This window comes from Coregonus clupeaformis, chromosome 40, assembly GCF_020615455.1.
Source record: "Coregonus clupeaformis isolate EN_2021a chromosome 40, ASM2061545v1, whole genome shotgun sequence".
Classification (NCBI taxonomy): Eukaryota; Metazoa; Chordata; class Actinopteri; order Salmoniformes; family Salmonidae; genus Coregonus; species Coregonus clupeaformis.
The window spans coordinates 21,357,309-21,498,968 of record NC_059231.1 but is presented as its reverse complement, the minus strand read 5'-3'; the positions used below and the strand labels follow the sequence as shown (position 1 = coordinate 21,498,968).

At 43.6% G+C, this 141,660-nt stretch overlaps 1 protein-coding gene and 1 pseudogene across 2 annotated transcripts; one reads left to right on the top strand and one right to left on the bottom strand.

The window, feature by feature from the left end:
* Positions 1-32,299: 32,299 nt before the first annotated feature.
* LOC121571743 (guanylate-binding protein 1-like) lies at positions 32,300-70,105 on the bottom strand. 2 transcript variants are annotated; one of them, XM_041883397.2, is made up of 11 exons: positions 69,617-70,105; positions 50,919-51,134; positions 48,826-48,953; positions 48,103-48,212; positions 47,734-47,924; positions 47,363-47,605; positions 46,797-47,077; positions 46,301-46,513; positions 46,065-46,167; positions 32,876-33,069; positions 32,300-32,737 (listed from the first exon to the last, which is right to left on the bottom strand). In XM_041883397.2, the coding sequence occupies exons 2-11, from the start codon at positions 51,112-51,114 to the stop codon at positions 32,516-32,518; spliced, it is 1,881 nt and encodes a 626-aa protein (XP_041739331.2). In that variant the 5' UTR covers positions 51,115-51,134; positions 69,617-70,105; the 3' UTR covers positions 32,300-32,515. The 2 variants fall into 2 exon arrangements, with proteins under 2 accessions (XP_041739331.2, XP_041739332.2); XM_041883398.2 differs by lacking the exon at positions 69,617-70,105 and adding an exon at positions 51,569-51,775.
* LOC123482903 lies at positions 69,284-89,152 on the top strand (annotated as a pseudogene).
* Positions 89,153-141,660: the final 52,508 nt, after the last annotated feature.

Here is a 141,660-nt window from a genome sequence, read left to right as displayed (position 1 = left end):
AACTGTAAATATGTAATGTAATGAATACATATCTCTACTCAGATGACCTGTACCAAGATCAGCTTTAGGGCCAGGACGAGACATGTAGGAATGATTTTCATATAGACTACTGATCTTCATTAGTCTGCTGCTTGGACACACCACGCACATGAAGGAGTTAGCCACTTACTTTGACAAACAGATATACTATACTGTAACCTGCTGAAAAAAACAGCATAGACCAGCATAGGCTAGTGACCAGCCTTCGTTGTGTTTTCTCTGGTGGTCAGCCTTTGTTGTCGTTTTGCTGGTGACCAGTCTTTGTTGTGTTTTGGACACTGGTCACCCGCACAACCTGCATCATTTTACATTATGCTGGCTTGCAAAGTGATGTCTACTTCCTATTAGAATCCAGCCTGAGTGGGGCTAGCCAACAATTGGGACTTTTATTCACCCACAATCTACATTCAGAATGACTGTCAGGATCAGAAGGATGACTAAATGGGACTACCTAAACCAACTAAATGGGAACAACCATTTAAATAACGGTGCAATAAATCCAACTAACAGATTGGTTTAGTTTAGAAAAAAGTATGTTATTTATCTTTGTGTAGCATAAAATTCATTAATTAATTAATCAATCAATGTACATGCAAAAACACAGATATTGAAACAAAATGTTTTAAGATATCAGGCGGTCAGAGGAAGGCCCTCAAAATTGTCAAAGACTCCAGCCACCCTAGTCATAGACAGTTCTCTCTGCTACCGCACGGCAAGCGGTACCGGAGCGCCAAGTCTAGGTCCAAAAAGCTTTTCAACAGCTTCTACCCCCAAGCCATAAGACTCCTGAACAGCTAATCATGGCTACCCGGACTATTTGCACCCCCACCCCATCTTTTTACGCTACTGCTACTCTGTTAATTATTTATACATAGTCACTTTAACTCTACCCACATGTACATATTACATCAACTACCTCAACTAGCCGGTGCCCCCCGCACATTGACTCTGCACCGTTACCCCCCTGTATATATAGCCTCCCTACTGTTATTTTATTTTACTTCTGCTCTTTTTTTCTCAACACTTTTTTGTTGTTGTTGTTGTTTTATTTTACTTTTTTATTAAGAAATAAATGGATTGTTGGTTAAGGGCTGTAAGTAAGCATTTCACGGTAATGTCTACACCTGTTGTATTCGATGCATGTGGCAAATAAAATTTGATTTCAAATAAAATTTGATTTCAAAACTCAACTGGCGGACCGCGGTCCGGGTCCGGACATAGAGAAGGGTCAATACGGACCGAACAACATCGCATTTAGTTATATCAAAGTGAATACATTATTTTTAAGACAGCTTTCAAAAATCAACTGGGCGCCGCAGCCTCTCTAACTCAGCAACCTCTCTTTCTCTCTCTCTCTCTCTCTCTCGAAGCAAACCCCACCTCTACTAGTTCACCGTCTAATCCAATCGTGTGGTTATATGCAAATACACGAGGCCGCGTTTTACCCAATCACATAAATGCAAATATCCTCTGCGGAACCTCGGGACAAGCAGGCAGAAAGAAACAAAGATTTGACCGCGGTTCAAGTGTTAATATCATAGATAGAAGAAAGAGCTCAGTTACCAGTGTCTTTGTTAATATGGCTTGTTCAAAAAAAGACAAGTTGACGCTGAAAACCATAGATTCAAAGACGAGTGGACGGAAAAGTATGCATTCAAAACCAATGTGCCTGATATGCAGCAAGTCCGTAGTCCTTGTGAAAAGTGGCAATATTAAGTGCCATTATGACACCAATCATAGTAATTTGGATCAGACGTATCCCCTTGAGGGGAGGCAAAACAAGATTAACCAAGTCAAATCCCAGGTCCACCAAAGTCCTTGTCAATTCCCTGACAGCCAAATAACGTGCAATGGAGTGTTCACTGCGGATAGCTTGGGTTTTGGGAAAACGCTCAACTTTTTCTGACGCTGAGATGGTAAATGAATGCATGTGTGGAGTTCCTGACACCTTGCTTGAAGGGAAAATATAAAACTGATCCCGCTGTTAGATTCCACAGCAATGAGAACTGAAATATTAGCTGATTTTTTTACTTTACAACTTGATGAGGCCACTCAAAATGCACCATGCATTTCATTTGCTGTGGATGATTCAAAAGATAACACTGATAATGCCCATCTTGATGACTTCACTGTTGGAAGAGAACTGCTGCTGCTCATCCAGAACCTTCTTGGTCATAAATGTGACAAAGTTGTCAGAGGAAGAAAAACAGATCTTCAGATGGATAGATGTCGCATCACTGCAAATGGAGTTGATTGAGCTGCAAGAAAATGTGGCTTTGAAGGAGCAGGCTGATGATTGAGACCCTGTCACTTTCTGGGGAAAGATGGTGCCAGCAGCTGATGTCCCTGTCCTCAAGAAACTGGCACTACACATCCTGACCATGTTTGGCTCTGTGGTGTCTAAGCAATTTATGACTTTGCTAATGTTTGCAGATGGTGTTTTAGAGGATGTTGACTCAGCTTAGGGAGGCATCTGGAGAGCATTTCTATAGGGGCACCCTAAAACAAAGGAAGTCTGTTTTATGGCGTCCTGGGATTGGTCTGTAGGGGAAACCACCCATATCATGTCACAGATTCCAAATACCTTGGTTGGGACAAAGGAGGGGAGGAACAACATATTAGATTTGGGCCGTTGTCCTCCAGATGCCTTCAGAAGTCTGTAAATTGACGCTGAAATCTTTTGATATAATAAACCTTTATAATCAAAGTACAGCGTCAGCGGATTCCTTGTTCTCACAGCATAATTAGCATCATTATTTAGTTACCACAGAATGGCGACGAGGACCTTTGGGACGTGTTGCGTCTCTCCAGCTTTCCATTCATGAGCTACGAAGTGACTCCCGCTCAAGACGCCGGCACATAAGGTGAGATTTCTCACAATTTTGTGCGCTGGTCGGTTCGTTTGCTTATGTGGGTGTGTGCGCTGGGGAGATGTACCGTTTGAAAGACGTGTGCATTTTGCTGTTATTTGCTGTGGGATAAGAGTCCATTCTAAATTTCTAAATTTGTTTGCGTTGAAAGCAACGCAAACAGGGGGGATTGTCTATAAGTATTGATAATACTGGACACAGGGATATTTTGCTTGAGGAAAATTGAAAAAGAATAGAATGAAGGAATAAGGCCAAGGAAAATGTATACAAATTAGGACATCGCGAATCTATGGCAAGCCCTCAAACGAGGCGATCATTAGGATGGGCCGAAAATCCTGAAAGCTCATTAGGTTGGTTTTAGGTCAGTCCCGGGGACTGGAGTTTGTGGTAGATACATTCGGTTGCAAGTTACCGCTCGACTTATAGTTGACGAGGTATATGTTTGATGTAACCGCTCATTGGATATCTGCAAACTCGAGGTAGCAGAAATTTAGGAACAATGAAAAAACGGCGCGATGGAGGTAAAATGCTGCCTTAGAGGTCCGTAGGAACGGAAATAAGCCTCTTAAACTGTGTATGTGTGTGTATGTGGGGGAGAAAAAAATAATAAAATAAAGACGTCTCTGTTGTGTTTAAACTGTGTGTCGACTCATGTTAGGATAAGATTTATGTTAGAGATATATACATATATATGTTTTGGTTGAGAACAGGGGTTTTTGTTTTTTATAAGGAAATATGTAAGTTAAGGTTAAAAATCTTATGAGTCTCCGTTGGTGAGAACGTTAATAATTGTTAACTATATATGAGCCACCTGTAAGGACGTTAAGGTTAAAAATCTTAGGAGTCTCTATAAAAAGAGAACGTTTACTAACTATTCGAAAATCATGAGCCTACAGGGAGGAGTTTTTAAGAGTGTATAGAGATGTTTTGTAATGGATAAGAAAATAACTATAAATCTGCAGATTAGGATAAGTGAAGTTAAGAAACTTCAGAGTAGGATTTGTGTTCTATGTTTTGTGTTGGTTTGTGAGTTCTGTTAAGTGTTACAGTTTGTCTGTTGGGGGAAATAACGGAGGGACAGCTGGTCTGTCTACTTTCTGTTGGTTAGCTTGGAGAGAGCTGCTTGGGAGCTCTTCTCACTCTGAAACCGCACTGGTGAATGGACTACGCATGCGTGGGATTTTATGAGTTTAGAGTTACGTAGAGCAAATATGCCACTCCCCTGCCTGCACTGAGCTGCTGGGAGACGCAGACTCAGAGCAGACAGAGAGGGAGGGGGAGACTTACACACGAATGGAGTATTCTGTTTGTTAAATCGGCTGTTGCTTAACAATGAAACTATTTGATTGAGATCTATTGAATTGATAAATGAGAGATATGTTGACGGATTAAAAATAAATAAAATAAAATGTTATTGAGCTATCTATAATATACCTGAGTTAAGTTGTTTGCTTATTTCTTAGCGCGAATGTGAACAGAGGAGTATTGCATGGTTGAAATAACCCAGTAAGTGCATAAAATACTACATTCTTGTCTGTTCCTTTGTTCTTCTGTCATATGAGAGACGAGAAGGAGGAGACAGAGGAGGTGCTGACAAGTACATCATGCGACAGGGTGTGCTGCAACGGATCCAGTCAAATTAAGGCCAGTACTGTTCTGTTTACAAAACTTACCTTCCCATACAGGATATTTTGTGTGCCTAGCATATTTCATGTTGTGACAATTTGACAGGGACTTGGCAACAGACTGATCAATTGATGTAATTGCATATTGGAGTTTTTGTGCATGAGTGGGTTTGATTAGAGTTGTGTTGGAAATCGAGCACTGACATTATTCTGTAAAATTAAGGTCATTGGGTGCTTATTAAGCAATTGGTTTGTGAGTGCTGTAGTGTTGCTGGATTACAGGTCTTTCTTTTTTGGATTGCTCTGAAGTTTACTACTTTCCTTTACTTTTCCTGATCAGATGTGGTAAGATTGCCACTAATTAATAAATTGGTAAAATAAATAGATAAAAAAAAAAACATTATATATATATAGATTGATTAATTAATTAATTAATTAATTAATTGTTTAATTAAAAAAAAGCTACATAGTCTAAAATAATAAAATAATTCACAATAAAGGAATATAGAAGAGTTGTTACAATGGGGAAAAATGACATCAAAACTATGAAAGTAATTACTCCTGTTGATGTAGTACAAAATAGTAATCCTCTAGTTGATGGTATTGCAAGGTTATCTGGAAAATGGAATAAACGTTGGCCTGACATTGAACAACCATGGCCAGTGGAAGGGACTCTTAACCCTGACATCATCAACATAATAAAAGTAATTGTATCAATTTATAAGGAAGTTCAAAAGAAGGGGGAAAAAGGGAACAACGTAATGAAAAGAGACAAAGAGAGCTGGGTGTTCTTACGCTGTTTGAAAATGAAGGACAAAAACTGATGAAAGATACCAACGATAAAAGAAACAGAGCTATAGAGAAAATGGTAAAAGAGGTGAAGGTGATAGAAAAACTAATGGCAGAAGTCAATACACCTTTCTCACATACGGATTCAGCAAAAAGACCCCCACCTTATGAGAAAGAAGTAGAGTTTAAGGACGTCTATCCTCAGCTTCCAGTGATCATTCAGGAGGGTGATTATTGCATCAGAGATGAAGATGAACGAATAATAGAGAGAGGACACGCAGAAACGACCATAAAGATTAATCCAAACTCCAAAAGTAAGAAGAAAACGAGATGTCTGGAATCTAAGGGTGGAGTGAGGTTCAGGAGGATGGAACTTGAAGATGATGATGATGATGATGATCAGAGTGATTCAGAAGAGATCATGCGTGGATATGACCCTGTGATCAGACGGAGGTTGGCCAGAGCGGAAAGAAGGGGTGATGGATGTTTGAAGAAGAAGAATACAAGATATTCTAGTTCTGATGAAAGTGAAGATGAAGACAGCGATAAAGATTTGGAGATTAAAGGTGCTTCATATTCAAGAGGATTTTATCCTACAATGACTAGCACAGAAGAAATAGAAAGAGATATAGACCGATGCGTATCATGCCTGGATAAGGCGAATAATTTAGAAGAAGTAAGAGAACTGGAACAACAACTCAAGAAGCTGAAGATACAGAAGAAAAAACTGCTGAGAAAAGGATCCCAAGAATTGGAGAAGAAGTATACATTGAGGCCAAGGAAAGCGGGCACAAGTAAGAATATGATGCCAGTGATAATTCGAGGACAAAACCTAGAATATAAGCCTTTGCAAAATACCGATATGTCAGATATACTTGAGAAGCTGCCTACTCTTCAAGATGGAGCATATCCTTGAATTTCAAAATTGGAAGAAATTACGGTGGGAACACAGTCTGCCATAGGAGACATTAAGAGACTTTTGGCTAATCTCCTTGGGATTCCTGATAGGAAGACATTTTTCAGAGAGCTGGACTTAATAGATATGTGGGGACTGCAGTGAATGACTCTGAATTGTTGGCTGCAAGTAGAAATCGGCTGTGGAGAGCACTGAAAGATACGTTTCCAACAAATGTGCATCCTGACAACATTCTGATTGACCCACTAGGACAACAAGAAAATCCGAGAGCCTATGTGTCAAGAGTTCATCAAGTGTGGAGAAATATTACCGGAAATGATCCAGATGTGAGTCAAATTGAGCAGTCAATTTTGAGAGCTAAACTGCAGATGGGACTGCCCTCACCGGTAAGGAGCAAACTGGCAGAGGTGGTTGGACTTGGAAGCATGACAAAAGGCGTCTATACAGATCATATAGCCCATCAAGTGGATCTGTACAGGAAAAAGGAACACAACCAGAAAGAACAGGACCAAGAAACTCTCAGAAAACTCAATCAAATACAACTGGTGGAGAATAAGAAGGAGAAGAAACAAGCTTTGGTTATGCAGAATCAGTGTGCACCAAATCAACAATCACTGCCACAGCTTCAACCGGACCAGTTCCAACCGCAATTGTACCAGCCACCAATAGCGGTACCAGTTGTTTCATATCCACAGCCAGTCTTTGGACAGACACAGAATTGGAGAGGAAGAGGACGAGAAGGCTTAGAAAGAGGAAGAGGAGGAAGATTTAAGCCATACTTCCAGCAATCTTCAGACGTGTGTTATAATTGTGGACAGGTTGGTCACTTTGCCCGTGAGTGTAATGGGCCAGGAGGAAACATCAGAGGGAATTTCAGAGGAAGATACAGGGGCCAGTCAAGATCATCTGGAGGACCGGTGAACCCCTATAGGGGCCCGGAGCAAGGATTCTAGGGGTGCCCAGAAGATCCGAAAGGGGGGTGTCAGCTGGTAGCATCAGGACCTGAAAAAGATCCAACAATTGAGGTGAAAATAAACAACCAACCATTGGAAGTGATGGCGGATAGCGGAGCTGCTTTTACCTGCTTTCGGCCTGAAGATGCTACACATCTCCCTATGTCCAATCAACTAATTTGAGGGAGTGAAACAGCTGATTCCTCTTACGGAACCAATTGAGCTCTGCTATAAAAATCAGAAAATTACAATACCCATACTGGTATCAGAACATACACCTATTGCATTGTTGGGAAGAGATGCATTGTGTAAGTTGAACTGTACATTAAGATGTACACCAGACGGCTGTCTGGTAGAAGTGCCAAAGGAAAAGGTTTACCAATTGTTGATGATGACAGAGATGGATTCGTCTTCAGTATTCTGGATTGGAAATCTCAGTGAAGATTTTTTGAAGCAGGCTAAGATATGGGAGAAATGTATTGTGGCAAATATGCCAGATTACGAGGCTTCCGGAATATCCATTTCATTGTACGCTCAAGTATTTCAAGAATGCTGCCCAATCGAACTCAGGGGAATGGTTGAGTCATCAACCAAAGAAAGTTCAACTCAGCTCATGTTGCATAATTTTAGGACCACAAGGAGCAGCTATGAAGATAAACACAGACGATTATCTGGATAAAGAATTTGAGATTGAGAAGAGTGTGCCACATGTGACCTTGTTGGTTTCTGAAGGCTATGAGCAGAAGCAAATAGGAGAAATGATGACAGAAGCAGAGAAAGCTGTTTTTGTACCGATGAAAGAGAATTTGGCGATTTTTTTTTAATTTATTTTTTATTTTTTCACCTTTATTTAACCAGGTAAGCCAGTTGAGAACAAGTTCTCATTTACAACTGCGACCTGGCCAAGATAAAGCAAAGTAGTGCGATAAAAACAACAACACAGAGTTACATATGGGGTAAAAAAACACATAAAGTCAAAAAAAATACAACAGAAAATATATATACAGTGTGTGCAAATGTAGCAAGTTATGGAGGTAAGGCAATAAATAGGCTATAGTGCAAAAATAATTACAATTAGTATTAACACTGGAATGCTAGATGTGCAAGAGATGATGTGCAAATAGAGATACTGGGGTGCAAAAGAGCAAAATAAATAACAATATAGGGATGAGGTAGTTGGGTAGGCTAATTTCAGATGGGCTGTGTACAGGTGCAGTGATCGGTAAGGTGCTCTGACAACTGATGCTTAAAGTTAGTGAGGGAGATAAGAGTCTCCAGCTTCAGAGATTTTTGCAATTTGTTCCAGTCATTGGCAGCAGAGAACTGGAAGGAATGGCTGCCAAAGGAGGTGTTGGCTTTGGGGATGACCAGTGAGATATACCTGCTGGAGCGCAGACTACGGGTGGGTGCTGCTATGGTGACCAATGAGCTAAGATAAGGCGGGGATTTGCCTAGCTGTGATTTATAGATGGCCTGGAGCCAGTGGGTTTGACGACAAACATGTAGTGAGGACCAGCCAACAAGAGCGTACAGGTCACAGTGGTGGGTAGTGTATGGGGCTTTGGAGACAAAACGGATGGCACTGTGATAGACTACATCCAATTTTCTGAGTAGAGTGTTGGAGGCTATTTTGTAAATGACATCGCCGAAGTCAAGGATCGGTAGGATAGTCAGTTTTACGAGGGCATGTTTGGCAGCATGAGTGAAGGAGGCTTTTTTTGTTGCGGAATAGGAGCCGATTCTAGATTTAACTTTGGATTGGAGATTCTTAATGTGAGTCTGGAAGGAGAGTTTACAGTCTAACCAGACACCTAGGTATTTGTAGTTGTCCACATACTCTAGGTCAGACCCGTCGAGAGTAGTGATTCTAGTCGGGTGGGCGGGTGCCAGCAGCGTTCGATTGAAGAGCATGCATTTAGTTTTACTAGTGTTTAAGAGCAGTTGGAGGCTACTGAAGGAGTGTTGTATGGCATTGAAGCTCGTTTGGAGGTTTGTTAACACAGTGTCCAATGAAGGGCCAGATGTATCCAAAATGGTGTCGTCTGCGTAGAGGTGGATCTGAGAGTCACCAGCAGCAAGAGCGACATCATTGATATACACAGAGAAAAGAGTCGGCCCAAGAATTGAACCCTGTGGCACCCCCATAGAGACTGCCATAGGTCCAGACAACAGGCCCTCCGATTTGACACATTGGACTCTATCTGAGAAGTAGTTAGTGATCCAGGCGAGGCAGTCATTTGAGAAACCAAGGCTATTTAGTCTGCCAATAAGAATGAGTGAAGATCAGCGATTTCTCAGAATAATGATTTCGGCTCAAGGACAAGGAGAGCCACAAGCTCTACGGATGAGACATGAATCTATTTGCAGTGTGAAGTTGAATTCATACCCTATGAAAGAGAAGATGTTGCAACAAGTTCCAGAATGTTTGTGGTCTCAACACAGTACCGATATTGGACTTGTGAAATCAGCCCAATTGAGGTGAAAGTTGAACTTCAACGAGGAGGCAGACCTCCTTGGAAGAATCAGTATCCATTGAAAGATGAAGCAATCCAAGGGATTGAACCATAAATTGAAGGACTTTCGAAAGCAGGTGTTTTGAAGACAATAGAAAAAATCCTCAGAGTAAGAATGTTTGTTGTCTTTGGAGAAACCATGAGGGGTTGATAGTAGCGCCTCTAGACCTATTAGGTCTGATGATTTAGGAAGCTATGGGTTAGCTAATGTTGCAAGGGGGGAGGTTAGGAGAAAGATCATAAAGGAGTATGGTTTTTGGGCACCATATTTGCTTGAACAGGTTGACTATGTCATAGGCAGGTGCACAAGCTGTCTGAAAAATAATGTTTGCAGGGGTGTGACTGTTCTTCCTGGTTACATTCCTACACCAAGAGGTGCATAATATGTCCAACTAAGCTAAAAGATGCTCAGTCGTTTGCCAAGTTTTTGTGTAAAGAAGTCATAAGCAGGTGGGGGATTACCCGATCGAATAGCCTCAGATAATGGGAAGGAATTTGTGGATAAATCAGTGAAATTGATGTTGTAAAAATTGGGAATTAAGCAACGTCTTGGAGCAGTTCAACACCCACAAAGTCAAGGGATTTGTGAAAAAAATGAACGGTGTCTTGAAAAATCGCATTGTCAAAATGTGTCAGCATACGGGTCTAAACTGGATAGCGGCGCTTCCTTTAGCATGAATGGTGTGTCGCTCAAGTGAGTTGCGTGATCTACGTATGACACCCCATGAATTGGTAACAGGAAGAAGGATGCCTACGCCTTGTTTGCGAACAAGCGGAAAGGGTCCAAGCTTGGCTCTTTTGGAAGATGAAATGAGAGCGTACGTTACATATATGGCCAATTTTCATAAAAAGTTGTCCACATATGTTTCTGACAGGCAAAGAAAAGAAGAGGTGCAGGAGGAGCTTGATGAGCAAAAAAGGAGTACAGTGCAACCTGGGGACAAGGTGTTCGTGAAGGTATTTAGAAGGAAGTGGTATAACGAACGTCGTGAGGGACCATTAGAAGTTGTTCGTAGTACCCGAACAGCTGTCCAGGTTAAAGGGTCTCCAACGTGGTATCATTTGTCACATTGTGTTAAAGTGCCTGGAGAAGAGGTGCCACGCGCAGAGAGACAGGATGTTGAAGGCTCAAGAGAGCAGGATGGAGATAGGGGAGAACAGGAAGAAGGAGAGATGCATGACAATATTCAGAGTGAAAACCCAGAAAGAGAGATTGTCAATGTTGTGGATAACGTTGATGATAATGTTTACACTTCTGATGATGCCAGAGATGACTCTGCAATGGATGGAAAGGAAAGGAGATTTGGGGAAATTGATTTTCAATACGTCCCAGAAACAACAGGGAATATTTCAGTGGAATGTGAAGCAGCGGAGATCACCAAGGGCAACTCTGTTACAGGAGAAGCTGGTGATTCGGTTAGACAAAGTAGGCCCAGACCAGTTAGGAGAAAAGTCAGACCAAAACGTTATGAAAACTAGGGTTGAAGTAACTCTAGGAAAGTCAGCTCAGCTTCTATGTCAGTGTACAAGAGAGGGAACAGTGGTGAAGGGAAATTTAGAGTTAAGTGGAGAGATAATTATGGAGAAGAAGTGTTGTTATCAAGACCAGAAGTAGAAGCTGTGCCCCCTAGTCAAAGGAAGTACATTTTGTACAACGATATGAAGTGGAAGAGGGTTATGAGTGATTGCTCACTTATTTTGCGTAATGTTACATGGAAAGATCAGGGAGAATATATGTGTACTTATTTAGTGCAAGCATTAAAATTTGTTCCGGTTAAGAATTATTGGTTAAAAGGCTATGTAACTCGTAAGGTGACGCTTATGGTGGAAGATTTAAAGTCTGTTGAAGCTTCCACAGTCACCAAAGGAGTTCAGGAGCAGTATATTACAGTAGCCACTCCAACAGTAAATAATACACAGAGGATATCTGTCACTTTCCCACTGGAAATAATTAAGTGTTAATACATCAACTAAAGCAACTATTTTAATAGTAACTTTGAAAGAGATTAATGTTACGACGGCAATAACAAATTTAGGAAATATGACACAGACACCAACAACAACTTTTCTGAAACTAAAGGATGTAGTAAGAGTGACTCAGGAGTTTATGATACGGATGGAGAGTGCTGTCAATGGTAGTAAGGATAGTGTTGAAATAGGAGAGCAGATGGTAGTAGAGAAATGTAGATTCATCTGAGAATACTGAGAATCAGAATACTATCATGGAGGTACAGGATGAGTTCTTTGATTTTGATGGAAGACAAGAAGATATATCTGATCAATACCGCTCGTTAGGGAAGAGAGAAACTAAATGGAAGGCATATGGATTTGATTCTTCTGTTTTGCAAATTAAAGATGGGTGGGCAGGTAGGAATCTTTGGTTCCAGCAGTTAACTCATTCTGTAAGATCAGTGAGGAATCTTGAGGGTCCATGTCTGTTGAGAATTCCAGCACCAGGCACATGGGGTTCAATCTTAGAGACGGTGGCTCAACCTCTATCAAGTATGTGTCAATCTTATGCTTTATCATGGCTGTTTTATCAGCAACAATCATTAACAGATACAATAATGTCATTGTCGAAGCATTTGTTTAGGCCTAGGTTTAAGTGTTCTTGGTTAAATGAATTACCCTATGTGAATTTGTTAGATCGGAAGGAAAATCAGTTAACAGCGCTTCCTGAAGCATTGGAGGTGAAACCAGTGAGGGCTAAAAGCTGTTTTTGTTCAAATAAAACATATGATGGAAAGGGTATGTTTATGGGAATATCAGATTGTGATGATTATATGATGACTTTGGGTAAGCATGAACATAAGGTTAGTAATGAGAACTTTGATGGTGAAAGATCAGCTTTTGCCTGGTAATGTGACTATTGGGAATTTTAGAGATATTTGGTGGGTTTGTGGTGATAAAGCATATATATTCTTACCCTATGTATGGACAGGATGTTGTTACATGTCGACGTTGAAGCTTCCATATAAGGTTTTTACCATTAAAAGAGGGGAAGCACCGGACACAGATAAATCTGATTCTAGGTTTGGAAATAGGGTGAAAAGGGACATGGCGAAATTTCATAGTCTGGAAGCCTACCATTGGAGGATAAGTCTAGGAGAGAAGTGGGGACATGGACTTTTTCCATGGTATGGTGTAAAATTTTTGGCAGATCACGTTGATAATATTACCTATACTTTGCAGGGTTTTGCAAATGAAACGATAAGAGGGTTTAACCTTCTGTAAATACTCAAAGGAGTGTTAATGGATAGATATCAATTTTGAATATCCGATCATTTTACACATGTTTTGAAAAATTAGTGTGATTTTAGTATTTTGTTATGAATCAAAGAGGGGAAATGGAATGTGATTAATTTTATAAATAATTTTTATTGATGTGTTAATTTGCATGGGTTGTTTTGCAAAAGATACTGTTTGGTATTTTCTTTTCTTCCAGAAGCATATGGGGGAATATGTAGAAGGGATTCAAATACTCAAACATGGACAATATGAATGGACAATATGAATGGACTGGAGGAAGTGGAACAAGGAAGGTGTGGAAATGTTCAGATTCCATCATCGACGTTTCATTGGAAGTCGACACTGCTGAGGAGATGTGTAGTGGACTACATTCCAGTGTCTGCAATGATATATAGACATATTTGCATGTGTAATACATAATTTGTGTCATATTTTTCTGTATTAATTTTTGAAGAATGATATTTGCTGTTATTGGGTACATGTGGGGATCTCAGATGTTTTTGTTTATTTCGTGGATGCTTAGGGATATTGGGTCTAGGCAGGGACAGAGAGAATCCACAGGAGGGTCCGATGGGTCGACCAGCCTGAATGTGGACATTTTTGATTGTATTTTGTTTGCTGAGGCTTTCATGTGTATTCAAATTGCATCATAGTTTAAAATGCATTGATAAAGATGTATGAATTGATCTGGAGTACTTAGGTGGTTGCCTGGGGCAGAGGGGCCGTGAGAGAAGTTTACTGTCTTGATTGATTGATGAATATTTGGAAAGAAAGCTGCCAGACAGGTTTTTCGCTCTCACACTCCATAAAGATTTGTTCATATTTCATAGAAATTTATTTACACTCCATAGAAAAATGTGTTTTTGGTTTATTGTTAAAGTTACTCAATAAGAGAAATTGTTATTTGTCATAATCCTATTATTTTTGTTTTCGAGACTTAATTAGTCTCGAAGGGGGAAAATATGTGGTGTCTAAGCAATTTATGACTTTGCTAATGTTTGCAGATGGTGTTTTAGAGGATGTTGACTCATCTTAGGGAGGCATCTGGAGAGCATTTCTATAGGGGCACCCTAAAACAGAGGAAGTCTGTTTTATGGCATCCTGGGATTGGTCTGTAGGGGAAACCACCCATATCATGTCACAGATTATAAATACCTTGGTTGGGACAAAGGAGGGGAGGAACAACATATTAGATTTGGGCCGTTGTCCTCCAGATCCCTGCAGAAGTCTGTAAATTGACGCTGAAATCTTTTGATATAATAAACCTTTATAATCAAAGTACAGCGTCAGCGGATTCCTTGTTCTCACAGCATAATTAGCATCATTATTTAGTTACCACAGCTCCACATACAGCTGTGAATCAGGCTTCTCCACAATTAACTTTATTTTTTTAAAATCCCGCACCAGGCTCACCAGTGTCTCAGAGTTGCTTGCACACCATTTGTGCCAAATTTCAAAGTATTGGAAGGAGACAAAAAGTGTAATTTCTCTCATTGACGCAAGGGCAAGGCCCAGAGTAAATTACACATGAATATTGCATGGCCCACAGTGACTTTCTGTGCCTTCCGTTATTTATTTTTTAACTCTCCTTTGTTCTTGAGAAAACATGCATAAAATATGATTTAATAATTCAAGGCCCATGTATAATGGTCTCATTTGTCTCATTTAAGATATTTACCAGTATTCTTAAAAAATGCATTTATCAGCATACACTCTTTTAAAAAGTTTATTGAGGGTGTTCTTTGTCAGGGGTGAGGGTGATATGTGTAATGTAGTGTATTAGGATTATGTCTTTGTTAATGTTTTTCATGAAGAAATGGAATGTTGTTTATGTTAGGTCAAAAGTAGCCAGTTGTAGGGTGACGCCCCAGGGGAGACAGGTGATTGGACCGCAGAGGGAGCAACCCATATTTTTACATTGTTTATAAGTATATGCTGGAGGCACAGGAAAGCAGAGCAGCCATTAGAATTCGAGGACACTGCTCTCCGGGGGATCTTGACTCCTGTAACTCATGCTGAAAGCTTGTGATATGAATAAAACTTATGATCAAAGGTTCAGTATGAGCGGACTCCTTTGTTTATCAGCAATAATTGCCAGCATTTACTCGATACGACAGTAACCATTTCTTTTTTTGCATATCAGGAAGGGTTCTGTACTGCTGTGAATGTTATGAAGAACCATCCTGTTCTTTCCCTCTCCACCATGTTTCCTTTAATGGCATGAAATGCTACACTGTTAAAAATATAATTTATTGTATGGGACACTACAGGCTACTGGTTGCAGTAAAAGAAAGGTAAACAACAACAAGTTACTTACGCTTTACAACTGAATGAAGGTGTTATTGCTGTAAAAGGATGGTAGGCTGCTGATGACTTGAAACTATACCTCACTTGGGATTTGAACTCACAACCTTCTGGTCACTAATGACCTGAATGTCCTGCTATGCCACCAGGTCTGTGGGTATGATAGAGACTGGCCATAGATTTAATAGCAAGAATACACACAGTGCCTTCGGAAAGTATTTAGACCCCTTGACTTTTTCCACATTTTGATACGTTACAGCCTTATTCTAAAATTGTTAAATATTTGTTGATCCTCAGCAATCTACACACAATACCCCATAATGACAAAGCGAAAACAGGTTTTTAGAAATTTTGGTAAATGTATAAAAATAAAAAAACGAAATACCTTAATTACATAAGTATTCAGACCCTTTGCTACGAGATTCGAAATTGAGCTCAGATGAATCATGTTTCCATTGATCATCCTTGAGATGTTTCTACAACTTGATTGGATTCCACCTGTGGTAAATTCATGAGTGGCTTCGGAACAGGTGTCTGAATGTCCTTGAGTGGCCCAGCCAGAGCCCGGACTTGAACCCGATCGAACATCTCTGGAGATACTTGAAAACAGCTGTGCAGCGACGCTCCCCATCCAACCTGACAGAGCTTGAGAGGATCTGCAGAGAAGAATGGGAGAAACTCCCCAAATACAGGTGTGCCAAGCTTGTAGCGTCATACCCAAGAAGACTCGATGCTGTAATCGCTGCCAAAGGTGCTTCAAGAAAGTACTGAGTAAAGGGTCTGAATAATTATGTAAATGTGATATTTCAGTTTTGCAACAATTTCTTTGTCATTATGGGGTATTGTGTGTAGATTGATGAGGGGGAAAAACAATGTAATCAATGTTAGAATAAGGCTGTTACGTAACAAAATGTGGAAAACGTCAAGGAGTCTGAATACATTCTGAAGGCACTGTTTAGCCACACTCAAAATTAGGGTAAGGTTAGGGTACATGGTTGTTCCCTGGGGTACAAAAAGGTGAAAGGTACACATAAGGAACCTTCAGAGGTACACATAGGAACTCACATGGTAGTGGTTGGTTCCTTTTAGGGTACATGTGTGTATTATCTATAAATACAACAAATTATTTGAACAACAGAGCAGAAATTGTGGTTTCACATTAAACCATTTTTTAAATAGTGTGTTTTCAACAGGATTTGACCTCATACCCCTGAACGTTCCACAGTTCTCTACTCTACCTGCTAAGATACTATTCAGAAGAAAAATGTTGTACAAAAACCTAAATATATTTGTAAGGACGGTGTCCGGTAGAGGTCAGTGTTTGAAAGCAGCTTTGAATTGAAGAAAGCACCGGAACCACATCAAAATCAGTGGGATCTCGCATTTTGCAATACACGGTTTGAAAAAGCATGTGATCAAACAAAGCTTTGGCCATCATTGATGACATACTTCTGATAAAATGATACATGCATAAGCACACTGCTTCGAAGTTAGCTGCTTAGCGATTTCGACGCATGCCTTGGAATTCCGGTATCAAACACAACATCACTAACGACAGCTGGTTGCCGATTCAGTAACGCAGAAGTCACAGCAAATTCCATGCAACTAACTTCCATTAAGTTACAGTGAAATACACAGTAAGCCCTTACCAGTGCAGCTCATTTACATCACACACTTCTACAACGATTGTAACACTGACTGTATTAAAATATGTGCTCAACCTTTGACGACACTCAACACTTTCACTTATGGTTGGCACATGGTCTAAAGCATTAAACCATGCCTCCATATATACTAATGAGCCCCGCCAGCACATTGCCTTCACCTACATTTCAAAGTGCAGTGATAGTAAGGTAAACAACAAGTCATTTTACAACAATAACACCTACATTTTGCTGTAACTCAGTAGCCGATAACTTAATGTGAAATTATAGGTAATTTTTAACAGTGTGTGCCATAAGCACATCTGAAGTATCCGATAAGTATAACTGTAGAACCTGTCATTGGTTCTGCCTGGAACCAGAGGGTTCTTCATGATAGGTTTCTAAATGGAACTCAAAAGGGTTCCGGTACATACAGCAACAAATCAAAGGGGTTTACATGGTACCCAAAACGGTTCCCCCATAGGGACAAATGACATAATGTCTATTGGTTCTAATCTTTCAAAAATCTTTATCACACCCCAAATCCAGTGGTGTAGCAGGAAATTCAGGTTGCTGGCAACTGAGAGGTTGTGAGTTCAAATCCCAAGTAATTTGAATTTTGCTGGTCTGCAAAACCACTCCCATCATTATCATATTTACCAGCTTGATCTACTGCAGTTTGATTTTTAGAATTGTTTGTTTCAACATCTGTGTTTTTGCATGTGTATTGAATTTTAAAAATCGAAACTAATCCAATCTGTTAGTTGAACGTTTTGCACCCGTTACTGAAATGGTTGTTCCAGATTAGATAGTCTCATTTATTCATCTTTCAAACTTTGGCAGTAATTCTGAATGCATATTGTAGGAATCCACACTGTCTGGATATGTGCTCCCGAGTGGTGCAGCGGTCTAAGGCACTGCATCTCTGTGCCTGAGGCGTCACTACAGACCCCCTGGTTCTCTGAAATGCTGTGTACAAATTTGCTTACATCCCTGTTAGTTAGCATTCCTCTTTTGCCAAAATAATCCATCCACCTGACAGGTGTGGCATATCAAGAAGCTGATTAAACAGCATGATCTTTACACAGGTGCACCTTGTGCTGGGGACAATAAAAGGCCACACTAAAATGTGCAGTTTTGTCACACAACGCCACAGATGTCTCAAGTTTTGAAGGGGTGTGCAATTGGCATGCTGACTGCAGTAATGTCCACCAGAGCTGTTGCCAGAGAATTGAATGTTCACTTCTCTACCATAAGCCGCCTCCAACGTCGTTTTGGAAGTACCATCTCAAGGAAGTTCATCTGCGTGCTCGTCGTCCTCACCATGGTCTTGACCTGACTGCAGTTCAGTGTCTTAACCGACAAATGCTGACCTTCGATGGCCACCGGCGTGCTGGAGAAGTGTGCACTTCACAGATCAATCACGGTTTCAACTTTACCAGGCAGATGGCGTCGTGTGGGCGAACGGTTTGCTGATGTCAACATTGTGAACAGAGTGCCACATGGTGGCGGTGGGGTTATGGTATGGGCAGGCATAAGCTACTGACAACCAACACAATTGCATTTTATCGATGGCAATTTGAATGCACAGAGAAACCATGACGAGATACTGAGGCCCATTGTTGCGCCATTCATCCGCCATCATCACCTAGTGTCAGCGTGATAATGCACAGCCCCATGTCTCAAGAATCTGTACACAATTCCTGGAAGCTGAAAATGTCCCAGTTCTTCTGCATACTCACCAGACATTTCACTCATTGAGCATTTTTGGGATGCTCCGGATCGACGTGTACGACGGCGTGTTCCAGTTCCCTCCCGAGTGGCGCAGCGGTCTAAGGCACTGCATCTCAGTGCTTGAGGCGTCATTACAGAGTCCCTGGTTCGATTCCAGGCTGTATCACAACCGGCCGTGATTGGGAGTCCCATAGGGCGGCGCACAATTGGCCCAGCTTCGTCCGGGTTTGGCCGGTGTAGGCCGTCATTGTAAATAAGAATGTGTTCTTAACTGACTTGCCTAGTTAAATAAAGGTAAAATAAATAAATAGGAATAAACATCACTTTGCAAGTCAGCGTGATGTAAGTTGAGGCTGGTTTTGCTTTAGCTTATGCTGGTCACCAGTGTCCAAAACACTGCGAAGGCTGGTCACCAGCAAAAATACAATGAATGTTGGTCTGTCAGCGCAAACACAATGAAGGCTGGTCTGTCAGCGAAAACACAACAAAGGTTGGTCACTAGCATAAACACAAGAAAGGCTGGTTACCAGCAAAAACACAGTGAAGGCTGGTCTGCCATCACAACCAGCTAGACCATACTCGTCTGCCAGCACAACCTGCTAGAACATGCTGGTCAGCCAGCAGAACCAGCTAGACCATGCTGGTCAGACCAGCTTGACCAGCATCCGACTAGCACTGACCAGCATAGACAAGCATGGACCAGCTTAAGATGTATGCTGGTCTATGCTGGTTTTTTTCAGCAGGGTTACACGCACACAAACACACACAGTATCCAGTATCACCCGGTGAGAATCATACTGCACTACACAAAACCATTATTGTTTTACTACCCCTGGTAGTTTGAATAGACTTAGAATATGATGCTGTATGAATTATTCAATTTGATTCAATATAAGTCAATTCAATATGCGTGATTGTATGAGTCAACATAAGTGATTGGATTCAATATGAGTTAATTGAAGACAAGTGTATTCATTATGATTCTTTCTCCCCTCAGATCAACAATGCAGGGTGTATGGTAAACCAGAGTGAGCTGACAGAAAAAGATGTGGAGAGGAACCCAAGGGCAGTAGTCACATCTCATTGAGAACAATGCACAACACTTCCTTGCATAGGTTGATGTGTTTACACACAATGTTCTTCCTCATCATTACTCTTCACTTGGTTAGGTACATTCATCCTAACCACAGCGTTGATACCAGCCCTGAAACAGGCACAAGACCCACGAGTGATGAGTAATGTCATGCCTTATACAAATGACATTGGCCCAATACTGAACATAGCCACATCGATGAAACGCCTTGGAAATTAAAAAAGTTAGAAAAGTTGTTCTTGTATGGCCTTTCCCCCATTAGTTCTGTGTTATTGTGCTTGTATTAACACCTAATTCACCAGCAGAGGAACTAGTGTGTCTGAACAAATGCATCCAAGGAATCTATTACATATTACAAAAAAAACAAGAAAAGGACATGTCCCATCTGTCTATAACAGTCTAACAGCACAGATTGTCAAAGTTTATCTCACTCTGGGGAAGTAGATAAAGGGTCTCATTGCCAAAATCCCGAAGTATCCCTTTAAGTTCAAGGTCAGAATATGCATAGAGAGAAAAGTGCATGAAAAGGGAATTACGTTCCATTTATGCGCTTAACTTGGGTCGGAATTCCCCCCAGGTGAACCATGCCTTTGCGACATCATATTGTGTTGTGTGTTCATATGAGAAGGGTGACATATTGTTGTCTTGTTTATCTGGATTAAGTCTCCAATGATGCTGTACCATTGTCATGACAGCACTCATTCTGCTTTACCATTGGAGCCCTAGATCGAATCGCTCTGGCAACACACCCAGATGACCCAATACTATTATAGGTGTTTAACGAGCCGAACACCACATCCTCACCTCACCTTATTTTAGAGGTGCACATGGTCAACACATAGCCCTCTGTAATAGTTTAGTGTAAATGGTTGACTCAGTCTTTACAGGTTCATCTCACATCTACATTTCAGATGTAATGTATTATTCTGTTTGACTGGCTCTAGTTATTGACACAAAGAGGGAAATAGCCCACAAAAGTGTATGTTCAGAGGAGCTAGTGCCTCTCAAAACAGAAACTGCAGTCCGGCCCTCCGAAAAGACTCTTAACAACTGTACTCAAGAGTTTTATTTCATTTTAGGGAGGAAGGTTGCAAGTTCAAATTCTGTGTCTGAGATAATGAATCTAATGAGAAGTGAGCTGGCAACCGGAGGGTTACTTGTAGCAATGCCATTGCCTTCTGTTGTACCCTTGAGCAGAACACTTAACCCCCCAAAACAACTGCTCCACGGGTGCCCAGCGCAGCAACCCCCTGCTCCAATCACTTCCAGAGGGGTTGGGATAAACGCTTGTCTTTCTCAGGAATTCTGCATTGTTCACATCCACCCACACACCTCTGGTAGGTCTGGTCATCTGATTGGAAGTTACCTTTTAGAGTATGCTATTGGCCAACAACTCAACAAACAGTTCCTGCTCTCCTTAAGTGAGGTACACACTCTCTCTCTCTCTCCCTCTCTCTCCTCCCCATGGATTAGGCCATGGATTCTCTCTCACATATTATGTGTTTCTGTATAACAAATGGCACACCTGAAGTTCCCTTGGGGAAAATGCAGTGCATTCAATTGAATTGTTGCCCCACCAACATTTCTCCTATTTACTGAGTCACCTTATAATAGCAGTGGGACAATAGCAGTGGGATGAGTCATTCAAACAGGTTGCTGAAAGTGTTATGAAAGGGCAATTTCTACAGTAGCTATTCCTTCAGGTCCTAGAATAAATACTTTGGTATTTGATGTTCATTTGGATGTAAAACTGAATTTACAGTTTCTGGTCAATATTGTAAGCAGTCACAGGAAGACACATCCACAATAACAGAAAACTCTCTCTCTCTCTTAACCCACATGGATAACCTACCCATAATAACCCTTGCCTTTGTGTGGGCTCAATGGAAATCCACTGACCTTTGTAATGTCTACAACACTGTACAGTACACTAATGGTAGGAAAAGGAAGTGGCATTCTCTCAACCGTAGTGACACACTATTAAAAAACAGATTATATTCGCCGAGGTTTTTATTTACACTTTCCTGAATAAAGCTGAACCTTATGGGCCGGTTTCTCAGCCACAGATTAAGCCTAGGCCCATTGACAAAAAAACATAAGTACAAATCGTGAATTTAAAATCTATTTTTAGAAGTCTCCCGAGTGGCACAGCGATCTAAGGTACTGCATCGCAGTGCTTGAGACGTCACTACGGGTTCGATCCCAGGCTGTGTCATAACTGGCTGTGACCAGGCGTCCAATAGGGTGGCGCACAATTGTCCGGGTTAGGGGAGGATTTGGCTGGCGGGGCTTTCCTTGGCTCATCGCGCTCTAGCAACTCCTTGTGGTGGGCCGGGTGCCTGCAGGCTGACTTCGCTCGTCAGTTGAACAGTGTTTCCTCTGACACATTGGTGCAGCTGGCTTCCTGGTTAGGTGGGCGGGTGTTAAGGAGTGCGGTTTGGCGAGTCATGTTTTGGAGGACGCATGACTCGACCTTCGCCTCTCCCAAGCCCATTAGGGGGTTGCAGCAATGGGACAAGATCACAATTGGGGAGAAAAAGGGTGTAAAAATATATATACAGTACCAGTCAAAAGTTTGGAAACACCTACTCATTCAAGGGTTTTTCTATATTTGTACTATTTTTTACATTGTAGAATAATAGTGAAGACATCAAAACTATGAAATAACACATATGGAATCATGCAGTAAGCAAAAAAGTGTTAAACAAATCAAAATATATTTTATATTTGAGATTCTTCAAAGTAGCCACCCTTTGCCTTGATGACAGCTTTGCACACTCTTGGCATTGTGCAAATGCTAACCTTTGATGACGACTGGTACGCTTGAGAAGTGTGCTTTTCACGGATGAATCCCGGTTACAACTGTACCGGGCAGATGGCAGACAGTGTGTATGTCGTTGTGTGGGCAAGCGGTTTGCTGATGTCAACATTGTGAACAGAGTGTCCCATGGCGGGGTTATGGTATGGGCAGGCATAAGCTACGGACAATGAACACAATTGCATTTTATCGATGGCAATTTGAATGCACAGAGATACCATGACGAGATACTGAGGCCCATTGTTGCGCCATTCATCCGCCGTCATCACCTAGTGTCAGCATGATAATGCACAGCCCCATGTCGCAAGAATCTGTACACAATTCCTGGAAGCTGAACATTTCCCAGTTCTTCCATGGCCTGCATACTCACCAGACATGTCACCCATTCAGCATGTTTGGGATGCTCTGGATCGACCTGTACGACAGTATGAAATCTCAAACCTTTAATGGTTGAGTGTTTAGCCATGTCCTTTTGATCTGTTTCACCCTGTAGTCACTGCCAGTTTAGAAGCCTTTGTTAAGGCCTCTACAAGTGCAAGTGATATAAAACACCAAATATTCATTGGTATGATGTAATATAAAATTACATATTCACTGTTAGCAATTCCTGTATTATTACTACCATACAATCTAACAATAAAGAACTGTTTTGCTGTATATTTACTGCAGCATCCTGTAATCTCAGCCAGTTTGGAAGCCTTTGTTTAGGCCTCTAGAAGTGCAAGTGATATAAAACATAAAATATTAATAAATATGCTGTAATATACAAAAACCTAGCAGCCAATATGCTTGCACTAATCCCATGCAATTACAGTAAAATACCAACATGATTACAGTAGCATTTCCTTTCTTACAGTATAGTACGCTAATTTTACAGTATTGTACTGTACAGCAAGTTACTGTGAAAATTACAGTTACGTGCTTTGCACTATCCAGAGATGGGCAAAGATTCATCCAAAAGTTATGTTGTTACAAATTGAGGATATTTTGAAGATCAATGTATCCTTAACTACAACAACATTCCCAGTAATGAGCTCCGCCCTCAAACTATTTGTATTTTGATCAAATGTGGCCTTGTTTGGGGGCGGAGGTAATTAAAATAATACCAAGCAGTGTGCTTTGCAAGTGGACATTTTACATTTACATTTTTCATTCAGCAGATGCTCTTATCCAGAGCAACTTACAGTCAGTGTATTAAAACAAAGGTAAACAAGATTATAAACTGGGTGGTTCGAGCCCTGAATGCTGATTGGGTGACAGCCGTGGTATATCAGACCGTATACCACAGGTATGACAAAACATTTATTTTTACTGCTCTAATTACGTTGATAACTGTTTATAATAGCAATAAGGCACCTCAGAGGTTTGTCGTATATGGCCAATATACCCTGGCTAAGGGCTGTATCCAGACACTCCGCGTTGCGTCGTGCTTAAGGACAGCCCTTAGCCGTGGAATATATTGACCATATACAACACCTCCTCATGCATTATTGCTTAAATGTACCACAGTCATAGCAAGTAAAGAGATTATGTATTCTAATTAAACTGTTACAAAATAGGTAAGAAAGAAAATAAGAAATAGAATAAGTGTGATGAGGTGGTGTTGAAGGAGTCAGGCGCAGGAGGGTAAATCACAGAATAACAGGCTTTAATGCACAAAATACAGGTTTACGCAGAACTGCGTCAAACACACTCTAGGGCACAAAACCGGTGCACTGGAAAATACAAGGCACACCGGAAAATACTCCCGTCGAACAAAATACACGAGCTCCACCGAGCTTCACTAACCTTCACAATAAACAATCACCCACAAGGACAAGGGGGCAGAGGGAACACTTCTTCTTAGAGAAGAAGACACAGGGGCACAGGGGCGGAGCTTGGGTGGCGTACCCGAGCGTTGGGACAGGACAGCTCCTATCCCAACCTCGGACGCATCCACCTCCACTATGAACGGTAGTGATGAATCGGGGTGGGCCAGTACTGGGGCTGAGGTGAACAGACCCCGCAGTTTGCTGAAGGCCAGGTCAGCCTCAGCAGACCAGCGGAGCCGGGACGGCCCACCCTTCAACAGGGAGGTAATGGGAGCTGCGACCTTGCCAAAGCCCCGGATAAACCTCCGATAGTAGTTGGCAAAGCCAAGGAAGCGCTGCACCTCCTTAACCGTGGTTGGAGTCGGCCAATTACGCACGGCTGAAATACGATCTCCCTCCATCTCCACACCTGAGGTGGAAATGCGGTATCCAAGGAAGGAGACGGACTGCTGGAAAAACATACACTTCTCTGCCTTGGCATAAAGGTCATTTTCCAACAGTCGGGCCAGCACCTTGCGAACCAGGGACACATGCTCGGCGCGCGTAGTGGAATACACCAGGATGTAGACCACTACACCGATGGGGGAGAGGATAACTAAATCTTATCGTCTCCCTGTTCAGTGGTCAATAATCAATGCACGGGCGCAGACCTCCGTCCTTCTTCTTCACAAAGAAGAAACTCGAGGAGGCGGGTGAAATGGAGGGATGTTTATACCCCTGGCGCAGGGACTCGGTGACATAGGTTTCCATCGTTTGCCACCATTTCAGCCTGTGACAGAGCGTATATATGACTCCTGGGAGGTACAGCGTCTACCCGGAGGTTTATCGTGCAATCCCCCACCCGATGAGGTGGTAATTTAGTCTAATGCGTTTTAGAGAACGCTTCCGCCAGATCGAGGTATTCAGGGGGAATGCGCACGGTGGAGGTTCTCTCTGGACTTTCCACCGTGGTTGCACCAACGGAAACATCTAGACACCTACCCTGACACTCTCGCGACCACCCCGTGAGAGCCCTCTGCGGCCATGAGAAGATGGGGTTGTGGAGTGCTAGCCAAGGGATACTTAATACCACAGGGAAAGCAGGAGATTCAATAAACAAAAAAATAACCTGCTCAAAATGAGTCTCCTGGGTGATCATGGTGACTGGTATCGTGACTTCCGTAATAAAACCCGGACCCTATTGGTTGACTATCGAGTGCTCTGATGGGGAGTGGAATGGATAGGGGAACCAATGTTATGCCTTGACGGCGTGCGAATGCCCTATCCATAAAGTTCCCAGCTGCGCCTGAATCGACTAGCGCCTTACACTGAGGAACTACCATGAGATCGGGAAAGTGGATAGGTAGGGTACAGTGCACAGCAGAGGGCTCTGAACAAATGTGGGTGTTCGATACCTGGGGTGATGTGTGAGTGCCCTGCCTGCCGCCTCCCGGCCCAAAAGAACGTTGACTACGACGTGTGGTGTATTGTCCCTTCGTGCCACCAGAGTGGCACTGTCACTGTCCTCCTCCGCTCTCTCGGCCGGCGGCTCCACCCAGCTCCATCGGCTCGGGATCCGAGTCGTCCGGGGTGGAAACGGGCAGACCCCTACCAGGACGTCCTCTGGCTGCCAGCAGGTTGTCCAAACGAATGGCCATGTCCACCAGTTTGTTGAAGGACAACATGGTGTCTCGGCAGGCTAACTCCCGTCGGACGTCCTCCCGCAGATGATCGATCAGGGCCCGCTCGTTCCACCCGGACCCCGCTGCCAGCATCCGAAACTCCAACGCAAAGTCCTGCGCGGTCCTCGTTCCCTGCCTCGGATGGACCAGTCGCTCACCCGCCTCTCTACCCTCGGGCGGGTGATCAAAGACCGCCCGAAAGAGGCGAGCGAACTCTCTGTAGTCCTCCAACACGGCTCCTCCTTCATTCCACACCACATTGGCCCACTCCAGGGATTTCCCACAGAGGTAGGAAACGAGGACGGACACCTTCTCCCCTCCGATGGTTCCGGCCTGATGCTGGCGAAGTAAAGCTCCAATTGGAGGAGGAATCCCTGTCACAGCGCCGTTATCCCATCAAACGCCCGTGGTCGGGATATCTGGATCCCTCCGGGTGCTGGGGTGTAGGTGGCTGGATCCGGTTGGCCAGCTGGTCTCGACAGATCGGGTTCTCTCCTCTCCAGGCGTTGGACTACCTGAAGAACCCGATCCATCGCTTCCCCCAAGCTGGCCAGCATCGTGGAATGCTCCTGGACCCGTGCCACGACTCCATATTCAGGTGGGTGATTCTGTGATGAGGTGGTGTTGAAGGAGTCAGGCACAGGAGGGTAAATCACAGAATAACAGGCTTTAATCCGCAAAATACAGGTTTACGCAGAACTGCGTCAAACACACTCCAGGGCACAAAACAGGTGCACTGGTAAATACAAGGCACACAGGAAAATACTCCCGTCGAACAAAATACACGAGCTCCACCGAGCCAGCACCTTCACAATAAACAATCACCCACAAGGACAAGGGGGCAGAGGGAACACTTATACACAGACTAATTAGGGGATTAGAACCAGGTGTGTGTGATAACGAGACAAGACAATTGTGATGATGATTGGGGCGGCAGTGGTTAGTACTCCGGTGATGACGAACGCCGAAGCCTGCCCAAACAAGGAGGGGAGGTAGCCTCGGCCGAAGTCGTGACAATAAGAAATAGTGCCCATCGTTGGCACTAGCTACCTGTACTGTAAATCTGCAACAGTTTACTAACCACTGTGCTTCCAGTAATGCACAGTACATTCTAGAAATACAGCATGTTACTGTAGAGTCAGGTGTTCCAGTAATGTGCTGTACATTTCTGTTACAGTAAAGGTCCTGTAAATCTACAGTAATACACTGGCTTCTGTGCTGCCAGTAATTTACTGTAAATTTACAGGCCATTTTTTACAGTGTGTAGACAGAAATCCACGAGTACAATCATTATAATCCTTCATGCATTTCTTGAACGATTCTGTTAAGGAAAATGCACTACATCAGGGGTGTCAAATATACAGGCCGTGGGTGGTTTGAGATTAAAAAAATTATAACAAACTCAATATACTTTAAAAATGACTAAAACCAAATCGGAACAGTGTAGAAATGATAATGGACCTATATTCATACAGTTTCTTGACTGTCCAGCTAGCTAAAAATCACTAGACAGTCGGGGAGCATCGAAATTCCAAAAACTATGGCTAGAGGACAATTGTTTTAGCAAATCTTGATGGCAAGGAAATATAATAAATTTTCAGTGTGGCCCTCCGGACCTCGTTGACGACCATTTGCGGCCCCCGGGGCTAAATGAGTTTGACACCGCTGCCCTACATCTTTGTTGACAGTGTGTGTGTTTGTGTGTACCATGTAGCCATGCAGATGTCCATGCATGACTTCCATGCTAAGATGAAGAACAAGCTGCGTATGGTGGCCATGGGGGCCAATACAGTGTTGTGGCTGGCTGTCTGTCTGTCTCAGCTGTGCCCTTCAAGCAGCCCAGTAGACTCTTCTTCCAGAGTGAGACACAGGGGCCTCCTCTGTCCTCTCTCCTCCGTCCTCTCTGGACTCCTTTTGAAAAAGGTCAAAGGTAATCGAGGAGAGGTGGAGAGGAGAGGGAAAGTGGAAGAAAATGCACTTGTATAAAATGAGAATCTCCTTCTCCAATCGCAAGTCATCAGGCAAATTACGTCTACAGGGTGGAATCGCAAGATACATGTATAAAGTGATAAAAAACTAATTTAGCTGGTTGTGCAAGACATCTTATAGATAAAAGGATAAGTAGCATATACTTTTATAATGTTTGCATGCTTTTCTCCTTTGAGAAAACAATAGCTGATTCAAAGGGGGTGTGGCAGAATTCAAAACTCTTCCACGAAGGGACAGGTAGAATAAACTTGTGCTTCCTCACCAAAAGGAGGCTATCGAGGAGGAGAGGACCGTCTTCCATTTGCCTACTAATGAATTGACACACTCCTCGACCACTTATCAGTTTCCGGGAGAGAGGACTGAGGGGAGAGGACAGAGGACAGACTTTTGCCCAAACAAGAAAACTCCAGGGCTGGAGAGGGTAGGTAGTGGAGCAGGGAGGGGAGGGTTTTTTCTTCTTCTTGGAAATGCCTCCTTGATAGACACATCCTGACTCTGTTCAAATACCTTCCTGACATCTCTTACATCTGATACAAATACACCTCATTAAGGATATGCACTGTATAATGCAGGCATAGAAGTAATATTTTAAAAATAAATGTCTATTTAAGCCTCATGATCTGTAAATACATGCAGAATTTTGAATGTGCTTTATGATTGATTGATTGCTATTGCTAAGATCAAAGTGTATCCACACAGTACATTCCAAAGGGTAATGTTTGCGGTCATCTGATGCGCCGTTACTTTTAACAAGATACTACTTCCTTCTCAAATTCTGCTAGAAAGGATATTCCGTTAGCTTGTATGTTGCATACTACATACAGTGACTTCGGAAAGTATTCAGAACCCTTGACTTTTTCCACATTTTGTTACGTTACAGCCTTATTCTAAAATTGATTAAATGAATAAAAATCTGCAGCAATCTACACACAATACCCCATAATGACAAAACTTTATTAAAAATAAAAAACTGAAATACCTTATTTACATAAGTATTCAGACTCTTCGCTACGAGACTCGAAATTGAGCTGAGGTGCATTCTGTTTCCATTGACCATCCTTGAGATGTTTCTACGACCTGATTGGAGTCCACCTATGATAAATGTAATTGATTGGACATGATTTGGAAAGGCACACACCTGTCTATATAAGGTCCCACAGTTGACAATGCATGTCAGAGCAAAAACCAAGCCATGAGGTCGAAGAAATTGTCTGTGCAGCTCCGAGACAGGATTGTGTCGTGACACAGATCGGTGGAAGGGTACCAAAACTTTTCGGCAGCATTGAAGGTCCACAAGAACACAGGGGACTCCATCATTCTTAAATGGAAGAAGTTTGGAACCACCAAGACTCTTCCTAGAAATGGTCGCCAGGCCAAACTGAGCAGTCGGGGGAGAAGGTCCTTGGTCAGAGAGGTGACAAAGAACCCGATGGTCACTCTGACAGAGCTTTAGAATTCCTCTGTGGAGATTGGAGAACCTTCCAGCAGGACAACCATCTCTGCAGCACTCCACCAATCAGGCCTTTATGGTAGAGTGGCCAGACGGAAACCACTCCTCAGTAAAAGGCACATGACAGCCCGCTTGGAGTTTGCCCAAAGGCTCTCAGACCATTAGAAACAAGATTCTCTGGTCTGATGAAACCAAGATTGACCTGGCACCAAGCGTCTGAATGCCAAGCGTCACGTCTGGAGGAAACCTGGCACCATCCCTACGGTGTAGCATGGTGGTGGCAGCATCATGCTATGGGGATGTTTTTCAGCGGCAGGGACTGGGAGACTACTCAGGATCGAGGCAAAGATGAACGGAGCAAAATACAGAGAGATCCTTGATGATAACCTGCTCCAGAGCGCTCAGGACCTCAGACTGGGGCGAAGGTTCACCTTGCAACAGGACAACGACCCTAAGCACAAAGCCAAGACAACGCAGGAGTGGCTTCGGGACAAGTACAGGTGTGCCAAGCTTGTGGCGTCATAACCAAGAAGACTCAAAGCTGTAATCGCTGACAAAGGTGCTTCAACAAAGTACTGAGTAAATGGCCTGAGTACTTATGTAAATGTAATATCAGTTTATTTTTTATAAATTAGCAGAAATGTCTTAAAATCAGTTTTTGCTTTGTCATTATGGGGTATTGTGTGTAGATTGATGAGGGAAAAAACTATTTAATAAATTTCAGAATAAGGCTGTAACGTAACAAAATGTGGAAAAAGTCAAAGGGTATGTATACTTTCTGAAGGCACTGTACATGTCAGTACCAATAGAGCACATACTGGCACTCAGAAATTTTATATGACATTGGACCTTCCGTTTTAGAATGTGCTCTAGGCACCTGGTTTAGGTTGTTGGATGAAGAAATCATGTTTTACTCAGATTCAGCAGTGTATAAAGTTTACCGCATTTCAACAAAGGTCTTCATCAGGGTTTAACAAGGGCCCATGTTCAAAGGTACTACTGGCTATAGTGTGATTACAACCATTTTGAACCGCAGAATATTTTGGAGGTACATAAAGATACATGTCGACTATTTTTGTGTGTTGACTCTTGTTTTATGGGGGTTAGCTGATTTTAAATGAACAAAGTACTTCAACATACTTTCTTCAGTTCATTTATTCAGTTAAATAATTATGTCAATTAAGTCAAACTGTGAACAGAAAAGTGTGAAATGGGTAAATTGTCGTGGAAATTCACCACTAAGGACTCAAACTCAATGAATCAATTTTTATTATCACGGCTGGAGAGGTTCGAACTAAAATCAAGCTTGATCAAAACTCTGAAAACGGCGTTCCCTCTCAGTCCTTATATACTGCCACACAAGTCATATAAGCATGATTTACATTATTCATTATCAACGTTGGTTCCTGCATGTGACTGACGAGACGTCTTCTCTCAAAGCTGAGACCTTGAAACTGAGATACTCCTTTTGGATCCCAGAACAATGTTCTGGGCGTACTGCCAATTGGTCTGAGGAGGAGGTCACAGTCACCTGCACGAACCAAGATTGAGTGAGAGGAGATGCCGTGTACAATTCAATGCTATCTCTTCAGACAACAAAATGTTCTCTCACAGGTACACAAATAAAGCCAAGGGTAATTACAAACATCCCAACGTACTAAAACCTAGCACATCTGGTGCAATAACAAAGGCACTCAATAGATAATATTAGCACCGCACATGTTTACATGCACACAGTATTCCGGATACTAGCTCATATCTCGCTTATGGTCTTATTCGGGATAAGCTGTTTACATGCACCTTTGATATCCAGCTCCCGAGTATCCCTGTTCCCATGAATAAAAATAATATTCCTCATTTAAATTCATTTGGGTTAAATGAAATAGTAACTGAAATATGGACACTGACTGCAGGCCTATAACCGCTCATGTAGCGTAACATAATATTAACTCCTGCAGAATTATCAATTTCTTGAAGTATAATAATATAAATGTACATTTTGTCTTGGGAACAGGATGTGGATAAATATTTATTTCAGCATCTCGAGAAAATGTGAATGCGCTGTTATGACACTTATGCAACCAGACAGTATTTAAAAAACATTAAATATGCAATCCAAGACAAAGTAAAGTCTTATCGGAAACATGTTTTATCATTTTCTCAGATCTTCAGTTCCTTAAAACCGGTCAAACTGATGACATTTGGACATTTTGCACAGGACCAATCTTTCCACTGTTTGGAGTTATTGCGTTTTCTCCCGGTCCCTAAACAAAACAGACAACTATAACTACGTTAACTACATTAATAATGCATTCATTCTATCGATGTAAGACATTATTCTGGTGAGCACTACTTTATTTAGTCTTCTGGGGCAAAAAGGTATGACAGACCAGAAGCTGCATGTATCTAACTATAGTTCACCAACAGATGGCCTACCAAATCTCAGAAATTATAATATGGCCTACCAAATGTCAAAGATTATAAGCAGAAACTCGTCTAAATTAGGGGTGAAAGTAGCCAGTAGACTATATGGTCCAGTACGGAGTATCAGCAAAATAAATTATCATGGTGGATCGAAATGCGCAGGTAGCCTACATTTTGAAGTGATTTGTTTGACAATCAGATGAAAACATAATCACACAACACCAATGATATGCGAAACTGAGCCTGTGCAACCGTGAAAAACATGCAACGTACGTAACAGAGGCAATTTTATAACGGATACAAGCTGAATAGCAACTAAAATAGATCCTGAATAATACGGGATATTGGTGTGCAGTAACTGGTCAGTTTTAAAAAAAGTAGGCCTATTTGGTAATAGTAACATTTAAAAACACCAGTGCAAAACCCTTTTTAAGCGTGCTTTTTAAAAGCTTTACTTCATCATGATTAGGCATGCAAATTATTTATGAAAATGACTTACAAAAAAAAATACATCAAATAAAACCTTGACTGAGTACTTAACCTAAATCAATGAATCAACTATCAATAAATACCAATTCAGTCAATCCACATGTTTATAAGAATAACAGCTCATCATCCTCCTCCTGCACCAACATCAGAACCACTTTGACAGCCATTTCACAGCCATTCCTCCTACTTTGGGAATTATTCCTGGAAGGAACAAGGTAGCTGCAGTCCCAACAGTATCCAGAGCTGTGCTCATAAATGAGGGGTTTTTCTGTTCCTCTTCTGCCTTCGCACCCTTAAGGGCATCTATCTCTCTTTGCATTTGGTGTGCTCTGTCATCAAACCCTTGCTGGAGAAGGTCATTCTGCTCCTGAAATTACAAGGTTTGTTTTTACACATCACAGGCTGTCACTAAAACAAAACACATACAGACAGTTAATCTTACCCCTACAGTTACTGTAGTTTTAAAAAGTGTACTTCTCAATGTTTGTGTTTTTTTTATTCCTACCCTGAGTCTGGCCTGCAGAACTCTATCGTGCTCTGCGACGGCATTTCTACTGTCTCTCTTCATCCTCTCCATCAGCTGGTTCACATTCTCCTCATAGGTCCTCTGGTGGTCCGCTCTCAACTTCTCCTGGACTTCCAGCTGCTCTTCCATGGCGCGATTCTCCCGTTCAGATGCCTCCATTTTCGCTTTCTCCGCTGCAGAAAAAGATAGACAGAGTATGTGTGAGAGAGAGAGAGAGAGAGAGATAAATCAAAGAGAGCGAGAGGTAAGCCTCCATTTGAGATGGAAAATGGAGCCGACAGAGGGCTGCCTTGATTCTTGCTCTTAGGAAACTTTGCAGTATTTTGTTTTTTGATGTATTATTTCTTACGTTATTAGCACAAAAAATTGTTTGTGTTATTCCATACAGCCAGGAAGAACTATTGGATATCAGAGCGGTGGTAACTCACCAGCACTACCAGCATTACGACCAGGAATACGACTTTCCCGAAGCGGATCCTTTGTTCGCACCCCCCAGGGCAATTGAACTGATTACAGAGGCCGACCCAAAACAACGCCGGAGGAGAGGTACTCGGAGCGGTCTTCTAGTCCGACTTAGGAGGCGTGCACACCACCCACCACTTCTGAGTATATTACTCGCTAATGTTCAGTCTCTGGATAATAAAGTTCACGAGCTCAGGGCGAGGGTTTCTTTCCAGAGAGACATCAGGGATTGTAACATACTCTGTTTGTCACGATCGTTACAGGAAGCGGACCAAGGCGCAGCGTGATATGCGTACATTCTTTTATTTAAGTACACCAAACGAACAAAAACAACAAAACAAACGATACGTGAAGTCCTGGGTTGAACACAAACCTTCCGGAACAAGATCCCACAAAACAAAAGTGCCAACAGGCTGCCTAAGTATGGTCCCAATCAGAGACAACGAGAATCAACTGCCTCTGATTGGGAACCACCCTGGCCAACATAGAAAACACGAACTAGAACAAAACATAGAAAATAACACATAGAAACTCCACACCCTGGCTCAACATATAAGAGTCCCCAGAGCCAGGGCGTGACACTGTTTCACGGAAACATGGCCCTGTCGGGATATACTGTCCGAGTTGGTCCAGCCAGTTAGGTTCTCAGTTCATCGCGCAGACAGGAATAAATATCTCTCCGGGAAGCAGAAGGGTGGAGGTGTATGTTTTATGATTAACGACTCATGGTGTAATTGTGATAACATACAGGAACTCAAGTCCTTTTGTTCACCCGACCTGGAATACCTCACAATCAAATGCCGACCGTATTATCTCCCAAGATAATTTTCTTTGGTTATAGTCACGGCCGTGTATTTCCCCCCTCAAGCCGATACCACGACGGCCCTCAAAGAACTTCACTGGACTTTATGCAAACTGGAAACCACATATCCTAAGGCTGCATTTATTGTAGCTGGGGATTTTAACAAAGCTAATTTGAGGAAAAGGCTACCGAAGTTCTATCAACACATCGACTGTAGTACTCGCGCTGCTAAAACACTCGACCACTGCTACTCCAACTTTCAAGATCCATACAAGGCCCTCCGCCGCCCTCCTTTCGGCAAATCTGACCACGACTCCATTTTGCTCCTCCCTTCCTATAGGCAGAAATTCAAACAGGAAGTACCCGTGCTAAGGACTATTCAACGCTGGTCTGACTAATCGGAATCCACGCTTCAAGATTGTTTTGATCACGTGGACTGGGATATGTTCCAGGTAGCTTCAGAGAATAATATCACGTATATACTGATACGGTGACTGAGTTTATCATGAAGTGTATAGGAGATGTTGTACCCACTGTGACTATTGAAATGTACCCTAACTAGTAAACCGTGGATAGATGAAAGTGCGTACCACCGCATTTAACCATGGCAAGGTGACTGGGAATATGGCAGAATACAAACCGTGTAGTTATTCCCTCCGCAAGGCAATTAAACAGGCAAAACGTCAGTATAGGGACAAAGTGGAGTCGCAAATCAACAGCACAGACACAAGACATATGTGGCAGGGTCTACAGACAATCATGGACTACAAAAGGAAAACCAGCCACGTCGCCGACACGACGTCTTGATTCCGTACAAGCTAAACACCTTCTTCATCCGCTTTTAGGAAAGTACAGTGCTACCGACGCGGCCCGCTACCAAGGACTGTGGGCTCTCCTTCTCCATGGCTGACGTGAGTAAGACATTTAATCGTGCTAACCCTTGCAAGGCTGCCGGCCCAGATGGCATCCTTAGCACCCAGAGTATGCACAGACCAGCTGGCTGGTGTGTTTACGGACATATTCAATCTCTCCCTATCCCAGTCTGCTGTCCACACATGCTTCAAGATGGCCACCATTGTCCCTGTACCCAAGAAAGCAAAGGTAACTGAACTAAATGACTATCGCCCCATAGCACTCACTTCTGTCATCATGAAGTGCTTTGAGAGACTAGTCAAGGATCATATCACCTCTAACTTACCTGCCACCCTTGACCCACTTCAATTTGCTTACCGCCCCAATAGATTCACAGACGATGCAATCGCCATCACACTGCACACTGCCCTATCCCATCTGGACAAGAGGAATACCTATGTAAGAATGCTGTTCATTGACTATAGCCAGGCCCGGCGGCAGGATTAACTCGGCAAGGGGGCATCAGAAATGACTAAGGGGGCACAACTATTTTAACTTGCTGATAACACTGGATGGATAATAATAGATAGTACAATTACACATAATGTATTTGCAGCCACGCACGGCTGTCTTGCCGCAAGAATACAGGCTACTGCACCGCTTACAAACATGGACAATTCATAACCGGCTCGAGAAATTGCGAGTTATGACAACGCTACACAGCTACATGCACAACACCCATCAATGCAATGCAAAACTGTTGCTAATTACCGTAATAACACTTCCCCATGCCAATACAATGCATTTCCAATCGCGGAAAGCAAACAATACTGTACAATGCACTACCACGACTTATTGTACAATGCAGCTTGGACGCAGCTACCAAGCTGTCTTCCCACAAGAGTGCCGTACTACGCTGCGTACGATAACAGAGAAATTAGTATTCCATAGCAACGAGTTGTTTATGGCAACACTATAGCTACATCGTTACTCAAACATTGGTCAAGGTCTGCCCACCCTCATCAATGTAATGCAAAGCACCTCTTCTACATTATAAAACATTAAAAACTATTCGATTATATTCTAAACAAAACATTTCCAATCCAATCACATCACAGAAATCAAGCAGTAGACTTGGCAGCAACGGCAATAAAGAAAATCACATTTACGCCTATTTCTGACTTTTGCCACGCATTTCCAAAAGCTAGGAAATAACAAAATAATACAAGCACAGCCAGGCTGCCTGTTCTTACCCATATTCAAAAGAGTTATAGCGCCTTGATGCTGTGTTGTACCTCCTCAGCAGTCTTTTGTTCCACTCCCCACGGAATTTACTTGTAAGATCCCTCTCAAATGCCAGTTGAATCAGCTACGCTTTCCTCTTTGCTTGACATCATGGGAAAATCTAAATAAATCAGCCAAGACCTCAGAAAAATAATTGTAGACCTCCACAAGTCTGGTTCATCCTTGGGAGCAATTTCCAAACGCCTAAAAGGTACCACGTTCATCTGTACTAACAATAGTACGCCAGTATAAACACCTTGGGACCACGCAGCCGTCATACCGCTCAGGAAGGAGACACATTCTGTCTCCTAGAGATGAACGTACTTTGGTGCCACGTTTCTCCAAAAAGTACGATCTTTGTCCCCATGTGCAGTTGCAAACCGTAGTCTGGCTTTTTTATGGTGGTTTTGGAGCAACGGCTTCTTCCTTGCTGAGCGGCCTTTCAGGTTATGTCGATTTAGGACTCGTTTTACTGTGGATATAGATACTTTTGTACCTGTTTCCTCCAGCATCTTCACAAGGTCCTTTGCTGTTGTTCTGGGATTGATTTGCACTTTTCGCACCAAAGTACGTTCATCTCAAGGAGACAGAACGTGTCTCCTTCCTTAGCGGTATGATGGCTGCGTGGTCCCATGGTGTTAATACTTGCGTACTATTGTTTGTACAGATGAACGTGGTACCTTCAGGCATTTGGAAATTGCTCCCAAGGTTGAACCAGACTTGTGGAGGTCTACAATTTGTTTTCTGAGGTCTTGGCTGATTTCTTTTGATTTTCCCATGATGTCAAGCAAAGAGGCACTGAGTTTGAAGGTAGGCCTTGAAATACATCCACAGGTACACCTCCAATTGACTCAAATGTTGTCAATTAGCCTATCAGAAGCTTCTAAAGCCATGACATCATTTTCGGGAATTTTCCAAGCTTTTTAAAGGCACAGTTAACTTAGTGTATGTAAACTTCTGACCCACTGGAATTGTGATACAGTGAATTATAAGTAAAATAATCTGTCTGTAAACAATTGTTGGAAAAATTACTTGTGTCATGCACAAAGTAGATGTCCTAACCGACTTGCCAAAACTATAGTTTGTTAACAAGAAATTTGTGGAGTGGTTGAAAAATGAGTTTTAATGACTCCAACCTAAGTGTATGTAAACTTCCGACTACAACTGTACAGATACACATACATACATATAAATACATATATATACACATACATACATATACAGTGGGGAGAACAAGTATTTGATACACTGCCGATTTTGCAGGTTTTCCTACTTACAAAGCATGTAGAGGTCTGTAATTTTTATCAAAGGTACACTTCAATTGTGAGAGACGGAATCTAAAACAAAAATACAGAAAATCACATTGTATGATTCTTAAGTAATTAATTTGCATTTTATTGCATGACATAAGTATTTGATACATCAGAAAAGCAGAACTTAATATTTGGTACAGAAACCTTGGTTTGCAATTACAGAGATCATACGTTTCCTGTAGGTCTTGACCAGGTTTGCACACACTGCAGCAGGGATTTTGGCCCACTCCTCCATACAGACCTTCTCCAGATCCTTCAGGTTTCGGCGCTGTCGCTGGGCAATACGGACTTTCAGCTCCCTCCAAATATTTTCTATTGGGTTCAGGTCTGGAGACTGGCTAGGCCACTCCAGGACCTTGAGATGCTTCTTACGGAGCCACTCCTTAGTTGCCCTGGCTGTGTGTTTCGGGTCGTTGTCATGCTGGAAGACCCAGCCTTACTGAGGGAAGGAGGTTGTTGGCCAAGATCTCGCGATACATGGCCCCATCCATCCTCCCCTCAATATGGTGCAGTCGTCCTGTCCCCTTTGCAGAAAAGCATCCCCAAAGAATGATGTTTCCACCTCCATGCTTCACGGTTGGGATGGTGTTCTTGGGGTTGTACTCATCCTTCTTTTTCCTCCAAACACGGCGAGTGGAGTTTAGACCAAAAAGCTCTATTTTTGTCTCATCAGACCACATGACCTTCTCCCATTCCTCCTCTGGATCATCCAGATGGTCATTGGCAAACTTCAGACGGGCCTGGACATGCGCTGGCTTGAGCAGGGGGGACCTTGCGTGCGCTGCAGGATTTTAATCCATGACGGCGTAGTGTGTTACTAATGGTTTTCTTTGAGACTGTGGTCCCAGCTCTCTTTAGGTCATTGACCAGGTCCTGCCGTGTAGTTCTGGGCTGATCCCTCACCTTCCTCATGATCATTGATGCCCCACGAGTTTAGATCTTGCATGGAGCCCCAGACCGAGGGTGATTGACCGTCATCTTGAACTTCCTCAATTTTCTAATAATTGTGCCAACAGTTATTGCAAACAAAGGTTTCTGTACCAAATATTAAGTTCTGCTTTTCTGATGTATCAAATACTTACAGGTAAAAGTCAGTAAATTAGAATATTTTGAAAAACTTGATTTATTTCAGTAATTGCATTCAAAAGGTGTAACTTGTACATTATATTTATTCATTGCACACAGACTGATGCATTCAAATGTTTATTTCATTTAATTTTGATGATTTGAAGTGGCAACAAATGAAAATCCAAAATTCCGTGTGTCACAAAATTAGAATATTGTGTAAGGGTTACATTTTGAAGACACCTGGTGCCACAAACTAATCAGCTGATTAACTCAAAACACCTGCAAAGGGCTTTAAATGGTCTCTCAGTCCAGTTCTGAAGCCTACACAAACATGGGGAAGACTTCAGATTTGACAGCTGTCCAAAAGGCGACCATCGACACATTGCACAAGGAGGGAAAGACACAAAAGGTTATTGCAGAAGAGGCTGGCTGTTCTTAGAGCTCTGTGTCCAAACACATTAATAGAGAGGCAAAGGGAAGGAAAAACTGTGGTCAGAAAAAGTGTACAAGCGCTAGGGATCACCGCGCCCTAGTTAAGATTGTGAAAAAAACCCATTCAAAAATGTGGGGGAGATTCACAAGGAGTGGACAGCTGCTGGAGTCAGGGCTTCAAGATCCACCACCAAGAGACGCTTGAAAGACATGGGTTTCAACTGCCGCATACCTCGTGTCAAGCCACTGTTGACCAAGAAACAGCGCGAGAAAGCGTCTCACCTGGGCTAAGGAAAAAAAAGAGCTGGACTGCTGCTGAGTGGTCTAAAGTCATGTTTTCTGACGAAAGCAAATTTTGCATTTCCTTTGGAAATCGAGGTCCCAGAGTCTGGAGGAAGACAGGAGAGGCACAGGATCCACGTTGCCTGAAGTCTAGTGTAAAGTTTCCACCATCAGTGATGGTTTGGGGTGCCATGTCATCTGCTGGTGTCGGTCCACTCTGTTTCCTGAGATCCAGGGTCAACGCAGCCGTCTACCAGCAAGTTTTAGAGCACTTCATGCTTCCTGCTGCTGACCTGCTCTATGGAGATGGAGATTTCAGGTTCCAACAGGACTTGGCGCCTGCACCGCGCAAAATCTACCCGTGCCTGGTTTACGGACCATGGTATTTCTGTTCTAAATTGGCCAGCCAACTCCCCTGACCTTAGCCCCATAGAAAATCTGTGGGGTATTGTGAAAAGGAAGATGCAGAATGCCAGACCCAACAACGCAGAAGAGTTGAAGGCCACTATCAGAGCAACCTGGGCTCTCATAACACCTGAGCAGTGCCAGAAACTCATCGACTCCATGCCACGCCGCATTAATGCAGTAATTGAGGCAAAAGGAGCTCCAACCAAGTATTGAGTATTGTACATGCTCATATTTTTCATTTTCATACTTTTCAGTTGGCCAACATTTCTAAAAATCCCTTTTTGTATTAGCCTTAAGTAATATTCTAATTTTGTAGACACACGGAATTTTGGATTTTCATTTGTTGCCACTTCAAATCATCAAAATTAAATGAAATAAACATTTGAATGCATCAGTCTGTGTGCAATGAATAAATATAATGTACAAGTTACACCTTTTGAATGCAATTACTGAAATAAATCAAGTTTTTCAAAATATTCTAATTTACTGACTTTTACCTGTATGTCATGCAATAAAATGCAAATTAATTACTTAAAAATCATACAATGTGATTTTCTGGATTTTTGTTTTAGATTCCGTCTCTCACAGTTGAAGTGTACCTATGATAAAAAATGACAGACCTCTACATGCTTTGTACGTAGGAAAACCTGCAAAATCGACAGTGTATCAAATACTTGTTCTTCCCACTGTATACATTTCCCTTTATTACTTTCCAACCCCACCACCCCTTCCCTAATTGGAGTAAACTAGTGGACAACAATGCTTAGGCCTCTACTTCAATCTTATAAATACTATATACATTTTATGGACACAGTCAATTTTACAATAATTGTATTTTGTTTGTTTTTACTCCTGAACTTCCTCTACCCTCAACCTCTCCGATCATTTTCATGACGTCCATCCGGTTTGCTTCTATATGCCATATCTTTCTAACTGTGCTCTTTCACAAAAGCTCTCAACCTATAACCTATATACTTATTATGGACACAGTATGCTTTACATTAGTTATCCTGTTGTTATTAGTTGTTGTTAGTTGTTATTAGTCCCATCCTTCAACTCCATTCAACACCTCCCATCTACCTCTTAACACCGCATCCATATTGGATTTCTATTTGCCATATATTTTCAACTGTCCTGTGATGTTTTACAAAAGTTCTGAACCCTTCTATTCTCATTGTTTCTACAGATTGTAAATTGAAAATAAACATTTTTGCTAAACGTATTATATTATTGATCGATTGACTATGACTTTTCAGATCACCCAGTAGTGCTATCTGCAGGGTTAGCTCCAGGTAAATATTGCAATCCTTTAGCCATTCCTGGACCTGTGTCCAAAACAAGCTACAAATGGACAGTACCAATACAAATGATCTAATGATTCTGTCTCTTCGCAGCAAAATCTGCAGAGCTGGGAAGACTGTATCCCCCATATAAATAACATTCTATTGCTAGCAAGAATTTGGTATATTAATTTAAATTGAAAAATTCTAAGTTTTGAATCTGGCGTCGTTTTGCGTATCAGTTCATAAACACTATGCCATGGAATCGGTATGTCAAAAATCTCTTCCCAACTATTTTGCAATCTATATGGGACGGCTGTCAATCCTTTGGTCCTTAAATGAAACTGGTATACTTTTTTATTTATCACAATTTTCTTTAACCAATTATGTTCTTTAATCAATTATGTTATTTAATGCAGGGCCGACAGACAAGTTTCTTACTTTTTCCCCATTCCACTTTCCTCTTCCATTTTTGCGGTAATGCTGCAATTATTTGGTTGTAATTTTGGGTAAAGCAGACATTTCCTTATGTTTTTGTTAGCTGCATGTGCGACATAACTCCACCAATCCTACCTATGATATAATTTACGAAGATTATACTTTTTTTTTTTATAAAGAAATCATGTTTCTTTTTTATCAATTACTATATTTGAGTTGAACCACAATATTTGTTGGATTATTTGTTCTGTCGATTCTGGAGGATGAAATTGAAATTGCAAACAACTTTCTATGGCTTGTTTTAGAAATGGTGATATTTGGGAGATGATTTCCTTTTCAAATAACTGAAAGTGAGAGGTTGTAATCTGAATAAAGGGGAAAAGGTCATTCTTGAACATTGGGTGAGACAATCTTACTAATTTGCTAGAGAACCAGTTCGGATTTAAGTATAACTTTTGTATGACTGAAGCTTTTAGTGATAGGTCTAATGCTTTAATATTTAATAATTTCTGTCCTCCGAATTCATATTCATTATATAAATAGGCCCGTTTAATTTTGTCTGGCTTGCCGTTCCAAATAAAATGGAATATTTTTTTCTCATATAATTTTTAAAAAACTGTTCGCTAGGCTTAGGCAAGACCATAAGCAAATAGGTAAACTTGGATAATACTAAAGAGTTAATCAGGGTGATTTTTCCACAAATTGACAGGTATTTACCTTTCCATGGTAGCAAGATCTTATCTATTTTTGCTAACTTTCTATTAAAATGTATTGGAGTGAGAAATTTTATTTAATTTGGGATATGTATTCCGAGTATATTCACATCACCATCAGACCATTTTATTGGTAAACTACATGGTAATGTAAAATTTTTATTTTTTAGTGATCCAATACGTAATATAGTACATGTATCATAATTTGGTTGTAATCCAGAGAGGTTAGAAAATGTATCTAGAGGCTGTGGAGGGATTCAAGTTGTGGATTTAAAAGAAAACATGAATCAGCGTACAATGACACCTTTGTTTTTAAGCCCTGGATTTCTAATCCCTTGATATTATTTTTGGATCTGATTTTAATAGCTAACATTTCGATGGCAATAATAAATAGATATGCCGATAGTGCACAACCTTGTTTCACTCCTCTTGACAGTTTAAAACTTTCGGAGAAATAGCCATTATTTACTATTTTACACCTAGGGTTACTATACATGATTTTAACCGATTTTATAAGAGATTCTCCAAAATTGAAATGCTCCAGGCATTTATATATAAACCCCAGTCGTACTTTTTCAAATGCCTTTTCAAAGTCTGCTATGAATAGCAGGCCTGGTTTCCCAGATTTTTCATAGTGTTTTATTGTTTCCAGTACTTGCCTTATATTATCTCCAATGTATCATCCATGTAAAAAACCTGTCTGATTATAATGAATAATGTCCGACAATGCCTTTTTAATTCTATGCGCTATACATTTTGCTAGAATTTTTGCATCACAACACAGAAGTGTAAGGGGCCTCCAACTTTATATTTTCCACTTGTATCCTGTTTCAGTAATAATGAAATCAGACCTTCTTCTTGAGTGTCTGATAATCTACCAATTACATAGGAGTTTTTAAAACATGCTAATAACGGTCCTCTGAGTATATCAGAAAAGGTTTGGTTTACCTCGACTGGTATGCCATCCAACCCTGGAGTTTTCCCAGACTTAAAGTCTTTAATTGCATCCAGAAGTTCCTCCTCTGTAATTTCACCTTCACATGAGTCTTTGTGTATGGCTGTTAATTTTACATTATCAATAGAACAAAACATCTCTACAATTAGCTTCAGTTAGAGGAGATGGAGGCGACTGAAACGTAAACATATGCTTAAAGTACTTTGCTTCCTCCTTCAAAATATCATTTGGTGAATCATGGGTGACTCCATCATTTGTAACCAGTTTCAGTAAATTATTTTTGGTAGCATTTCTATGTTGAAGATTAAAAAATAATTTGGTGAATTTTCCCCCATATTCCATCCAGTTTGCCTTATTTGTATAATATATTACACTTGATCTTTCTTGAATAAGTTTCTCCATTTCTTTTTGTTTTTCCTCTAATTTATTCTGAGCCTCTATGTTACATTTTTTATTGCTATCTATCTGTTCTGTTAGACCTTCTATTTCCTTTGTTAGTATGGACTCTTTTGACCTAAATTGCTTTTGTTTTCGAGATGAGTACTGAATTGCATGGCCTCTAAAGGCACATTTAAAAGTGTACCATACAATAAGGGGATTTGCTGTACCTATGTTATGTCGGTCAAAAATCAGTTATAAATTCCTCTGTCCTAGCTAAAAACACGTTATCATCCAATAGGCTTTGATTACATTTACAATATCCTCGCCCATGTGGAAATTCAGTAAGAGTAATGTTTATGCCAATTATATGATGGTCCGACCGCATTCTGTCCCCTATCAACACTTTTTAAACTTTTGGTGCCAACGAGAATGACATAAGAAAGAAGTCAAGACGACTAGTTTGATTGAGTCTCCGCCATTTATATCTCACTAGATCAGGATATTTAAGCCTCCATATACAGTGGGGGAAAAAAGTATTTAGTCAGCCACCAATTGTGCAAGTTCTCCCACTTAAAAAGATGAGAGAGGTCTGTAATTTTCATCACAGGTACACGTCAACTATGACAGACAAAATGAGAAGAAAAAAATCCAGAAAATCACATTGTAGGATTTTTAATGAATTTATTTGCAAATTATGGTGGAAAATAAGTATTTGGTTAATAACAAAAGTTTCTCAATACTTTGTTATATACCGTTTGTTGGCAATGACACAGGTCAAACGTTTTCTGTAAGTCTTCACAAGGTTTTCACACACTGTTGCTGGTATTGCCACTCCAGGACCTTGAAATGCTTCTTACGAAGCCACTCCTTTGTTGCCCGGGTGGTGTATTTGGGATCATTGTCATGCTGAAAGACCCAGCCACGTTTCATCTTCAATGCCCTTGCTGATGGAAGGAGGTTTTCACTCAAAATCTCACGATACATGGCCCCATTCATTCTTTCCTTTACACGGATCAGTCGTCCTGGTCCCTTTGCAGAAAAAACAGCCCCAAAGCATGATGTTTCCACCCCCATGCTTCAGCAGTAGGTATGGTGTTCTGTGGATGCAACTCAGCATTCTTTGTCCTCCAAACACGACGAGTTGAGTTTTTACCAAAAAAGTTCTATTTTGGTTTCATCTGACCATATGACATTCTCCCAATCCTCTTCTGGATCATCCAAATGCACTCTAGCAAACTTCAGACGGGCCTGGACATGTACTGGCTTAAGCAGGGGGACACGTCTGGCACTGCAGGATTTGAGTCCCTGGCGGCGTAGTGTGTTACTGATGGTAGGCTTTGTTACTTTGGTCCCAGCTCTCTGCAGGTCATTCACTAGGTCCCCCCATGTGGTTCTGGGATTTTTGCTCACCGTTCTTGTGATAATTTTGACCCCACGGGGTGAGATCTTGCGTGGAGCCCCAGATCTAGGGAGATTATCAGTGGTCGTGTATGTCTTCCATTTCCTAATAATTGCTCCCACAGTTGATTTCTTCAAACCAAGCTGCTTACCTATTGCAGATTCAGTCTTCCCAGCCTGGTGCAGGTCTACAATTTTGTTTCTGGTGTCCTTTGATAGCTCTTTGGTCTTGGCCATAGTGGAGTTTGGAATGTGACTGTTTGAGGTTGTGGACAGGTGTCTTTTATACTGATAACAAGTTCAAACAGGTGCCATTAATACAGGTAACGAGAGGAGGACAGAGGAGCCTCTTAAAGAAGAAGTTACAGGTCTGTGAGAGCCAGAAATCTTGCTTGTTTGTAGGTGACCAAATACTTATTTTCCACCATAATTTGCAAATAAATTCATTAAAAATCCTACAATGTGATTTTCTGGATTTTCTTTTTCTCAATTTGTCTGTCATAGTTGACGTGTACCTATGATGAAAATTACAGGCCTCTCTCATCTTTTTAAGTGGGAGAACTTGCACAATTGGTGGCTGACTAAATACTTTTTTTCCCCACTGTATCTACTAGTTCTAATGTATCCATGACATTCACGATTTCCTTAAGAGCATGAGGGCGATAGTTTGTAGTGTGATTTCCATTACGGTCCATTGAGCTATTAAAACAGTATTATAATCCCCCCCATTCCTTTTTCCACACAACTTCATCTAGAATTGTTGAATGAGTTTCCTGTAAACAATAGATATTATATTCCTTCTCTTTGAGCCATGTAAATATTGTTCTTCTTTTGTTATTATCTGCTAAGCCATTACAATTATAACTGGCTATACTTATTTCACCACATACCATGATGAGATACAAGTTTCAAATATATTACTTGATATTACTTGTTAGATATACTGCACTGTCGGAGCTAGAAACACAAGCATTTCGCTAAACCCGCAATAACATCTGCTAAACACGTGTATGTGACCAAAATATGTTGATTTGATTTGGGTGGTCATTAAATGTTGTTACCAGGTCATGGTGTGCATTTTCATGGTGACTGTATATCACCTTCTGCTCTCTGCTCAGCTTCACTGAGGGACTTGTCTGCTGACAGGATGGCCTGACCAATGCTGGCCTTCCTTTCCAAGTACTCCTTCAGTACCTCTTCAGCCTGGAACCACCACACATAATGTTTAACTTTCAACATCACATCAGTACATGCATAACTCCTTTGAACAGCATCCACAAAACATGATAATTGCATACTATCCTAAAATAGCTGAAGCACCACCTCAACAACGTACCTTTACACCCCCGCCTTTCTCAGATCTGTATTCGCTGGTGGCCAGTTTCAGGTCGTTGCAGTACTCTTTGTATCCTCCAGAGGTCATGTAGGATCCATCCCTTATTTGCTCCTCCAGAGGGGCAAAGATGCATTCGATTTTGGACTCGCATGCCTTCTGGGACTCCTTGTAGTTCCTCTCACAGATCTTCTGGTACTCCTCCTGAAGCACTTTCTACAGAAAGGATAAGGCTGGTTCAGAATGTACCAGAACAAACCAGAATGTCTTGGTTCAGTTGAGGTAATAAATGGTGAGAAATCTGTCGATGTTCCCCTGGAGCAAGGCACTTAACCCTAATCGCTCTGGATAAGTGAGTCTGCTGAATGACTAAAATGTACATGTAAGTGTAGCATGAAGGGATAGCTCACCCAAATGACAAATTATCCTCCTCTTGTTAAATACATGCATCACTGAATTGAATATTGACTCATTGAATATGGAATCTACACTCCCATACCATGAGCTCCAACTGATACTTCTGGTCCTCGTCTTTAAAGGAGCTGTTGATGAATATGGCCACAGCCTCCTTCTCCATGACAGCATGTACTTCAGACAGCTCCTCTTGGGTCTCTGTGGGGTAGGCCACCCAGTCAGCCATGCCTTTCTGGTAGTGGGCCCTGGCCCTCTCGATGGCACTGGAGTTCTCAATCTGGGCCAGCGCCAACACAGCGTTGTCCAGGCAGGGGATCTGCCCGCTCCGGATGGCAGACACATAGGTCTCTGCCAGGTTTCCCAGCACTGCAGGAGAGGGCAGGGAATCAGCATATCTGGTAGTTGTGGTAATGATGGTGGTAGTACTGTAGCGGTGCTTGTATAGATGTAATGTAAGTAGTAGAATTAATAGTAATTTAAGTACTAATGGTGTTGTTAGTTGTTCTGGTCAAGGTGGTTGTAGTCGTAGTAGTAGTAGTAAAAATAGAGGAAGTAGTTATAGTAGCAGCAGTAGTGTAGTTCTATTATTAAAAATCATTACCTACTTTCATAAGTGCTTTCCATCCTCAATATCAGTGTTTGAATACTCACGTCTGCCGGTAACTTTCAGGCCCTGTTTCAGGGTCTTGGTCTTGGCCTCCTTGAAGACATGGTCACAGAACTCCTTGGCTTGCTCCACAAAGGAGGGCTCCAGGTCAGCATCGGTCAGCTCCTCCATACGTCTCATTTTGTTTCCGTTGGCTGGCCTCTCAAACACAAAGCACCAGCGAGGAGTGAAATAGTTCCGCAGGCAGCTACGAGGCAGGTTGTATGCCTGATCTTTCTTACTATGACCTTTGTAAATGAAAGGGAAAGTAAATCAATCATTAATTAACAAATAAAATATGATTAACCGTAAATTCAATCTAACCATGGTTTTGATTAAGAGATTAAGTTAGCTGCGCTAGCTGTGTTCCCTTCACCTGTTTTCAGTTTAAGAGCGTTCTCCAGGTACTCATTGGCTGTGATGGGTATTCCATCAACCTCCAGGGTCAGGGTGAAATCTCTGACTGTCCACACAAAGGAAGGAAAGTAACACAGGTACTCTGAAGATTCCTCCCCGTCTCGCTGGTTGGACTTCACCTTGATGTGCTCTGTCATTGCTGTCACATAGCTGTGGGGGGGTGTTGAGGACTAAATGAACCCAGACATACAACACTACGCAGTAAACTGGTGTCTGGTTCAAAGACTAAGACAGGATTGATTCTTACTCTGATTGTGTTTTATAGATTTCCTCGAACCAAATTAGACTACATCAATCTATATTTCTTTATAGGCCTGCTGAAGGATACTGTAGTTTCTCCAGGGCGTTGTTGTCGATGGTTCCCATGCTGTTGTACACCAGAGTACTGCTGAGCAGGACAGCCAGGGAAAAGATCCAGTTGTCATTCTTCTCATCACCCTGCAGACACAACAGAAGGAACACCTTGGTACTCTGTTCATACTAGAGTGGATTGGAATAAAGTCAGTAACGAAATGTCTACTCCATATGCCGTTTTATGGGCTCCCTACATAAATAAAGGTTGAAGCTAGAATCCTTAATTGAAACATTAACAAAGCTTACACCCTGCCTCAGTTTTGGTTAAAATCATTATTTAAAAAGCAGAGGGATGGGCCTGGAGAAATGTAATGACTCAAATTCATAGACTGAGCTATGGATGCAATGACTTACCATCCGTGATATCATAATTGTAGTGTTAACCATGATGTTATACAGTGTTTATATACATTTACAAACATTGGAGTAAAACAAGCTTATATTTTGGGTTCTGATGGGGTACGACAGTTGAACTAAGCTCATGAGGCATTATTTATAAGTTATATTCTTTAGAATCAATGGGTATATATCATTAATTTATAAGTCAGACATGATATACAGTTGATGACATCAGCCATCAGTACTAGACACAGTCCACTGAGATAACATGGGACTTTACCCATAGCAATGCTATCTGTCATCTAAACAATCTGAGCCATAAAAGGTTTTTGACAGAGAGTGAACTTTGACCTCCCACCTTCTCCACATCCCCCAGCCCCTCTGTATCCAGCAGCACCAGGGTGTGGTCTCTTTTTTCAGGATGAGGCACACACCACATCCAGATGCCCTTAGTTTTGGACTGGATGGTGGCTCCAAGGGCAAAACCTTGAGGACAGAGGATAAAAACTGTTCTTAGGACATTAAAATAAGGAATCTGTAAAGAGGCAGCTGGATGTAAAGTGTTTACTCAAGGCAGCTGGTTTTCAGATTAACCTTTTTGTCTAGTTATACTGTATATCATACTAACAGACTGAAAGTGAAACTAGCAGCCAGTGCAATAACACAATGTGTCACAGGTCATATAGGTTGTGTTTACGGCACCATTTATCTACAGAACCCACCTAGAACAAATGTGGTCGGAACAAAATGTTTTTATGTTTGCTCTGCTGTCTGGTTGTACTTTATGGTGTAAAACTGAAAGAAAAACTAACTGTAGTTTCCAGAATGCAATAACAGGATTGAGAGAAATAACCGTCAAAGCATAATGTGGTCAGAACAAGATAAATCTGTACTTTGGTGCAGCATATCTGTCTCTCTAACCCAGAATGTCAAATGCAGTACATATAGACATGCTGTACATAAGTTAACACTTTCTGTTTCAAATTGCGATTACCCTATCTTTATGATAAATCATTATCTTATACATAATCATTCCTTAACCATATAACAGTTTTGCGGACATGCGTATTGTTATGTACACTGAACAAAAATACATGCAACAATTTCAAAGACTTGACTGAGTTCCAGTTCAAATAAGGAATTCAGTCAATTGAAATAAATTCATTATGCCCTAATCTATGGATTTCATATGCATCTGTTGGTCACAGATACCTTCAACAACAAAAAAGTAGGGGCGTGGATCAGAAAACCAGTCAGTATCTGGTGTGACCACCATTTGCCTCATGCAGCGTGACACATCTCCTTCGCATAGAGTTGATCAGACTGTTGATTGTGGCCTGTGGAATGTTGTCCCACTCCTCTTCAATGGCAGTGCGAAGTTGCTGGATATTGGCGGGAACTGTAAAACGCTGTCGTACACGTCAATCCAGAGCATCCCAAAAATGCTCAATGAGTGACATGTCTGAAGAGTATGAAGGCCATGGAAGAACTGGGACATTCTCAGCTTCCAGGAATTGTGTACAGATCCTTGCGACATGGGGCTGTGCACTATCATGCTGAAACATGAGGTGATGGCAGCAGATGAATGGCACAGCAGTGGACCTCAGGATCTCATCACCGTATCTCTGTGCATTAAAATTGCCATAGATAAAATGAAATAGTGTTCGCTGTCAGTAGTTTATGCCTGCCCATACAATAACCCCATCGAAGGTGAGCATTTGCCCACTGAAGTCGGTTAAGACGCCGAACTGCAGTCAGGTCAAGACCATGGTGAGGACGACGAGCACACAGATGAGCTTCCTTGAGAGGGTTTCTCACAGTTTGTGCAGAAATTCTTCGGTTGGGCAAACCCACAGATTCATCTGCTGTCCGGATGGCTGGTCTCAGATGATCCTGCAAGTGAAGAAGCCGGATATGGAGGTCCTGGCCTGGTATGGTTATGCGTGGTCTGCGGTTGTGATATCGGTTGGACGTACTGCCAAAACGACGTTGGAGGCAGCTTATGGTAGAGAAGTGAACATTCAATTCTCTGGCAACAGCTCTGGTGGACATTCCTGTAGTCAGCATGCCAATTGCACACTCCATCAAAACTTGAGACATCTGTGGCATTGTGTTGTGTGACAAAACTGCACATTTTAGAGTGGCCTTTTATTGTCCCCTGCACAAGGTGCACCGGTGTAATGATCATATGGTTGAATCAGCTTCTTGATATGCCACACCTGTCAGGTGGATGGATTATCTTGGCAAAGGAGGAATGCTCACTAACAGGGATGTAAGGAAATTTGTGCACAAAATGTCAGAGAAATACGCTTTTTGTTCGTATGGAAATTTCTGGGATCTTTTATTTAGGCTCATGAAACATGGGACCAACACTTTACATGTTGTGTTTATATCTTTGTTTGGACTTTGGTCGAACCATACATAAAAAAATGCTTTAGTGGATGTGCTCACCTTTCCTCTCCCCAGCCAGCTTGTTCATGAGGTAGGACTTGCCGGTGCGGTACAGCCCGACCACCGCCACCACTACCACATGCTGGTCAATCTGGTCCAGGATGTCCAGTGCACTGCGGACCACACGCAGCTTCCCATCACTGTCGTTCTCAATCAGACATACTGGTTCCTTCATGGATACTGTCTGGCCTGCCATGATGCTGTCCTATAGAAACCCTGGCAATGACATGCATAAGAACTTTTGGTTGAGTAGGGCACTGTGTGTGTGTGTGTGTGTGTGTCATAAAAGTCCCTCAACTTTTTTATTGCAATTAAATGTAAAGCGATAAAGGCGCCACAGGGGCTGGTGATATGGAGTGAATCAAGGCTTATCATAACAGATTGGGTTGACAATGACACAAAATAATTAATTCATCTTAAAAATAAACATATTTTAAATTGTTACTTGGTTTCTTTCCACACATGAGACTAGCCTATATCACATTTTCTAGTTTACAAGAAACGGACACAATATTGCTCTACGAATTGTCTAAACATCAGATTGTTACCATGGTTACTCCATGGATTATCAGTGTGACCGAAGTCACCCTAAAAAAGACGCAATATTCTCCTACAAGCCAGAATTTGAATACAATTATATTTACACGTACTTTACCGGTTGTACATGCTGTTGGTCCTTTTAGCGGTAGAAGGTGGTGGTTTACCCGACTTTTGAGTCGCCGGTAGGTTCCGTGACTTGTATTTTCAATGTCTTCACGCATTGCACATGTGATAGTGATGCAGGGGTTGACTCATAACCAGCAGTCCCGCGGTTATACGGGTTTAGGGCCACTACATATTGTGTGGCTGAAGGGCGGGTTGAATAAAGAAACAATACCTTAAAAAATCCATAAATTTATAATTCTTGTGCAATTTATATAGGCTACATCGAGGTATTTTAGGCTATCTGGTAGGCTATTAGTGCATAAACCTAAACTTTAGGTCTTAACTGTACGCGCGCAAAATAGCCTACACAGCCAATCGCCAAATAATGCTTTTTGGAACGGGCAGAAAAAGTTAACATCAATCCACGGAGGCAAAAAGGATAGTTGAAAATAAAGAGAAGGGAGGGCCAGAAAAGTAATATTTGGGAAAGATTAGGTAAAGTGGTAAGAGAGGATGATAGCAGTGCCGGCTATGTTTGGCTGTGTGTGATGATTGTGTGGCGCTATACAAATTCGACAGTCACAAGATGGGACTTCAAATAGGCCTATCGCATGTCAAGGGAACTGTAGCCTACTGTTTAGATGGGTTAGCGGGAAACTTAAATCTGGACATTGACTAACCAGAATAACCTAAAGTTTTTTGGCAAACTCCAAAGACCTCTGATAATAGTAGTCCCGTGCGAATCGACATCCCTGTGTTTTGAGAGAAATGTCTGAGTTTGACAGGTATTGCTCGCGGTTTGAGCAAGAAAACAATAACTGATTCGATCATTTGAACGAAGTGCTGCGCATAGCATATGAAGGGCCTACATGTATGAACTTTCACAGTGAATGCTTTTGTTTATAGGTTTTGTGTGAATGAATTGAACATCGGCAATTGTATCATAAAAAATGATTACGCCTAATTAATGCAACCCTTGTTGTTAATAGATCGCAAAGCAGCATACAAAAGTGCTAGCTAATCTTCCCCCAACATTGGACACCCCCTAACTTCGGACACTCTAGGACTAAATCACCTCGAGCTCAACATTTAAATGGACTGGAAAATAACGGTACGTTTTGCGACTAAAGACACCATTCTAAATCAAATCAAATCAAATCAAATTTTATTGGTCACATGCGCCGAATACAACAAGTGCAGACATTACAGTGAAATGCTTACTTACAGCCCTTAACCAACAGTGCGTTTATTTTAAACAAAAAAGTAAGAATAAAACAACAACAAAAAAAAGTGTTGAGAAAAACAAAGAGCAGAAGTAAAATAAAGTGACAGTAGGGAGGCTATATATACAGGGGGGTACCGGTGCAGAGTCAATGTGCGGGGGCACCGGCTAGTTGAGGTAGTTGAGGTAATATGTACATGTGGGTAGAGTTAAAGTGACTATGCATAAATACTTAACAGAGTAGCAGCAGCGTAAAAAGGATGGGGTGGGGGGGGCAGTGCAAATAGTCCGGGTAGCCATGATTAGCTGTTCAGGAGTCTTATGGCTTGTGGGTAGAAGCTGTTGAGAAGCCTTTTGGACCTAGACTTGGCACTCCGGTACCGCTTGCCGTGCGGTAGCAGAGAGAACAGTCTATGACTAGGGTGGCTGGAGTCTTTGACAATTTTGAGGGCCTTCCTCTGACACCGCCTGGTATAGAGGTCTTGGATGGCAGGGAGCTTTGCCCCAGTGATGTACTGGGCCGTACGCACTACCCTCTGTAGTGCCTTGCGGTCAGAGGCCAAGCAGTTGCCATACCAGGCGGTGATGCAACCAGTCAGGATGCTCTCGATGGTGCAGCTGTAGAATTTTTGAGGATCTGAGGACCCATGCCAAATCTTTTTAGTCTCCTGAGGGGGAATAGGCTTTGTCGTGCCCTCTTCACGACTGTCTTGGTGTGCTTGGACCATGATAGTTCGTTGGTGATGTGGACACCAAGGAACTTGAAGCTCTCAACCTGTTCCACTACAGCCCCGTCGATGAGAATGGGGGCGTGCTCAGTCCTCTTTTTTTTCCTGTAGTCCACAATCATCTCCTTTGTCTTGGTCACGTTGAGGGAGAGGTTGTTGTCCTGGCACCACACGGCCAGATCTCTGACCTCCTCCCTATAGGCTGTCTCATCGTTGTCGGTGATCAGGCCTACCACTGTTGTGTCGTCGGCAAACTTAATGATGGTGTTGGAGTCGTGCCTGGCCATGCAGTCATGGGTGAACAGAGAGTACAGGAGGGGGACTGAGCACGCACCCTGAGGGGCCCCCGTGTTGAGGATCAGTGTGGCAGATGTGTTGTTACCTACCCTTACCACCTGGGGGCGGCCCGTCAGGAAGTCCAGGATCCAGTTGCAGAGGGAGGTGTTTAGTCCCAGGATCCTTAGCTTAGTGATGAGCTTAGAGGGCACTATGGTGTTGAATGCTGAGCTGTAGTCAATGAATAGCATTCTCACGTAGGTGTTCCTCTTGTCCAGGTGGGAAAGGGCAGTGTGGAGTGCGATAGAGATTGCATCATCTGTGGATCTGTTGGGGCGGTATGCAAATTGGAGTGGGTCTAGGGTTTCTGGGATTATGCTGTTGATGTGAGCCATGACCAGTCTTTCAAAGCACTTCATGGCTACAGACGTCAGTGCTACGGGTCGGTAGTCATTTAGGCAGGTTATCTTAGAGTTCTTGGGCACGGGGACTATGGTGGTCTGCTTGAAACATGTTGGTATTACAGACTCGGTCAGGGACATGTTGAAAATGTCAGTGAAGACACTTGCCAGTTGGTCAGCACATGCTCGGAGTACACGCCCTGGTAATCCGTCTGGCCCAGCGGCCTTGTGAATGTTGACTTGCTTAAAAGTCTTACTCACATCGGCTACGGAGAGCGTGATCACATAGTCGTCCGGAACAGCTGGTGCTCTCATGCATGCTTCAGTGTTGCTTGCCTCGAAGCGAGCATAGAAGTGGTTTAGCTTCGTCTGGTAGGCTTGTGTCACTGGGCAGCTCGCGGCTGTGCTTCCCTTTGTAGTCTGTAATAGTTTTCAAGCCCTGCCACATCCGACGAGCGTCAGAGCCAGTGTAGTATGATTCAATCTTAGACCTGTATTGACTCTTTGCCTGTTTGATGGTTCGTCGGAGGTCATAGCGGGATTTCTTATAAGCTTCCGGGTTAGAGTCCCGTTCCTTGAAAGCGGCAGCTCTACCCTTTAGCTCAGTGCGGATGTTGCCTGTAATCCATGGCTTCTGGTTGGGGTATGTACGTACGGTCACTGTGGGGGACGACATCATCGATGCACTTATTGATGAAGCCAGTGACTGATGTGGTGTACTCCTCAATGCTGTCTGAAGAATCCCGGAACATGTTCCAGTCTGTGCTAGCAAAACAGTCCTGTAGCTTGGCATCTGCGTCATCTGACCACTTTTTATTAACCGAATCACTGGTGCTTCCTGCTTCAGTTTTTGCTTATAAGCAGGAATCAGGAGGATAGAGTTATGGTCAGATTTGCCAAATGGAGGGCGAGGGAGAGCTTTGTATGCGTCTCTGTGTGTGGAGTAAAGGTGGTCTAGAGTTTTTTTCCTCTGGTTGCACATTTGACATGCTGGTAGAAATTAGGTAGAACGGATTTAAGTTTCCCTGCATTAAAGTCCCCGGCCACTAGGAGCGCTGCATCTGGATGAGCGTTTTCCTGTTGATTAATGGCCTTGTACAACTCATTCAGTGCAATCTTAATGCCAGCATTGGTTTGTGGTGGTAAATAGACAGCTATGAAAAATATAGCTGAAAACTCTCTTGGTAAATAGTGTGGTCTACAGCTTATCATAAGATACTCTACCTCAGGCGAGCAAAACCTCGAGACTTCCTTAGTATTTGATTTTGTACACCAGCTGTTGTTTACAAATATACAGAGACCGCCACCCTTTGTCTTACCGGAGCCAGCCGTTCTGTCCTGCCGATGTAGCGTGTAGCCTGCTAGCTGAATGGTATCATTGTTGTCGTTCAGCCACGACTCCGTGAAACATAAGATATTACAGTTTTTAATGTCCCGTTGGTAGGATAACCGTAATCTTAAATCGTCAATTTTATTCTCAAAAGATTGAACGTTGGCTAATAGTATTGATGGGAGAGGCAGTTTACTCGCTCGCCGTCGGATCCTCACAAGGCACCCCCGACCTACGTCCACGATATCTCCGTCTCTTCCTCAGGCGAATGACGGGGATCTGGGCCTTGCCGGGTGTCTGTAGAATATCCTTCGCGTCCGACTCGTTGAAGAAAAAGTCTTCGTCCAATGCGAGGTGAGTAATCGCTGTCCTGATATCCAGAAGCTCTTTTTGGTTATAAGAGACGATGGCATAAACATTATGTACAAAATAAATTACAAATAACGCGGAAAAACACACATAATAGTACAATTGGTTAGAGGGCTGTAAAACGGCAGCCATCTTCTCCGGCGCTGTTGTCAATCTAGCTAGCTGACCACCGATTTTCAGTGCAATTTAAGTAAGTTAAGTTACGTTTTGAGAGTTTTCAAAAAAGTTATATGTATACACATGTTGTGGGACACGCTATATATTGTAAAATTCGACTGCGCAACAGACCACACATAATTTAATATACCTCTGAAATATAGCTAACAGATTTTCTAATGTTGCTAGCTTATTTTCTAAATGTTGATAGAACTGCTAAGTAAGCAAAAAGGAAATAAATTGTAAGCGTTGGATAATACATATCACGAAAACAGCTGAATGTTGTCAAGCTTTACCATATCAAAATTGGAGTCTGACGGGGACGTTTTGCACAATCTGCTAAAATTAATTTTGAACCATGAACTTTTTCACACCTATACTGTTGGCTATGATTCATCTTACAACAGCTACATAGAGGCAGTATTTAGTAAAATTTTACAATGTATGCATCAATATTAAACTAATTGGGACACTAATTTTCATTACAGATAACATCAACCAAAAAACGTGGGTACACTTTCAGTTATTGTGAAAACCTTCATCATCACCTTTCAATACCTTAGCTTTGAAATGTAAATGTTTATACATATTCAGATTTAGTTATCTTTCTAAAATGTGTATAGTATGCCAAGTTATTTAGCTACATGTATTTACCATGACAGCATGGAGAAAGTCAAGAGGAAGCAGTGGAGTGAGGTGGACATGTTCCATGCCATGGAGGACTGCGGGCAGGGATGGCTATCCGCCAGGCTGCCAAGGTTAGGCATCTTTTATTTTTAGGAGATTACCACGTGTATGTGAATTTTATCTGCTAGTAACCATTTTCTTTTCTTATCTACCAAGGTGCATGGTGTACCTTGGCAGACCCTGGCGGACAGGCTGAGCGGCCGGGTGACCCATGGTTGTCGCAGTGGACCACCCACATCTGGTGCAGTACTGTATCTACTGCGCCATGGGTTCCCCTTCACTAGACAGAGGCTGATGAAATACACAGACAAAATACACAGGTATTTGGTGTTCTATGTGTTTATGTATGTAGAATGCTGGTCTGACTGTTCTCAATGTGCGTGATGTAAATGTGGATGTGTATGGTGATGCCAAATGTTTGTATGGTGATGCCAAAACAAACATTTTCATCCTGGATGGACAATTATATATTCTATTCTATTGTAGGTTTCGGCACCCAGGTGAAACAATCCCACCACTGGGGAAGAGGTGGTGGGAAATGTTCAGGAGGAGGCACAAGAACCTGAGCATGAGGAGGCCGGACACCCTGGACAGGGGGAGAGCTGAGTGTGCCACACGTCCGACGATGGACACCTTCTTCACTTCTAATGAGAAGCACTTGGAGGAGAGTGGGTTGAGGGAGAAACCCAGACAAATCTATAACTGCGATGATTCTGGGTTTCGTAGCAACCAGAGCAGGCACAAAGTGCTGGCTCCCCGGGGCGCAAAACACATGTACCAGCAGGCTCCGGGGACCAAGGTGCACGTCACAGTGCTGGCCTGCTTCAACGCAACTGGGGAGGCCACTACTTCAACGCAGTCCCCCCGTTTATCATCTACCCCAAGTGTTTCCCCGGTGGCCATTACACACTGGGAGGCCCACCCCAAGCCTTGTATGGACGGTCAAACAGTGGCTACATTGACGGGGACCTGTTCAGGAAGTGGTTTTAGCATGCAGTGAAGGAGCGCCCTCTCCTTCTCCTTTCGATGGGCACAAGAGCCACGTGGACCCGGAGGTGCTCGCGGCAGCACTAAGGGAAGGGGTTGTCTTTGTCTTCCACCACACTGCACCCACGTCCTGCAGCCGCTGGACGTGGCATACTTTGGCACTTTAAAGGCTGAGTTCTCCAAGGTAGCTGGAGACCTTAGCCATTTTGACCACTCCTACATGGTAAACAAATCACAATTTGCCAAAGTATTCCGCTACCCGTATCAGCGCAAGGACATGCGCTATGGGGTGGAAGGGTTTAAGAAGTGTGGCCTCTTCCCTTTTGACCCTTGAGCAATTGAAGGGTCCCGTTTAATGCAGTCTCTGTCCCTACCGGGTCCCACCACTGCCTCTCCTGGAACCAGCAGCACTGTGCCGTCCAGCAGCACCTCCTCCCCAGCGACCACAGGAGGACCCTCAGCCCATGCTCCATTCCCAGCCCCTGCTCCAGTCCCAGCCCTAGCAGAGCACCCCCTAATAGAGGGGGGGCTGCTAGCAAAGGACCTGGGGCACATCCTTACTGTCCTGAAGTATCGGCTAGACCGATACAGAAGACTACCTGTGGTCCCCACATGCATCACCGGGGAGGAATACACGCGCCAGTGGCAGGAGAGGGGTGAGAAGGAGAGGGCCGAGGCAGAGGAGAAAGAGCGTCGGGCAGCCCTCAGAACACAGAGGGCACCGGAGAGGGCTGCCATGGATGAGACCATTGACGCCATCGCCTCTGCTGGACCCCCTGCTGGGACCACTCCTGACAGCTGCCACACCATCGTCGGCCCCTCAACCCCACCATTACAAACACCAGCTCCTCCAAGCCATCGTCTGCGGTTTCGTCCACCACCACCACGATCCACACCACCCCCCCTGTCTGTCACCACCAACACGGCCTCCTCTGTACCAACTGCCTCCTCCGTCTCCCCTGGTCACACCACCATAGCAGCCTCGTCTGGTGACCCTGCCCCCTGCAATTTGAATACAGCCACCTCCACAGGTAAACACGTTAAATTATGAAGAAATGACTGTTTGTTATCTGTTTTATAAAACTGCAATGTTTAAACTTTATTTTTCTCTCTTTACATATCTACAGTCCATAGCACCAGCCCTCAAGTCATGTCCACCTCCTCCAAAACTTCTGCAGCTTCCTCCAGAGGTATTGATGTAAAGAAGTTGAAAAGGGTTTTCATGAAACATGCTCTGTCTAACACTACTTTTTCTCAAACTGCATCACAGAAAAGGAAGAGAAAAGCTCACCCGGCCACCTCTGTCACGCCACCCATTGCACCACTCTCAGGTACTTCATAATCTGTTTTTCTCTCTCTCAGTTGTATCAATTACTATTGTTGTTGAAGAACTTCTACATTTTGCAAAACCATGTTAATCAATTTGATTAAAATTATTTTTTAAATAAAAGAAGACACCACCTGCTGTGCTCGCTGCGGGGAGCGTGATCCGCCTGCAAGCTCCCCTCAGGAGTGTAGGTCCGAGGTGCCATGGGTGTGCTGTGACTTCTGCCAGCATTGGTTCCGTTGCAGGTGTGTGCAGTGGGATCCAGAGGTGGCGGTGGAGCTGGACTTTTATTGTGATTTTTGTGTCAATATAGGGAAGGAGGTTGAGATTTAATTGTTTATTTTGTTTGTTTTCATATTAAATTATTTATTTGTAAAAAATAAAAATAAAAATAAAGAAATCTCAACTATAATATATATATTTATTCAACCCATCTTGTGTATTTCTTCCTTTACTCTGCAACAAACTCCAACAGTGTTTTCATTATTTATGTCAATGCATATTACTGAAATTAATGTTTTATTTGATGTAAATTATTCATACTCATTTATATTTTAGTATTAAAATGTTATCCACTTTCTCAAAGCATAAGATTGATCTGTAAAACAAATTATGAGACAGTATTTGGTTACAAAACTGAATATGTTGGTGAATAACCATTTTTTAAGAGTCTACACAGGAGAGTCATTTTTTTTTTCCGCATGGCTACCCAACTAGTCAACTATCTTGTAACCACTTCAGTTATGAGGTTTGTGTCTCTTTTTCCAACAAAATTAAATGGATATATCTTGTAATTGAACAAGATAGTAAGGTGGCCAATAACTGGGGGCCGTATGCCGATAATACGGGACGTATTTCTTTTGCTAAACCTCTTATCAAAAAGCTGATAATAGTAGTATTTCCACTGAAATGTCAAACATGTTAATTGCTAACCCGTTAGCTAACATTTTTACGACACCAATAATCACAAAAAATGGATTGCTTGATCACAAGATAACACTGTTGAAGTTAATATATTTCTTAAACGCTGTTGAATATACCGATAATACAGGGTCCACGCTAAATGTTTGGAACAAGTTCACTTTCTCATCCGTAGCCTAAAAACGCATATCAAGTGCAAGTTAGCTGTTTAGCTCACATCTGAAGGCTGCGGGGCATTTAGGACGTCTTCTACTGCGAATCGCTAAAATATCCTAATGGTTTTGATCACACTTCCTCAATATAAATATTATTTCGACACTATACCAAAGATGGTTTGGTATGGTTTAGAAACTGTAGTGATGTCTGATAGATATCTCCGTAATTGATTATGCATGTCATCATCATAACCGAATATGACTAACCAAGCAATGAGGACTAGCAGATAGTAGCTCTGTGGACTGCATGTTAATTGCCTTATTTAAGAGTTATTAAACATAACTAAACCGGATTACTCACTGCCTGTTCTCCATCATGACAGGAACCAAACTCGAGTTATCAGTGTAGCCTGTAATCGCCTGGACTATCTTCATGCCAGGCTTCCATCATAACTGTAAATTATAGAAAAAAACCTGAAAGAACGTTCTCTAGTAATACTAGTCCCGTGCGAATAGGGCTATAGCCTTAAAATTAACTCCTGCAGAATTAAGCATTTCTTGCAATAAAATGATACACCAAATGTAGGCAAAATTACTTGGAAACAGGAGCGTGGAAATATGATGTATTTATTTCTGCATCTTGAGAGAATGCAATGCTCAGTTAGCACCGTCTGTAGAGGTGCTGTCTTTATCATAAAAGCATCATAAAAGCTGATAGTATTTCAACATCAAATATGCATCAAAGCTGAACTGAAATCTTAACAGAAACACCTTGGGTCGTTTTCACAGCTTTCTTTTTCCTTACAACCGGTCAAACTGATATCATTCGGCTCGGCGAAAAAATGAACACAGAGGATTTGAAGGCCGAGATTCTTGCTGCCCTCAGAGCGGACATTTCGTCTATAGTCAAGTCGGAACTCAAGGAGGCGCTCAGTGAGGACTTCAATTTTATTAAGTCGGAGTTACAAGCAGTCAAGAATGAACTCGCAAAGCATACAGCAATTGTTCGCACAGAACTGGATATAGTTAAAAAAAATGTATCCGACATGGAACAAGGCTTGTGAACATGCTCGGATGACATGACTACGCTACAAACCACGGTTAAGAAGCTCGAAACTGATGTGTCTCGCCTTAATTAACAATGCATACATTTACAAGGTCATATGCGAAGATCCAATATCAGGATCATGGGGGTGGCTGACCCAGGCTCAAGTTCAACTTCATCGGTCTCAAAGTTATTGAAGAAGGCCCTCAAAATGGATAAAGACAACATTGTAGACTGCTCACGTCGGGGCTCTCAAACAAGAAAGCCTGGCGGAAAACCTTGCGTCATTGTGGCTAAACTACACTACTATCAGGATTGTACTGATGTTCTTCGGCATGCCAGAGAATTTGTCCCACTTCAATGCAACGGAGCACCCATCTCTATCTTCCCAGACTATGCCCCCAGCGTTGCTCGTGACCGTGCCGCTTTCAACAATGTCAAGAGTCTGCTCCATGGACGGACCGACATTCGTTATGGTGTGGCTTTTCCTGCCCGGTATAATATACAACAGCACTGAGAAGGAGTTCCAAGACCCCCATAAGGTGATGGCCTTCATAAGAGAACATTCTACCGAGGTCGGACGAAGCAAATGGCTGAATGTTCACCTATTTGGCGATTAGGGTAATGGACAAATGTGTCTAGCACTGCAGACTCAGTCTCTCTTTAATTTTTTACTGTATAGCGTTGCCAGTGGCATCAGTTGATGTTGTTATTATTAGGTAACGTTAGTGAACGTTGCCGGTACCATCGGTTATTATTAGGTAACGTTGGTGTCTTGGTTCTGCTGAGTCAATTCTCCTTTTGTTTTATGTTTTATTTTATTACCATGAAGCTGCTCATTTCATTTCTTGATGGTCCCCGCATCCAGGTTAGATAAAGCACAGTTCTATTATTAGGCTATGTCATTTATTTAAAGACGTTGCTGCTAGTGGTATTGCTGTAAGCTGTGATTTATAAAATGTTTTATACTTTCTTTTAAAACAGCCTAGTTTTGGGTTGTAAATAAGTATTTCTTATTTATTTGTTAACCGCAATTAGTTTTAAATACTTCACTATTTCAGCAGGGCTCTCTACTCGTTAGGTTTAGTGTTCCCCACTACAAGCACATTATGTGTGGATATCTTTGCGTGGGAATTAGCGGTTACCTTGTTCTATTAGGTGACCAGGGTGAGTTTTGTTTTTCATACCAGACTTCAGAGTATTGTTTGTTTATGTTTTTTTTTATGTTTCTTCAACTTTTGGGATTTTAATTTGCTCTTTTTGGAAAAATGTTTAATGGGTCAGTTCTTATTGTAATCTGTCATCTATCCTTTTCCCACCTGACTTTACATGGCTAAGCCTAATATCATGAGAGGGACAGCTGGTTGCTCGGTCACTTTTGCTAGCTGGAATGTTAAATCTTTAAATCACCCAGTGAAACGTAAAAGGGTTATTTCTCATTTAAATCATCTTAAAGTAGATATCGCCTTTCTTCAGGAGACATCTCCGCACTTTTGACCACTCCCGTTTAAAGGGAGGGTGGATCGGTCAATCATATCATTCCAATTTTCATTCTAAAACTAGAGGAGCAGCCATTTTAATGAGTAAGAACATACCGTTCGCAATGTCAAGTGTAGAGGCAGATTCAGCAGGCCGTTTCATTATTGTAGTAGGAAGACAGTATAATACACCTGCTATCTTGGCTAACATTTATGCACCAAATTGGGATAACAGTTCAATCTTCACAAATTTATTTTCACGATTACCAAATATGGATACACACCACCTAATACTAGGTGGTGATATGAATTGTGTACTGTCGCCAAATCTGGATCGTAGCTCTCCTTGGGTATCATCTTCATCAGCTATTTCTTAAGACATATGCCATATATCTGATGCGTGGCGTTTCCGCAATCCCACAGCTAGGGAATATTCTTTTTTCTCGCCAGTTCATAAGACCTTCTCACGTATTGACTACTTTTTCCTAGACAATAGATTTCTGCCACTTACCACGGAGTGTGATTACCAAGCTATAGTCATTTTGCATCATTCTCCCCTTACTATGAAACTACTTATACCAAATACACAGCTTAATTATCGTCCTTGGCGGCTTAACTCACTACTGCTATCAGAAGAAACCTTTGTTGCTTTTATATCATCTGAAATTTGAGATATTTCCCGAGTTTAATCAAACCCCTGGAATGTCTCCTACAACAGTATGGGAATCAATGAAGGCTTATCTACGGGGCCAAATTATTTCGTACAGCGCAAGATTAAGGAAGTGCAATATTCAATGCCTAGGGGAATTTATAAATAAAATCTTGGATTTGGATATGGCATACTCACAATCTTCATCCGCAGATTTACTGAAACAACGTTTGACACTTCAGACAGAGTTCAATCTTCTTTCAACTCGACAAGCTGAAAATCTAATTAGTAAATCTCAATAACAAAATTATGAACATCAAATCAGGGAAAATGCTAGCACACCAGCTGCGTCAGAGAACTGCAAATCAAACCATACCTGAGATAACTGACGAGCTGGGTAACAAATGTATTGATCATTTTGAGATCAATTCATGCTTTCATAACTTTTACTCACAATTATACACTTCGGAATCCGCTGGTAATGCTACCTTACTAGACACTTTCTTTGAGAACTTAGATATTCCTACAGCTGAACCTGAGATAGCTGCTGAATTGGAAGAACAGTTCTCTGTAGAAGAGATTGTGTTGGCAATTAAAACTATGCAGTGTGGTAAATCCCCTGGACCTGACGAATTTCAGAGTGAATTCGTAAAAAAATTCTCTGATCAACTCTCTCCTCTCTTGCTTTTCGTATTTGAGGAATCATTCTCCTCAAACTCTTTACCCTCAACAACGGGACAGGCATGTATTTCACTTATACTGAAAAAGGGAAAAAAACCTCTTGAGTGTGGTTCATTTAGGCCAATTTCTTTACTGAATTGCGATGTAAAGATACTTTCTAAGATGATTGCCTGCCGTTTTAAGTCAGTCCTTCCCTCCATTATCTCTACAGATCAAACTGGTTTCATTCAAAATTGTCATTCTTTTTTCAACATCAGACGTCTTTATAATATACTTTATAATCCCTCTTCATCTGACACTCCAGAGATATTGTTATCACTTGATGCTGAGAAGGCGTTTGATCGGGTGGAGTGGGATTATCTTTTTTATACTCTCAAACAATTTGGATTCTGTCCTAATTTTATGTCCTGGATCAAAGTCCTTTACTCCTCCCCTATGGCTGCAGTGCGCACAAATAATAACCTTTCATCCTATCTCCAACTTCAACGTGGGACAAGACAGGGTTGGATATCAGAGCGGCGGTAACTCACCAGAACTACCAGCATTACGACCAGGAATATGACTTCCTCGAAGCAGATCCTTTGTTCACACTCCCCAGAGCAATTTAACTGATTCCAAAGGCCGACCCAAAACATCGCCAGTGGAGGAGAGGCACTCGTGGCGGCCTGCTGGTTCGACTTAGGAGGCGCGCACACCACCCACCGCTTTTGAGTATATTACTCGCTAATGTTCAGTCTTTGGATAACAAAGTTGATGAGATCAGAACAAGGATTTCTTTCCAGAGAGACATCAGGGCCAGTAACATACTTTGTTTCACGGAAACATGGCTCTCTCGGGATACTCTGTCGGAATCGGTCCAGCCAGAGGGATTCTCAGTTAATCGCGCAGATAGGAATAAATATCTTTCTGGGAAGCAGAAGGGCAGAGGTGTGTGTTTCATGATTAACGACTTACGGTGTAATTGTAGTAACATACAGGAACTCAAGTCCTTTTGTTCACCCGACCTAGAATACCTCACAATCAAATGCCAACCGTATTATCTCCGAAGACAATGTTCCTCCGTTATAGCCATGGCCGTTTATATCCCCCCTCAAGCCGATACCACGACGGCCCTCAAAGAACTTCACTGGACTTTATCCAAACTGGAAACCACATATCCTGAGGCTGCATTTATTGGAGCTGGGGATTTTAACAAAGCAAATTTGAGGACTAGGCTGCCGAAGTTCTATCAACATATCGACTGTAGTACTCGCGCTGCTAAAACACTGGACCACTGTTATTCAAACTTCCACGATGCTTACAAGGCCCTCTCCCGCCCTCCTTTCGGCAAATCTGACCACGACTCCATTGTGCTTCTCCCTTCCTATAGGCAGAAACTCAAACAGGAAGTACCCGTGCTAAGGACTATTCAATGCTGGTTTGACCAATCGGAATCCACGCTTCAGGATTGTTTTGATCACGCGTACTGGGATATGTTCCGGGTAACTTGCGAAAATAATTTAGACGAATACACCGATACAGTAACTGAGTATGTCAGGAAGTGTATAGGAGATGTTGTACACACTGTGACTATTAAAACCTATCCTAACCAGAAACCGTGGATAGATGGCAGCATTTGCGCGAAACTGAAAGCGCGAACCACCTCATTTCACCATGGCAAGGTGACTAGGAATACAAGAATACAAAATACAAACAATGTAGTTATTCACTCCGCAAGGCAATCAAACAAGCAAAACATCAGTATAGAGACAAAGTGGAGTCGCAATTCAACGGCTCCGACACGAGACGTACAGTGAGGGAAAAAAGTATTTGATCCCCTGCTGATTTTGTACGTTTGCCCACTGACAAAGACATGATCAGTCTATAATTGTAATGGTAGGTTTATTTGAACAGTGAGAGAGAATAACAACAAAAAAATCCAGAAAAACGCATGTCAAAAATGTTATAAATAGATTTGCATTTTAATGAGGGAAATAAGTATTTGACCCCCTCTCAATCAGAAAGATTTCTGGCTCCCAGGACAGGTGTCTTTTATACATGTAACGAGCTGAGATTAGGAGCACACTCTTAAAGGGAGTGCTCCTAATCTCAGTTTGTTACCTGTATAAAAGACACCTGTCCACAGAAGCAATCAATCAATCAGATTCCAAACTCTCCACCATGGCCAAGACCAAAGAGCTCTCCAAGGATGTCAGGGACAAGATTGTAGACCTACACAAGGCTGGAATGGGCTACAAGACCATCGCCAAGCAGCTTGGTGAGTAGGTGACAACAGTTGGTGCGATTATTCGCAAATAGAAGAAACACAAAATAACTGTCAATCTCCCTCGGCCTGGGGCTCCATGCAAGATCTCACCTCGTGGAGTTGCAATGATCATGAGAATGGTGAGGAATCATCCCAGAACTACACGGGAGGATCTTGTCAATGATCTCAAGGCAGCTGGGACCATAGTCACCAAGAAAACAATTGGTAACACACTACGCCGTGAAGGACTGAAATCCTGCAGCGCCCGCAATGTCCCCCTGCTCAAGAAAGCACATATACATGCCCGTCTGAAGTTTGCCAATGAACATCTGAATGATTCAGAGGAGAACTGGGTGAAAGTGTTGTGGTCAGATGAGACCAAAATCGAGCTCTTTGGCATCAACTCAAGTCGTCGTGTTTGGAGGAGGAGGAATGCTGCCTATGACCCCAAGAACACCATCCCCACCGTCAAACATGGAGGTGGAAACATTGTGCTTTGGGGGTGTTTTTCTGCTAAGGGGACAGGACAACTTCACCGCATCAAAGGGACGATGGACGGGGCCATGTACCGTCAAATCTTGGGTGAGAACCTCCTTCCCTCAGCCAGGGCATTGAAAATGGGTTGTGGATGGGTATTCCAGCATGACAATGACCCAAAACACACGGCCAAGGCAACAAAGGAGTGGCTCAAGAAGAAGCACATTAAGGTCCTGGAGTGGCCTAGCCAGTCTCCAGCCCTTAATCCCATAGAAAATCTGTGGAGGGAGCTGAAGGTTCGAGTTGCCAAATGTCAGCCTCGAAACCTTAATGACTTGGAGAAGATCTGAAAAGAGGAGTGGGACAAAATCCTTCCTGAGATGTGTGCAAACCTGGTGGCCAACTACAAGAAACGTCTGACCTCTGTGATTGCCAACAAGGGTTTTGCCACCAAGTACTAAGTCATGTTTTGCAGAGGGGTCAAATACTTATTTCCCTCATTAAAATGCAAATCAATGTATAACATTTTTGACATGCATTTTTCTGGATTTTTTTGTTGTTATTCTGTCTCTCACTGTTCAAATAATCCTACCATTAAAATTATAGACTGATCATGTCTTTGTCAGTGGGCAAACGTACAAAATCAGCAGGGGATCAAATACTTTTTTCCCTCACTGTATGTGGCAGGGTCTACAGACAATCACGGACTACAAAAGGAAAACCAGCCACATCGCCGAGACCGACGTCTTGCTTCCGGACAAGCTAAACACTGCTTTGAGGATAACACAGTGCCACCGACGCGGCCCGCTACCAAGGACTGTGGGCTCTCCTTCTCCGTGGCTGACGTGAGTAAAACATTTAAACGTGTTAACCCCCGCAAGGCTGCCGGCCCAGACAGCATTCCTAGCTGCGGCTTCAGAGCATGTGCAGACCAGCTGGCTGGTGTGTTTACGGACATTCAATCTCTCCCTATCCCAGTCTGCTGTCCCCACATGCTTCAAGATGGCCAGCATTGTTCCTGTACCCAAGAAAGCAAAGGTAACTGAACTAAATGACCATCGCCCTATAGCACTCACCTAGTCAAGGATCATATCACCTCTACCTTACCCGTCACCCTAGACCCACTTAAATTTGCTTACCGCCCCAATAGATCCACAGACGGTGCAATCGCCATCACACTTAAAACTGCCCTATCCCATCTGGACAAGAGGAATACCTATGTAAGAATTATGTTCATTGACTATAGCTCAGCATTCAACACCATAGTACCCTCCAAGCTCATCATCAAGCTTGAGGCCCTGGGTCTGAACCCCGCCCTGTGCAACTGGGTCCTGGACTTCCTGACGGGCCGCCCCCAGTTGGTGAAGGTAGGAAACAACATCTCCACTTCGCTGATCCTCAACACTGGGGCCCCACAAGGGTGCGTGGTCAGCCCCCTCCTGTACTCCCTGTTCACCCATGACTGTGTGTGGCCAAGCACGCCTCCAACTCAATCATCTAGTTTGCAGACGTCACAACAGTAGTAGGCTTGATTACCAACAATGACGAGACCGCCACAGGGAGGAGGTGAGGGCTCTGGGAGTGTGGTGCCAGGAAAATAACCTCTCACTCAACGTCAACAAAACAAAGGAGATGATCGTGGACTTCAGGAAACAGCAGAGGGTGCACCCCCCTATCCACATCGACGGGACCGCAGTGGAGAAGGTGGAAAGCTTCAAGTTCCTTGGCGTACACGTCACCGACAAACTGAAATGGTCCACCCACGCAGACATTGTGGTGAAGAAGGTGCAACAGAGCCTCTTCAACCTCAGGAGGCTGAAGAAATTCAGCTTTGCACCTAAAACCTTCACAAACTTTTTCAGATGCACAATTGAGAGCATCCTGTAGGGCTGTATCACCACCTGGTACGGCAACTGCACCGCCCGCAACCGCAGGGCTCTCCAGAGGGTGGTGCGGTCTGCCGAACGCATTATCGGAGGCAAACTACCCTCCCTCCAAGACACATACAGCACCCGATGTCACAGGAAGGCCAAAAAGATCATCAAGGACATCAACCACCCGAGCCACTGCCTGATCACCCCGCTATCATCAAGAAGGCGAGGTCAGTACAGGTGCATCAAAGCTGGGACCGAGAGAATGAAAAACAGCTTCTATCTCAAGGCCATCACCCTGTTAAATAGCCATCACTAGCACATTAGAGGCTGCTGCTGCCTATTGAAGTCACTGGCCACTTTAAGAAATTGAACACTAGTCACTTGAATAATGTTTACAGTCACTTTAATAATGTTTACATATGTTGCACTACTCATCTCATATGTATATACTGCATTCTATTCTATAATATTCTACTGTATCTTAGTCCATGCCGCTCTGTCATTGTCATTGCTTGTCCATATATGTATATTTTCTTAAATTCCATTCCTTACTAGTTTTGTGTGTATTAGGTATATGTTGTGAAATTGTTAGATATTACTTGTTAGATATTACTGCACTGTCGGAGCTAGAAGCACAAGCATTTCGCTACACCCGCTATAACATCTGCTAAACACGTGTATGTGACAAATAAATTTGATTTGATTTGTCTCAGATGACCTCCTACATAAGGACAAAACCAGCAGACAACAGGTAAAGTACGTTCAAATTAAGTTAATTCAACAGCCTGACTTGTGATGGGACTGTTCACAAAAAGTGAGCCTACATGAGAGCGGAGTCTTCCACTCTCGGATTCGTAGAGGCTAATCCATGAATAGCTCCGAATGTACTTGCATGCACACGCGTGGTTATCCAATCAATTAATTAACCGCAAATGTAAAAAATATTATTTTACCAGCCTATATTGCAACCAGTCAACTTGCAAATCAATACCTATATCATATAGTAAAACATCCCACATTTAGAAGTGCAAGAGTTTAGGCTTACCTCCGCGACGCTGTGCAGTGCGGCTGTTCAGTCTGGTCCGCGTTTGGAAGGCAAAAGAGATCGGTTATGATATTGAAACTGAAAGTGTTTCTCTTATGTTTAAAATAAATGTTCCAGGAAAGCACGACGTTTATATAAAAAACGAGTCCCTAGTCTGCTGCAGTGATGCATGACCTGACCTATGTCACGTTAATTACAACCAGTGTAGCAAGTCGAACATTTCCGAGTTTCCTATTTCCAACTAGCACATGAATGCAGCACTATTCCTACCTTGAACAATAGCCCGATAATTGCCTCATTAACGCCGTACACACAATTTAACATTTCGTTGATTCATTAAAAAGTCGGATGCGTCAGTTCCATCTCTTATTTGACTGGTGAAAATAAGTGAAGAAAAATATAGTCTAGGCAATTTTCACTTTCTGTATCTGCAGCCAAATGAGTGCCACTAGTTACCACAGCCACAAAGTCATAATCCTCGTCTATTTTTATAATTTCCATTCTTAAGATGTGATTTTAAACCTAACCTTAACCACACTGATAACATTATGCCTAACCCTAACCTTTAAATTAAGACAAATCACATTTTTATTTTCATGAATGTTTATTATTATAAACAATTTTGACTTTGTGGTTGCTGTAACTAGTGGAAACCCCCCTGAAAAGGTACTCTACAGCGAGTCGTCCCTCTTTCATTTTACAGTTGGTTTGGAGCGGGTCGTTAATGTGAACTATGCTACAATCAACGAATCCTTTTCCATAGCAGGAAAACGGTTAAATGTTTGAAGACGAATTTCATAATGAAATTGAAGCTGACATTGGACAATATTTTGAGTTCACTTTTAATTTTGTATGCATATGGCTCAGCTTAATATTTTTTACATAACCTATGCAGTAGTCCTAGGCTATATAATATGCACATAATTCACCTGAACTATATTTAATTAATCATTTTATTATAGATTGAATATTTCAGGGAGCTGTAGGCTAATCATCCTGTGAAGCCACTTGACCATGGATTCCCCAATGTGCCTGGCCGAAAACGCAGACGGCGAGCTTCATGTAGTTACTGGTGCCATCAAGTACCTGATGGGACTGAACCAGCAAGTCGTAGTGGTGGTGGTGTTCGGGCTGTAACGCACCGGCAAGTCCTACCTCATGAACAAGCTGGCTGGGAAGAGAAAAGGTGAGACCAAGAGACTGACTGATGCTGAGAGACATATCCGAGTTCACAAACTGGTTTGGTCATTATCAGTGCCACAATAGTCAATTCCCAGTTTATTGAAAATATTTTTGCATCAGTACATTTGTTTAAGAAGAAAAAATGTATTCCATTTTTTTCGTCTCAAAGCGGGCTTTGAAATAATGATTTAGGTTTTGCCCTGGGAGCCACCATCCAATCCAAGACTAAGGTAATCTGGATGTGGTGTGTGCTTCATCCTGAAAAAAGAGATCACACCCTGGTGCTGCTGGATACAGAGGGGCTGAGGGACTTGGAGAATGTGGGAGGTCAAAGTTCACTCTCTTTACAATCCACATTAATAATCCAGCACAGTGAACAAATATCTAAACACACATACACTACATGACCAAAGGTATGTGGACACCTGCTTGTCGAACATCTAATTCCAAAATCATGGGTATTAATATGAAGTTTGTCCCCCCTTTGCTGCTATAACAGCTTCCACTCTTCTGGGAAGGCTTTCCACTAGATGTTGGAACATTACTGCAGGGACTTGCTTATATTCAGCCACAAGAGCATTAGTGAGGTCGGGCACTGATGTTGGGTGATTAGGCCTGGCTCGCAGTCAGTGTTCCAATTCATCCCAAAGGTGTTCGATGGGGTTGAGGTCCGGGCTCTGTGCAGGCCAGTCAAGTTCTTCCACACATATCTCGACAAACCATTTCTGTATGGACCTCGCTTTGTGCACGGTGGTATTGTCATGCTGAAACAGGGAAGGGCCTTCCCAAACTGTTGCCACAATGTTGGAAGCACAGAATCTTCTAGAATATAATTGAATGCTGTAATATTTCCCTTCACTGGAATTAAGGGGCCTAGCCCAAACCATGAAAAACAGCCCCAGACCATTATTCCTCCTCCACCAAACTTTCCAGTTGGCACTATGCATTCGGGCAGGTAGCGTTCTCCTGGCATCCGCCAAACCCAGATCCGTCCTGTCGGACTGCCAGATGGTAAAGCCAGAGAACGCCTTTTCCACTGCTCCAGAGTCCAATGGCGGTGAGCTTTACACCACTCCAGCCGACGCTTGGCATTGCGCATGGTGATCTTAGGCTTGTGTGCGACTGCTCGGGCCATGGAAACCCATTTCATGAACCTGCCGATGAACAGTACTTGTGCTGATGTTTCCAGAGGCAGTTTGGAACTCGGTAGTGAGTGTTGCAACCGAGTACAGACGATTTTTATGCGCTACGCTCTTCAGCACTCGCCAGTCCCGTTCTTTGAGCTTGTGTGGCCTACCATTACGTGGCTGAGCCATTGCATTGTTGCTCCTAGACGTTTCCACTTCACAACAACAGCACTTACAGTTCACCGGAGCAGCTCTAGCAGGGCAGAAATTTGACGAACTGACTTGTTGGAAAGGTGGCATCCTATGATGGTGCCACGTTGAAAGTCACTGAGCTCTTCAGTAAGGCCGTTCTTCTGCCAATGTTTGTCTATGGAGATTGCATGGCTGTGTGCTCGATTTTATACACCTGTCAGCAACGGGTGTGACTGAAATAGCTCGAACCCACTAATTTGAAGGGGTGTCCACACACTTTTGTATATATAGTGTATTGTAAATGATTTCATTTCATTTAGCCAGATCACCAATACATGTTGCTGTTGTCATACTTGTTTCAGGGGGATTCTAAGAATGATGCCTGGATCTTCTCCCTGGCCATTCTGTTAAGCAGTACTCTGGTCTACAACAGTCGAGGGACCATCGACAATCAAGCCGTGGAGAACCTCCAGTATCCTTTAAACCTAAATCAATTTCCCCATGGCAATCCTCCCCTGTTTTCTCTCCTATTGACTTTAACAGGTGTACATGTCACATGTGTGGGGGATATTTCCCCCAACCGGGCCATTTCTTGGAAGTCCCTCTCATATTGAAAGTGAAAGTGCTGTATGTTTGTATATCTATTGGACGCTGAGCAATATGTCCTTATAGACCCAGAGCAATAAATTGTGTTACTGACAGCGTTAATTATTTGCAGAATGTTGGAACACACTGTACTTTGTTGGATCCATTCCCTTAGGGGTCAGTCCGTGCATGTGGACACAGTCCATTCAAAAATAAACTGAAACTTCTTTGCTATAACTGTTGTACAGCAAGTCCTTGTACAACTGTAGCAGGCACATGACAATGCGGACGCACATAGTTTTTTTTAGACCTTTTGTAGCTTTTATCAGTCAATCCTCAACCGGCTCTAAAGATATGTGGGTGAGCTGACAGAGCGGATCAAGGTGAATTCTTCCAGTGCAGCTTCATCCTCTCACAATGAGGAGGAAGGAGGGGACGCCCAGTTTGTGCAGTTCTTTCCTAATTTTGTGTGGGCCATCAAAGATTTCACTCTACTACTCGAGATCGATGGCAGAAACGTCACCGAAGATGGGTATCTGGAGCATTCCCTGGAACTCAGAAAAGGTGACAGCGCTAGCCACCACCCCAATGATCAACTGTGCACAATGTCTCTCCATAGAATAGTGCACCATGAACAGTTATACAGTTGGAATAATCATTATCTCACAAAGAACATGGGTGTTGAAAAACAAGAAGATTGATATTGGCTCTGACTGTGTCTAAATTACCTATTAAATCATTCCTATGAAAATGTATTGTCGGATTACACTCATAATCAAACAGACTCATAAAGTAAATTACATTATTTTATCCGGTTTGTTTATTGGTCACAAAGTATTCTACCTTATGTTAATTGAAGCATATCTCTTGATATGCTTGTCTGTTAATGATTGTGTGTTTGGATGGTGAACTTTAAGGGCCGGCCTCCCAGACACAGATTAGGCCTCCCAGACGAGATTCTCCATTGAACACACTTTTTTGTCCAGCCCAGGATAAGGCCTAATCTGTCTCTGCGAAACCAACCATAAAAATTGAGTAATGTCTACCATAATGATGAATGCTGACTATCATTCAGGTGGGAGTAAAAATAACCTGATGTACAACCTCCCACGAGAGTGCATCCGGAACTACTTCCCCTCGCGCAAGTGCTTTGTATTCCCCACCCCTACAACCCCTGCCAACATGCCCGCCTGGATTCCATGGATGAGGCTGACCTCTGTGGAAGCTTCGAAATCGGTTTCAGATACTTTTTGCCACTTCATTTTCCAGGAGAGCCGTACAAAAACTGTCAAAGGGGGCCACAAAGTAACCGGGAGAAGTAAGTCAAATATCTGAAGATTCTGCACAGATGTATTGAATGTAGCCTATGTTATTGTCCCACCAAATGTATACACCTATATTTTCTTCCCGCCTCTATCTGATTGCAGTGCTTGGCCACTTGGTTAACACCTATGTGGAGACCATAGCCAAAGGCTCTGTGCCATGTCTGGAGAATGCGGTGCTGGCCATGGCTCAAATTGAGAACCGGGCTGCTGTGGATGAGGGCCTGGCGGTGTACCAGAGGGGCATGGAGGAGGTAAAGGCCTTATTCCCAGTGGACATGGGTCAGATTTCAAGTCATCACCTCCGCCCAGACCACCAGGCCACATAATCGTTCATGAACCGATCCTTCAAAGACAAAAATGTGGATTTCTTGAAAGCGTTAGCGGTAAGGGTCATCATTTGAAATCTGTGCCTGGTACAAACATTGACTTAGTTCTTAACTCTGTCAAGGACCACGTTTTACAAGTCCTTCCCTAAAAAAGTATTGACTCTTGCAGGTGGCCATTGCAAAGCACTACGCTGACCTTCTCATCCCGAATGAGGATGCCTCAGAGAAGAAGTGTGCGGCCCTTCTGGAGAAGCTGTCTGTTCCGATGGCCCAGAAGATTAAGGAGGGGATCTACGCCACACCTGGAGGATATGACCTTTACTGCAATCACCATGACAACATGGTGGCACAGTACCGGGCCGAGCCCGCAAAAGGAGTTGGGGTAAGAGCTTCGAACTGAATCCTTGCTAGGGCTGAAACATTCATCAAAATTCCATATTGAACACTGGAGCTGTTCTCATCTTTCAGGCCGATCCACTCAGTTTCAGTGTTGTAGATGACTTGCTGTTCTTTCTATCAACCTCTAATATTACTGTTATGTTATGATTTACAGTAGCTTCCATAATCTATTTTTAGGCATTCTACAGCATCATACCAGAAACATCAAACAATGATTAAACATGTAGCCTTTGGGGGTGTTACCTGCAGGCTGAGGATATTCTTGAGCAATTCCTGAGGGAGAAGAGTCTAGAAAAGAATTCCATCCATCTAAGTCAACATAGATCTGGGATGTTTGAAAGAGTACGTATGCGGTGTGGTGTCTAAGGAATTTATGACTTTGCTAACGTTTGCAAATGGTATCTTTGAGGATGTTGATTCAGCTTAGGGAAGCATCTGGGGAGCAGTTTTATAGGGGCACCCCATAAAACAGAGGAAGTCTGTTGTGTGGAGTCATGGGATTGGTCTCTAGGGGAAACCACCCATATCATGGTAAAGATTATAAATACTTGGTGGGGACAAAGGAGGACAGAACAACATATTATTTTGGGTCATTGTTCTCCAGATGCCTGCAGATGTCTGTAAACTTACGCTGAAATCTTGTGATATAAATAAACCTTTATAATCAAAGTACAGTGTAAGCGGACTCCTTGTTCTCACAGCAAAATTTGCATTATTATTTAGATACCACAAAATGGCGACGAGGAACGTTTGGGGCCAAAGTCTGCACTGAGCTGCTGGGAGACGCAGACTCAGAGCAGACAGAGAAGAAAGGAGAAAGATTTAGACACTAATAGTGTATTCTGTTTGTTAAATCGGCTGTTGTTTAACGATGAAACTGTTTTCTTGAGACCTATCGAATTGATAAACTAGAGATATGTTGATGGATTAAAAATAAATAAAATAAAATGTTATTGAGCTATCTATAAATATTCCTGAGTTAAGTTGTTTGCTTATTTCTTAGCGTGAATGTGAATAGAGGAATATTGAATGGTTGAAATAACTCAGTGAGTGCATAAACTACTAAATTCTTGTCTGTTTCTTTGTTCTTCTGTGATATGAGAGACGATGAGGAGGAGACAGAGAGAGAGAGGAAGTGCTGACGAGTGCATCATGCGACAGGGTGTGCTGCAACGGATCAAGTCAAACTAAGGCCAGTACTGTTCTATTTACAAAACTTACCTTCCCATTCAGGATATTTTGTGTGCCTAGCATATTTGATGTTGTGACAATTTGACAGGGACTTGGCAACAGACTGATCAATTGATGTAATTGCATATTGGAGTTTTTGTGCATAAGTTGGTTTGATTAGAGTTGTGTTGGGAATCGAGTACTGACATTATTCTGTAAAATTAAGGTAATTGGGTGCTTATTAAGCAATTGATTTGTGAGTACTGTAGTGTTGCTGGATTATAGGTCTTTCTTTTTTGGATTGCTCTGAAGTTGACTACTTTCCTTTACTTTTCCTGATCGGATGTGGTAAGATTGCCACTAATTAATAAATTGGTTAAAAAATGTGTACACATATTGATTAATTAATTAATTAATTGTTTAATTAATTAATTAATTGTTTAATAAAAAATTGAAAATTAATAATAATTAAAAAGGGAGGGAACCATAAGCTATATAGTCTAAAATAATAAAATAATTCATAATAAAGGAATATAAAAGAGTTGTTACAATGGGGAAAAAGGACATCAAAACTATGAAAGTAATTACTCCTGTTGATGTAGTACAAAATAGTAATCCTCTAGTTAATGGTATTGCAAGATTATCTGGAAAATGGAATAAACGTTGGCCTGACATTGAACAACCATGGCCAGTGGAAGGGACTCTTAACCCTGACGTCATCAACATAATGAAAAAGTGCTTCTGTCAATTCATAAGGCAGATCAAAAGAAGGGAAAAAAAGGGATCAACGAAAAGAGACAAAGAGAGCTGGGTGTTCTTAAGCTGTTTGAAAATGAAGGACAAAAACTGATGAAAGATACCAACGATAAAAGAAACAAAGGTATAGAGAAAATGGTAAAAGAAGTGAAGGTGACAGAAAAACTAATGACAGAAGTCAGTACACCTTTCTCACATACGGATTCAGCAAAAAGACCCCCACCTTATGAGAAAGAAGTAGAGTTTAAGGACGTCTATCCTCAGCTTCCAGTGATCATTCAGGAGGGTGATTATTGCATCAGAGATGAAGATGAACGAATAATAGAGAGAGGACAAGCAGAAACGACCATAAAAATGAATCCAAACTCCAAAAGTAAGAAGAAAACGAGATGTCTGGAAACTAAGGGTGGTGAGGTTCAGGAGGATGGAACTTGAAGATGATGATGATGATGATGGTGATGATGATGATGATCAGAGTGATTCAGAAGAGATCATGGGTGGATATGACCCTGTAATCAGACGGAGGTTGGCCAGAGCGGAAAGAAGGGGTGATGGATGTTTGAAGAAGAAGAATACAAGATTTTCTAGTTCTGATGAAAGCGAAGATGAAGACAGCGATAAAGATTTGGAGATTAAAGGTGCTTCATATTCAAGAGGATTTTATCCTACAATGACTAGCACAGAAGAAATAGAAAGAGATATAGACCGATGCGTATCATACCTGGATAAAGCGAATAATTTAGAAGAAGTAAGAGAACTGGAACAACAACTCAAGAAGCTGAAGATACAGAAGAAAAAACTGCTGAGAAAAGGATCCCAAGAATTGGAGAAAAAGTATACATTGAGGCCAAGGAAAGAGGGCACCAGTAAGAAGATGATGCCAGTGATCATTCGAGGACAAAACCTAGAATATAAGCCTTTGCAAAATACCGATATGTCAGATATACTTGAGAAGCTGCCTACTCTTCATGATGGAGCGTATCCTTGGATTTCAAAATTGGAAGAAATTACGGTGGGAACACAGTCAGCCATAGGAGACATTAAGAGACTTTTGGCTAATCTCCTTGGGATTCCAGATATGAAAGAAATATTTCAGAGAGCTGGACTCAATAGATATGTGGGGACTGCAGTGAACGACCCTGAATTGTTGGCTGCAAGTAGAAATCGGCTGTGGAGAGCACTGAAAGATACGTTTCCAACAAATGTGCATCCTGACAACATTCTGATTGACCCACTAGGACAACAAGAAAATCCGAGAGCCTATGTGTCAAGAGTTCATCAACTGTGGAGAAATATTACTGGAAATGATCCAGATGTGAGTCAAATTGAGCAGTCAATTTTGAGAGCTAAACTGCAGATGGGATTGCCCTCACCAGTAAGGAGCAAACTGGCAGAGGTGGTTGGACTTGGAAGCATGACAAAAGGCGTCTATACAGATCATATAGCCCATCAAGTGGATCTGTACAGGAAAAAGGAACACAACCAGAAAGAACAGGACCAAGAAACTCTCAGAAAACTCAATCAAATACAACTGGGGTGAGAATAAGAAGGACAAGAAACAAGCTTTGGTTATGCAGAATCAGTGTGCACCAAATCAACAATCACTGCCACAGCTTCAACCGGACCAGTTCCAACCGCAATTGTACCAGCCACCAATAGCGGTACCAGTTGTTTCATATCCATAGCCAGTTTCTGGACAGACACAGAATTGGAGAGGAAGAGGAGGAAGATTTAAGCCATACTTCCAGCAATCTCCAGAAGTGTGTTATAGTTGTGGACAGGTTGGTCACTTGCCCGTGAGTGCAATGGGCCAGGAGGAAACATCAGAGGGAATTTCAGAGGAAGATACAGGGGTCAGTCAAGATCATCTGGAGGACAGGTGAACCCCTATAGGGGCACGGAGCAAGGATTCTAGGGGTGCCCAGAAGATCCGAAAGGGGGGTGTCAGCTGGTAGCATCAGGACCGGAAAAAGATCCAACAATTGAGGTGAAAATAAACAACCGACCATTGGAAGTGATGGCGGATAGCGGAGCTGCTTTTACCTGCGTTCGGCCTGAAGATGCTACACATCTCCCTATGTCCAATCAACTAATTAGGACAATCGGATTCGAGGGAGTAAAACAGCTGATTCCTCTTACGGAACCAATTGAGCTCTGCTATAAAAGTAAAAAAATTACAATACCCATACTGGTATCAGAACATACACCTATTTCATTGTTGGGAAGATATGCATTGTGTAAATTGAATTGTACAATAAGATGTACACCAGACGGCTGTCTGGTAGAAGTGCCAAAGGAAAAGGTTTACCAATTGTTGATGATGACAGAGATGGATTCGTCTTTAGTATTCTGGATTGGAAATCTCAGTGAAGATTCTTTAAAGAAGGCTAAGGTTAGGAGAAAGATCACAAAAGAGTATGGTTTTTGGGAACCATATTTGCTTGAACAGATTGACTATATCATAGGAAGGTGCACAATCTGTCTGAAAAATAATGTTTGCAGGGGGTGACTGTTATTCTTGGTTACATTCCTACACCAAGAGGTGAATAAGATGTCAAACTAAGCTAAAAGATGCTCAGTCGTTTGCCAAGTTTTTGTGTAAAGAAGTCATAAGCAGGTGGGGACTACCCGATCACATATCCTCAAATTAGTGGGAAAGGAATTTGTGGATAAATCAGTGAAATGGTTTTTGAAAAGTTAGGAGAAAAGTCAGATTAAAAAGTGAAGAAAACTAGGGTTGAAGGAACTCTAGGACAGTCAGCTCAGCTTCAATGTTAGTTAGTAGGAATGGAGAGAGAGAACAGTGGTGAAGGGAAATTTAGAGTTCAGTGGGAAGATAGATATGGCAGGAGTTTAGATTTGTTAGGAGCAGTTGCATTGAGAAAGTATGCGTTGCTGAATGATAAGAGAAGAATGAAGATTGAGGGTGATTGCAGTATCTATATTTACAATTCCCAGCAGGAAGATCAAGGTGATTATAAATGTATTTTTTATAATCAACAGTTTGAAAGTGAGGGATTAGAGTTGGGACTGAGAGTTAATGTAGTGACACTAGTGGTGATAGATGGAAATACAAGTAAAGAGTTCAAAGCTTTAGGGAGAATGGATGAATCAACAACAATGACATGAACACTTCAGCCTATTATAACAACAGTGAGAAGCAATTCAACTCTTTCAACATTGACAGTTATTAAAGCTATAAATGTATCACATTTGATTACAAGGGAGCCAATCGCTCCAGCACCAATTTTAGAGGAAAAGACTGTCATTAGGGTTAGGATGGGTGGTACAGCTCATCTTCCTTGTAGATGTGAGAGAAGGAATGTGTAGAGGTGACGTTCCTCCCACATGGAGAGATAATTATGGAGAAGAAGTGTTGTTATCAGGACCAGAAGTAGAAGCTGTGCCCCCTAGTCAAAGGAAGTATACTTTGTACAACGATATGAAGTGGAAGAGGGTTATGAGTGATTGCTCACTTATTTTGCGTAATGTTACATGGAAAGATCAGGGAGAATATATGTGTACTTATTTAGTGCAAGCATTAAAATTTGTTCCGGTTAAGAATTATTGGTTAAAAGGCTATGTAACTCGTAAGGTGACGCTTATGATGGAAGATTTGAAGTCCGTTGAAGCTTCCACAGTCACCAAAGGAGTTCAGGAGAAGTATATTACAGTAGCCACTCCAACAGTAAATAATACACAGAGGATATCTGTAACTTTCCCACTGGAAATAGTTAAGAGTGTTAATACATCAACTAAAGCAACTATTTTAATAGTAACTTTGAAAGAGATTAATGGTACGACGGCAATAACAAATGTAGGAAATATGACACAGTGTCACGCTCGTCGTAGGGAATAGAGGAGGACCAAGGCGCAGCGTTGCAGGCAAACATACTCATTTATTGAGCGAAACGCGAACAAAACAACAAAAGACGGTAACGTGACAGTACACGGTAAAACACAACCAACTTCAAACAAGAACCCACAAAACACAAAGGAAAAACCGACAGTTTAAATATGGCTCCCAATCAGAGACAACCAGCAAACAGCTGACACTCGTTGCCTCTGATTGGGAGTCACTCAGGCCAACATAGAAATAAAGAACATAGAACCCCCAACATAGAAATAGAACACATAGAATGAACACACCCTGGCTCAACAAATAGAGTCCCAGAGCCAGGGTGTGACAGTACCCCCCCCTAAAGGCGCGGACTGCGACCGCGCCTCAATAAGAGCTAAACAGGGGAGGGCTGGGTGGGCATACCTCCTCGGCGCGGTTCTGGCTCCGGCCTTGCCCACCACCCTCCAATCAACCCCCATAGCGCCCCTGGTCCGGTCTAGCCCCGCTGGCCGGAGCCGGACTGACGACACGCACCCTGGCTTGGTGCGTGGAGCAGGAACGGACCGGACCGGGCTGACGATGCGCACCCCTGGCTTGGTGCGTGGAGTAGCACCTGGCCGAACCGGGCTGACGATACACACCCCTGGCTTGGTGCGTGGAGCAGGAATGGACCGGACCGGGCTGACGATGCGCACCCCCTGGCTTGGTGCGTGGAGTAGCAACTGGCCGGACCGGGCTGGACGACTCGCACCCCTGGCTTTGTGCGTGGAGCCGAACGGGCCTCACCGGACTGACGACTCGCACCCCTGGCTTGGTGCGTGGAGCCGAACGGGCCTCACCGACTGACGACTCGCACTCCCTGGCTTGGTGCGTGGAGCCGAACGCCTCACCGACTGACGACTCGCACCCCTGGCCTGGTGCGTGAGCCGAACGGGCCTCACCGACTGGACGACTCGCTCCCCTGGCTTGGTGCGAGTAGCAGGAACGGGCTGGACCAGGCTGACGACTCGCACCCCCTGGCTTGGTGCGAGTAGCAGGAACGTTTTGGACCAGGCTGACGACTCGCACCCCTGGCTTGGTGCGAGTGGCAGGAACAGGCCGGGCCGGGCTGGCGACTCGCACCCCCTGGCTTGGTGCAGTGGCAGGAACAGGCCGGGCCGGGCTGGCGACTCGCACCCTGGCTGGGTGCGAGTGGCAGGAACAGGCCGGGCCGGGCTGGCAACGCGCACCGTAGGTTTGGTGCGAGTGGCAGGAACAGGCCGGGCGGCGACGCACACCGTAGGCTTGGTGCGAGTGGCAGGAACAGGCCGGGCCGGGCTGGCGACGCGCACCGTAGGTTTGGTGCGAGTGGCAGGAACAGGCCGGGCCGGGCTGGCGACGCACACCGTAGGTTTGGTGCGAGTGGCAGGAACAGGCCGGGCCGGGCTGGCGACGCGCACCGTAGGTTTGAGTGCGAGTGGCAGGAACAGGCCGGGCCGGGCTGGCGACGCACACCGTAGGTTTGGTGCGTGGAGCAGGGACAGGCCGGGGCTGGGCTGGCGACGCACCCCGTAGGCTTGGTGCGTGGAGCAGGGACAGGCCGGGCTGGGCTGGCGACGCACCCCGTAGGCTTGGTGCGTGGAGCAGGGACAGGCCGGGCTGGGCTGGCGACGCACACCGTAGGCTTGGTGCGTGGAGCAGGAACAGGCCGGGCTGGCTGGCGACGCACCCCGTAGGCTTGGTGCGTGGAGCAGGAACAGGCCGGGCTGGGCTGGCGACGCACACCGTAGGCTTGGTGCGTGGAGCAGGAACAGGCCGGGCTGGGCTGGCGACGCGCACCGTACACTTAGTGCGGGAAGCAGGAACGAGCCGGACCGGACTGGTGACGCACACCACTTGCTTGGTGTGAGGAGCGGGACTGGGTTTCATCATAACCCTCCGCTCCCTCAGCTGCCTACCGAGTTCCTCTCGCCGTGCCTCATTTCTCACCCTTTCCCTAATCGCCTCTAATAGCTCCATCCTCTGCAACACTAACTCCTGCTCCCTCTTCGCCAGTAGCCCCCTTAACCTGGTGGCCTCCTCACCTAATCGCCCTGTGGCAGCCTCCTGCTGCCCAGTCGCCCCTGCCGTGTGCCCCCCCCTAAAAATTTTTTGGGGTTGCCTCTCGACCCTCCGACGCTGCTCCCACGTCCAGGCTGCCTGTTCCTGGACACGCTGCTTGGTCCTGGTTTGGTGGGTTCTTCTGTCACGATCGTCAGGGTAAGGAGTAGACCAAGGCGCAGCGTTGCAGGCAAACATACTCATTTATTGAGCGAAACGCGAACAAAACAACAAAAGACGGTAACGTGACAGTACACGGTCAAACACAACCAACTTGAAACAAGAATCCACAAAACACAAAGGAAAAACCGACAGTTTAAATATGGCTCCCAATCAGAGACAACCAGCAAACAGCTGACACTCGTTGCCTCTGATTGGGAGTCACTCAGGCCAACATAGAAATAAAGAACATAGAACCCCCAACATAGAAATAGAACACATAGAATGAACACACCCTGGCTCAACAAATAGAGTCCCAGAGCCAGGGTGTGACACACAGACACCAACAACAACTTTTCTGAAACTAAAGGATGTAGCAAGAGTGACTCAGGAGTTTATGATACGGATGGAGAGTGCTGTCAATGGTAGTAAGGATAGTGTTGAAATAGGAGAGCAGATGGTAGTAGAGAATGATGTAGATTCATCTGAAATAGTGCAGAATACTATCATGGAGGTACAGGATGAGTTCTTTGATTTTAATGGAAGACAAGAAGATATATCTGATCAATACCGCTCGTTAGGGAAGAGAGAAACTAAATGGAAGGCATATGGATTTGATTATTCTGTTTTGCAAATTAAAGATGGATGGGCAGGTAGGAATCTTTGGTTCCAGCAGTTAACTCATTCTGTAAGATCAGTGAGGAATCTTGAGGGTCCATGCCTGTTGAGAATTCCAGCACCAGGCACATGGGGTTCTATCTTAGAGACGGTGGCTAAACCTCTATCAAGTATGTGTCAATCTTATGCTTTATCATGGCTGTTGTATCAGCAACAATCATTAACAGATACAATAATGTCATTGTCGAAACATTTGTTTAGGCCTAGGTTTAAGTGTTCTTGGTTAAATGAATTACCCTATGTGAATTTGTTAGATGGGAAGGAAAATCAGTTAACAGCGATTCCTGAAGCATTGGAGGTGAAACCAGTGAGGGCTAAAAGCTGTTTTTGTTCTAATAAAACATATGATGGAAAGGGTATGTTTATGGGAATATCAGATTGTGATGATTATATGATGACTTTGGGTAAGCATGAACATAAGGTTAGTAATGAGAAATATAATGTAACTTTTTATGTTCCAGTTAGTAAGAAGAGCAAGACTTTGATGGTGAAAGATCAGCTTTTGCCTGGTAATGTGACTATTGGGAATTTTAGAGATATTTGGTGGGTTTGTGGTGATAAAGCGTATATATTCTTACCCTATGGATGGACAGGATGTTGTTACATGTCGATGTTGAAGTTTCCATATGAGGTTTTAAAATTAAAAGAGGGGAAGCAAGGGACATAGATAAATCTGATTCTGAAAGAGAGAAGTTTAATAGTCTGGGAAGCCTACCATTGGAGGATAAGTCTAGGAGAGAAGTGGGGAATTTTTCCATGGTATGGTGTAACATTTTTGGCAGATCACATTGATAATATTACATATACTTTGCAGGGTTTTGCAAATGAAACGATAAGAGGGTTTAACCTTCTGTCGAATACTCAAAGAAGTCACAGACTGACGCTGTTGAAACATGACATGGCTCTTGACTATATTTTAGCAAAACAAGGTGGCTTATGTTTGGCTATGAATTTGACGGGGGATGATTGTTATACTTTGATCCCAGATAGTTCCGATAATATCACTAGTGTTATAGATGCATTGAAGAATATAAGGGATGCGTTTGGTAGATATTAAGGAGCTGGATGATCAGCGAAGGCTTGGTTGCAAGATCAGTTAGGCCCAGTGGGAGCAGTGATAGTTCAGATTTTAGTAGCAGCTCTGATAGCGCTGTGTGTGATGTTTTGCTTTTGTACTTTGTTATTGACTTTTGCGAAGGCTATGATATTGAGATGGGTTGGAGTTGTGATGCCTGGAGAAAACACTCAGATGCAGTTGTTAACTGTTACTGATCTAGATGAAGATGAACAAGTGGGACTGGATGGAGTATTGATGGATAGATTTCCATTTTGAATATCCGATCATTTTTCAAATGGTTTTAAATGTTAGTGTGATTTTAGTATTTTGTGATGAATCAAAGGGGGGAAATGGTATGTGATTCATTTTATATATCATTTTATATATCATTTTTTGTTGATATTGATGTTTTAATTTGAATGTGTTGTTTTGCAAAAGATACTGTTTGGTCTTTTCTTTTCTTCCAGAAGCATATGGGGGAATGTGTAGAGGGGATTCAAATACTCAAACATGGACAATATGAATGGACAATATGAATGGACTGGAGGAAGTGGAACAAGGAAGGTGTGGAAATGTTCAGATTCCATCATCGACGTTTCATTGGAAGTCGACACTGCTGAGGAGATGAAGTGTAGTGGACTACATTCCAGTGTCTGCAATGATATATAGACATATTTGCATGTGTAATACATAATTTGTGTCAGATTCTTTCTGTATTAATTTTTGTAGAATGATATTTGCTGTTATTGGGTACATGTGGGGATCTCAGATGTTTTTGTTTATTTTGTGGATGCTTAGGGATATTGGGTCTAGGCAGGGATAGAGAGAATCCACAGGAGGGTCCGATGGGTCGACCAGCCTGAATGTGGACATTTTTGATTGTATTTTGTTTGCTGAGGCTCTCATGTGTATTCAAATTGCATCATAGTTTAAAATGCATTGATAAAGATTTATGAATTGATCTGGAGTACTTAGGTGGTTGCCTGGGGCAGAGGGGCCGTGAGAGAATTTTACTGTCTTGATTGATTGATGGATATTTGGAAAGAAAGCTGCCAGACAGGTTTTTCGCTCTCACACTCCATAAATATTTGTTCATATTTCATAGAAATTTATTTACACTCCATAGAAAAATGTGTTTTAGGTTTATTGTTAAAGATACTCAATAAGATAAATTGTTATTTGTCATAATCCTATTATTTTTGTTTTCGAGACTTAATTAGTGTCGAAGGGGGGAAATATGTGGTGTCTAAGGAATTTATGACTTTGCTAACGTTTGCAAATGGTATCTTGGAGGATGTTGATTCAGCTTAGGGAAGCATCTGGGGAGCAGTTTTATAGGGGCACCCCATAAAACAGAGGAAGTCTGTTGTGTGGAGTCATGGAATTGGTCTCTAGGGGAAACCACCCATATCATGGTAAAGATTATAAATACTTGGTGGGGACAAAGGAGGACAGAACAACATATTATTTTGGGTCGTTGTTCTCCAGATGCCTGCAGATGTCTGTAAACTTACGCTGAAATCTTGTGATATAAATAAACCTTTATAATCAAAGTACAGTGTAAGTGGACTCCTTGTTCTCACAGCAAAATTAGCATTATTATTTAGATACCACAGTGGGCTAAAGATTAACCTAAAACGTATGGCCTACTCCAGAACTTGGAAAAGATCAGGGGCTGTCTGTTGCGTAAATATGAGAGAGAACATGATTGGTCTAGAACAGTGATGTCAAACGTCCGGCCCGCGGGCCGGATCAGGCCCGCAAACGGGTTTAATCCGGCCCGCGAGATGATTTTGAAAAAAAATAAAAAAATAAAAAAATTAATTATAATTTGGTAAAGTATAAAAATGCGCTGCAATTTTTCAATAAAATAAACTGCTGTTCCAATTGCGTCCACTGGATGGCGCAATATCAATTGTGTTAAGCAAGCAATCTGTTTATACCGGGGCAGAGCAAGTAGGTCAAGCACGTGCAGCCAATGAGCTACTTTGTTTTGCCCGCGATATTTATTACGGCTTCTACTTTTAACATTATGTGCTTTGGCACCCTCATTGCCCTAATATGTCTCTGTCAAAAAAGAGAAAAGTGGACGCAGAGTGCAGAGTGTTCCAAGAAAAATGGTCATCCTATTTATGCTGAAAGAATATAACCTTCGTCGCCACTATGTGAGTCTTCATGCCGACAAATATGACAACTTTCAAGGACAGCGGAGATGAGAGAAGGTGAATGAACTGTTGGCGGGTCTGAAGAAACAGCAGTCTGTGTTTACTCACAGCCGAGACATCAGTGACGCTGCAGTGAAAGCTAGCTACCTCATTGCTAATGAAATCGCAGTGGCTTCAAAACCATTTAGTGAGGGTGAATTTGTAAAAACATGCATGATGAAGGCAGCGGAGATTGTGTGCCCTGAAAAGCGCCAGGCTTTTGCAAATATCAGCCTGACAAGAAACACAGTTGCAGACAGGATTTCCGATCTTTCAGTGGATTTGGACAGCCAGTTGAAGCAAAAAGTAAAGTCATTTATTGCGTTTTCGGTTGCAATTGATGAAAGCACGGACATTACAGATGTTGCACAACTGGCCATTTTCATCCGCGGAGTTGATGACACATTGACCGTCACCGAGGAGTTCGTGGAGTTGGTGCCGATGACAGATACAACGACCGCAGCTGATATTTTTACCACACTCGTCGGCGCGCTGGACAGGGTCGGAGTGGACTGGTCCCGCGCTGTCATCCTGGCTATGATGGTGCACCCTCAATGATCGGGAAAAAAGCAGGCGTTGTGACAAAGTTCAGAGAGAAAGTGCAATCTGCAAATTGAGGACGTGATTTTTTGACTTTTCAATGTATTTTGCACCAGAAGGCTTTGTGTTGCAAGTCATTAAAGATGGATAACGTCATGAAGGTGGTCATCCAAACTGTTAATTTCATCCGATCCAGAAGCCTGAATCACCGTCAGTTTGACAGCCTTCTCAGAGAGAAAGACCACATCTATGGCCTGCCATACCACACTGAGGTAAGATGGTTAAGCCGAGGTGCTGTGCTGAGGCGTTTCTTTGATTTACGAGAAGAAATTGAACAGTTCATGGAAGAAAAGGGCAAACCAGTGTTAGAATTTCATTCCGCAGAATGGATGCAGGACCTTGCATTTATGGTGGATGTTACAGAGCACCTGAATAACTTGAACAAACAGCTGCAAGGGCGCAACAAAGTTGTCACGCAGTATTATGACAGCATACGTTCTTTCCAGTTGAAGCTGTCATTGTGGGAGACGCAACTTGCCGGTGGTGATGCAGCTCACTTCCCCTGTCTGAAAAATGTGTGCGCGACCCAACATGTGGCAGACATGAAGCGCTTCAAAGATAAAATAACGGGACCGTTACGGGAGTTTGAGCAGCGCTTTCAGATTTATGTTTATATGTTTTTATGTTGATGTGCTATTGTTTTTAATTGATTTTATTTTATTTGTATATTTAACCTATTCTTGACTCTGTGGTTCTTGCACTTGTTTGGGGAACAGGATTTCATTCTTTTTATCTACATTTCTGCCTGAGAAATGACACCCTGATATAGTTCTGTGATCTGTGATATACTTATGTGAATCACTGAGGCATTGTGTGTTTGTGTGTTCTTTGTCCTCAGAACTTTCAAATAACTTGAGGTGTTTTATGATTAATAGTGATGTTGTGCTTTTGGACACTGTCCTCAGGCTCCAGCTTTATGTTTATATGTTTTTATGTTGATGTGCTATTGTTTTTAATTGATTTTATTTTATTTGTATATTTAACCTATTCTTGACTCTGTGGTTCTTGCACTTGTTTGGGGAACAGGATTTCATTATTTTGTATCTACATTTCTGCCTGAGAAATGACACCCTGATATAGTTCTGTGATCTGTGAAACAGTTCTGTTAATCACTGAGGCATTGTGTGTTTGTGTGTTCTTTTTCTTTAGAATTTTCAAATAAACTTGACGTGTTTTATGATTAATAGTGATGTTGTGCTTGTACTATTTTGGACACACTGTCCTCAGGCTCCAGCTTTATGTTGTATGTTGATCGTATTAAAACAAAGAAAACAATCTGAAGTTGTTGTTTTTAAGTTATATATACCATGATTTTTCCGGTCCGGCCCACTTGGGAATAGATTTTCCTCCATGTGGCCCCTGAGCTAAAATGAGTTTGACACCCCTGGTCTAGAAGCTAGAGTATTTTCCTACCTCAACTCTTCCTTTGGACCTTGCAGAGGAGAAGGAGAGATCAGCTGTGCTGGAGCAGGAGAAGAAGGCTGCTGAAGAGAAACGGGCGGAGATGGAGCACACCATGGAAGACAATCGCAGAAGCAAAGACGAGATGTTGAAGCAGATGGAAGAGAAGATGAAGGAGGAGATGAAGCAACAGGAACGGGACTTCCACAGGGCCTTGGAGTGCAAGATGCAGGAGCAGAAGGATCTGCTGGAGAAGGGCCAAAAGGAGAAGGCTGACTTGATGAGACAGGAGATAGAGGAGTTCAAGAAGAGCAACAAACCTGAGAAGGAAGGAGGTGGTTTCCTTGAGTCTACAATCTCTTCGATTTGGAATGGACGTTGCCAACACTTTCTTTCAATAAAAGCTCATGAAGAGAGCTTTTATGAGCATATACACATTTGCTAGCTTTATCTAGCAATGTAAAGCGAAAAGTCAAGTTGATAGCTATGCTTAGAATCAGTCAAAGCTTTGTATGCAAGAGTGATGTATTATTTTTCTTATACAGTATATATATATAAACAGATTTTGGTGAAATTATCACTGTACTAGTATAGCGCTTTAATAAAAACATTTCAAGACTATAACGAATAATTTTCTTTAATCATAATATACACTGAACAAAAATATAAACTCAACATGCAACAATTTCAAAGATTTTATTGAGTTACAGTTCATATAAGGAAATCAATCAACTGAAATAAATTCATTAGTTCCTAATCTATGGATTTAACATGACTGGAAATACAGATATGCATCTGTTGGTCACAGATACCTTAAAGAAAAGGTAGGGGCGTGGATCAGAAAACCAGTCAGTATCTGGTGTGACCACCGTTTGCCTCATGCAGCATGACACATCTCCTTCGCATAGAGTTGATCAGGCCGTTGATTGTGGCCTGTGGAATGTTGTCCCACTCCTCTTCATTGGCTGTGCGAAGTTGCTGGATATTGGCGGGAACTGGAACACGCTGTCGTACACGTCGATCCAGAGCATCCCTAACATGCTCAATGGGTGACATGTCTGGTGAGTATGCAGGCCATGGAAGAACTGGGACATTTTCAGCTTCCAAGAAATGTGTACAGATCCTTGCGACATAGGGCCGTGTATTATCATGCTGAAACATGAGGTGATGGCGGGGGATGAATTGCACGACAATGGGCCTCCGGATCTTGTCACAGTATCTCTATGCATTCAAATTTTCATCGATAAAATGCAATTTTATTTGTTGTCAGTAGCTTATGCCAGCCCATACCATAACCCCACTTCCACCATGGGGCACTCTGTTCACAACGTTGACATCAGCAAAACGCTCGCCGACACGACGCCATACAGTTGAAACTGGGATTCATCTGTGAAGAGCACACTTCTCCAGCGTGTCAGTGGCCATCAAAGGTAAGTATTTGCCCACTGAAGTAGGTTACGACGCCAAACTGCAGTCAGGTCAAGACCCTGTTGAAGACGACAAGCACGCAGAAGAGCTTCCCTGAGACAGTGTGCAGAAAGTCTTCGGTTGTGCAAACCCACAGTTTCATCAGCTGTCCGGGTGGCTGGTCTTAGACGATGTGGAGGTCCTGGGCTGGTGTGGTTAAACGTGGTCTGCAGTATTGAGGCCGGTTAGACGTACTGCCAAATTCTCTAAAACGGCATTGGAGGCGGCTTATGGTAGAGAAATTAACATATAATTATCTGGCAACCGCTCTGGTGGACATTCCTGCAGTCAGCAGGCCATTTGCACGCTGCCTCAACTTGAGACATCTGTGGCATTGTGTTGTTTGACAAAACTGCACATTTTAGAGTGGCCTTTTATTGTCCCCAGCACAAGGTGCATCTCTGTAATGATCATGCTGTTTAATCGGCTTCTTGATTTGCCACTCCTGTTAGGTGGATTGATTATCTTGGCAAAGGAGAAATGCTCACTAACAGGGATGTAAACAAATTTGTGCACACAATTTGAGAGAAATACGCTTTTTGTGCTCATGGAAAATGTCTGGGATCTTTTAATTCAGCTTATGAAATATGGGACCAACACTTTACATGGCGTTACATTGCGTTCATATTTTTGTTCAGTATACTTTTTGTCTTATATTCTTTGAGAACGTTGTCTATTGAATCAAAATATAATTCATTTGGATATTATATCATTTGAAAACATAACCAATCTATGTAGTTGTATATAAAATGCATATATAAATAAATACATTGTTTTGAATCCACTTTGAATCTGTTAGTGTTTATGTAAGTAGTAGTAGTCTGTTACTGACTCGCATCTGGAAAACCCCATTTATGCCTTCGTTGCCTGACGCTTATCTTTTTGTTATATTTTTTTTATTGAATATTAAAATATACAATCTATCTGCAGTGAAGCCGCTCAACATTACATTACATTCAGTCATCTAACAGACTCCCATCCACAGCGACCCACAAAATCAACCAGGGTCAACGCCCTGCCCAAGGGCACGTCGACAGATCTCCCACCAAGTCAAAATGGGGACCCGAACCAGCGACCTATCGGCCACTGTCCCAATCTCCCAACCGCCAGGCCAACAACCCTCCAAGATCCCCCGACAGCTGCCCCTCAACCACCCAAGACGTCCCCCCCGCTTCTTATGTTGTCACTCTGTGATTCTAGGCTAAGATGGTCCAGGAGGCAAAGGAGAAGCAACAGGAGTTGGAGAGAGCGCTAGATAGCAAGCTCCATGAGCAGGAAAAGCTGATGGCTATGAAGGAGGAGATATAGAGCCTGAGAGAGAAGGAGGAGGCCAAGCGCGAGAAGAAAGAAGAGCAGTCTCGTAACTTCAGAGCCATAGCACAGGGTGTCATAGAGAGTGTCAGCAATGGCTTAGGTCACTACTTTAACTATAGGAAAGCCTGTGAGGAACGCAAAGAGATTGTGTTCAAGGAGCGGGTCAGATCCACTTCCAAACTCAAATCAGGTGTGGTTGGCAATATCCCTGATTTGGAGCACAGAACACTCAAGCAAGACAAGACGACCACGCCCAAACTCAAGACAGGAGCCGTTGGCAACTCTAAAGATAATTAAACTCTGCCCAAAGCCAACACAGGTACAACTGGCAAAAGCCCTGGCTCAGAGTTCTAAAGGATGCGCCAGAGATTGGTCAATGGCCAGATCAGCAGCCACACCTTTCTCCAGTCTCATCATTAACCAGAAGAGCCCAGTAAAACTACTAGGAAATAGTGCAACAGAAACACTGCTGTGCAACAACGGTACAATGAGGCCAAACTAGCTGTCACTTCACAGAAGTCAGTTCCTCAGTTTATAACCATTAATTTCTCATTCTGATAACCTTTAAATATTATTACATGTTAATATAGATCATTCTTAGAATTGGAGAGTTAAGATTTGTGCTTTCTTTTGTTCTTGGATGTAGGGTAAAATAAATGAGCTTGCTGAACTTGTCTAGAGGTCAAATTTGTTCTATATTACACGTAAGGCTAGAATGGAACTGCTAATATTCAACGCGCTTTTCACTTAAGGGTTGACCATTATCATCTTTTGAGATTGTTGTTTGAATAAACCTTGCTTCATCTCTATTCGATAACTTTTCACATTTTCTCTGATAGGGTTAAGGATAAAGCTAAACTTGTTTTAATAGAGATATTGATCAATGGGGAGAACTGATGAGCTGAACACCCCCAGCTGAATCTCTACATGGCATTCAAATAAAGCACAGGCATTCAAATGAAAAAGAGACACATCCTGTCTTTCAGTCACCTCATATCAATTTAATCAAATACAAACATGAGTACATCAGCAGCAGGACAACAAGAGGAACTGTAATTATGGAACGATATGAACACATATCTCTACTCGGATGACCTGTACCCAGATCAGCTTTAGGGCCAAGACGAGCCATGCAGGAATGATTTTCATTAGTCTGCTGCATGAACACACCACGCACATCAAGACCTGAGGGGAATGTCACAAACAGATACAGATATACTGTACTTTAACCTGCTGAAAAAAACAGCATAGACCAGCATAGGCTAGTGACCAGCCTTCATTGTGTTTTCTCTGGTGGTCAGCCTTTGTTGTGGTTTTGCTGGTGATCAACCTTTATGGTGTTTTGGACACTGGTCACCCACACAACCTGCATCATTTTACATTATGTTGGCTTGCAAAGTGATGTTTACTTCCTATTACAATCCAGCCTGAGTGGGGCTAGCTAACAATTGGGACATTTATTCACCAACAATCTACATTCAGATTGACTGTCAGGATCAGAAGGATGACTAAATGAGACTACCTAAACCAGCTAAATGGGAACAACCATTTCAGTAACGGTGCAATAAATCCAACTAACAGATTGGATTAGTTTAGAAAAAACTATGTTATTTATCTTTGTGTAGCATAAAATGAATGAATTTATTAATTAATCAGTCAATGTACATGCAAAAGCATAGATATTGAAACAAACCATTTTTAAGAAATCAAACTGCAATAGAGCATGCTGGGAAATATGATAATGATGGGTGTGGTTTTGTCGACCAGCTAGATCAACCAAACTCAACTTTCGGACCGCTGTCCGGGTCCGGACCCAGAGAAGGGTCAATACGGACCAAACAACATTGCATTTAGTTATTTCAAAGTGAATAAATTATTTTTAAGACAGCTTTCAAAAATCAACCGGGCGCGGTGGTTTCTCTAACTCAGCAACCTCTCTTTCTCTTTCTCTCTCTCTCTCTCTCTCGAAGCAACCCCCCACCTCTACTAGTTCCCTGTCTAATCCAATCGCGTGGTTATATGCAAATACAAGAGGCCGCGTCTTACCCAATCACATAAATGCAAATATCCTCTGCGGAACCTCTGGACAAGCAGGAAGAAATAAACAAAGATTTGACCGCGGTTCAAGTGTTAATATCACAGATAAAAGAAAGAGCTTAGTTATCAGTATCTTTATTAATATGGCTTGTTCAAAAAAAGACAAGTTAACGCTGAAAACCGTATATTCAAAGACGAGTGGACAGAAAAGTATGCGTTCAAAACCAATGTGCCTGATATGCAGCAAGTCCGTAGTCCTCGTGAAAAGTGGCAATATTAAACGCCATTATGACACCAAATGGCGCCGGAGAAGATGGCTGCCGTTTTACAGCCCTCTAACCAATTGTACTATTATGTGTGTTTTTCCGCGTTATTTGTAAAAGCGCTCCTTCATCCAGAGGCAGGGACTTTAATGCAGGGAAACTTAAATCCGTTCTACCTAATTTCTACCAGCATGTTAAATGTGCAACCAGAGGAAAACAAACTCTAGACCACCTTTACTCCACACACAGAGCCGCATACAAAAGCTCTCCCTCGCCCTCCATTTGGCAAATCTGACCATAACTCTATCCTCCTGATTCCTGCTTCTAAGCAAAAACTAAAGCAGGAAGCACCAGTGACTCGGTTAATAAAAAAGTGGTCAGATGACGCAGATGCTAAGCTACAGGACTGTTTTGCTAGCACAGACTGGAACATGTTCCGGGATTCTTCAGATAGCATTGAGGAGTACACCACATCAGTCACTGCTTCATCAATAAGTGCATTGATGACGTCGTCCCCACAGTGACAGTACGTACATACCCCAACCAGAAGCCATGAATTACAGGCAACATCCGCACTGAGCTAAAGGGTAGAGCTGCCGCTTTCAAGGAGCGGGACTCTAACCCGGACGCTTATAAGAAATCCCGCTATGCCCTCCGACGAACCATCAAACAGGCAAAGAGTCAATACAGGACTAAGATTGAATCGTACTACACCGGCTCTGATGCTCGTCGGATGTGGCAGGGTTTGAAAACTATTACAGACTACAAAGGGAAGAGCTGCTCAGTGACACAAGACTTCCAGACGAGCTAAACCACTTCTATGCTCGCTTCAAGGCAAGCAACACTGAAGCATACATGAGAGCACCAGCTGTTCTGGATGACTATGTGATCACGCTCTCCGTAGCCAATGTGAGTAAGACTTAAGCAGGTCAACATTCACAAGGTCGCAGGGCCAGACGGATTACCAGGACGTGTACTCCAACTGGCAAGTGTCTTCACTGACATTTTCAACATATCCCTGACTGAGTCTGTAATACCAACATGTTTCAAGCAGACCACCATAGTCCCCGTGCCCAAGGACACTAAGATAACCTGCCTAAATGACTACCGACCCGTAGCACTGACGTCTGTAGCCATGAAGTGCTTTGAAAGGCTGGTCATGGCTCACATCAACACCATTATCCCAGAAACCCTAGACCCACTCCAATTTGCATACCGCCCTCAACAGATCCACAGATGATGCAATCTCTATTGCACCCACACTGCCCTTTCCCACCTAGACAAGAGGAACACCTACGTGAGAATGCTATTCATTGACTACAGCTCAGCATTCAACACCATAGTGCCCTCAAAGCTCATCACTAAGCTAAGGATCCTGGAACTAAACACCTCCCTCTGCAACTGGATCCTGGACTTCCTGACGGGCCGCCCCCAGGTGGTAAGGGTAGGTAACAACACATCTGCCACACTGATCCTCAACACGGGGGCCCCACAGGGGTGCGTGCTCAGTCCCCTCCTGTACTCCCTGTTCACCCATGACTGCATGGCCAGGCACGACTCCAACAACTGGTAGAGCACGGCACTTGTAACGCCAAGGTAGTGGGTTCGATCCCCGGGACCACCCATACACAAAAAAAATAATAAAGAATGTATGCACGCATGACTGTAAGTCGCTTTGGATAAAAGCGTCTGCTAAATGACATATTATTATTATATTATATCATTAAGTTTGCAGACGACACAACAGTGGTAGGCCTGATCACCGACAACGATGAGACAGCCTATAGGGAGGAGCTCAGAGACCTGGCCGTGTGGTGCCAGGATAACAACATCTCCCTCAACGTGACCAAGACAAAGGAGAAGATTGTGGACTACAGGGAAAAAAAGAGGACTGAGCACGCCCCCATTCTCATCGACGGGGCTGTAGTGGAACAGGTTGAGAGCTTCAAGTTCCTTGGTGTCCACATCACCAACAAACTATCATGGTCCAAACACACCAAGACAGTCGTGAAAAGGGCACGACAAAGCCTATTCCCCCTCAGGAGACTGAAAATATTTGGCATGGGTCCTCAGATCCTCAAAAAATTATACAGCTGCACCATCGAGAGCATCCTGACTGGTTGCATCACCTCCTGGTATGGCAACTGCTCGGCCTCCGACCGCAAGGCAATACAGATGGTAGTTCGTACGGCCCAGTACATCACTGGGGACAAGCTTCCTGCCATCCAGGACCTCTATACCAGGCGGTGTCAGAGGAAGGCCCTCAAAATTGTCAAAGACTCCAGCCACCCTAGTCATAGACTGTTCTCTCTGCTACCGCACGACAAGCGGTACCGGAGTGCCAAGTCTAGGTCCAAAAGACTTCTCAACAGCTTCTACCCACAAGCCATAAGACTCCTGAACAGCTAATCATGGCTACCCGGACTATTTGCACTGCCCCCCCCACCCCCACCCCCGACCCCATCTTTTTACGCTGCTGCTACTCTGTTAATTATTTATGCTTAGTCACTTTAACTCTACCCACATGTACATATTACTTCAACTACCTCAACTAGCCGGTGCCACCGCACATTGACTCTGCACCGGTACCCCCCTGTATATATAGCCTCCCTACTGTTATTTTATTTTACTTCTGCTCTTTTTTTCTCAACACTTTTTTGTTGTTGTTTTATTTTACTTTCTTATTAAAAAATAAATGCACTGTTGGTTAAGGGATATAAGTAAACATTTCACTGTAATGTCTACACCTGTTGTATTCGGCGCATGTGGCCAATAACATTTGATTTGATTTGATTTGAATCGTAGTCATTTGGATCAGACGTGTCCACTGGAGGCGAGAACAAACAAGCTTAACCAAGTCAAATCCCAGATCCACCAAAGTTCTTGTCAATTCCCTGACAGCCAAACAACGTGCAATGGAGTGTTCACTGCAGATAGCTTGGGTTTTGGGAAAACGCTCAACTTTTTCTGACACTGAGATGGTAAATTATTGCATGTGTGGAGTTCCTGACACCTTGCTTGAAGGGAAAATATAAAACTGATCCCACTGTTAGATTCCACAGCAATGAGAACTGATAAGTTAGCTGAAGTTTTGACTTAACAACTTGATGAGGCCACTCAAAATGCACCATGCATTTCATTAGCTGTGGATGATTCAAAAGAAAACACTGATAATGCCCAGCTTGATGACTTCACTGTTGGAAGAGAACTGCTGCTGCTCATCCAGAACCTTCTTGGTCATAAATGTGACAAAGTTGTCAGAGGAAGAAAAACAGATCTTCAGATGGGTAGATGTTGCATCACTGCAAATGGAGTTGATTGAGCTGCAAGAAAATGTTGCTTTGAAGGAGCAGGCTGATGACTGTGACCCTGTCACTTTCTGGGGAAAGATGGTGCTTGCAGCCGATGGCTCACAAGTGTCTCAGAGTTGCTTGCACACCATTTGAGCCAAATTTCAAAGTATTGGCAGGAGATACTCAGCCCCCAGCTGTGCCCTGGACACCATATGTGAATTGATTGCCCCCCATTTATCCTCAGAGTTTGTACTGCTTGGTGACCTAAATTGGGATATGCTTAATACCCCAGCCATCCTACAATCCAAGCTAGATGCCCTCAACCTCACGCAAATGATCAACGAACCTACCATGTACAACCCTAAATCCGTAAACATGGGTACCCTCATAGATATCATCCTGACTAACATACCCTCTAAATACACCTCAGCTGTCTTCAACCAGGATCTCAGCGATCACTGCCTTATTGCCTGCGTCCGTAACGGGTCCGCGGTCAAACGACCACCCCTCATCACTGTCAAACGCTCCCTAAAACACTTTAGCGAGGAGGCCTTCCTAATTGACCTGGCCCAGGTATCCTGGATGGATATAGATCTCATTCCGTCAGTAGAGGATGCCTGGTTGTTCCTTAAAAGTAATTTCCTCTCAATCTTAAATAAACATGCCCCATTCAACAAATACAGAACTAAGAACCGATATAGCCTCTGGTTCTCCTCAGACTTGACTGCCCTTGACCAGCACAAAAACATCCTGTGGCGTACAGCATTAGCATCAAATAGCCCCCGCGATATGCAACTTTTCAGGGAAGTTAGGAACCAATATACACAAGCAGTCAGGAAAGCAAAGGCTAACTTTTTCAAACAGAAATTTGCATCCTGTAGCACTAACTCCAAAAAGTTTTGGGACACTGTAAAGTCCATGGAGAATAAGAGCACTTCCTCCCAGCTGCCCACTGCACTGAGGCTAGGAAACACTATCACCACCGATAAATCTACAATAATCGAGAATTTCAACAAGCATTTTGCTACAGCTGGCCATGCTTTCCATCTGGCTACCACTAACCCGGACACCAACTCTGCACCCTCTGCTGCAACTTGCCCATGCCCCCCCCGCTTCTCCTTCACACAAATTCAGACAGCTGATGTTTTGAAAGCGCTGCAAAATCTGGACCCCTTCAAATCAGCTGGGCTAGACAATCTGGACCCTTTCTTTCTAAAACTAGCCACCGAAATTGTCGCTACCCCTATTACTAGTCTGTTCAACCTCTCTTTCATAACGTCTGAGATCCCCAGAGATTGGAAAGCTGCCGCGGTCATCCCCCTCTTCAAAGGGGGTGACACTCTAGATCCAAATTGCTACAGACCTATATCCATCCTGCCCTGCCTTTCGAAAGTATTCGAAAGCCAAGTTAACAAACAGATCATCGACCATTTCGAATACCACCGTACCTTCTCCGCTATGCAATCCGGTTTCCGAGCTGGTCACGGGTGCACTTCAGCCACGCTCAAGGTCCTAAACGATATTATAACCGCGATTGATAATAGACAGTACTGTGCAGCCGTCTTCATCGACCTGGCCAAGGCTTTCGACTCTGTCAACCACCGCATTCTTATTGGCAGACTAAATAGCCTTGGTTTCTCAAATGACTGCCTCGCCTGGTTCACCAACTACTTCTCAGATAGAGTTCAGTGTGTCAAATCGGAGGACCTGTTGTCTGGACCTATGGCAGTCTCTATGGGGGTGCCACAGGGTTCAATTCTTGGGCCGACACTTTTCTCCGTGTATATCAATGATGTCGCTCATGCTGCTGGTGACTCTCAGATCCACCTCTACGCAGACGACACCATTTTGTATACATCTGGCCCTTCATTGGACACTGTGTTAACAAACCTCCAAACGAGCTTCAATGCCATACAACAATCCTTCAGTAGCCTCCAACTGCTCTTAAACACTAGTAAAACTAAATGCATGCTTTTCAATCGAACGCTGCTGGCACCCGCCCACACGACTAGAATCACAACTCTCGACGGGTCTGACCTAGAGTATGTGGACAACTACAAATACCTAGGTGTCTGGTTAGACTGTAAACTCAACTTCCAGACTCACATAAAGAATCTCCAATCCAAAGTTAAATCTAGAATCGGCTTCCTATTTCGCAACAAAGCCTCCTTCACTCATGCTGCCAAACATGCCCTCGTAAAACTGACTATCCTACCGATCCTTGACTTCGGCGATGTCATTTACAAAATAGCCTCCAACACTCTACTCAGCAAATTGGATGTAGTCTATCACAGTGCCATCCGTTTTGTCTCCAAAGCCCCATACACTACCCACCACTGTGACCTGTACGCTCTTGTTGGCTGGTCCTCACTACATGTTCGTCGTCAAACCCACTGGCTCCAGGCCATCTATAAATCACTGCTAGGCAAATCCCCGCCTTATCTTAGCTCATTGGTCACCATAGCAGCACCCACCCGTAGTCTGCGCTCCAGCAGGTATATCTCACTGGTCATTCCCAAAGCCAACACCTCCTTTGGCCGCCATTCCTTCCAGTTCTCTGCTGCCAATGACTGGAACGAATTGCAAAAATCTCTGAAGCTGGAGACTCTTATCTCCCTCAATAACTTTAAGCATCAGTTGTCAGAGCACCTTACCGATCACTGCACCTGTACACAGCCCATCTGAAATTAGCCCACCCAACTACATCATCTCTATATTGTTATTTATTTTGCTCTTTTGCACCCCAGTATCTCTATTTGCACATAATCTCTTGCACATCTAGCATTCCAGTGTTAATACTATTGTAATTATTCTGCACTATAGCCTATTTATTGCCTTACCTCCATAACTTGCTTCATTTGCACACACTGTATATATATTTTCTGTTGTATTTCTGACTTTATGTTTTTTACCCCATATGTAACTCTGTGTTGTTTTTTATTGCACTACTTTGCTTTATCTTGGCCAGGTCGCAGTTGTAAATGAGAACCTGTTCTCAACTGGCTTACCTGGTTAAATAAAGGTGAAATAAAAAAATAAAAAACAAAAAGTGTAATTTCTCTCATTGATGCAAGGGCAAGGCCCAGAGTAAATTATACATGAATATTGCATGGCCCACAGTGACTTTCTGTGCCTTCCAATATTTTTTTAAAACTCTCCTTTGTTCTTGAGAAGAAAAAAAAAATATATATTTAATAATTCAAAGCCCATGTACAATGGTCTCATTTTATGTATTTACCAGTATTCTTAAAAAATGTATTTACCAGCATACACTCTTAAAAAAAAGGTTGTTGGGTGGTTCTTTGTCAGGGTTGAGGGTGATATGTGTAACCATTAATTTTTGTTGCATATCAGGAAGGGTTCTGTACTGCTGTGAATGTTATGAAGAAACATCCTGTTCTTTCCCTCTCCACCATGATTTCCTTTAATGCCATGAAATGCTACACTGTTAAAAATATAATGTACTGTATGGGACACTACAGGCTACTGGTTGCAGTAAAAGAAAGGTAAACAACAACAAGTTACTGACTTTTACATCTGAATGAAGGTGTTATTGCTATAAAAGGACAGTATGCTGCTGATTACTTGAGACAATACCTCACTTGGGATTTGAACTCACAAACTTTTGGTTACTAATGACCTGAATTTCCTGCTATGCCACCTGTGGGTATGTGTCTGTGGGTATGATTGAGACTGGCCATAGATTTAATGGCAAGAATACACACAGTGCCTTCGGGAAGTATTTAGACCCCTTGACTTTTTCCACATTTTGATACGTTACAGCCTTATTCTAAAATTGATTAAATATTTGTTGTTCCTCAGCAATCTACACACAATACCCCATAATGACGAAGTGAAAACTGGTTTTTAGAAATGTTTGCAAATGTATTAAAAAGAAAAAACAGAAAAACATTAATTACATAAGTATTCAGACCCTTTGCTACGAGACTCAAAATTGAGCTCTGGTGAATCCTGTTTCCATTGATCATCGTTGAGATGTTTCTACAACTTGACTGGATTCCACCTGTGGTAAATTCAATCGATTGGACATGATTTGGAAAGGCACGCACCTGTCTATATAAGGTCCCACAGTTGACAGTGCATGTCAGAGCAAAAACCAAGCCATGAGGTCGAAGGAGTTGTCCGTAGAGCTCCGAGACAGGATCGAGGCACAGATCTGGGGAAGGGTACCAAAAAATGTCTGCAGCATTGAAGGTCCCCAAGAACACAGTGGCCTCCATCATTCTTAAATAGAAGAAGTTTGGAACCACCAAGACTCTTGCTAGAGCTGGCCGCCCGGCCAAACTGAGCAATCGGGGGAGAAGGGCCTTGGTCAGGGGGATGACCAAGAACCTGATGGTCACTCTGACAGACCTCTAGAGTTCCTCTCTGGAGATGGGAGAACCTTCCAGAAGAACAACCATCTCTGCAGCACACCACCAATCAGGCCTTTATGGTAGAGTGGCCAGACAGAAACCACTCCTCAGTAAATGGCACATGACAGCCCACTTGGAGTTTGCCAAAAAGCACCTAAAGACTCTCAGACCATGAGAAACAAGATTCTCTGGTCTGATGAAACCAAGATTGAACTCTTTGGCCTAAATGCCAAGCATCACATCTGGAGGAAACCTGGCACCATTCCTACGGTGAAGCATGGTGGTGTCAGCATCATGCTGTGGGGATGTTTTTCAGCGGCAGGGACTGGGAGACTAGTCAGGATCGAGGCAAAGATGAACGGAGCAAAGTGCAGAGATATCCTTGATGAAAACCTGCTCCAGATTAGTCAGGCCCTCAGACTGGGGCATAGGTTCACCTTCCAACAGGACAACGACCCAGCCAAGACAACGCAGGAGTGGCTTCATGACAAGTCTCTGAATGTCCTTGAGTGGCCCAGCCAGAGCCCGGACTTGAACCCGATCAAACACCTCTGGAGAGACCTGAAAATAGCTGTGCAGCGACGCTCCCCATCCAAGCTGACAAAGCTTGAGAGGATCTGCAGAGAAGAATGGGAGAAACTCCTCAAATATAGGTGTGCCCAGCTTGTAGCGTCATACCCAAGAAGACTCAATGCTGTAATCACTGCCAAAGGTGCTTCAACAAAGTACTGAGTAAAGGGTCTAAATACTTATGTAAATGTAATATTTCAGTTTTTTGTATTTTTAATAAATTAGCTTTTGCTTTGTCATTATGGGGTATTGTGTGTAGATTGATGAGGAAACATTGTTTTAATCAATGTTAGAATAAGGCTGTTACGTAACAAAATGTGGAAAAAGTCAAGGAGTCTGAATACTTTCCGAGGCCACACTCAAAATTAGGGTAAGGTTAGCGTAGATGGTTGTTCCCTGGGGTACAAAAAGGTCAAAGGTACACATAAGGAACCTTCAGAGGTACACATAGGAACTCACATGATACTGGTCGGTTCCTTTTAGTGTACGTGTATATTATCTATAAATAAAACAAATTATTTGAACAACAGAGCAGAAAGTTTGGTTTCACATTAAACAATTTTTTTAATAGTGTGTTTTCAATAGGATTTGACCTCATACCCCTGAACGTTCCATAGTTCCCTACTCTACCTGTTTAGCTACTAGTCAGAAGAAAAGTTTTGTACAAAAAACTAAATATATTTGTACGGACGGTGTCCGGTAGAGGTCATTGTTTGAAAGCAGCTTTGAATTGAAGAAAGCACCGGAACCACAGAAAACACTGCTACTGCTACTGCTCTTTCTTCGTCTAACCATGTGTTCTCGCATAACCCGAGAACATCTGGTCAGCGTGGCGGTGGCACAGGAATCCTCATCTCTCCAAAATGGACATTCCCTCTTTTTCTCCTGACCCATCTGTCTATCTCCTCATTTGAATTCCATACTGTCACAGTCACTAGCCCATTCAAGCTTAACATCCTAGTCATTTATCGCCCTCCAGGTTCCCTTGGAGAGTTAATCAATGTGCTTGACGCCTTGATAAGGTCCTTTCCTGAGGATGGCTCACCCCTCACAGTTCTGGGTGACTTTAACCTCCCTACATCTGCCTTTGACTCATTTCTCTCTGCCTCCTTCTTTCCACTCCTTTCCTCTTTTGACCTCACCCTCTCACCCTCCCCCCCTACTCACAAGGCAGGCAATACGCTTGACCTCATCTTTACTAGATGCTGTTCTTCTACTAATCTCACTGCAACTCCACTCCAAGTCTCCGACCACTACTTTGTATCCTTTTCTCTCTCACTCCTCCAACACTACTCACTCTACCCCTACTCAGATAGTAATGTGCCGTCGCAACCTTCGCTCTCTCTCTCCCGCTACTCTCTCCTCTTCCATCCTATCATCTCTTCCCTCTGCTAAATCCTTCTCCCTCCGATCTCCTGATTCTGCCTCCTCAACCCTCCTCTCCTCCCTTTCTGCATCTTTTGACTCTCTATGTCCCCTATCCTCCCGGCCGGCTCGGTCCTCCCCTCCTGCTCCGTGGCTTGACGACTCATTGCGAGCTCACAGAAGAGGGCTCCGGGCAGCCGAGCGGAAATGGAGGAAAACTAGACTCCCTGCGGACCTGTCATCTTTTCACTCCCTCCTCTCTACATTCTCTTCCTCTGTTTCCGCTGCTAAAGCCACTTTCTACCATTCTAAATTTCAAGCCTCTGCCTCTAACCCTAGGAAGCTCTTTGCCACCTTCTCCTCCCTGCTGAATCATCCTCCGCCTCCCCCTCCCTCCTCCCTCTCTGTGGATGACTTCGTCAACCATTTTGAAAAGAAGGTTGACGACATCCGATCCTCATTTATTAAGTCAAATGACACCGCTGGTCCTGCTCACACTGCCCTACCCTATGTTTTGACTTATTTCTCCCCTCTCTCTCCAGATGAAATCTTGCGACTTGTGATGGCCGGCCGCCCAACAACCTGCCCGCTTGTCCCTATCCCCTCCTCTCTTCTCCAGACCATTTCCGGAGACCTTCTCCCTTACCTCACCTCGCTCATCAACTCATCCATGACCACTGGCCATGTCCCTTCCGTCTTCAAGAGAGCGAGAGTTGCACCCCTCCTCAAAAAACCTACACTCGATCCCTCCGATGTCAACAACTACAGACCAGTATCCCTTCTTTCTTTTCTCTCCAAAACTCTTGAGCGTGCCGTCTCTAGCCAACTCTCCTGCTATCTCTCTCAGAATGACCTTCTTGATCCAAACCAGGCAGGTTTCAAGACTGGTCATTCAACTGAGACTGCTCTTCTCTGTGTCACGGAGGCTCTCCGCACTGCTAAAGCTAACTCTCTCTCCTCTGTTCTTATCCTTCTAGACCTATCCGCTGCCTTTGATACTGTGAACCATCAGATCCTCCTCTCCACCCTCTCCGAGTTGGGCATCTCTGGTGCTGCTCACTCTTGGATTGTGTCCTACCTGACAGGTCGCTCCTACCAGGTGGCGTGGCGAGAATCTGTCTCCGCACCACGTGCTCTCACCACTGGTGTCCCCCAGGGCTCAGTTCTAGGCCCTCTCCTATTCTCGCTATACACCAAGTCACTTGGCCCTGTCATATCCTCACATGGTCTCTACTATCATTGCTACACAGACTACACACAATTAATTTTCTCCTTTCCCCCTTCTGATAACCAGATGGTGAATCGCATCTCTGCATGTCTGGCAGACATATCAGTGTGGATGTCGGATCACCACCTCAAGCTGAACCTCGGGAAGACGGAGCTGCTCTTCCTCCCTGGGAAGGACTGCCCGCTCCATGATCTCGCCATCACGGTTGACAACTCCATTGTGTCCTCCTCCCAGAGTGCAAAGAGCCTTGGCGTGACCCTGGACAACACCCTGTCGTTCTCTGCAAACATCAAAGCGGTGACCGATCCTGCAGGTTCATGCTCTATAACATTCGCAGAGTATGACCCTAACTTACACAGAAAGCGGCACAGGTCCTAATCCAGGCACTTGCCATCTCCCATCTGGATTACTGCAACTCGCTGTTGGCTGTGCCATTCAACCCCTACAACTTATCCAGAACACCGCAGCCCGTCTGGTGTTCGACCTTCCCAAGTTCTCTCATGTCACCCCGCTCCTCCGCACACTCCACTGGCTTCCAGTTGAGGCTCGCATCTACTACAAGACCATGGTGCTTGCCTACGGAGCTGTGAGGGGAACGGCACCTCCTTACCTTCAGGCTCTGATCAGACCCTACACCCACTTGCTATCATAAGTTGAATGCACCAATTTGTAAGTCGCTCTGGATAAGAGCGTCTGCTAAATGATGTAAATGTCAAATCAGTGGGATCTCGCATTTTGAAATAAACGGTTTGAAAAAGCATGTGATCAAACGAAGCTTTGGACATCATTGATGACATACTTCTGATAAAGTGATACACGCATACACACACTGCTTCGAAGTTAGCTGCTTAGTAATGTAGAATTCACAGCAACTTCCATGCAACTAACTTCCATTAAGTTACTGTGAAATACACAGTAAGCACTTAACAGTGCAGCTCTTTTACATCACACGCTCTTACAACAACTGTAACAATGATCATATTAAAAGATGTGTTCAACCTTTGATGACATAACCATCAACCACTTCAACTGGTACAACACTTCCACTAACGGTTGGCACATGGTCTAAAGCATTAAGCCATGCCTCCAAATATGCTAATGAGCCCCCGCCAGCATATTGCCTTCACCTACATTTCAAAGTGCAGTGAAAGTAAGGTAAATAACAAGTCATTTTACAACAATAACACCTACATTTTGCTGTAACTCAGTAGCCGATAACTTACTGTGAAATTACAGGTAATTCTTAACAGTGTGTGCCATAAGCACATCTAAATTATTTGATAAGTATAACTGTAGAACCTGTCATTGGTTCTGCCTGGAACCAGAGGGTTCTTCATGATAGGGTTCTAAATGGTTTCGGTACCTAGAGCGACAAATAAAGGGTTTTACATGGTACCCAAAAGGGTTCCCCCATAGGGACAAATGACAATGTCTATTGTTCTAATCTTTTAACAATCTTTATCACACCCTCAGATCCAGTTGCTGGCAAATGAGAGGTTGTGAGTTCAAATCCCAAGTGAGGTTTACTCCCAAGTAATCTCAATTTTGCTGGTCTGCAAAACCACTCCCATCATTATCATATTTCCCAGCTTGATCTACTGCAGTTTGATTTTTAGAATTGTTTGTTTCAATATCTGTGTTTTTGCATGTATATTGATTTTTAAAAATCTAAACTAATCCAATCTGTTAGTTGAACGTTTTGCACCCATTACTGAAATGGTTGTTCCAGTTTAGATAGTCTCATTTACTCATCTTTCTAACTCTGGCAGTCATTCTGAATGCAGATTGTAGGAATCCACTTTGTCTGGATTCCAACAGGAATTAAACATCACTTTGCAAGCAATTGTAATGTAACTTGGTACTGGTTTTGCTTTAGCGTATGCTGGTCACCAGTGTCCAAAACACAGCGAAGGCTGGTCACAAGCAAAAATACAATGAATGTTGGTCTGTAAGCGCAAACACAATGAAGGCTGGTCTTTCAGCAAAAACACAACGAAGGCAGGTTACCAGCAAAAACACAACAAAGGCTGGTCACCAGCAAAAACACAACAAAGGCTGATCACCAGCAAAAACACAACGAAGGCTGGTCACCAGCGAAAACACAACGAAGGCTGGTCACCAGCGAAAACAACAAAGGCTGGTCACCAGCAAAAACAGAACAAAGGCTGGTCAGACAAGCTTGACCATCTAGACCATGCTCGTCTGCCAGCACAACCTGCTAGAACATGCTGGTCGGCCAGCAGAACCAGCTAGACCATGCTGGTTAGACCAGCTTGACCTGCATCTGACCAGCATTGACCAGCATGGACAAGCATGGACCAGATTAAAATGTATGCTGGTCTATGCTGTTTTTTTCAGCAGGGTAGCTTCAGATCCTGCTTTGTGATACACCCCCCTGGGTTACATGCACGCAAACACACACAGTGTCCAGTATCAACCTGTGACAATCATACTGCACTACACAGAAACATTATTGTTTTACTATCCCTGGTAGTTTGAATAGACTTAGAATATGATGCTATATGAATTATTCAATATTTATTCAATATAAGTCAATTCAATATGCGTGATTGCATGATTCAACTTAAGTAATTGGATGTAATATGAGTTAATTGAACACAAGTTTACTCATTATGATTCTTTCTCCCCCAGATCAACAATGCAGGGTGTATGGTAAACCAGAGTGAGCTGACAGAAAAAGATGTGGAGAAGAACCCAAGGGCAGTAGTCACATCTCATTGGAAACAATGCACAACACTTCCTTGCATAGGTTGATGTGTTTACACACAATGTTCTTCCTCATCATTACTCTTCACTTGGTTAGGTACATTCATCCTAACCACAGCGTTGATACCAGCCCTGAAACAGGAACAAGACCCACGAGTGATGAGTAATGTCATGCCTTATACAAATGACATTGGCCCAATACTGAACATAGCCACATCAATGAAACGCCTTGGAAATTAAAAAGTTAGAAAAGTTGTTATTGTATGGCCTTTCCCCCATTAGTTCTGTGTTATTGTGCTTGTATTAACACCTTATTCACCAGCAGGGGAACTAGTGTGTCTGAACAAATGCATCCAAGGAATCTATTACATCTTACAAAACAACAAGAAAAGGACATGTCCCATCTGTCTATAACAGTCTAACAGCACAGATTGTCATAGTTCATCTCACTCTGGGGAAGTAGATAAAGGGTCTTATTGCCAAAATCCCGAAGTATCCCTTTAAGTTCAAGGTCAGAATATGCATAGAGAGAAAAATGCATGAAAAGGGAATTGTGTTCCATTTATGCGCTTAACTTGGGTCGGAATTCCCCCCAGGTGAACCATGCCTTTGCGACATCATATTGTGTTGTGTGTTCATATGAGAAGGGTGATGTCAGTGTTGCTGTAGGTGGGTGTGGTGGTGGAATCAGGCGCAGGACGCAGAAAGTAAGTCCAAAAGACTTTAGTGGTTTGCACAAAACACAAGCACGAAATAAATGCCCTGAGGCGAGAACTCCGCGCGCAGGCAAAAATAAAACGGGCGCACTACACATGTGCGACAAAATACTCCAATACAATGGAGAACAGCTCAACCGAGCAAAATGTATATACACTAGCAAAACGCACAACAGTGAAAACAATCACACATAACACTAGACAACCCCAACGAGAACTTATAACACAATAACACTAAACGATAACAGGTGTACAAAACCAGACCAGACCAAACGAACATGAAACATACAACGGTGGAAGCTAGTATTCCAGAGACGACGAACGCCGAAGCCTGCCCGAGCAAGGAAGAGAGGCAGCCTCGGCCGAAACCGTGACAGTACCCCCCCCTTGACGCGCGGCTCCAGACGTGCGCCGACTCCAGCCTCGGGGACGACCAGGAGGACGCGGAGCAGGGTGCGTCGGGTGACCACAATGGAATTCCGTCAGGAGAGACGGGTCCAAAATGTCTCTCCTCGGCACCCAGCACCGCTCCTCCGGGCCGTACCCCTCCCACTCCACTAGATATTGGAGACCCCCCATCCGACGTCTCGAATCCAAGATGGACCGCACGGAGTACGCCGGTGCCCCTCGATGTCCAATGGGGGCGGAGGAGTCTCCCCTGATCTCATTTTCTTGGAGTGGGCCAGCTACCACCGGCCTGAGAAGAGACACATGGAACGAGGGGTTAATACTTTTATACTCAACAGGTAGTTGTAATCTGTAACACACCTCGTTCAATCTTCTCAGGACTTTAAATGGCCCTACAAACCGCCAACCCAGTTTCCGACAGGGCAGGCGGAGGGGCAGGTTTCTGGTAGAGAGCCAGACTCGATCACCAGGTGCGTAAACCGGTCCCTCACTGCGGTGGAGATCGGCGCTCGCTTTTTGACGACGGAGGGCCCGCTGCAGGTGGACGTGTGCAGCGTTCCATGTCTCCTCCGAGCGCCGCACCCACTCATCCACCGCAGGAGCCTCGATCTGGCTCTGCTGCCAAGGTGCCAGAACCGGCTGGTAACCTAACACACATTGGAAAGGGGTTAGGTTAGTGGAGGAATGGCGTAGGGGAATTCTGGGCCATTTCGGCCCAGGGAACGTACCTTGCCCACTCCTCCGGCCGGTCCTGGCAGTATGTTCTAAGAAACCTACCCACATCCTGGTTCACACGTTCCACCTGCCCATTACTCTCCGGGTGGTAACCCGAGGTGAGGCTCACCGAGACCCCCACCCCTCCATAAAAGCTCTCCAGACTCTGGAGGTAAATTGGGGACCTCGATCAGACACAATATCCTCGGGTACCCGTAGTGCCGGAACACATGGGTGAATAGCGCTCGGCGGTCTGCAGGGCAGTAGGAAGGCCCGGCATAGGGAGCAAACGACAGGCCTTAGAGAACCGGTCCACAACGACCAGTATAGTGGTATTCCCCTGTGAAGGAGGAAGAACAGTGATGAAATCCACAGAGAGGTGAGACCATGGTCGTTGTGGAACGGGCAGGGGTAGTAACTTACCCCTAGGCAGATGTCTAGGCGCCTTGCACTGGGCGCACACCGAGCAGGAGGACACATAAACCCTCACATCCCTCGCCAACGTGGGCCACCAGTACTTAGCACTAAGACAGTGCACTGTCCGGCCGATACCAGGGTGTCCAGAGGAGGGTGACTTGTGAGCCCAATAGATCAATCGATCCCGAACCTCGAGCGGAACAAACTTCCGACCCTCCGGGCATTGAGGTGGATTAGGGTCGGTGCGTAACGCCCGCTCGAGTTCAGCATCGACCTCCCACACTACCGGTGCCACCAGACAAGACTCCGGCAGTATGGGAGTGGGCTCCACGGACCTCTCCTCCGTGTCATACCGCCGAGACAGTGCATCTGCCTTACCGTTCTGTGACCCAGGGATGTACGTGATCTTAAATACGAACCGGGTCAAAAACATATTCCACCGCGCCTGGCGAGGGTTCAGTCTCCTCGCTGCCCGGATGCACTCCAGGTTACGGTGGTCCGTCAAAATGAGGAAAGGGTGTTGAGCCCCCTCAAGCCAGTGCCTCCACACCTTTAGGGCCTGTACCACGGCTAACAGCTCCCTGTCCCCTACGTCATAATTTCGCTCCGCCGGACTGAGCTTCTTGGAATAAAAAGCACAGGGGCAGAGTTTAGGTGGCGCGCCGGACCGTTGCGAAGCACGGCTCCTATACCCGGCCTCTGACGCGTCCACCTCTACCTGAAATGGTAAAGAGGATCCGGATGCGCCAGCACCGGGGCCGAGGTAAACAGGTCCTTCAGCCTCCCAAACGCCCTGTCCGCCTCGGCTGACCACTGCAGACGCACCGGACCCCCCTTCAGAAGAGACGTTATGGGAGCTGCCACCTGTCCAAAACCCCGGATAAACCTCCGGTAGTAATTCGCAAACCCCAAAAACTGCTGCACATCCTTCACAGTGGTTGGCGTTTGCCAATTACGCACGGCTGACACCCGGTCTACCTCCATCTTCACCCCTGACGCAGACAACTGATAACCCAAAAAGGAGACCGATTCCTGGAAAAACAGACACTTCTCTGCCTTAACATACAGGTCGTGCTCCAACAGCCTCCGCAACACTCGGCGCACCAGGGCCACATGCTCGACTCGGGTAGACGAGTACACAAGAATGTCATCTATGTACCACGACCACCCCCTGCCCCTGCATGTCCCTGAAGATCTCATCCACGAATGATTGGAAAACTGAAGGAGCGTTCATCAACCCGTATGGCATGACAAGATACTCGTAATGGCCCGAGGTGGTACTAAAGGCTGTCTTCCATTCATCGCCCCCTAATGCGCACCAAGTTGTACGCGCTCCTGAGATCTAATTTAGTGAAGAAACGCGCCCGTGCAATGACTCCGTCATGGTCGCAATCAGCGGGAGTGGATAACTGTACTTCACCGTGATCTGATTGAGACCACGGTAATCTATGCACGGGCGTAACCCACCATCCTTTTTCTTCACAAAAAGAAACTTCGAGGACGCAGGGGAAGTGGAGGGCCGTATGTATCCTTGTCTCAGAGATTAATCTATGTAAGTCTCCATAGCTCTCTTCTCCTCCTGAGACAGAGAATACACATGGCTCCGTGGGAGCGCAGCTCCTGCCTGGAGGTCTATCGCACAATCTCCCTGCCTATGGGGGAGGCAACTGCGTCGCCCTCGACTTACTGAACACAATAGCCAAATCCCCATACTCCAGGGGGAACGTGCAGTGCGGGCACCTGGTTTGGACTCTCCACCGAGGTAGCCCCTACGGAAACGCCTAAACATCGACCCACACACTGGGCAGACCACTCCATCAGAGCCCTCTCCTGCCACGACGGGTTATGGGTACTCAACCAGGGCATGCCCAGCACCACCGGATACGCAGGCGAGTCGATCAGAAATAGCTGGATCATCTCCTGATGACCCCCCTGCGCACACATCCTAAGTGGCGCCGTGACCTCCCTGATCAAGCCCGCACCCAACGGACGGCTATCTAGGGCATGAACGGGGAAGGGATCGTCAACAGGGAGAAGGGGAATCCCTAAGGCTAAACAAAATCTCTTATCAACAAAATTCCCAGCCGCGCCTGAATCTACCAGCGCCTTATGCTGGGAATGAGGTGCGACCTGTGGAAAACGCACAGGTATACAAAAGTGCGCAACAGAGAGCTCTGGGTGAGTGGGGCGCCTACTCACCTGGAAGGGCTCCCCAGTGCGGGGCCTGTCGTCTTCTCCCCTAGGAGGCCATCCCCAGCACCTAGCCGCGGTGTGTCCTCCCCGACCACAGTTGGTGCAGGAGATGGACCCCCTCGTACTCCGACCCTTCCTCTCTCTAGCGCCAGCGCCCCCGAGCTCCATGGGGCACGGCTCGGAGGCGCTGGAGGGTGAAATGGACGGACCCCCCTCGGGACGTCCGCGGGTAGCTAGCAGGGTATCCAGCCTGATGGACATGTCGACTAACTGGTCGAACGAGAGGCTGGTGTCCCGACAGGCCAGCTCCCCTACGGACGTCCTCACGTAGACTACAGCGGTAGTGATCAATGAGGGCCCGTTCATTCCACCCTGCATCCGCCGCTAGAGTACGGAATTCCAAAGCGAACTCCTGGGCACTCCTTCTCCCCTGCCGGAGGCAGAACAGACGCTCCCCGCCGCTTTCCCTCCGGGGATGGTCAAACACCGCCCTGAAGCGGCGGGAGAACTCGTCGTACGTGATGGTGGTAGCGTCTATTCTCCTCCACTCGGTGTTGGCCCATTCTAACGCTTTGCCGGAAAGGCAGGAGATCAGGGCGGACACGCTCTTGTGCCCCGAGGGCGCCGGGTGCATGGTGGCCAGGTAAAGCTCCACCTGGAGAAGGAAGCCCTGACACCCGGCAGCGGTCCCATCGTAGGCCCTCGGGAGCGAGAGTCGAACTCCTCTGGGTTCCGGAGCGGGAATGGGCTGGCTTGCCGATGGTGAGGGCAGGGAAGATGGCGTTGGTGGTGTCCCTCGGGTCTCCCATCGTTGGAGGGTGGTGATCACCTCCTGCAGTGCTGCCCCCATCCGCAGGATCTGGTCATTCTGCTCCCGGACCCTGTCCTCCAACGTCTCCTGTGCTGCTGCGGCTCCTGCTGATTCCATTCGAGCAGGTGTGTGATTCTGTCAGTGTTGCTGTAGGTGGGTGTGGTGGTGGAATCAGGCGCAGGACGCAGAAAGTAAGTCCAAAAGACTTTAGTGGTTTGCACAAAACACAAGCACGAAATAAATGCCCTGAGGCGAGAACTCCGCACGCAGGCAAAAATAAAACGGGCGCACTACACATGTGCGACAAAATACTCCAATACAATGGAGAACAGCTCAACCGAGCAAAATGTATATACACTAGCAAAACGCACGACAGTGAAAACAATCACACACAACACTAGACACACCCAACGAGAACTTATAGGACACTAATGACACTAAACGATAACAGGTGTACAAAACCAGACCAGACCAAACGAACATGAAACATACAACGGTGGCAGCTAGTATTCCGGAGACGACGAACGCCGAAGCCTGCCCGAGCAAGGAAGAGAGGCAGCCTCGGCCGAAACCGTGACAGGTGACATATTGTTGTCTTGTTTCTCTGGATTAAGTCTCCAATGATGCTGTACCATTGTCATGACAGCACTCATTCTGCTTTATCATTGGCGCCCTAGATCGAATCGCTCTGGCAACACACCCAGATGACCCAATACTATTATAGGTGTTTAATGAGCCGAACACCACATCCTCACCTCACCTTATTTTAGAGGTGCACATGGTCAACGCATAGCCCTCTGTAATAGTTTTTGTGTAAATGGTTGACTCAGTCTTTACAGGTTCATCTCACATCTACATTTCAGATTTAATTTATTATTCTGTTTGACTGGCTCTAGTTATTGACACAAAGAGGGGAAATAGCCCACAAAAGTGTATGTTCAGAGGAGCTAGTGCCTCTCAAAACAGAAACTGCAGTCCGGCCCTCCGAAAAGACTCTTAACAACTGTTCTCAAGAGTTTTATTTCATTTTAGGGAGGCAGGTAGCATAGCGGTTAGAGAAGCGAGCCAGTAACCGGAAGGTTGCAAGTTCTAATTCTGTGTCTGAGATAATGAATCTGGTGAGAAGTGAGCTGGCAACCGGAGGGTTACTTGTATCAATGCCATTGCCTGCTGTTGTACCCTTGAGCAGAGCACTTAACCCCCAAAACAACTGCTACGGGTGCCCAGTGTGGCAACCCCCTGCTCCAATCTCTTCCAGAGGGGTTGGGATAAACGCTTGTCTTTCTCGGAATTCTGCGTTGTTCACATCCATCCACACACTTCTGGGAAGTGTAGATCTGATTGGAAGTGACCTTTTAGAGTATGCTATTGGCCAACAACTCAACAAACAGTTCCTGCTCTCCTTAAGTTCTTGTGGAAAATAATCACTATACTTTATTAAAAATCAAAATTCTTCCACAGTTTTTGTAGAATCAATAATGACTTTATTACAATTTCAACAAAGCCAGGCTAATCTGCAGATTAGGCCCCCCTTTCTCTTTTTCCTCCCCATCTATATAGTCCCATTCTCATCCCTTCTAGCTCAAAACCCCTCCTTCTTCAGTTTCCCGCTCTTTATTGCTCCAACCACTTCCTTTGTCTGTGATGGCGGCTAAATTCGACTTTAATTCAGTTCAGAATCAATATTAATACAATCAATCAATCCCTTATCTTACAAAAACACTCATGTTTAGTTTAAACTCTGTACAACCCCAGCTCTCAGAACCTTTGTTTGAGGAGAGATGCATTAGGCCACAGTCTGGTTTCAGTCTCTGATAAGGTAGGACAGCCATGGATTTAAGTAAGAGCGAGCAATTCGACCCTAGGTCAGATTCCCACTTCACCCACACACACACAGTGAAATGACCCAATTACGTTCTTTGCCTAGCAACAAAGAATTCTAACTCTATGTTCGTGATTAACCCAGTTTTATCTCATAGTCCACTAAAAATCTCCCTCAAAGTGAGGTACACTCTGTCACGTTCGTTGGAAGGACGGACCAAGGCGCAGCGTGATATGCATACATGTTTATTTTACTAAATAAACACACGACAAAACAATAAACCAACGATACGTGAAGTCCTAAGGTAACACACAACAAACCTTACACGGAACAAGATCCCACAACCCACTAGTGCCAATAGGCTGCCTAAGTATGGTCCCCAATCAGAGACAACGAACGACAGCTGCCTCTGATTGGGAACCACACCGCCAACATAGAACCATACATACTAGATCGTACAACATAGAACATACACAACAAAGAATATACACACCTGACTCAACATATAAGAGTCCCCTGAGTCAGGGCGTGACTCTCTCTCTCTCTGCTCCCTCTCTCCCCCATGGCTTAGGCCATGGATTCTCTCTCACATATTGTGTATTTCTGTATAAAAAATGGCACACCTGAAGTTCCCTTGGGGAAAATGCAGTGCATTCAATTGAATTGTTGCCCCACCAACATTTATCCTATTTACTGAGTCACATTATAATAGCAGTGGAACAATAGCAGTGGGATGAGTCATTCAAACAGGTTGCTGAAAGTGTTATGAAAGGGCAATTTCTACAGTAGCTATTCCTTCAGGTCCTAGAATAATTACTTTGGTATTTGATGTTCATTTGGATGTAAAACTGAACTTACAATATCTGGTCAATATGTAAGCAGCCACAGGAAGACACATCCACAATAACAAAAAAATCTCTCTCTCTCTTAACCCACATGGATAACTGTTGTGGCAAATTTGTCCTTATACTGATCAAAGACCCAAAGTATTTCCAGAGTTTTTGTTGAATTAATATAGACTTTATTACATAAGCAATAGAGCCGAGGTGGTTTGCGAAGCATCTCCCTTCCACCTCTCAGCTCTCAGTTTATATAGTCATTTTACATACATTTACCCCTCCCTCTTAGGTTCCACCACCACTGTCTCCAGTTTCCACCTCTTGACCGCTCCGCCCACTTCCTTAGTTTATGATAGTGGCTAAATCTGACTTCTCTTCCTATGTATTCAGTTTCGAAACAATGATGGTGTGACCAATCAAGCTTTGTCATGCAGAAATAACAGCCCTGTCAAGTAAAAATAATCATGTTCAGTTTGAACTTTGTTCAACCCTGGCTCATCCTGGCTTGACCTGGAGATTGTTTGTGGACATGTTAGGTCCACAATCAATCTCTCAAACATACCCAAGCCTAACCCCCTCTGTCCCACCCCCGTCACACTGTAATTTAATCAGGAAGACGCTCAAGGAGCGACAAAGGGTTCAGCCTGGTTTCAGTCACTTATAAGATAAGACAACCGAAGACAGGTCAGATGACCAGAGAACAAACACATAAACCCAGTGAGAAAAACCAATTACGTTCTTGCCTAGAAACAGAGATGTATCAATGTTTAACCCTGGCTCCGTGTTTGTTGATTAACCATGTCTATCCCATAGTCCACTGAAAAATCCTCATCATATGGTTAAAAACTAACAGAGCCCTTTCCTGGCTCTGTTTCACATTTCCCTGAGCTATTTCCTTGCTCTGTTTCAGGCCTCTAATTGTCATGTTGTGATTAACTATTTAACCATACATTGTTAGCTTGTCATGATGTAATTAACTATGCTTACTATGCTTAACTGGAAAATCCCCATCATTGGGACTTAATAGTCCTATATAAATAAATCCAAATACTTCAAATGTATTTAGTGATTAATATATGATTACTGTGACATAAAAATCAACATGTTCATGATATAAGGCACAATCCTTGCATTAACATTATATTTTTCAAACAGTAAGATAAAAAAAGTTTCTACTCGAAATAAACCATGTGTGTGTATCCTAACACATTAAAACTAACGTAGCGTTGTTTTAACCATAATATCTATTTAAGGCAGTTATCTTGCGATGGTATACGCAATACCAGGGCATGTTGAGAATAATGTCAACATCTTTAGCTCACATAACTTCTTTACCCATTACACAAGTAGTATATCAATCAAAATAATCAATATCAATATCTAATACATTAATTGCAGTGTCAACATCTTTAGTTATTAACATATTAATAACTTACTCAAATCAATCAGTCAGTTTACTTAGCACCCATTGACACTGGCAGAATGTACATTTATATTAACATACAGTATAATTATCCATAATTCTAGCATTAGCTTCCTCATAAGGAGAATAACTACAGATCAGTATCTCAATGCATTCTTAGTCTAAATTACTACAAATTTAGCAGTGTGTAGACCTCAGTCAACCTGATACCCCAAATAACAACCCCTTCCTTCCCCGGCACTCATTCTTCTGGCGTCTCTTCATTATGTTCTTCAGATAGCTTCATAGTTCAACTTGGATTGCCCATGACAATGTCCCAATTTCAATGTCTCACCTGCGCCGCCACCACCTCTTCCCCCATTATGTTTTGTCCATTTGCCAACCAGTATACCAGCATCATGAGAGATGTTGTATTTGAACAGATCTTTCTTCATGCCCACTCCATATGGACTCCTCTCACAAAGGCATGAGAGAAAAGGCAGCTGATAGCTTCGATTGGATGCTGGTTCTGATTCAGGTCTCTTGGTAGAAGTGGTGCTGGACAGGACCCTATTCAACGCCTTTGTTGCCTCTTCAGCTGGTTAGAGTTTTTTTTAAATTGAGGTTCACACCGTTCTTGACTGAATTATCCCTGCTATGCATCAAGACACCATTTGTAGAAACCCCGAGAGAGGACAGATCATAATAGTTTAGTTGAGTTCATTTCCAATCCAAGAAATCCATATAAACACTGACTACATTACCAATTATTATGTTTTACCAATTATTCTTAATACCAATTTCTAATATACTCCCCTTATCACCCTATCGACTTCACCGCAGAGTCACAGGATCAGCAAGTTAGATCTCAATTTCTGTTAGGGGAACTAGACAAAGACAGAGAAATCACTGGTGGGGAAGTCAGGTGCGTCTTGAATGTCTGGAAGATCTTGAAATTCTTGGAGGTCTTGTATGGTCTTGTATGATCTTGGATGTCTTGGATGTTCTTGAAGGTCTGTCCCTCCGCCGAGGGAATCAGCCAGAGCACGTAGCTCATCAGTAGCATTCCCATTGCCATCCTCCCCCATCTCCTGATTCTGGCCAGCTCCAGCATCCTCAGCTCCCTCATCTCTAGGTCGTCGGTTTCCTCGTGGTACACTGGTGCAGTGGTTTAGATGATACCAGGTCAAGCTCCCCTCTATCCATACAGCTGTCGGTGCAGCCTGGGTGACGATGTATGGTCTCTTTGGCTCGGGACCTTCTTCCGTCGCTAGGGTCTCAGGATCAGGCAGTCCCTCTCAATCCATCGACATTGGTCTGCGAAGAGTGTCCTTCTGGCAGCGTACCAATAGGGAAGCTCAGAGTCACTACTGCAAAGACACACAGACACCGACAGACACAAAAGAAAACAATGCTACCCAATGGTGGGGCCATCTTCCTCTTCTGGGGTTTGAACTCTCCTACAGTGGGACACATGGATCCAGGTATCTGTCTCTGCCACTTTTACCGTCATCGAGGTAGTCAGCAACACCTGGCATGGGCCCCTCCACCTAGGGTCTTTCCAGCTCTTTCTTCTGTAGTCTTTTACCGCCACAAAGTCTCCAGGGCGCATACAATGCTCAGATTCTCCTGCTAGGTTGGGCAGAGAAGCCTTCACCTGTGGGAAGAAAGTATTAAGAACATTGTTTGGTGAGACACAGTATGCTACTGTACCATGTCTTCTCATCTGTCAGGAGAAGCCCTGAGATTAGGAAGTGCACATTCTTGCAGCTTGTTGTATTCCACCAGTTTCAGAGACAGGCCCCCTTTGTACTTTGTCTCCTGCCACAAATACATTTGCACATAAAACATTCCATCTAACCCATAACACATTAATTACTACTGCTCATATTCTTAATACAATTTGCATATTTACCAAAAGGCCCCAGGGGACCAGTTATTCTCCCCTTTGGACACAGGACTCACATCGTGATTCATGTGTTTAAATTTTTTTAACAACAACATTGCCTGTTAAACCAAAATAATGAATGAAATTAGAATGACAACCTTTGATAATATCTTAAACTTAATTGTATCCCATAAGGTAATTCAGGGAAATAGTAAAATTGACAAATTTCCCTCATTCAAGGCTAGTGCTCTGTCTCTGTCCTTGTCATGGTCTGAATCACAAATATGGCTATGAACTATAAACTCCTTCATAATTAACAGTGTTTACATATTACTGTCACACCCTGGCTCTGGGACTCTATATGTTGAGCCAGGGTGTGTTCATTCTATGTGTTGAAGTTCTATGTTGGCCTGAGGGACTCCCAATCAGAGGCAACGAGTGTCAGCTGTCGTTGGTTGTCTCTGATTGGGAGCCATATTTAAACTGTCTGTTTTCCTTTTGTGTTTGTGGGATCTTGTTCTAGTTGGTTTGTGTTAGACCGTTGACTGTCACGTTATCGTTTTGTTGTTTTGATCGTGTATCACCTATAATAAATATGTTCGCATTCAACGCTGCGCCTTGGTCCTCCTCTCTTACCGACGATCGTGACAGAAGATCCCACCAAAACTGGGTCAAGCAGCGTGATGAGGAGAGAGGTTGGAATTGGGAGCGGTGGAGTGAGAGTTGGGCGAGAACCATGGAGGCCTGGTCCACGGGGGAGAGACAAGCCCAGAAAATGTTTAGGGGGGGGCTCACGCCGTGGCGACGGGGCAGCAGGAGTACGGGATAGAGTGGTTCAGAGGGTTGGCAGAGGAGGCCGCCAGGTTACGGGAGTTACTGGACACCAGGGGGAAGGAGAATGTAGAGGCACGGCGAGAGGTACTGGGGTGTGTTGCCAGTCCGGTCCGGCCCGTTCCTGATCCCCGCGTAGGGCCAGTGGCGTGTGTCCCCAGTACGGTCCGGCCTGTTCCTGCCTCTCGCACCGAGCCTGTGGTGCGCGTCGAAATGCCGCGCACCACATTTTATCAAAATGCCGAATGTAACTAACATCTCGCCCATAACAATTCACTACAACACAGAACCCTCAAATTCACACCCTTCAGCGTTTGTTTAAATGCAGCGTGATACAACGTTTGACTATTTGTAACCATCATTCGTGCTGTCACCCATGCATACTGCCAATTTTAATGTCACCTTTTAGAATCCACTGTCTTTGACTCTTGCAAGGATTCTCCAACCCCACTAAATGTAATACTTTTTCCTGTCATAAATATAGTCAATTTCTCAGCATAAGGAATCAGTGATATTTGATCCCAAGCATTTATTCAAAGGTTGTTTGAGGCGTGGTCTCCTACATCTCCCTTAACATATTGTAATACTGTAGGGAACTTCCATCAATCCTGGAAGAAATAATCCTACTCAAGACACATCAGATAATACTGTGTTTAATTAAGGGGAAAAAGACACCTTATAAAATAAACAAACCCATAACCCCTTTTCGGTAATCTAATCACCGCAACCTGTTGCATTGATTTTGTCAAAAATATAAACCTGTTGATTAACAAATCTTCAAAAAGTTGATGCTGCCCCATCAGCATAATAGTCCAAACTACCTGCCATTCACTGTTCCACGAATAGAAATAGATTATCGTTTTAGAATTAATTAACTGTTTGCATAAATTACTGGTGTTACGCAAACTATAGAATTTAGTATTAATAATTAGAATTTGTCAAATAACTTTTCAGATTCACCTATTCAGACCTCTGCTTCAAATATCCCACTGTTTACCTTACATCTCTATATGGCCCAGCGAGCACAACTCTCTTTCACCCGCGGACTAAATCATGGCATTAGTAAAGTCTATCCTTAAACAACCAATAACTAATAACCTATTTAGATTCACATTACTAGAAGGCATTATTTTAATCCCAGTCTACTCAAACAATTCAATTCGACATTTCTCATCTCCCAATTAACCTACTTTCTTTTTAACCCAGAACATTTTCAAAATGTCTCTCTCTTTCCCTCTCTTCTTCCTTCTCTTTTCCCCTTTCTCTCCTGCTCTATAGTTCTTTATTATGGTATCTATTTCCTCACACACTGCCACATCAAATGGCCCTTCCTTTGGCCATCTAGTTGCCATTTTTCTGGTTTTTATTCCCATTTATCAGAGATTTTTCCAATCTCTTCTTTACTACTGGGAACCTACCCTTCTATTTCTAATTACCCTACTCCTTGTATTCTTGGCCTTCCTGTTGCTAATCTTATGTTTGGTTCAGTGTTTATGTTAGGATGCAAGGTAAATTATTTCGTTAGCTTTCTCAGCTAAAAGTTTTTATATCCCTCAGTTAATGGTATCTCTCTCCTAAAATATCTTCATACTCTGCTTCTTTCCAACAATGCGTTTTTATCCCTTGTGCTTCTCCTTTTAATATTATTTTATTCTATTTGTCCCCGTGCTTCACTTCCCATTAAGATACACACTCGCCTCCTGTGCTTCGGTATTATATTCTTATTTTTCTTTGTTCCCTTATCTCAAACCTATAAGATACCCCCCTCACTCTCCTGTCCATAGGTATTTTCCCAGTGGTCTATTCACTCTTAGGTCGCTAGACCACCCCCTATTTTCCCCTAATAATATTAATGTTACTATTTTCTGAAATATTCCTACGTTTCCATTTTCGTACTCTAGGTATCCCTAATATATCTTCCTAGACCTTATTTTCCTGTCTTTCAGTATGTCTATATCATACGTTATTATTTTTATGTTTCCTGTCACTGTGTAATCCACTATTGTATATCCCCTTATCCTATACTTAAATGCAGCTGGTTCTCGTTCTAATCTTCGTCTAGGCATTTATCCCCTAACTTTTCCTTCTTCGTTTTTCTCTTTTACTTGTCTATATCTGGACACCTATTTGTTTCCTTATTACTCGTTTTGGAATAAGCCACTAAAATTCTCTCAATACTATAGACACTGCTTTAGATTGTGCCCCTTTCCGATAATGTTATCAATTAAGATCATGGCCACAGCTCTATCGCAATTGCCAGTCCGTTATTATTAGAAGTCAGTAGATTTAGGTAAATGTCCTTTCTGATTAGGCTACAGGTAACAAAACAAACACTTGCTGTAGTTGACAATCATATATTCAATTAATATCCATATTCAATTCACATTTTTTAATTACAACCCCATTCTCAGTAGGTTCCTAAAATCGTTCCGTTTATATCTTAAAATAAACACTGGCTGCTATATCAATCTAAGCAACCCATGGCCATAGTTGAATTATAATCAGAAACCCAGATTTTAGTCGGTACCGCAGAACCTATTGAAATGACAAGTAAATCCCGCAAATATCCCAATTACAATGGTTTGTAGTCTCATACCAATATACCACGGCTAATATACCACGGCTAAAGGCTGTATCCAGGCACTCCGTGTTGCGTCGTGCTTAGAACAGCCCTTAGCCATGGAATATATTGGCCTATACCACACCTCCTACGTGCGTTATTAGCTTAAATATACCACAGTCATAGCAAAGTAAAAAAGATTATGCTAGTGTTGGCAGTGCTAACTGTGCCACTAGAGATCCTGGTTCGAATCCAGGCTCTGTCGCAGCCGGCCGCGACCGGGAGACTCATGGCGGCGCACAATTGGCCCAGCGTCGTCCAGGGTAGGGAGGGAATGGCCGGCAGGGATGTAGCTCAGTTGATAGAGCATAGCGTTTGCAACGCCAGGGTTGTGGGTTTGATTCCCACGGTGGGCCAGTATAAAAAAAAAAAATGTATTCACTAACTGTAAGTCGCTCTGGATAAATGAGTAAGTCGTCTGCTAAATGACTAAAATGTAAATGTAATGTTACCAATAATGTTGTAGTTAAGTGGGCTATTTGCAAGTATATAATAGTATCAGAAAATACAAAATACATGTATTCTAATTAAATTGTTACAAAATAGGTAAGAATGAAAATAAGAAATAGAATAAGAAATACTGCCCGTCGTTGGCACTAGCTACCTGCACTGTAAATCTGCAACAGTTTACTAACCACTGTGCTTCCAGTAATGCACAGTACATTCTAGAAATACAGCATGTTACTGTAGAGTCAGGTGTTCCATTAATATGCTGTACATTTCTGTTACAGTAAAGGTCCTGTAAATCTACAGTAATATATTGGCTTCTGTGCTGACAGTAATCTACTGTAAATTTACAGTAACCTACTGGCTACTGTGCTGCCAGTAATTTACTGTAAAAATTACAGGCCATTTTTTACAGTGTGTAGACAGAAATCCAGGAGTACGATCATTATAATCGTTCATGCATTTCTTGAACGATTCTGTTAAGGAAAACGCTCTACATCAGGGGTGTCAAATATACAGCCCGTGGGTGGTTTGAGTTTTAAAAAATTATAACAAACTCAATATACTTTAAAATGACTAAAACCAAATCGGAACCGTGTAGAAATGATAATGGACCTATATTCATATCGTTTCTTGACTGTCCAGCTCGCTAATAATCACTAGACAGTTGGGGAGCATCGAAATTCCAAAAACAATGAATAGAGGACAATTGTTTTAGCAAATGTTGATGGCATAGAAATATAATACATTTTCAGTGTGGCCCTCCGGACCTCGTTGATGACAATTGCGGCCCCGGTGCTAAATGAGTTTGACACCGCTGCCCTACATCTTTGTTGACAGTGTGTGTGTTTGTGTGTTCCATGTAGCCATGCAGTTGTCCATGCCTGACTTCCATGCTAAGATGAAGGACAAGCTGCGTACTGAAGGCCATGGGGCCGACACGGTGGTGTGGCTGGCTATCTGTCTGTCTCAGCTGTGGCCTTCAAGCAGCCCAGTAGACTCTTCTTCCAGAGTGAGACACAGGGGCCTTTTCTCAATTAGATTTGCTTAACTCCTAAGTCCTCTCTACTCCGTCCTCTCTGACCTCCTTTTTGAAAAAGGTACAAGGTAATCGAGGAGAGGCGGCGAGGAGAGGGAAAGTAGACGAAAATGCACTTGTATGAAATGAGAATCTCCTTCTCCAATCGCAAGCCATCAGGCAAATTACGTTTACAGGGTGGAATCCCAAGATAAATGTATAAAGTGATCAAAACGAATTTAGCTAGTTGTGCAAGACATCTTATAGATAAGAGTAACATATTTTTTAATGTTTGCATGCTTTTCTCCTTTGAGAAAACAATAGCTGATTCAAAGGGTGTGTGGCAGATTTCAAAACTCTTCCACGAAGGGACAGGTAGAATAACTTGTGCTTCCTCACCAAAAGGAGGCTATCGAGGAGGAGAGGACCGTCTTCCATTTGCCTACTAATGAATTGACACACTCCTCGAACACTATCGGTTTCGGAGAGAGGACTGAGGGAGAGGACAGAGGACAGACTTTTGCCCAAACAAGAAAACTCCAGGGATGGAGAGGGTAGGGAGTGGAACAGGAAGGGGGAGGGTTTTTCTTTTTCTTGGAAATGCCTCCTTGATAGATACATCCATCTCTTACATCCGATCCCCTTTTTTCTTTCCCATAATGCACCAGACCGGAAGGCGGTGCCCACACACCTGCCTATGGCTTCATCCAGGTCTAAGTGTATTTAAACTTCCGACTTCAACTGTGTGTGTGTGTGTGTGTGTGAGTGTGTGTGTGTGTGTGTGTAAATATATATATATATATATATATATATATATATATATATATATATATATATATATATATATATATATATATATATATATATATATATATTTGTGATAGAGGAATTTGTGTGTGTGTAGAATAAATGACTAAACATGTTCCACCCCTGATACTGTTTAGCTGTGTGAACTGTGTTAGAGTTAGAAGGCAATAAAAACATTCTATACTGTGGGAATGTTACAGGCTGCCAAAAGGTGGGCGGAGCTAAGTCCTTTGTTTGGACGCCTATAAAGAGGGCTGTGTGTGGTTTTGGCAGGAGAGCGCTCTCATTGAATAAAAATGGCTGATCCTTGCAGACCGGACAATTTGTTTAATTCATTCTTAACTAGAGTCTTACGCCCTCTGGGGATTATTCAAAGTTTGAGTTTTAGAGATACAATTCTCGTGACAATTGGTCCTTGAGCGGATCTCAAAATACGTCTTTGTCGTTCGGGGACACCCAAAACCGTGCAGGTGGATGATAGCATCCGTATAGACTAAGTCCTGGCCTTTGATGTTAAGGTTCATAAACAGGCCGGTGATGAAACTGATGAACGACAAAAACGTTGACGAGATCTGAATTTTTTGGGAGTCCCAGCTGCAAAAAGAAGGTCAGTAATTTTTATTCATGGTTTTTGGGGGAGAATGATCTGAACTTATAATAACATAGAAATACTGTTGTAATTATTGTAAAGGGCAGAGAATGATTACCAAAATCCAGTAAGACTTGCCATCGCATTTTTAGACGTTTAACTAGAGAAAACCGAATGCGCCAGTATTCTAGATAGATATAAAATGCGAGAGGTATAGCACAGTAAACTTAAGTAAAGAGAGGTGGGTCCGAAATTGACTCCGGGTAGAGAGGCCATTACCAAAAATAAACTAACCTTGTGTGAGACAATCAGGAATTGTCAAAAGTATACAAGAAGAAGTAAACTTAAGCGTTTTTAGACATTCATTTAGAGAAAACCCAATGCGCCAGTATTCTAAATGAACATAAAACGGGGTGAACTTCAAGAAGGGAATTAAAATAGCAGGTGTGAGAAGTAGAATATTATACAGTCAAAAGTCATAAACAACTGTAGATTTGCCATTACTCTATCCTGTTTCATGAAACTGGAGCTTTACGACCTCCGGGTTACCGATAGTAATAAATGATGATCATGTAAGGTTGTATACGTGTGAGACTTAATATCTATTCAAAAGTCACAACTAAGAATAAATTCCAAAAGAAGGGACTAAAATAGGTCGCGTGAGAAAAAAATGGTTGCCCCATCCGTTTCATGAAACTGGGGTCTTAAAAAACTCTGGGTTACGGGTTGAATAATTTAAATGGTTAATTACAAAAGCTGATCATAACATTTGCTCAAAAGTCGCACATAATAGTAAGTCCAAAGGAAAATAATTATTGAGTGAATTATTACTAGATTATAAGGAAAACAGGGGGATTCTTCTTTTTCTACCATGAGAAGCAAATATTCAAAAGAGGTCCGGGAAATAAGGGGGGATGAAAGATACAGTGAGGGAAAAAAGTATTTGATCCCCTGCTGATTTTGTACGTTTGCCCACTGACAAAGACGTGATCAGTCTATAATTTTAATGGTAGGTTTATTTGAACAGTGAGAGACAGAATAACAAAAAAAACAACAAGCATTTTATAAATTGATTAGCATTTTAATGAGGGAAATAAGTATTTGACCCCCTCTCAATCAGAAAGATTTCTGGCTCCCAGGTGTCTTTTATACAGGTAACGAGCTGAGATTAGGAGCACACTCTTAAAGGGAGTGTTCCTAATCTCAGTTTGTTTCCTGTATAAAAGACACCTGTCCACAGAAGCAATCAATCAATCAGATTCCAAACTCTCCACCATGACCAAGACCAAAGAGCTCTCCAAGGATGTCAGGGACAAGATTGTAGACCTACACAAGGCTGGAATGGGCTACAAGACCATCGCCAAGCAGCTTGGTGAGAAGGTGACAACAGTTGGTGCGATTATTCTTAAATGGAAGAAACACAAAATAACTGTCAATCTCCCTCGGCCTGGGGCTCCAAGCAAGATCTCACCTCGTGGAGTTGCAATGATCATGAGAACGGTGTGGAATCAGCCCAGAACTACACGGGAGGATCTTGTCAATGATCTCAAGGCAGCTGGGACCATAGTCACCAAGAAAACAATTGGTAACACACTACGCCGTGAAGGACTGAAATCCTGCAGGCGCCCGCAAGGTCCCCCTGCTCAAGAAAGCACATATACAGGCCCGTCTGAAGTTTGACAATGAACATCTGAATGATTCAGAGGAGAACTGGGTGAAAGTGTTGTGGTCAGATGAGACCAAAATCGAGCTCTTTGCCATCAACTCAACTCGCCATGTTTGGAGGAGGAGGAATGCTGCCTATGACCCCAAGAACACCATCCCCACTGTCAAACATGGAGGTGGAAACATTATGCTTTGGGTGTGTTTTTCTGCTAAGGGGACAGGACAACTTCACTGCATTAAAGGGACGATGGAAGGGGCCATGTTGTAACGATCCCGGCAGTCTGAGTCGGGTCCTGTCTGTGGACTAGCTTTTCCGCTCGTGATCTCCAGTTTCCCGAGGGTTCTGGAACGCTCCGGGGAGCTCTCTTGATTTCCGCACCTGCATCCCATCAGCAATCTGCACACCTGGTCCTGATCATCACCCTTCTTAGGCTCTGGCCTAACATCCATTCCCTGCCGGATCGTTAGCCATGAACAGTATGTTTGTCAGTGTATCAGTCTTGGAGTTTCTAGCGTTAGTTTTGTTGTTTTGCACCTTGTTGGCTTGCCGTGTACTTACCTCCGTTTTGTTTCTATCTGCAGTCAATCTCCCCGGAACCTTCACCCAACCCCTGCCTGGTTGTCGGCGGCTGCCGAGCCATTCTTGGATCTACCACTGCACCTCCACCAACTCATCTCCGCCGTCCGCTCTGTCCCCTGGATTATTCTACATCGTTTTGGAATCTGTTAAATAAATACTCACCTTCGTTTCAACTCACCTTGTCCTGGTCTGCTTCTGGGTTCTGGCTTAGTAAACCGTGACAGAACGATCCGGCCAGTAATGAACCCAGCGGACCTGGACTCTGTTCGCCATGCCATTACCCATCAGGAGAAGATGTTGGGCCATCATAGCACGGAGCTACAGGAGATCGCGTTGGCAGTTCGGAACCTTTCTACCCGGTCTGACGGAGGTCCAGAACCAGCGCAAGTTTCCGGTGGAGGATCCACTACGGTTTCACCCATCTCGCCTGCCGCGTCTGAAGCGGTGTCCTTCCGTGAGCCCAAGGTTCCGACGCCGGATAAATATGAGGGGGAGCTGGGAAGATGCCGTTCTTTCCTTATGCAGTGTGGGTTAGTGTTCGATCTACAGCCCTACTCTTATGCCACAGACAAGGCTAGGATAGCCTTTGTGATTGAGTTGCTGCGTGGTCGAGCGCTGGAGTGGGCTTCAGCCGTTTGGGAACGACAAGACCCCTGCATGGCTTCATACCAGGGGTTCACGGCCGAGATGAGGAAGCTCTTCGACCATTCCCGTCCGAGGGAGGGACGCAGCTAGGCGCCTGTTTTCGCTCCACCAAGGAACTGCAAGCGTGGCCGACTTCGTGATCGAGTTCAAGACGTTGGCTGTGGAGAGTGGGTGGAATGAGGAGTCTCTGCAAGCGGCCTTTTACCAGGGTCTGTCGGAGCAGCTCAAGGATGAGCTGATCTCCTATCCGGAGCCTAGTGACCTGGACAGCTTGGTAGCCTTGTCTATTCGGGTGGATAATCGAGTCCGAGAGCGAAGGAGGGAGAAGCAATGGGGTCCGGTCCAGTCGATCAGCTTCTCAGTTCCCAGTCGGGTCGGGTGGTGGACCAGAACACGTCGATCATTCTCCACCACAAAGGATTAGTGGAGAGGTCCTCTCTCCCGATTCTGAACCCATGCAAGTGGGGCGGCACGGGTTAACCAAGGAGGAGCGTCAACATAGACGTAAGACCAACTGCTGCCTCTACTGTGGTAGCTCGGGACATTACATCTCCACTTGTTCCCGGCGGTCGTCAAACTGCCCGGCTCGCTAAAGTTGGGAGGACTTTTAGCGAGCCAGTTTCAACCTCTCAGTACCTCTGTCAGACCCCGATTTCCCGGCTACCCTTGTGAACAGGAATCAGAGCTTAGCGATTAACGCTTTATCGATTCAGGTGCCGATGGAAGCTTTCTTGATGCCGAGTTGGTGGAACAGCTGGGGCTTTCCAAGGAGCAATTGCCGGAAGCCATTGAAGCGACCACTCTGAACGGCAGTAGTCTGGCACGTATCACGATGAGGACTGAACCGGTTAAGATGCTGTTGTCGGGGGAATCATTCGGGAGATGATTTCATTCTTCATTCTGCCGTCTTCCCATGTTCCTCTGGTCCTTGGATACCCCTGGCTGAAGGAACACAATCCCACGTTCGATTGGGTGACGGGCAAGGTAACGAGTTGGAGCCTTGATTGTCATGCTAACTGTCTCAAGACTGCCTGTCCCCATTCGGTTCCCAGTCAGGTGATTGAGGCTAAACCCCCAGATTTGTCCCTGGTTCCCGAGACATATCACGATTTGGGGGAAGTGTTCAGAAGCAGAAGGCTCTGTCACTCCCTCCCCACCGACCATATGATTGTGCCATCAACCTGTTCCCTGGAGCTGTCTACCCCAAGGGAAGGTTATACAGTATCTCCCGCCCTGAACGTGAGGCTTTGGAGACCTACATCAAGGAGTCTCTAGCTGCTGGTCTCGTTCGTCCCTCGTCATCACCCCCTGGGGGGCAGGATTCTTCTTTGTGGGTAAGAAGGATGGCTCTCTTCGACCGTGTATTGATTATCGGGGGTTGAATGACATCACGGTCAAGAACAAGTATCCCCTGCCCTTGATGAGTTCTGCCTTCGACTCCTTACAGGGTGCTACGGTGTTCACCAAGCTAGACCTACGCAATGCGTATCCATGGTCCGGATCAGAGAGGGAGACCGAGTGGTTGACGGGTTTCAATACACCGATGGGTCACTTCGAGTATCAGGTGATGCCGTTTGGACTGACCAATGCTCCAGCGGTATTCCAGAGTATGGTGAACGACGTCCTGAGAGATATGATCGGTCTCTTTGTGTTTGTTTACCTGGATGACATTCTGATCTTCTCGAAGGAACCTTCCGACCACGTCCAGCATGTCCGGCAGGTTCTGCAGCGATTGTTGGAGAATCGCCTGTTCGTGAAGGCCGAGAAGTGCGAGTTTCACGCCCACACGACATCCTTTCTCGGGTACATCATCTCCAGGGGAGAGATTAGGATGGACCAGGAGAAGGTTAGAGCGGTTCTGGAATGGGCCCAGCCGGTACGAGATTGCAGCTCCAGAGATTTTTGGGGTTTGCGAATTTCTACCGCAGATTCATCCGGGATTACAGCCGTGTGGCCGCTCCGTTAACTGCCTTGACTTCCAGTATCAGGAACTTCAAGTGGAATCCGGAGGCGGATCGGCGTTTCTGGATTTGAAGAGGCGATTCACCAACGCACCGATTCTCTCTCAACCGGACACGGCCCGTCAGTTCGCGTTGAAGTGGACGCGTCTGATGTGGGAGTTGGCGCCACTGTCGCAGCGATGCTCCACGGACAGTAAACCCATCCCTGCGCCACTACTTGCGCCTTTCGCTGGGAGAGGAATTACGATGTGGGTAACCGGGAGCTTCTCGCGGTGAAACTTGCCTTGGAGGAGTGGCGCCACTGGTTGGAGGCGGAGCAACCGTTTATTGTCTGGACTGACCACAAGAATCTTGCTTACGTGCAATCGGCTAGACGTCTCAACTCCCGTCAGGCCAGGTGGTCGTTGTTTTTCGGACGATTCAATTTTTCCCTGACGTTCCGACCTGGATCTAAGAACGGCAAGGCGGACGCCTTGTCTCGGATGTTCTCCAAGACGGAGGAGGGTGGGTCCAAGACCGAGACAATTCTCCCCCGGAACTGCGTCGTGGGAGCTGTTAGGTGGAAGATTGAGGAGGAGGTGATGGCGGCTCTTCGGACGCAGCCCGGTCCCGTAACGGTCCACCTCGGTTGTTTGTGCCTGAGTCGGTTCGGCCGCGGTCTCGAATGGTCCCACGCCAGCAAGATGGCTTGTCACCCTGGCGTGGCTCGGACGATGGCGTTTCTTCGCAGACGTTTTTGGTGGCCTGCCATGGCCGAGGATACTCGGGGGTTATGTTGCTGCCTGTCCAGTGTGTGCGCAGAATAAGGGTACCAATCGGCCCAGCTCTGGACTACTTCACCCCCTTCCTATTCCCCGGCGGCCATGGTCGCATCTGGCCCTGGACTTTGTCACTGGGTTGCCCGCTTCTGAGGGGAACACGGTCGTTCTGACTATCGTGGACAGATTCAGCAAGTTCGCCCACTTTGTGCCAATTGCCAAGCTTTCCCTCTGCCTCGGAGACGTCCGAGATCCTGGTTAGGGAGGTTTTCAGGGTCCACGGGTTGCCCAGTGATCTCGTTTCCGACCGTGGCCCTCAGTTTACCTCTGCTGTCTGGAAGTCCTTCTGTTTGGCCATTGGAGCTACAGTCAGTCTCACATCTGGTTTTCACCCCCAATCTAATGGTCAAGGCGGAGAGAGCCAACCAGAAGATGGAATCCACGCTACGCTGCCTGGCCTCTTCCAACCCCACCTCCTGGGTCTCTCAGTTGCCTTGGGTTGAGTATGCCCACAATACTCTCCCCTACATCTGCCACTGGGATGTCTCCCTTCCAGTGCCTGTATGGCTACCAACCTCCCTTGTTCCCTTCTCAGAGAAGGAGCTCTCAGTGCCTTCTGTTCAGGCCCATATTCGCTCGTTGCCACCGGACCTGGCATCGGGCCAGAAAGGCACTCCTTAGAGTTTCGGACCGGTATCAGCTCCAGGCGATCGTCGCCGGATCCCCGCTCCCACCTACACCATCGGAGATAGGGTCTGGTTGGCCACACGGGATCTTCCTTTACGGACTGAGTCTAGGAAGTTGTTACCGAAGTTCATTGGTCCGTTTGTGGTGGAGAAGGTGATCAATCCGGTGGCAGTTCGACTCAAACTCCCGAGGACGCTCAGAGTCCATCCCACCTTTCATGTCTCCTGCCTCAAGCCTGTTTTCCTCAGTCCTCTGTTGCCTCCTCCGCCTCCTCCTCCTCCTCCTCGGATGATCGGAGGTGGTCCTGCTCTACACGGGTGCGACGATTATGGATTCCAGACGGCGGGGCCGGGGTTTCCAGTATCTCGTGGACTGGGAGGGGTATGGTCCTGAAGAGAGGAGTTGGATTCCGCGGCGACAGATCCTAGATGCTGACCTCATCCGTGACTTCACCGCTCCATCCTGGCGCTCCGGGAGTCCGCCCGGTGGCGTTCGTCGGAGGGGGTACTGTAACGATCCCGGCAGTCTGAGTCGGGTCCTGTCTGTGGACTAGCTTTTCCGCTCGTGATCTCCAGTTTCCCGAGGGTTCTGGAACGCTCCCGGGGAGCTCTCTTGATTTCCGCACCTGCATCCCATCAGCAATCTGCACACCTGGTCCTGATCATCACCCTTCTTAGGCTCTGGCCTAACATCCATTCCCTGCCGGATCGTTAGCCAGAACAGTATGTTTGTCAGTGTATCAGTCTTGGAGTTTCTAGCGTTAGTTTTGTTGTTTTGCACCTTGTTGGCTTGCCGTGTACTTACCTCCGTTTTGTTTCTATCTGCAGTCAATCTCCCGGAACCTTCACCCAACCCCTGCCTGGTTGTCGGCGGCTGCCGAGCCATTCTTGGATCTACCACTGCACCTCCACCAACTCATCTCCGCCGTCCGCTCTGTCCCCTGGATTATTCTACATCGTTTTGGAATCTGTTAAATAAATACTCACCTTCGTTTCAACTCACCTTGTCCTGGTCTGCTTCTGGGTTCTGGCTTAGTAAACCGTGACACATGTACCGTCAAATCTTGGGTGAGAACCTCCTTCCCTCAACCAGGGCATTGAAAATGGGTCGTGGATGGGTATTCCAGCATGACAATGACCCAAAACACACGGCCAAGGCAACAAAGGAGTGGCTCAAGAAGAAGAACATTAAGGTCCTGGAGTGGCCTAGCCAGTCTCCAGACCTTAATCCCATAGAAAATCTGTGGAGGGAGCTGAAGGTTCGAGTTGCCAAACGTCAGCCTCGAAACCTTAATGACTTGGAGAAGATCTGCAAAGAGGAGTGGGACAAAATCCCTCCTGAGATGTGTGCAAACCTTGTGGCCAACTACAAGAAACGTCTGACCTCTGTGATTGCCAACAAGGGTTTTGCCACCAAGTACTAAGTCATGTTTTGCAGAGGGGTCAAATACTTATTTCCTTTATTAAAATGCAAATCAATTTATAACATTTTTGACATGCGTTTTTCTGGATTTTTGTTGTTGTTATTCTGTCTTTCACTGTTCAAATAAACCTACCATTAAAGTTATAGACTGATCATGTCTTTGTCAGTGGGCAAACGTACAAAATCAGCAGGGGATCAAATACTTTTTTCCCTCACTGTATATGGTGGGAAAAGATCAAAGGAATATTTACTATGGATCCATTTGGGGGAAGAAGTATGGGTTTATTGGGCATCTCGATGTAGATAAATTAGAGGCTATGATTAAACAGATGCATGTAAACTGTGGAACGGATTTAAAGAAACAGCGAGGGAGGGCTAGACACTGCTAGAGTGTGGCTCTCTTAGGCTCGGAAGAGAGAGGAAGGACAGAGAAGGAAAAAGGGAGTTATGCAGAGAGTAAATGAAGTGAAGGTTGAGGTCTCAGTGCCTCCCCCCAGAGCAGAGGGCAGAAAGGTTATATCTAGTCAGAAAACTTAGAGAACGAGCAAGAAAAGAACGGAAGGGAGCAGAGTATTTGATGGCCACATTGGGAGAGATAGCCGAGGAAGAGAGAGGGGAGGCTACCAAGCGAGGAGGCAGAATAGGAAAGGTGACGAGAGGAAGTGTGTTAAAACTGTGATAAAACCGGTCATTTTGCAAGAGAGTGTGAGGCCCCGTGTAAATACTGTAACAAAACAGGCCATAACCATCGCGACTGCAGACATAAAGGAAAGGGCAGTGTCCGGGAAATTACAGTCTATTTTTTGGTTCCGCTGGTAAAATGTTTGAAGAAGTGATAAGAATCGATTAAAAACGCCACAAAGGGATTCTTTGATGTGAGTACCTAGAAGTTTCTAACGTTCTATATGGAGTTGCGATGATTAAATTAATAGAAAGGGGTTATGGGTTTATATTAGGAGCAGGGGCGGTGTGTTCATTAGGGCGATATGGGCGACGCACTGCCAAACGGGAAAAGGAAGGGATTTTTTTTCTAATCAATTCACGTACTACTATCAACATGGCTAGCGTTCAGTGCAACTCGATTGTCTCTTTGAAAGAAGTTCACATCAAAGACCATTCAAAACGAGCTACTGGAGTGTATGCTAGCGGTCATGAGGGAACATATTGTGGAGGAGGTGAAGTCGGCGAACTTCGTAGCTATCCAAGCTGACGAGACCACGGACGTTTCTACACAGACACAGCTGGTGCTTGTGCTGAGGTACATAGATAGCAACCACAAAGTGTAGGAGCGCTTTTTGAGTTCCTTCCCATCTCGGAATCAACCTCATTCTCAATCGCCAGTGTGCTTTTGGAGAGACTGAACGGTCTTTTGCCGACGACGTGAAAGTCAAACTGTGGTGCACTGGCACTGTACCAGGTTCTCATGAGCTACAACCTCCAGGAGACGTTCTCTGAGACTGTGACTCTGTTGAACATCCTCATAACTACTCCCATGACAACAGCTGAAGCTGAGAGATGTTTCTCAACTTTGACACGAGTTAAGACATTCCTGCGAAATTCAATGGGCCAGGAACGTCTGAATGCACTGGCCATGCTTTCCATGGAGAGGGAACTAGTCCTCAGCATGCCTGATTTCAATGAGAAAGTCATTGACCGCTTTGCTGCATTGAAAGAGAGAAGAGAACAGTTTCAGTACAAGTAATGTAGCCTCTCTCTCTCTTTGTCCCTCCCTGTCTGTCTCTTTAACACACACACGCCCAAATCAGTTCACAGTTGATGTTGTTTAAAATAGTTATTTTTCATTTATAAAAAAGTAAAACAAATAAAATAATCTGTTCATGTTCATTTTTACAAATCTATACAATTGGCCAGAATATGGTTGTTCATATTTACAAATCTATAGAATTGGCCAGAATATGGTTGTTCATTTTTACAAAGCCATACAGACAGCTTTGTTTACCTTTTCTATAAATTATTTTCAAATTCTGTTTTCAGGCAAAATGTCTATCACTGTTCATTTTCACAAATCTATACAAGAGGGCAGAATATGGAAGTCTATAAAAATGTCTTATTACCAATAACTTGCATCAATGTTTTCAGTAGCCTCTATCAAAAGCTCCTGCTTGCTTGTTGTGAATTATGCTCAGGTGCACATATTTCCAATTCAACCATGAGGCAAAAAATGTGGTAAAAGCTCTTGTTGATCCTGCAATCTGAACAAATACCAAGATGCTGTATTTTCAGCTGATATTTCATTTGTTTATGGAAATGCATATTGTTTATGCAGTGTTGAGGAATGTGAAAGAACACCCTTGATTATTTTTACTGTGATAACTTATTTTGCTTTTGTAAGCCAACACTTTTGAGATCAGTCAATAAATGCTTCTGGCATTGACTTATATGCTGCCCCTGTCTTCATGTTGTTGCTGGACATATCTTTTTAAAATGTGTGTAGGTCACCTAAATCATCAGAAAAATTGCCCCCCCTGAGAATTTTTTCAGGAGCCGCCACTGATTAGGAGGTGTAGTGAACTTAATGAAATGTGGTATTATATAGTGTCTTCCAGGATTGATGGAGGTCTCCTATAGCATTATGTTAAGGGGAGAGTAGGAGACAACATATCAAACAATTTTTAAATAGATGCATGGATAAAATATCTAGTCTTACTTAAGCTGAGTACGTGATTGTATTGGTTAATGAATGAAATATGACATTTACAGGGGTGACAGGAACTGTCACACCCTGACTCAGGGGACTCGTATATGTTGAGTCAGGGTGTGTATATTCTTTGTTATGTAGTATTTTCTATGTGTTGATCTATTATGTGTAGATCTATGTTGGCCGGTGTGGTTCCCAATCAGAGGCAGCTGTAGCTCGTTGTCTCTGATTGGGGACCATACTTAGGCAGCCTATTGGCACTATTGAGTTATGGGATCTTGTTCCTTGTAAGGTATGTTGTGTGTGCTACCTTGGACTTCACGTTTCGTTTCGTTTATTGTTTTGTCAAGTGTTTATTACGTTAATAAACATGTACGTATATCACGCTGCGCCTTGGTCTGTCCCGTCATTAGACGAACGTGACAGGAACGGTAGAGGGGGAAACAGATTTTCCTATGGTGTTGATCATGGAAACGATAATGGATCATTTGATATGGGATCACATGGAGCAGATTTAGGGGTTCAATAATTATTGTGAGATTTAAAGAGGATATGATCTGAAGGGTAATCAATTAAACATAATCATTGTATACTCAAGGAATTTTGAGTGGTTTTCATCTTTTGAGAGATTTTATATAATATGTTTATGGAGTAGTTATGAGGAATTAGATTGATACAAACGATTATTGATGAGATAGGACTGTGGATATCTGTATCATGTTTTGTGTGTACTTACTATCTTTAGATTACTGATGGTAATTGAATGTTAACAAAAGGTATAATTTCTCTTCCAGGAGAAAGAGATTGGCTTATCTCATTGGAATGTTGCCCAGGGCTAGGGGGAGCAGTTTAGTGGAGTTAGGCAGTATTAGGTCGTAAAAGGGAGCCACCAAATTAAGTAAGGCCTGGCTATTTTTGTTTGTTGTTTTTACATTTACATTTACATTTTAGTCATTTAGCAGACGCTCTTATCCAGAGCGACTTACAGTTCAGTGAGTGCATACATTTTTCATACTGGCCCCCCGTGGGAAACGAACCCACAAGCCTGGCATTGCAAGCGCCATGCTCTACCAACTGAGCTACAGGAGGGCGGATACATACATACAATTTAATAATTAAATACTCATAGATAAAAAGTTGAATATTTTGGGACGCACATCATAAAGGGAGGGGAGGGTGGAGGAGTAGAAAGATGTGATGGGAGCGGAGGATTACAACGATGGCTGCTGTGTGTTTCTCTCTCAGGATGATATTCTCTGTACTGAAGCCTGATACTACCCCATTAAAAACAAAATAATCACAAGTTTCTTTCTGTCATAATATCATGATAAATCATCATGGTGATATAACAATAAAATACATGTTTTAAAGAAAGGCAACGAATGAAACTGAACTTTTTCCAGTGCACAACCATAAACCAACAACCAGGAAAAATAAAGAAATAACATTTCAATTTTAAGTTCAGTCCTCCAATGATCAAGCAAGTCTATTTCAGTGAGGCAGAGCCTTCCAGTGACTTTTGCCTGGAATTTAGCATTGGAGGATTTGGAGTGTACTTAAATAATAATACCCTTGCTGATTAATCGCTGGGAGAGAAGGGGTAGTGGAACTGGTAGCAATGAGACTCATGCATACAGTGCATTCGGAAAGTATTCAGACCCATTCCCTACGGACAAGGTCCCACAGTTGACAGTGCATGTCAGAGCAAAAACCAAGCCATGAGGTCAAAGTAACTGTCCGTAGAGCTCCGAGACAGGATTGTGTCGAGGCACATATCTGGGGAAGGGTACCAAAACATTTCTGCCGCATTGAACGTTCCCAAGAACGCAGTGGCTTCCAGCATTCTTAAATGGAAGAAGTTTGGAACCACCAAGACTCTTCCTAGAGCTGGCTGCCTGGCCAAACTGAGCAATCGTGGGTGAAGGGCCTTGGTCAGGAGGAGACCAAGAATCAGATGGTCACTCTGACAGAGCTCCAGCGTTCCTCTGTGGAGATGGGAGAACCTTTCAGGACAACCAACTCCGCAGCACTCCACCAATCAGGCCTTTATGGTAGAGTGGCCAGACGGCTGCCACTCCTCAGTAAAAGGCACATGACAGCCCGCTTGGAGTTTGCCAAAAGGCACCTAAAGACTCTCAGACAATGAGAAACAAGATGCTCTGGTCTGATGAAACCAAGATTGAACTCTTTGGCCTGAATGCCAAGCGTCACGTCTGGAGGAAACCTGGCACCATCCCTACGGTAAAACATTGTGGTGGCAGCATCATGCTGTGGGGATGTTTTTCAGCGGCAGGGACTGGGAGACGAGTCAGGATCGAGGGAAAGATGAACGGAGCAAAGTACAGAGATATCCTTGATGAAAACCTGCTCCAGAGCGCTCAGGACCTCAGACTGGGGCAAAGGTTCACCTTCCAACAGGACAACGACCCTAAGCACACAGCCAAGACAACGTAAGAGTGGCTTCGGGACAAGTCTCTGAATGTCCTTGAATGGCCCAGCCAGAGCCCGGACTTGAACCCGATCTAACATCTCTGGAGAGACCTGAAAATAGCTGTGCAGCGACGCTCCCCATCCAACCTGACAGAGCTTGAGAGGATCTGTAGAGAAGAATGGGAGAAACTCCCCAAATACAGGTGTGCCAAGCTTGTAGCGTCATACCCAAGAAGACTCAAGGCTGTAATCGCTGCCAAAGTTGCTTCAACAAAGTACTGAGTAAAGGGTCTGTATACTTATGTAAATGTAATAACCGGTGCCCCCGCACATAGACTCTGTAACGATACCCTCTGTATATAGTCTCGCTACTGTTATTTTACTGCTTTATTTTTTACTTATCTATTGTTTACTTAACACATATTTTTCTTAAAACTGCATTGTTGGTTAAGCACTTGTAAGTAAGCATTTCACTGTAAGGTCTACACCTGTTGTATTCGGCGCATGTGACAAATAACTTATTTGAAAAAAAATCTAAAAACCTGTTTCTGCTTTGTCATTATGGGGTATTGTGTAGATTGATGAGGGGGAAAAACAATTTAATCAATTTTAGAATAAGGCTGTAACGTAACAAAATATGGAAAAAGTCAAGGGGTCTGAATACTTCCCGAATGCACTGTATTGTCTGCTGTGTGTGTACAGGTTTTACTATAGTGCCAGAAGTCATCACAAGAACAGTAAACCAACTGAAATTCATTTGTCGGTCCTCACTTGTAAAAAGGCTATTTTAGGCTTAGGGGTTAGGTTTAGAATTAGGATTTAGTGGTTAAGGTTAGGTAAGGAAAATAGGTTTTTGAATGGGAATCAATTGTTGGTCCCCAAAAAGTCCTCACAAGTATAGTAAGACATAGCTGTGTGTGTGATGTCCAATGTGATGCCTGGACCAATTCAGAAGTTTTAAAGTGGGCTAAAGACAATAGATGTTTTGACTCACTGCCAGATGAATTGGGGCAGAACTCAGAGCCCAGAATGGAGGGGCGCTCAATTAGATTTCACCTCTGGGCCGTTTTCTTCCTAGCAACACAAAACATTGTTTTCCTAGAATCCAGGCAGGGGCATTTGTGTTCCCTCAGATTTTTGAGAGCCCCAACCCTATTTGACAACAGTAGACCTTGTCGCTCTCCCTGGATCAATTATCTCAGTCTATCGGTGACAAAGAGGCGCTCGTTGAAGTTGGCCCAGGCTTCTATATTGGAGACGTGTGCACAACACACAAACCTGCCTTTTATAATCTCCCTCATTTGAAACTATCACAACAAAACAGAGAGAGATCCATCACAATGAATGCAGGCATGTTGGGGTACCCTCAATTATGTTTTGCATGACAATGATAGATAACCAAAGATAAAGAACCTGGAAAGCAGTCTATGGTACACCCTGATAGAGGCATACTGCTCAGATTGTAATGAGCCAATCTAGACCTCAGCCAAGGGAATCTGAACCTTCTCGGTAATTATCTGTGAACAGATGCATGGCAATGGTTAAATAAATTATACAGAAAAAATATATAAACACAAGAACTTAAAATATTTTACTGAGTCACAGTTCATAAGGAAATCAGTCAATTGAAATAAATTAAATAGGCCCTAATCGATGGATGTCACATGACTGGGAATACAGATATGCATCTGTTGGTCACAGATACCTTTAAAAAAAGGTAGGGGCATGGATCATAAAACCAGTCAGTATCTGGTGAGACCACCATTTGTGACTGTCCGATTCGATCGTATTTGGCAAAATATAAAATTGTTTTTTTTTTACATTGGATAAAAGTTAGAAAGAAATGGTATATCATACACTACAGCTGAGGGACAACAGGAAAGTAATTCTGCTTTGAAAATTAATAAACTTGTAACCTCACTTTTGAGAAAATGGCCCTTGAATGTTTTGGTACACCTACTGGAGAGCTCTTTTTTGTCTACACCCATTCAGCATCATTCACACCTTCTAAAGCCTTAACCCCCACCCATCTCTTTAAGGATTCACACGCGAGGCCATGTACTAAACCAACAAAGATTTCACGACTAAAGGCTGGTTTATACTACGGGTGTGTTTGTAAATGTAATCTGGAGTGCCAGAGTGTGCTCTGGGCGTTCGTAAACTCAGAGCGTTGTCAGATTGTCCGTTCGTAAATTCAGAGCGCACACTGGACGCTCTGGCCGAGGAGTAGGGTTGATCTGAGCGTTCTAACCTAACAGCAGTCAAGCACCCAAGCTAACTGACTAACGTTGGCTAGCTTGCTAGCTACTTCCAGACACAAATGAGAGAACCGCTCACTCTGACCATTTTACTCGCCATAGAAGAGCTGGTTAGGCTGTTTTTATGTTATCCAGTGTTGGTGACTGCAACTGTGCTGCTGGCAACAATTTAATTATAATGTTTTGCCAACGTTTACTGACACCGGCCATATTCAACGGGTGTTGAGCGTTAAGTAAATTAATCAGTTATTCTGCGCTCTTGCACACTCAGATGAGAGTGCTCCGAAATCGGAGTAGATAGCCAGAGCGAATTTACCAGCTACGGCTATCGAACAGTTGTCGCAGTGACAAGAGCATTCTATTGAAATGGTTACTTGCATAGTGGAGTCTTTTGTTTAGACATGTAGCTAGCTAAACAATGAACCATAATCCCAACTCATAACATTACTAACCTGCATGAATCTGCAGGTAGCTAACCAATCAGGTTCAATGTTAGCTAGCTAACATTAGGCTATAACTAGCAATGCAAATGGCTGAGATATAAATAATATAACTATACAGATCATACACGCTAACGTTAGCTAGCTAACAGTACACTAACTTGAAATGAAAACGACTTTGACTAAATTAGAAACGTGTAATATCTGAAAATGTAGCTAGCTAGACTATCTTACCAGTATTCATGTGTGGGACGCTTCGCGCTCTCTGTCACGGATGCCATGGTTGCCCTTAGTTTGAAGATGTAATCCAGAGACAGGTGTTTTTATACAACAGCCTTCTGTGTGTTCTCTTTTCGACTCAGTCTGTATATTTGCAATCAAACGCTCAGAGTTTTCTCCATCTCCTTAGCTATCATAGTCCAATTCCACTGATTTCAAAACTTGGTTATCCAGAAAGTGGAGTAACATTTATGAAGTTCTATTACGTGATATCTTTCAAGACAGAAGCGTGCTACATTGCAGGCCAACCTCAACTCATCTCTAGGCATGTCCAGCCCACTCATTATCTCAGCCAATCATGGCTAGCGGGAAGAATGCTGTCTTTTTCTGTGGCTAAACCAACTAGGCTCGTAATTTAACAATTTAATTCGTATTTACAGATGGCATACAAGTTTGTTATTAAGGCACATGAAAGTTCATGTTCCAGAACGCATCTGCCCAAAAACGCATTTTGATAAATAAGAAGTTTACATTGAAATGGCTCTCCTGTGAAGTAGTAACGACATACACCTAGTTTCCTGAAACCAGTCACATTTGCCTCATGCAGCGTGACATCTCCTTCGCATAGAGTTGATCAGGCTGTTGATTGTGGCCTGTGGAATGTTGTCCCACTCCTCTTCAATGGCTGCGAAAAAAGCATTAAAATGTATGCACTCACTACTGTAAGTAGCTCTGGATAAGAGCGTCTGCTAAATGACTCACTACTGTATGTTGCTGAAATGTAAATGTAACGTCTGTGCGAAGTTGCTGGACAAAACTGCACATTTTAGAGTGGCCTTTTATTGTCCCCAGCACAAGGTGCACCCGTGTAATGATCATGCGGTTTAGTCAGCTTCTTGATATGCCACACCTGTCAGGTGGATGGATTATTTTGGCAAATGAGAAATGCCAAATTGGGTTTTTCAAATAAAACACAACACACCTAGTATGATGTTTATAAAGGGTTGTTATTTTGATTTTAGGGGTTTTTCAACAGGTCAAAGGTGATAAGTCTTAAAGGAGCACACACAGTGAATT

Excerpts from the sequence above, each read along its gene's own strand:
- LOC121571743 (XM_041883397.2), bottom strand. The coding sequence starts at position 51,114 with ATGGCAGGCCAGACAGTATCCATGAAGGAACCAGTATGTCTGATTGAG. Across the intron at positions 47,925-48,102 it reads AACGCCCTGGAGAAACTACA|CTATGTGACAGCAATGACAG; the intron begins GTATCCTTCAGC and ends ACCCCCCCACAG. Across the intron at positions 47,606-47,733 it reads CGCTCTTAAACTGAAAACAG|GTCATAGTAAGAAAGATCAG; the intron begins GTGAAGGGAACA and ends TCATTTACAAAG.